Source organism: Anolis carolinensis, chromosome 2, assembly GCF_035594765.1.
Source record: "Anolis carolinensis isolate JA03-04 chromosome 2, rAnoCar3.1.pri, whole genome shotgun sequence".
Taxonomy (NCBI): domain Eukaryota; kingdom Metazoa; phylum Chordata; class Lepidosauria; order Squamata; family Dactyloidae; genus Anolis; species Anolis carolinensis.
Window position 1 is genome coordinate 28,822,779 of NC_085842.1, and position 143,991 is coordinate 28,966,769.

At 40.6% G+C, this 143,991-nt stretch overlaps 6 protein-coding genes across 10 annotated transcripts; 1 reads left to right on the top strand and 5 right to left on the bottom strand.

Annotated features, from left to right (window-relative positions):
• Positions 1–33,127: 33,127 nt before the first annotated feature.
• LOC134295863 (C-type lectin domain family 2 member B-like) lies at positions 33,128–35,783 on the top strand. Its single transcript, XM_062969333.1, has 3 exons — positions 33,128–33,445; positions 34,729–34,832; positions 35,551–35,783. The coding sequence occupies exons 1-3, from the start codon at positions 33,128–33,130 to the stop codon at positions 35,684–35,686; spliced, it is 558 nt and encodes a 185-aa protein (XP_062825403.1). The 3' UTR covers positions 35,687–35,783.
• Positions 35,784–41,366: 5,583 nt separating this feature from the next.
• Positions 41,367–62,068, bottom strand: LOC100562109 (killer cell lectin-like receptor subfamily B member 1B allele A). Its single transcript, XM_062973699.1, has 7 exons — positions 60,911–62,068; positions 54,653–54,764; positions 51,226–51,315; positions 49,756–49,872; positions 45,634–45,794; positions 41,873–41,988; positions 41,367–41,607 (listed from the first exon to the last, which is right to left on the bottom strand). The coding sequence occupies exons 1-7, from the start codon at positions 61,016–61,018 to the stop codon at positions 41,484–41,486; spliced, it is 828 nt and encodes a 275-aa protein (XP_062829769.1). The 5' UTR covers positions 61,019–62,068; the 3' UTR covers positions 41,367–41,483.
• Positions 62,069–62,218: 150 nt separating this feature from the next.
• LOC100561915 (C-type lectin domain family 2 member D) lies at positions 62,219–82,823 on the bottom strand. Of its 3 annotated transcripts, none has more exons than XM_008120101.3 (7): positions 82,727–82,823; positions 77,693–77,746; positions 72,485–72,583; positions 68,927–69,019; positions 65,461–65,645; positions 64,076–64,176; positions 62,219–62,892 (listed from the first exon to the last, which is right to left on the bottom strand). In XM_008120101.3, the coding sequence occupies exons 2-7, from the start codon at positions 77,709–77,711 to the stop codon at positions 62,754–62,756; spliced, it is 636 nt and encodes a 211-aa protein (XP_008118308.1). In that variant the 5' UTR covers positions 77,712–77,746; positions 82,727–82,823; the 3' UTR covers positions 62,219–62,753. The 3 variants fall into 3 exon arrangements, with proteins under 3 accessions (XP_008118308.1, XP_003227058.1, XP_062829773.1); XM_003227010.4 differs by having other exon boundaries at positions 82,717–82,817; XM_062973703.1 differs by lacking the exon at positions 68,927–69,019 and having other exon boundaries at positions 82,717–82,818.
• A 1,202-nt stretch (positions 82,824–84,025) lies between these two features.
• Positions 84,026–107,067, bottom strand: LOC134295954 (killer cell lectin-like receptor subfamily F member 1). The gene is made up of 5 exons (XM_062969530.1): positions 106,879–107,067; positions 95,245–95,343; positions 93,886–94,014; positions 89,388–89,542; positions 84,026–87,750 (listed from the first exon to the last, which is right to left on the bottom strand). The coding sequence occupies exons 1-5, from the start codon at positions 106,961–106,963 to the stop codon at positions 87,637–87,639; spliced, it is 582 nt and encodes a 193-aa protein (XP_062825600.1). The 5' UTR covers positions 106,964–107,067; the 3' UTR covers positions 84,026–87,636.
• A 4,228-nt stretch (positions 107,068–111,295) lies between these two features.
• LOC134295864 (killer cell lectin-like receptor subfamily F member 1) lies at positions 111,296–121,666 on the bottom strand. Its single transcript, XM_062969334.1, has 3 exons — positions 121,582–121,666; positions 113,406–113,620; positions 111,296–111,409 (listed from the first exon to the last, which is right to left on the bottom strand). Exons 1-3 carry the CDS (start codon positions 121,664–121,666, stop codon positions 111,296–111,298), a joined length of 414 nt encoding a protein of 137 aa, XP_062825404.1.
• Positions 121,667–126,589: 4,923 nt separating this feature from the next.
• On the bottom strand, positions 126,590–143,968 carry LOC100563045 (uncharacterized). 3 transcript variants are annotated; one of them, XR_507418.3, is made up of 5 exons: positions 143,539–143,968; positions 141,828–141,926; positions 140,340–140,489; positions 129,533–129,609; positions 126,590–128,325 (listed from the first exon to the last, which is right to left on the bottom strand). XR_507418.3 is itself a non-coding variant. In XM_008120098.3 (5 exons), exons 1-5 carry the CDS (start codon positions 143,621–143,623, stop codon positions 131,577–131,579), a joined length of 921 nt encoding a protein of 306 aa, XP_008118305.1. In that variant the 5' UTR covers positions 143,624–143,968; the 3' UTR covers positions 131,280–131,576. The 3 variants fall into 3 exon arrangements, 2 of the variants coding, with proteins under 2 accessions (XP_008118306.1, XP_008118305.1); XM_008120098.3 differs by lacking the exons at positions 126,590–128,325; positions 129,533–129,609 and adding exons at positions 131,280–131,764; positions 135,020–135,418; XM_008120099.3 differs by lacking the exon at positions 126,590–128,325 and having other exon boundaries at positions 129,384–129,609.
• Positions 143,969–143,991: the final 23 nt, after the last annotated feature.

Here is a 143,991-nt window from a genome sequence, read left to right on the forward strand (position 1 = left end):
TAGTGCTTTCCAGAAACGAGAGGTGAATTGAGTCCCACGGTCTGTGACCAAACTCTTGGGCAAACCATGTAGTCTGAAAACATGCTGAAGGAATAAATCTGCAGTCTCTTTGGCCGTGGGGAGGCCATCGCAGGGAATGAAATGGGCTAACTTGGTAAAAAGGTCCACCACCACTAGGATCGTGGTGAATCCAAGGGAAGGTGGTAGGTCAGTGATAAAATCCACAGAAATTATTTCCCATGGACGAGATGGAGTAGGAAGGGGATGCAGTAGCCCTGAGGGCTTTTCCCTTCTTGTCTTGGAGCGCTGGCATACCGGGCAGGTATTGACATATTTTTCCACATCCTTGCGGCTCTTGGGCCACCAGAAATCTCTTAGGATCAAATGCATGGTTTTAAATAATCCGAAATGCCCTGCTGGCTTGCAGTCATGACACAGACGAAGTGCCTTTTCCCTGCTCGGTCCTGGAGGGATGTAGACATGATTTCTATAGCAAAGCAATCCATCCTTAATCGAGAAAGGAAAATGTAGTCCTTGGCGAAGTTGATCTTGAGCCCAGGCATCCGCCTGTTGACTGGCCCTGATTTCCTGAGCACAAAGGGGCCCCGGAGCAGAGGAAGTAGATTCAATTGAAGTGGATTTGGTGTTCCCCACTGTGAGCGTGGCAAAGTTCTCGGGCTGCAGCAATTGGGATTCAAAGGTCTCTCTGCGCCCTGCAGCATATTCTGGTTTCCGTGATAGAGCATCTGCTTGCTTGGTCTGAGCTGGGGTTACATAATGGATCTGGAAGTCAAAACGCTCAAAGAATAAAGCCCAGCGCTGCTGCCTCTGATTTAACTTGCGGGCAGTTCTTAGGTGTTCTAGATTCCGATGATCAGTATGGACCTCAATGGGAAATTTGGCCCCTTCTAACCAATGTCTCCAAGTATCAAAGGCTGCCTTTATGGCCAAAAGTTCTTTTTCCCAAATAGTGTAATTTCTCTCTGGGGCTGTTAGTTGACGGGAGTAAAAGGCACAAGGGTGAAGATGATCTCCCACTGGTTGCAAGAGTACAGCCCCAATTGCCACATCGGAGGCGTCAGCCTGCACAACAAAAGGGGTTTTAGGATCTGGGTGCTGAAGGATTGGCTGGACGTGAATAATTTCTTTAGTTGCTGGAACCCTTTCTCTGCTTGCTCCGTCCAGCGGAAAGGCTGTTTTCCACGGATGCAGCTGGTGATTGGATCAGACCAGCGGGCAAAGTCTGGAATGAACTTGCGGTAATAGTTCGCGAACCCCAAGAAACGCTGCACCTCTTTCTTGTTGGTTGGCGCCCGCCATTCCAATACTGCTGAAACCTTTGCCGGGTCCATGGAGAGCCCTAGTGGCGAGACACGGTATCCCAGGAAATCTACCTCTTGTAGATCAAAAGCGCATTTTTCCAGCTTGGCATAAAGTCCATGATCCCGCAATCGTTGTAACACCATTCTGACGTGGTTCTCATGTTCTGATTGTGATCTAGAAAACACCAAAAAATCGTCCAAGTAGATGATCAAGAACCGATCTAGATAATCCTGAAAGATGTCATTGACAAAATGCTGGAACGTTGCGGGAGCTCCACATAATCCGTAATTCATGACTAGGGACTCGAATAATCCGAATTTAGTCTGGAAGGCGGTTTTCCACTCGTCCCCCTCCCTGATGCGAACTAGATTATAAGCCCCCCGAAGATCCAGCTTGGTGTAAACCTTGGCCCCTCGAAGCCGGTCTAGTAGGTCCGAGATCAAAGGTAGGGGATAGCGGTTCCGCTTAGTGATATTGTTCAATGCTCTATAGTCCACCACCAAGCGTAGGTCCCCTGACTTCTTTTTCACAAACATCACTGGGGAAGCGGCCGGGGATTGAGAGGGTCTGATGAACCCCTTGCGGAGGTTTGACTCTATGAACTCCCTGAGAGCTTCTTGCTCTGGTTCAGTCAGGGAGTAGAGGTGTCCTCGCGGGATCGGGGCCCCCTCCACCAAGTCAATGGCACAATCATAAGGCCTATGCGGGGGCAGTTTCTCGGCTTCCTTCTCATTGAAAATATCCCAAAAGTCTGAGTATTTCTTGGGCAAGGTGATGATGGATTCAGCGTCTGTGGCATGGCAGACCTTGGCTACGAGACAATGGTTTTGGCAATACTTAGAAGCAAACTGTAGTTCTCTGTTGGTCCAAGAGATGCTGGGGTCGTGGAGTGTCAGCCATGGAATCCCTAGAATCACAGGGAAATGAGGAACCTCGGTAACAAAGAAGGAAATCTCTTCCATATGTTCCCTTATCCACATTCTGGTGGGTTCAGTCCATTGGCTTACTGGACCTGTCTTTAGGGGGCGGCCATCTATGGCTTGCACCACCTGGGCGTTCTTGAAATCGTGATATTGTAATCCCAGAGAGTCGGCATACTCTCTATCAATGAAATTGTTTGTTGCTCCTGAGTCTATCATGGCATGGATCATGACAGGTCCTTTTTTCGCTGACCACAAGGTGACCACTAGGAGAAATAGGACCCCGGTTGGCGGCTCTTGAGTGGGGTTTTTGACCGGGTTGGCGAGCCTCTCTACGCCCGGTCGTTGGCTTCCCCCGCCGGCTTTGCGCCAGCCGCCTCGGCCGTCTCCGGCTCCACGGAGGACGCCGCCGCCAAACGAGCGGCGGGTTTTCTTTTGACTGGGCACTCTCTGGCAAAGTGGCCCCCGTCTCCGCAGTACCAACAGAGGTTTAAACGTTGGCGGCGGGCCTTCTTGGCAACGTCTAACCTGGGGCGCACATTGCCCAATTGCATTGGCACCTCCCCACTTTCTCTGGGGTATGGGGCTGGTGGCGGGGGTCTCCACACTGGACGTGGTTGGGCGCCGGCGGGAGCGGGAGGTTTTGCCCCTGCTCTCCCACTCTGGCCTCGGAGCCATTGTTTCCTGTTGGCAAGCATGACTTCGGCTCGTAAACATTGGTCAATAAGTCTTTCAAGAGAGTTTGGAAGATCCACCTTGGAGATTTCTTCCAACATCTCGATATTGAGACCCTCCCGAAATTGTCCTCTGAGGGCTATGTCATTCCAACCGGTGCTTTGAGCCAGCACTCGGAACTCGGCTATGTACTGGGACAAGGGCCTGTCTCCTTGAGAAAGGCGCTGGAGTTTGTGGCCGGCCGCCTCTAAATTGTCCTCGATCCCCCAAGTCGCCTTAAGGTGATTCAGGAAGTTTTGCACGGAACTTAGGTGTGGGGAGGCTTCATCGAACAGCGCCGTGGCCCAATTGGCCGCGGGGCCGTCCAGGAGACTGTAAATCCACGCTACCTTGATGTCTTCTTGGGGAAACTCGGCATTACGGGCTTCTAGGTATGCCTGGCATTGTCGACGGAAAACGTGAACCTTGGAAGCTTCTCCAGAAAACTTGGTTGGCAATGCCAGGGCAGGGAGACGGATTCTGCGTTCCTTCAAGCCCCGTATTTCTCCCTCCTGCGCATGGATCATATCACGGATTCTGTCCACTTCATCCTTGGCAATGGTGTAGCTGAGTGGCTGGTCTCCCGGCCCGGCTCCGGTAGACATTCTGGCCTAGGTTGATTGGTGCTTAAGGTGGCGGAGTCAAACTGTCAGGATCCAGGCTGCAGAGCACCAATAACCAAACACAGAGGCCAGAATCTATCTAATATCTTTATTGTAGAAATATATAAAGTTAATAAAAGCAAGTGTAGAAAATAGTCCAGAAGTAGACCTTTCAGGAAAGGTCAAAATTAGTCCAAAGAAACAATGTCCAATATAAAATATTAAGGTCCAAAGTTGTAATCCAGTAACCGAAACACTCACTTTGCCAAGCAAAGTGAGGGGAGATGACAAGGTCCTTTAGTCCATGAAACTTAAGCAAGGCTAGGAAGCAGAACTTGATTCTTGGAACACTAGGCTTATTTCAAGGCAACAAGAAACGAGGAGCAAGAACAGGATCCGTGGTAAATTCGTGGCGAGGTCCGGGAAGCAAGGCAAGGTCCGTGGAGCAAGACAAGGTCCTGGGAAGCAAGGCGAGGCTGGAAACGGGAACAAAGGGCTTGGACGCGGGAGTAGCGAAGTCCACACACAACCTACTCCCGAAGCTGACGAATTGACTCCGCAAGATTCCTACGTGGGCAAAACACCTAAATAGGGTCTCGTTTCCCCGCCAAAGAACAATTCTCTGGGGAACCAGAACCGAAAGCCATTCTCTGTGTCCAGATGCATGACTCCCTAAAGTTTCCCATGGGAAGCAGGCTTAATCATCTGAATGCCTGGCAGCAATCCTAGCGCTCCTGCGAGAAGCCTCCTGAGCGCCTTTCTGTTGTTTATAATAATCGCGGCGAGAAAATGGGGGAGATTTCGGCTCAAGGCTTGTTTGGCAGACTTCTGGAAGGCAAGTCTCCTGCAGGTGCAAGGGCTCCAATTCTGGCTGAAAAAGCTCCAATTCTGGCTGAAACGGTGGGAAACCGAAGTTTTCCTCTTCATCTGTCACAACAGTGTTAGGAACGGGACTACATGGCCCATGAGTCATCACACAGTACAACATAAGATCAAAACAGCAATATAACACGAGCGGGCCGCATGAATACTACATTTAAAAACTAGATTAAAAATTAAAACTCTGGGTGAGAAAGGGATCAGAATAAAACCTCGAGGGACGGGACATCAGATAGTGAACCAGTCTAGAGGATAAATATCGGGGGGGGGGGGGGTGTAGCATAGAACATTTACTCTCCGAAAGCACACCGGAAGAGCCATGTTTTTAAATCTTTCCTGAAGGCTAAAAGGGTGGGGGCTTGCCTGATTTCAATGGGCAATGAGTTCCACAAGCGAGGGGCCACCGCAGAAAAGGCCCTCTCACTTGTTCCTACAAGGCGAGCCTGAGATATAGTTAGTGGCGACAGGAGGGCCTCCCCTGATGATCGGAGAGGTCGGGTAGGTTTATGGTAGGAGATACGGTCACAAAGGTAGGCGGGTCCCAAACCGTTTAGGGCTTTATAAATGATGGTCTGCACCTTGAATTGGGACCGGAAGATGAACGGCAGCCAGTGGAGCTCCTTAAACAGGGGAGTAGATCTCTCCCTGTAACTCGCCCCCGTTATTAGTCTGCCGGCCGAACGTTGGACCAGCTGTAACTTCCGGGCCGTCTTCAAGGGAAGCCCCACGTAGAGCGCATTACAGTAGTCCAGTCTAGAGGTAACTAAGGCATGCACCACCGTGGTCAAGTCAGACTTCACGAGGTATGGTCGCAGTTGGCGCACAAGTTTGAGTTGTGCAAAAGCCCTCCCGGCCACCGCTGACACCTGCGCTTCAAGCGTCAGCGCTGAATCCAGGAGGACCCCCAAACTGCGGACCTGTGATTTCAGGGGGAGTGCAACCCCGTCCAGCACAGGTTGCCACCCAATACCCCGATCCGACGAGCGACTGACCAGGAGGGCCTCTGTCTTGTCATGATTGATCCTCAGCTTGTTTCTCCTCATCCATAGGAAAAGCCTATTAAACATCAAATTAGGTTATAATTTTACAAATTAAGCACCAAAGCATCATGTTATACAACAAATTTGACAGAAAAATTAGTTCAATACGTAGTAATGTTATGTTGTAATTACTGTATTTATGAATTTAGCACCAAAATATCATGATATATTGAAAATATTGACTACAAAAATGGCTTGGATTATCCAGAAACTTGGATAAGTGAGGTTTGGATAAGTGAGATTCTACTGTGTGTGTGTGTGTGTGTGTGTGTATGTGTATGTGTGTGTATGTCTAATATATATATAATAAAATATATATAATATATCTCTAATGCAGGCATGGGCAAACTTGGGCCCTCCAGTTGTTTTGGACTTCAACTCCCAGAAATTCCAACCAGTTTACCAACTGTTAGGAATTGTGGGAGTTGAAGTCCAACACACCTGGAGGGCCCAAGTTTGCCCGTGCCTGCTCTAATGGGTTCGGCATACATCCCTTTCCCTGCCTGTTTTTGTGAGACTCCAATATTTCAGGCAGCAAGGCCAAAAAAGATACAAAATGACTTTGAAACAAGGTATTTGGGAAATAATTCAATCTTGTTGTGTAATCAATGCACATGCGGAACAGGATCTTCTTCATACCTTACTTGATCTAATTGTATGGTATTTTATCAGGGCTCAGCATTATAAGCCTGCAGGTAAATTATATACCTGTAGGCAAAGCATAGATTCAATATGCACAGTTTGAAAATATCCACTTTTAGAAACAAACTTCTTGACTAGCTGAACTTTTGATCTCATACAGCTTGACCCATGTGCCTATCCTATTCATCAGAATAATTGGTGAGATGCTTTTTGTGTGCTATGGAAATGAAAATCATGAGAATGCTTTTAATGGTCTTTCAGAACTTTCAAGAGTTTTGAGAAAGGACAGAGCCTTGCCTTAATAATAATAATAATAATAATGAAAGTACTGGCTGAACACCAGAAAAATTGAAGAAGCTTTGGAAATCGTGAAAGAACAAATTACAGCAACAGCCAGAAAAATTGAAAGGTATGAAGCCAGAATCATCCAGTACAGACAAAATCAACTGTTTCAATCAGACCAAAGACGGTTCTACCAGAGTCTGAACCAAACAACAGACACAGTAACCATAAAGCCAGAGAAAACTGCAACAACAAAGTTCTGGAAAGAACTTTGGGAAAATAATAAAAACTACAACAAAAACGCTGGGTGGATAAAGGAGTTTGAAGGAAAATTCTCACAGAACAAAATGGAACTGATGAAAATAACAACTGAAATGATCAGCAAACGAGTGCAAAAAGTCAAGAACTGGACATCGCCTGGTAGTGATCAACTTCATGGATTTTGGCTCAAACATCTGATTAGTTTACATGGAAAAATGGCCCAACAATTCAATGAGATGCTGCAGAAAGGAAGTATCAGTGAATGGCTAACAACTGGAAGAACATACCTGATACAAAAGGATCCAGCAAAAGGAGCAGCACCAGGAAACTACAGGCCAATAACGTGTCTGCCCACTATGTTTAAACTACTGACTGGCATCATAGCTGACAGAATTCAAGACTATCTTGAAGAAAAAAACATCTTGCCAGATGAACAGAAAGGCAACAAACGGAAAAGCAGGGGCACAAAAGACCAGTTATTGATTGACAAAATGATTCTGGAGAACTGTAAGAGCCGAAAAGCTAATCTTCACATGACGTGGATTGACTACAAAAAGGCCTTTGACTCACTCCCACACAGCTGGATCATCAAGTGCCTGGACGGCATCGGGATTAGTAAAAACGTTGGCACCTTCATTGAAAACATGATGGAGCACTGGAAAACTGAACTGTTTGTTGGAAATGAAAGCTATGGACTTGTCAACATCAGGAGAGGAATTTTCCAGGGAGATTCATTGTCCCCTCTGCTTTTCATTATTGCCATGATCCCTCTGTCAACAATCTTACAAAAAACAAATCTCGGCTACCAAACATCTAAGAATTCTCACAAAATTTCACATTTGATGTACATGGATGACCTGAAGCTATAAGGGAAAACGGAAACTGAAATCCAATCTCTGACCAACACTGTCCAAATTTTTAGCACTGATATCAACATGGAGTTTGGTTTGGACAAATGTTCGACAGTGGCATTGAAGAAGGGTAAAATAATTGAAAGTGAGGGCATCAATATGCCCAATGGCCAAACAATAAGGTGTCACCAGCCAGAGGCCTATAAATATCTGGGCATATTACAGCTGGACAACATCAAGCATGAACATGTGAAAACTGTGGTCAGTAAAGAATACACACAAAGGGTCAGAAAAATTCTCAAAAGCAAGCTCAATGGAGGCAACACCATCAAGGCCATAAACACCTGGGCCATACCTGTCATAAGATATACTGCTGGCATTATAAACTGGACACAGATGGAACTGGACAATTTGGACAGAAAAACAAGAAAACTCATGACCATTCATCATTCACTGCACCCTCGCAGTGATGTTGACCGGCTGTATCTGCCTAGAAGATCAGGGGGCAGAGGACTCTTGCAAGTAAAACAAGCAGTCAAAGAAGAAGAACATGCCCTGGCAGAATATGTAAAACAAAGTGAAGAACCTGCTTTGATTGAAGTCAAAAATCAGAAACTCCTCAAAGCACAGCAGACAAAAAACCAGTACAAGAAAACCGCACTACAAACTAGAGCTGACAGCTGGCACAACAAAACACTGCATGGAAAGTTCCTTGACAAAATTGAAGGAAAAGCTGATAAAGAGAAGACCTGGCTCTGGCTCACGAATGGGACCCTGAAGAAGGAGACAGAAGGCCTGATCCTTGCAGCCCAGGAGCAAGCCATCAGAACAAATGCAATCAAGGCCAAGATCGAAAAATCAGCTGATGACCCAAAGTGCAGACTGTGCAAGGAAACCGATGAAACCATAGATCATATCCTCAGCTGCTGTAAGAAAATTGCACAGACAGACTACAAACAGAGGCACAACTATGTGGCCCAAATGATTCATTGGAACCTATGCCTCAAGTATCACCTCCCTGCAGTTAAGAACTGGTGGGATCACAAACCTGCAAAGGTTGTGGAAAATGAACACGCAAAGATACTGTGGGACTTCCGAATCCAGACTGACAAAGTTCTGGAACACAACACACCAGACATCACAGTTGTGGAAAAGAACAAGGTTTGGATCATTGATGTTGCCATCCCAGGTGACAGTCGCATTGAAGAAAAACAACAGGAAAAACTCAGCCGCTATCAGGACCTCAAGATTGAACTTCAAAGACTCTGGCAGAAACCAGTGCAGGTGGTCCCAGTGGTGATGGGCACACTGGGTGCCGTGCCAAAAGATCTCAGCCGGCATTTGGAGACAATAGACATTGACAAAATTACGATCTGCCAACTGCAAAAGGCCACCTTACTGGGATCTGCACGCATCATCCGAAAATACATCACACAGTCCTAGACACTTGGGAAGTGTTCGACTTGTGATTTTGTGATATGAAATCCAGCATATCTATCTTGTTTGCTGTGTCATACAATGTCGTTGTGTCAATAATAATAATAATTTTATTTTTATACCCCACCCCATCTCCCCGAAGGGACTCGGGGTGGCTTACATGGGGCCAAGCCCAGGCCACAAACAATATATGCTTTTAATGGTCTTTCAGAACTTTCAAGAGTTTTGAGAAAGGAGGTCAAGAACCGCTGGCATAGAGCAAGTGATATGGCCCACACAGTTCGGTCCACCAAAACATATAACCAGAAAGATTTGCAATTTTGGTATTGTCCTTTTTAAAACTATGACCAAAATGTGGGATTGTTAGTCACCTTGAGTCCTCACAGGGAGAAGGGTGGTGTATGAACAAAGTTAGGTAAAGGTAAAGGTTTTCTCCTGACATTAAGTCTAGTCATGTCGACTCCACAGGTTGGTTCTCATCTCCATTTCTAAGCTGAAAAGCTGGCATTATCTGTAGACATCTCCAAGGTCATGTGGCCAGCATGACCACATGGAGTGTCGTTATCTTCCCACTGGAGCGGTACCTAATTGACCTACTCAGATTTGCATGTTTTCAAACTGCTAGGTTGGCAGAAGCTGGGGCTAACAGTGGGAGCTCACCCTACTCCCCGAATTCAAACCATCGACTTTTTGGTCAACAAGTTCAGTAGCTCAGCAGTTTACCTACTGCACCACCAGGGGTTCCATGAACAAAGTTAATAAATATATAAACAAATTTGGCCATACTATCTCAGTATAAATATGCAAAGAGCCCCAAACTTGAATGTTTACTATATGCAGTCCTTCTTAGAGCACTTTTAACCACTGTGGAGAGACTATGGATGTAGGGGGACATAAAGGAAATTTTAGAAGCATAAGCAAAATCTCTAACAGATGGAAGGGCACTGAGAATCTTAAACTAATGACATGTTGGACTACTGGACTGAAAGAATGCTACACCTAGGTGAAATATACACTTCTAGTTCCTTGACGGCACATCTGTTTTAAAAAGGTCACAACTATCAAACTGGACTGGGATGAGGACAACATCCTGCAGCGAGGAACACAGTTTAATCTCTAAAATGTTGTGTGCCTTTAACTTTATTTATTTATTTATTTATTTCAGCATCTGTATCCTGCCCTTCTCACCCAACAGGGGACTCAGGGCGGCTTCCCTCAATGACATCATCTGGGACCGACCCTCCAGGAGTGAGTGGAGCCACTGTAAGACAGTACCTCCAAGGCCCATCCCCGCGAGGTGTCCCAGAAGGATACCATGGTCAATGGTATCGAAGGCCACTGTGAGGTCCAGCAGAACTAGCAGGGACACACTTCCCCTGTCCAACTCCTGGTGAAGATTATCGACTAAGGCAACCAAGGTTGTCTCGGTACCATGTACCGGCCTAAAGCCAGACTGTGCCAGATCCAGAAAATCAGTGTCAACTAAGAATCCCTGGAGCTGCAAGGCAACCACATGTTCTAAGACCTTGCCCAGATAGGAGAGATTGGAAATAGGCAGAAAGTTACCAAATTGAGTGGGATCCAGTGATGGCTTCTTCAACAGCGGCTTGATTACATCCATTTTTAGGCTCGCTAGAAACTTTCCATCCTGGATGGAGGCATTCACCACCACCTTCACCCACTTGGCCAAACCCCTTCTGGCTTCTTTCACCAGCCAGGATGGGCAGGGGTCTAGGATGCATGTGGTTGGTCTTGCCTCTCCAAGGATCTTGTCCACATCCTCAAGCTCAACCAATTGAAATGAATCCAAAAAAACTGGACAAACAGGTGCTCTCGTTACATCCTCAGAGACTGCCGTTAATAATGGCATCAAAGTTGGAGCGGATCAGAGCAACTTTGTTCACAAAGAACCAAGCAAATGCTTCACAGCAGGCTGCTGAGTTATCAGGGATCCCACCTAGAGTGGTGGGAGTTAACAACCCTCTGATAACTTGAAACAGCGCTGCTGGATGGTTCTTTGCGGATGCAATGTTGGCCGCAAGGTAAGCTCTCTATGTCCTGAGATAGGAACATAGTAGTGTTTGGTCTGACTCGTTGTACTCTGATTGCCACACGCACTCTAGTTCCCTCTTTTTTTGCCCCATCGCTGCCAGCTCCTCAGTGAACCAAGGAGCTGGTTTAGCTCGGTTACTCGAGAGGGGATGCTCCAGAGCAATCGTGTCTATTGCCCTAGTCATCTCTCCATTCCAGAGAGAGACCAGAGCATCAACAGGATCACCCGCCAAGGAGGCGAGAAACTCCCCAAGAGCCATCAGGAATCCTTCTGGATCCATATGTCTCCTGGGGCAGACCATTTTAGTAGGTCCACCACCCCTGCAGAGGTTAGGGGGTGCAGTAAGTCTAAACCTGATCAGGTGATGGTCGGTCCATGGCAACGGAGCGATGGTGAGCTCCTCCACACCGCCACCTTCCTCCCATCCCTGACAGTGTGTGCCCCGCACTGTGTGTAGGGCCTGTTACTAATTGGGACAGCCCCATGGTTGCCATGGAGGCCATGAAGTCCTGAGCTGCACCTGAAAGGTTGGTCTCAGCATGGACATAGTCCCCCCACACTATGAGCCGTTGGGACTCCAATGCCAGGCCTGAGACCACCTCAGCTAGCTCAGGCAGGAGTTGCCTGTGATTAAAGCAACCTCATGAATTTTATAGGGCTTTCTTAGGCAAAGAATACTCGGTGGTGTTTTTGCTAGTTCCTTCCTCTAGCTTACAACATTTGGTAATCATTGGTGGTCTCTGATCTAAATACTAACCGGAGTAGACCTTGCTTATCTTTCAAGATCAGATGTGATCTGATGAATATCTGGCATCAAGTCAATTTCTATGTATTTATATCCCATATTTCTTTCCTAGGTGGGATGCAAGGAGGCTTGCAACATATTAGGGGTGCTCAAAGGTCAAGAAAAGCACAGGCAGAGTCATGGTGACACAACTTCCTTCTGTTTCTCTGAAAAGGAGGAAGAAATAATAACACTACATAACAAAATTTTAAAGAAAATGCTGGTCCAGGTTTGAAAGTGTTATTTTCTGTTTAATAGAGTGGTATTTACTTTGAAATTAGTTGTTATACTTTAGAAACTTTGTTTTTGTGGCTGCTACAAATTATGTTGAATTGGTTGAGACTCGATGAGATATTCATTGAAAAACTATAGCAAAATCTGCTGCAGGATGTCTCGCAAAAACAAGGTTTTTGCAGTTTAATAAACTTTTTGCATGTTTTTATGACAAAATCAATTATGAAATGACATTTATAACCCAAAATTGTGTTACATGTGTTTGTATGTGGGTTTTTGGGTGAACAGTGAATATGACATATTCCTTATTCATCATGAAAAGTATTACTTATAAGAAATTAAAGTGTAGTTTTCAGGAAGGTTTAGAACAACTTTATTTCCTCTAGACTTCAAAGGTCCCATCTACACTGCTATATTGAACTGCGCTATATGAGTCTACATCAGGCATGGGCACACTTTCCCATGTCTGGTCTACACTGATCATATAATGTAGTTTGAAATGGCATTAGTGTAGATGGGGCCATAGATTCATTGTAATCTCTAGTAAAGTAAGTGAACTTGTTAAATTTACTTTTTTTTCACCTCACAACTGTTTACACTGTGACAAGGAGAAGGGGAGGTGAGGGTTGGTTCAGGGTTGATTAGGAGTGACAGCCATTAGAGGTGGTGGTCTAAACTGTGCAGGGCCTGATTCACATTCACCATTCTGTTCTGGCCCTGGGATAAGTGATCAGTGTAGATTCACCCCCCAGTATCAAGAACTGCAGCATTCTTTGATAGGACATGGAAAGTAGTTTATTTTGTTTTTATTTTTCATGATACAAATAGTAATCTTGTTCATTCTAGGGCACATCTGCACTGTAGAATTAATGCATGTAGATGCACCCCTGGTTATTGGGTTGCAAGCATTTTTCCTTCCATGTAAATTTGTATATAGCTGTTTGGATATGCACTGTGCCTAATGTTAGTGATTGAGACATGAATGCAGTTGTCTTAATGTAAACATATTTTTCACGTTTCTCTGCAGTGATTAAAGTGTATTTTTTTTCACATTGTCCAAACATGCATATTTTAGTTCTATTTTACTTGGTAGGTAAAGGTAAAGGTTTTCCCCTGACGTTAAGTCCAGTCATGTCTGACTCTGGGGTGTGGTGCTCATCTCCATTTCTAAGCCGAAGAGCCGGCGCTGTCCGTAGACACCTCCAAGGTCATGTGGCTGGCATGACTGCATGGAGCCCTGTTAACTTTCCGCCAGAGGGGTACCTATTGATCTACTCACATTGGCATGTTTTCGAACTGCTAGGTTGGCAGAAGCTGGATCTAACAGCGGGCGCTCACTCTGCTCCCTGGGTTTGAACCTGGGACCTCTCAGTCTGCAAGCTCAGCGCTTTAACACACTTCACCACCGGAGGCTCCTTAAGTGAGACTCTACTGTATATTAATTCAGATGCACCCTTGGTTGGTCAGTCATGGATTCTTTTCAGCTGGTGCAGCCTGAGGATGTGAACAAGGTGCTTGGAGAGGTGAGGGCTACCACATGCATCCTAGACCCCTGCTCATCCTGGCTGGTGAAGGAAGCCAGAGGGGTATGGTGGAATGAGTGAAGATGGTGGTGAATGCCTTCCTTCGGGAAGGCAAATTTCCAGCAAGTCTTAAATTGGCTGTGGTCAAACTGCTGTTGAAGAAGCCATCACTGGACCCCACTCAATTGGACAACTATCGGCCTATTTCCAATCTCCCCTTTTTGGGCAAGGTCATGGAATGTGTGGTGACCACACAACTGCAGGCATTCTTGGTAGACAATGATTATCTAGATCTGGCTCAGTCTGGCTTTAGGCCGGGACTTGGCACTGAGACAGCCTTGGCCGCCTTAGTAGATGATCTGCACAGTAGATGAGCTGGACAGGGGGAGTGTGACCCTGCTGGTTCTGCTGGACCTCTCAGCAGCCTTCGATACCGTTGACCACGGTATCCTTCTGAGATGCCTTGCAGGAATGGGGCTTGGAGGTACTGTTCTGCAGTCGCTCTGGTCCTTCCTGGAAGGTCGTCCCTGGATGGTGTCACTGGGGGACACCTGCTCGGCCCCACAACCATTGTCTTGTGGGAACCTGCAGGGTTCAGTACTGTCTCCCATGTTGTTCATATACATATACATGAAGCCGCTGGGAGAGATCATCCAGAGTTTCTGAGTGCAGTGTCATCTGAATGCAGATGATGTCCAGCTCTGTCACTCCACTGTGTCAGACAGGATGAGGGGTGAACAAATTGAAATTGAATCCACACAAGAAAGAAGTCTTCCTGGTCAGCTGTAAGTCCGAACAGGGCATAGGGTTACAGCCTGTGTTGGACGGGGTCACACTCCCCCTGAAGACACAGGTTCGCAGCTTTGGTGTTCTCCTGGATTCATTGCTGAGCCTGGAACCCCAGGTTTCGGCGGTGGCCAGGGAAGCATTTGCACAATTAATACTTGTGTGCCAGCTGCGCCCATACCTTGGGAAGTCTGACTTGGCCATGGTAGTCCATATTCTGGTTACATCCCGTTTGGATTACTGCAATGCACTCTACATGGGGTTGCCTTTGAAGACGGCCAGGAAGCTTCAATTAGTACAACGGGCAGATTGATAACTGGGGCGGCATACAGGGAGCATACTACTCCTCTGCTATGACAGCTCCAAGGGCTGCCAATATGCCACCGAGCCCAATTCAAAGTGCTGATTTTGACCTATAAAGCCCTAAATGGTTTTGGTCCAACTTACCTGTCTGAACTGATCTCCTCCTCTGAGCCATCAAGAACCCTGAGAGCATCTGGGGAGGCCCTGCTCTTGGTCCCACCTGCCTTGCAAGCACGGCTGGTGGGGACGAGGGACAGGGCCTTCTCAGTGGTGGCTCCTTGGCTGTGGAATGCCCTCCCTAGTAACATTCGGCAGGCCCTGACTCTTCTGGGCTTTAGGAAAAACTTAAAGATGTGGCTATGTGCGCAAGCATTTAATGAATAATCACTATGATTTGACATTGTCCAAAATAAGGTTTATGTGCGAGGTAACTGGATGAATGGACTTAAATATTTACCGGCATATGTTTTTAAGCTTTGTATAATGTTTTTATTCGTATTTAATTAATTTAATTGTGCTGTTTGATCTTATTAAAATTTGGTTTGAGCACTGAATTTTGCCCAATTTTGCATTGAGTCCCCTCAGGTGGGAAACGAAGGGTAGAAATGTTGTAAATAAATAAATAAATTTATAAAGCTATTGTCCTCCTAACCCTGCTATACGCCTGCAAAAGATGGACTGTCTACAGACATCACACTCAACTCCTGGAAGGATTCCATCACCGTTGTGTCCAAAACATCCTGCAAATCTCTTGGGAAGGCAGGCAGACAAATGTCAGCATGCTGGAAGAAGCAAAGACCACCAGCACTGAAGTGACGCTCTTGCACCATCAACTCCGCTGGGCTGGCCATGTTGTCCTAATGCCCAATCACTGTCTTCCAAAGCAGTTATTATACTCCCAACTCAAGAATAGAAAATGTAATATTAGTGGACAGGAAAAGAGATTTAAAGATGTGCTTAAAGCCAACCTTAAAAACATAGACACCAAAAACTTGGAAGCCCTGGCGCTTGAGGAGTCTAACTGGAGATCAGCTGTGATGAGCAGTGCTGCAGAATTCGAAGAGGCACAAATGGAAGGCTTAAGGGAGAGACCTGCCAAGAGGAAGGCGTGTCAAGCCAATCCTGACCGGGACTGCCTTCTGTCTGGAAACTGATGTCCTCACTGTGGAAGAACATGCAGCTCAAGAATAGATCTCTTCAGCCACCTACAGATGCACCCCCAAGACACTACACTTGGAGGGCTATCATCCTCATGCTACGAGGGATTGCCTAAGTAAGTAAGCAAGTAAGTAATAGGATAATCCACATTATCTGCTTTGAACTAGATTATATGAGTCCACATTGACATATAATCCAGTTCTAAGCAGATACTCTGGGTTTTATATGGTAGTGTAGAAGGGGTCTGACTCCACACTGCCATCTATATATATAAATGAGTGATGGCATCACGGCGACCCAGAAAACAACAAAACTACAGGACCCCCAACCTCGAAATTTGACAACACAACCCATCATCCATGCCACTAGGTTGATACAACAAAAAGAATAGAAAAATAAAGTCCTAATTAGAGGGAGAGCAATAATTGTTTTTATCAAATTGCTGCCAGTTTAGAGGGCTAATCTCTGCCCACTTGGTCTCCTAGCAACCAACTCAGCCAAGGGACAGCCAGGGTTCAGTTAGGGGACAGGCAGATTTAGGCCTTACTTAGGCTTCTTCCACAGATTATCTAATTTGCACTGGATTATATGGCAGTGTAGACTCAAGGCCCTTCCACACAGCTATATAACCCATTTATAATTTTATATTATCTGCTTTGCATGGATTATCTTGACTCCACACGACCATATAATACACTTCAGTTTGCATTTTATACAGCTGTGAAGAAGGGGCCTCATATAATCCAGTTCTAAGCAGATAATATAAGATTATCAATATACAGTAGAGTCTCACTTATCCAACATAAACAAGCCGGCAGGATAAGTAAATATGTTGGATAATAAGAAGGGATTCAGGAAAAGCTGATTAAACATCAAATTAGGTAATCGTTATACAAATTAAGCACCAAAACATCATATTATACAACAAATTTGACAGAAAAGGTAGTTCCATGCACAGTAATGCTATGTAGTAATTACAGTAGAGTCTCACTTATCCAACACTCGCTTATCCAACATTCTGGATTATCCAATGCATTTTTGGAGTCAATGTTTTCAATATATCGTGATATTTTGGTGCTAAATTCATAAATACATAATGACTACATACCATTACTGCATATAGAACTACTTTTTCTGCCAAATTTGTTGTCTAACATGATGTTTTGGTGCTTTATTTGTAAAATCATAACCTAATTGATGTTTAAAAGGCTTTTCCTTAATGCCTCCTTATTATCCAACATATTCGCTTATCCCACATTCTGCCAGCCTGTTTATGTTGGATAAGTGAGACTCTACTGTACTGTATTTACAAATTTACCACTAAAATATCACAATGAATTTAAAACACTGACTACAAAAACATTGATTATGAAAAGGCAGGCTGCGTTGGATAATCCAGAACATTGTATAAGCGAATGTTGGATAAATGAGATTCTACTTTAATATGAAATAATTACTGGGATAGAAAAATGCAGAACAATATAATCTCTAAAACCAGGACAGTAAATAAAGACCAACAGTCTGAAAGCAGGGAAATTGGAAATTCCACAAAGGAAACAATCAGGGCCAGCTAACACCTCCCAAGAAAGGATTCTTCCAGAAAGGAAGCTGAGAAGGGAGTGAAGCATTGTGTATTACCAAAGTCATTATTATTACTATTATTACTATTATTATTATTGTTGTTGTTGTTATTATTATTATTATTATTATTATTATTATTATTATTATTATTATTATTATGTTGCGGTCAACCGTGAAAATGAATACAATCTGGCTCCAAGTATTCAAAAACACTAAAATCACAATATATAAAAATTAATGTGGTATAATAAAATAGAACAATACAATCTCTAAAATCATAACACCAAATAAAGAACAACACTCTGAAAACAGGGGAATTCCACACAGGAAACAATCAGGGTCAGCTAACACTTCCCAACAAAGTATTCCCATCATCAATGTCTGGCAAATCCTCTGTTTTCTCAGGGCCACAGACAGTAGAAGCACATAAAATATCACAAACAACACCAGTCTGAAAACAAGGGAATTCCAGACAGGAAACAATCAGGGCCAGTTAACACCTCCCAACAAAAAATTCACTCACGGAGGAAACAGCCAGGCTTTAAAGCTGCAAAGCCATTACATTCTAATCATTTCCCCTAATTGCAGCATTCATACTTGCCTCCAACAGACAAAAAAAAACCCAGTCAGAAATATTGTATATTCACAACCTTTAGGAAATAATATCCCCTGATGGCGCAGCGTGTTAAAGCGCTGACCTGCTGAACTTTTGGACCGAAAGGCCGCAGGTTTGAATTGGGGGAGCAGAGAGAGCCCTCACTGTTAGCCCCAGCTTCTGCCAACCAAGAAGTTCGAAAACATGCAAATGTGAGTGCATCAATAGGTACTGCTCCGGCGGGAAGGTAACGCTGCTCCATGCAGTCATCCCACATGACCTTGGAGGAGTCTACAGACAACGCTGGCTCTTCGGCTTAGAAATGGAAATGAGCACCAACCCCCAGAGTCAGACACGACTGGACTTAATGTCAGGGGAAACCGTTTACCCTTTACCTTAACGACCACCATTTCCTCAATATTTTATTTCCCATACCACCATACTTCGCCACAGCAATGCGTGGCCGGGCACAGCTAGTATAATAAATATAATAATAATAAACCTTTATTTATACCCCACCTCCATGTCCCACATCTTACAAAATTACACACAACAATGCCAAGATATATACAATACACATAATCCCGTTCAAAGCAGATAATCTGGGTTTTATATGCCAGCCTATATCCAGCCCTAGAGACATGTAAACTGTAAAATTTTAAAGGATTCTGTTCCTGGATTGAACTCTCTTTCTCTTGCTTTATCTTGATGGTTTACAATTAGTACACAATTGAATTGCATACAACAGTTTGTTGATGTACAGTGTGTGTTCGTGTGATGGCTTCCAAGGACATTCCTGAATTATATTTGAAAGTCCCTCCTATAAAACACACAGTGCAATTCAGTGCAAATTTGCAGAGTATATTTAGGTGATCTTTAAAACATTTACACAGCTCTAATGTCCTGGTACGGGGTCAATAAAGCAGATTTCTCAGAATTGCTATTTTAGGAATGGAAACAGAAAGTGGCAGCTACCGTGTTTCCCTGAAAATAAGACAGTGTTTTATATTAATTTTTGCTCCCAAAGATGCACTAGGTCTTATTTTCAGGGGATGTCTTATTTTTCCATGAAGAAGAATTCACATTTATTATTGAACAAAAAATGAACATTTATTATATACTGTACAGTAGTTGTCATCACAAACCAGCATAACCAGACAAACTGTGAATCCTATCAAGAATTTCTTGTTACTACCAATATTTCCATGTACAACACTCTATCGTACGTACATTTACCAATTCTGCATGCTCTGGTGTTCTGCTCGGCGGGCATGCTTCCAAACAAAACCTTTGCTAGGTCTTACTTTCGGGGGAGGCCTTATATTTAGCAATTCAGCAAAAACTCTACTAGGTCTTATTTTCTGGGGATGTCTTATTTTAGGGGAAACAGGGTATGATAAACTAGTTTGGTGGGGGGGGGGGGGCTTTAAAATGCTCAGCCATAGAGGTCTTGGGTCTCAGTTAGGGTCCTTCTACACAGGCCCTAAAGCCTGTGATGGGTGATAAAATAATAACAATAAAAGTTTATTTTTAACACATCCTCTCTCCCCGAAGGGGCTCAGGGTGGCTTCCAACCATAAAACATAAAATTGGCAAACATTAAATACCATCAAAAACCATTAATACATTTATAAGTAAAGGTAAAGGTTTCCCCTGACATTAAGTCCAGTCGTGTCCGACTCGGGGTTGGTGCTCATCTCTATTTCTAAGCCGAAGAGCCGGTGTTGTATGTAGACACCTCCTAGGTCTTGTGGCCAGCATGACTGCATGGAGCACCGTCACCTTCCCGCAGAAGCGGTACCAATTGATCTACTCACATTTGCGTGTTTTTGAACTGCTATGTTGGCAGAAGCTGGGGCTAATAGCAGGAGCTCACTTCACTCTCTGGATTCGAACTGCCAACCTTTCGGTCAGCAAGTTCAGCAGCTCAGCAGTTTAATCCACTGCACCACCGGGGTTGCATATAATTAAAACAAGATAGAAGACATTGGCAAAAATATTGGGCCAAGCATCAAGGAACATACAGTCAGACAGGTAAAACTGTATAAGATGTAAAAATATAGCTCTTTAATAAATTGCAATAAAACAATCATTGTCAGATTCATCCATTAAAAAGTCAGTGAAGTTAATCATTCTTCTCTTTGTAAGTAAGCAAGCAGATGTAAGTTTTTAGCTCTTCTTGAAGGAGAGGAGTGTGGGTGCTATTCTAATTTATTTTGGGAAAGAGTTCCAGAGGGAAGGGGCAATTACGGAGAAGGCCCCTCTCTTGTCCCCACCAGCTGCACATGAGATGGGTGCGACTGAGAGCAACCCCCCCTCCTCCAATGATCGCAGATTTCAAACAGGTTTATAAACAGGAATGCGGGATGTCAAATAGTCTGGACCTAAATAGTTTAGGGCTTTATAGGTAATGACCAGCACTTTGTATATAGCCGGGAAGCAGACTGACAGCTGGTGGAGCTGTCATAACATGAGAGTTGTCCGCTCCCCGTACAGCGCTCCAGTTAGTAACCTGGCTGCAGATCTCTGGATCAGTTGAAGCTTCTGAACTATCTTCAAAGGCAACCCTACATACAGAGCATTGCAGTAATCCAAGTGGAAAGTGACTAAAGCATAGACAACTATGGCCAGATCTGACGTCTCAAGGTATGGGCACAATTTGCGCACAAGTTTCAATTGTGTGAAGGCACTCTTGGCCACCGCTGATCCCTGAGGTTCAAGTGTCAGCTATGAGTCCAGTAACATGCCCAGACTGTGCACCTGTGTCATCCAATACAGGCTGTGATCTCGCACCCTGGTCCACCTTCCAACTGACCAGGAATACCTCTGTCTTGTCTAGATTTAATTTCATTTTGTTGGCCCTCATCCAGTCCATTACTGATTACAGGCACCAACTCAGGATCAGGGCGGCATCCCTGGCTTTTGGTGGAAAGAAATAATAGAGTTGGGTGTCATCGGCATAAATTTGACACCAAACTCCAAAACTCTGAATGATCTCTCCCAGTGGTTTCATGTAAATGTTAAACAGCAAAGAGGAACACTGATGGAACCCTGAGGGACTCCAGAGGCTACCGGCCAGGGAGCTGAACAGGAGGCCCCCAGCACCACCATCTGGGTCTGTCCCTCCAGGAAGGACTGGAGCCACTGCAGAACAGTGCCCCTAAGCTGCATCCTGGCGAGACGGCCCAGAAAGATACCATGGTTGATGGTATTGAAAGCCACTGGTGGACCAGGAGAACTAATAGGGACACACTCCCCTATCTAGTTCTCTTCATAGATCAGACACCACGGTGACCAATGCCATCTTGGTTCAAAAGCAGGGCCTGAAACCAGATTGAAATGGCTCTAGATAATCGGCTTCATCCAAGAAACTTTAGATCTGCGAGGCTACCACCTCTAAAACCTTACCCAGGAAGGGGAGATTTGATACTAGCCAATAATTTTCCCATTGAGTGAGATCCAGTGCAAGTTTCTTTAATAAATCCAGAAGACAGGAGCAGAATTCAGAATGATCTTAACAGATTAGAGAGATCGGCCAAAACTAACAAAATGAACTTCAACAGAGACAAATGCAAGATACTCCACTTAGGCAGAAAAAATGAAATGCAAAGATACAGACTGGGGATACCTGGCTCGATAGCAGTACGTGTGAAAAGGATCATGGTGTCCTCGTGGACAAGTTAAACATGAGCCAAAAATGTCATGTGGCAGCTTAAAAAGCCAATGTCAAGATCCAGGAAAGTCATGCTACCCCTCCTTTCTGCCTTGGTCAGACCACACCTGGAATCACACTGTGTCCAATTCTGGGCACTGCAATTGAAGGGAGATGTTGACAAGCTGGAATGTGTCCAGTGGAGGGTGACTAAAATGATCAAAGGTCTGGAGAACAAGCCCTATGAGAAGTGGCTTAAAGAGCTGGGCATGTTTAGCCTGCAGAAGAGAAGGCTGAGAGGAGACATGATAGGCATGTATATTTATTTATTTATTTATTTATTTATTTATTTATTTATTTATTTACAGTATTTATATTCCACCCTTCTCACCACTAAGGGGACTCAGGGCGGATCACATTATACACACATAGGGCAAACATTCAATGCCCATAAACACATCAAACAGAGAAAGAGACAGACAGACAGACACAGAGGCAATTTAACCTTCTCCTGAGGGGATGTTCGATTCTGGCCACAGGGGGGAACAGCTGCTTCATCACCCACTCTGACGGCACCTCATTCCAAGTCGTAAATTAGTTAAACTTGCCTGCCCACTTTTATAAGTGGTACCTTATTTCCTACTTGATAGATGCAACTATCTTTTGGGTTGCTAGGTCAGCAATGAGCAGGGGCTATTTTTTATTTTTAATTGACGGGTGCTCACCCCGCCACGGGCTGGCCTCTAACTCATGACCTCATGGTCAGAGTGATTTATTGCAGCAGGCTGCTCAACAGCTTGCACCACAGCCCGGCCCCTTATGTGAGAAGTCATAAGGAGGCGGGGGCAAGATTGTTTTCTGCTGCCTGGGAGACTAGGATGGCTTCAAACTACAGGAAACGAGATTCCACCTGAACATTAGGAAGAACTTCCTAACCTGTGAGAGCTGTTCGGCAGTGGAACTCTCTGGCCCAGAGTGCGGTGGAGGCTCCTTTTTGGAGGCTTTTAAACAGAGGCTGTATGTTGTTGTTGTTGTTGTTGTTGTTGTTGTTGTTGTTGTTGTTGTTGTTGTTGTTGTTGTAGAGGTACATCTCCAAGAAGGGATGTAGTTGGGCAAAATACCTTTAACTGCCCTGGTTCTATCATTATTATACCTATTATTTTAAAATTATTATTATTTTATTTTGACACAGCAAACAAGATAGATATGCTGGATTTCATATCACAAAATCACAAGTCGAACACTTCCCAAGTGTCTAGGACTGTGTGATGTATTTTCAGATAATGCGTGCAGATCCCAGTAGGGTGGCCTTTTGCAGTTGGCAGATCGTAATTTTGTCAATGTCTATTGTTTCCAAATGCCGGCTGAGATCTTTTGGCACGGCACCCAGTGTGCCCATCACCACCGGGACCACCTGCACTGGTTTCTGCCAGAGTCTTTGAAGTTCAATCTTGAGGTCCTGATAGCGGCTGAGTTTTTCCTGTTGTTTTTCGTCAATGCGACTGTCACCTGGGATGGCAACATCAATGATCCAAACTTTTTTCTTTTCCACAACTGTGATGTCTGGTGTGTTGTGTTCCAGAACTTTGTCAGTCTGGATTCGGAATTCCCACAGTATCTTTGCGTGCTCATTTTCCATTACTTTTGCAGGTTTGTGATCCCACCAGTTCTTTGCTGCTGGGAGGTGGTACTTGAGGCATAAGTTCCAATGAATCATTTGGGCCACATAGTTGTGCCTCTGTTTGTAGTCTCTCTGTGTGATTTTCTTACAGCAGCTGAGGATATGATCAATGGTTTTGTCAGCTTCCTTGCACAGTCTGCATTTTGGGTCATCAGCTGATTTTTCGATCTTGGCCTTAATTGCATTTGTTCTGATGGCTTGCTCCTGGGCTGCAAGGATCAGGCCTTCTGTCTCCTTCTTCAGGGTCCCATTTGTGAGCCATAGCCAGGTCTTCTCCTTATCAGCTTTTCCTTCAATTTTGTCAAGGAACTTTCCATGCAATGTTTTGTTGTGCCAGCTGTCAGCTCTAGTTTGTAGTGTGGCTTTCTTGTACTGGTTTTTTGTCTGCTGTGCTTTGAGGAGTTTCTGAATTTTGACTTCAATCAAAGCAGGTTCTTCAACTTTGCTTTACATATTCTGCCAGGGTATGTTCTTCTTCTTTGACTGCTTGTTTGATTTGTAAGAGTCCTCTGCCACCTGATCTTCTAGGCAGATATAGCCGGTCAACATCACTGCGAGGGTGCAGTGAATGGTGAATGGTCATGAGTTTTCTTGTTTTTCTGTCCAAATTGTCCAGTTCCACCTGTGTCCAGTTTATGATGCCAGCAGTATATCTTATGACAGGTATGGCTCAGGTGTTTATGGCCTTGATGGTGTTGCCTCCATTGAGCTTGCTTTTGAGAATTTTTCTGACCCTTTGTGTGTATTCTTTACTGACCACAGTCTTCACATGTTCATGCTTGATGTTGTCCAGATATTTATAGGCCTCTGGCTGATGACACTTTATTGTTTGGCCATTAGGCATATTTATGCCCTCACTTTCAATGATTTTTCCCTTCTTCAATGCCACTGTCGAACATTTGTCCAAGCCAAACTCCATGCTGATATCCGTGCTAAAAATTCGGACAGTGTTAGTCAGAGACTGGATTTCAGTTTCTGTTTTTCCATACAGCTTCAGGTCATCCATGTACATCAGATGCGAAATTTTGTGAGATTTCTTAGATGTTTGATAGCCGAGATTTGTTTTTTGTAAGATTGTTGACAGAGGGATCATGGCAATAATGAAAAGCAGAGGGGACAATGAGTCTCCCTGGAAAATTCCTCTCCTGATGTTGACAAGTCCATAGCTTTCATTTCCAACAAACAGTTCAGTTTATTATTATTATTATTATTATTATTATTATTATTATTATTATTATTAGGAGCAAGGCAGTGTAAGAAAGGAGGCCGGGGGCTGAAGGAAGGTGGTCCAAGGCAGCGTACTTGCCAGCCACTTCACTGGGGCCGGAGGCTGAAGAACGGAGGTCTGAGGAAGGAGGCCCAAGGCAGCCCCCACTGAGAGCAGAGTGGCGAGGCATGGGCCAGATGCTCTGTTGGGCCCCAGCTGGGCCCAAGAAAGAAGGAGGCATCATAAGGAAGGAGGCCAGAGGTGGCCTTCTAGAAACGGCGGCAGGAGGACTCTCCAACTGCTTCACTCGGCCTTGCTTTTGGCAAGGCCGCCTCCATCCTCTGTCTTCAGCCTCCGGCTGAGTTAAGTAGTTGGTGAGTGTGCCTGCTGCCACTGCTTCAAGCACGGCTGCCTCTGGCTCCCTTCCTTATGATGACTCCTTCCTTCCGGAGCCCAGCTGGGGCCCAACGGAGCACCTGGCCTGCTTTGCGGCACTCCCAGAGTTTCCTGAAAGCTGAAGATGGAGGCCAGAGGTGGTCTCGCCAGAAGCAGCAGTGGTGGGCGCGCTCGCCAGCCGCTTCACTGGTCTGGAGGCTGAATACAGAGGCCCCAGTCTCATCTGGGGACTCCAGTGCTACAGCCGCTCATTCTCCCCTTCCTCTTCCTCCATGGCCAGCCAGCTGAGGAGAAGGGGCGGCAGTAATAGTGGCAGCATCAAAGCCTCGTCCTCCTCCTCCGGTCCACTCCATGAGGCGAAACCAGCCGGCTTCTGACCCTCGCCTCCAGGCTCCACTGGCTGGCTTGACTCTAATATAAGCCAAGGAAGGATTTTTCAGCCCCAAAAACGGGCTGAAAAACTAGGCTTATATTCGAGTATATACAGTACTTTTTGCCTATTCTTACTGTGTTAGTGTGATAATGCTTTGTTTAGGTACTTATTTGGCCTACCATTCCCTTTTCAGAAAAAAGTAATTACTCAGCAGTGCAAATGCCTGGAAATCTACCTTCTTTTAACAAACAAGCAGAAAAATGCATTGACTTGCTGGGAACTCTGCCTTCCAAGTTTTTATTAATTCTTGTAAAAGAGAGTCATGCGGCCCTGTCTTGCAAGATTATAATAATTCTTATAAAGGTTGCTTGCATATGATTAACTTGCAGCCCATCCCATGTGTTTCCCCATAACTTGTGCATGTGGACTGTCAACTATGATAAAAGTCATCAAAACCTGTACTCCCTTTGAAAAAAAGGCACCTGGGCGTGCCTGCCTGTATTCTGTAAAAAAAAAAAAAAAGATAATCACAAGCTCAGTTGGTAGGAATGAGAGAGAGGGCCTTCCTTTTCAGAGGCTGCCCTTCGACTCTGTAACCCTTCCTGCTGTCCTTCCAGTGGCAGGCTAAAACCTTTCTATTGAGGCAGACTTTTAAAGAAGAAGGTTTTTAAGATCGAGTCAGGAGGGTGCTGTGATTTTTAAAAATACCATTGATATTTAATTCTGTTTTTATGTTTGTAGATTTTAAACTGTAGTGAAATGCTTTTAATGTAAGCTGCTTTGAGGTTTTTTTGTGGAGACAAAAAGTGGGCTATAAATAAACATAAACATAATAATAATAATAATAATAATAATAATAATAATAATAATAATAAGCCTCAAGTACCACCTCCCAGCAGTAAAGAATTGGGATCACAAACCTGCAAAAGTATTGGAAAATGAGCACGCAAAGATACTGTGAGACTTCAGAATCCAGACTGACAAAGTTCTGGAACACAACATACCAGACATCACAGTTGTGGAAAAGAAAAAGGTTTGGATCATTGATGTTGCCATCCCAGGTGACAGTCGCATTGACGTAAAACAACAGGAAAAACTCAGCCGCTATCAGGACCTCAAGACTGAACTTCAAAGACTCTGGCAGAAACCAGTGCAGGTGGTCCCGGTGGTGATGGGCACACTGGGTGCCGTGCCAAAAGATCTCAGCCGGCATTTGGAAACAATAGACATTGACAAAATTACGATCTGCCAACTGCAAAAGGCCACCCTACTGGGATCTGCACGCATTATCTGAAAATACATCACACAGTCCTAGACACTTGGGAAGTGTTCGACTTGTGATTTTGTGATACAAAATCCAGCATATCTATCTTGTTTGCTGTGTCATAATAAAATAATATTAATAATAATAATAACCAAACACTCTGACTCTCCCATTTGAGGATTTGGGATGACAGCCTATTTATAATATTGCATTCAAACAAGAAATTACATATACATATTCTTGCCAATGCATGCTGGATATCCTGACAATGAACAACATACTTGCCTGCCAACACTTGCTTGTTAGGTTAGTCAGCCGTCTTAACTTGTCATCCATCATAGCTTGCATTTTTTTGTGTTTTATTTTAAAATAAAGTGAGCCAGCTTCAAATTGTATTATATGACTGTGTAGAAGGACCCTGAGAGTCCTTTCCCAAATTAACCCAGTTGGCTGTGTATTTGAATCCAAAACTCAAATAACTACATCATATTAGCTCTAGGGCTTCTTCTACACTGCCATATAATTCCAATTATTGAAGCATATAATTCACATTATCTGCTTTGAACTGGATTATATGAATCTATACTGCCATATAATTCAGTTCAAAGTAGATAATCTGGATTTTAAAGGTCAGTGTTAAAGTAGTCCAAGAAATGTGTTATTATGTACCCTTAAAGCCCCTTCTACGTTGCCATATAAAATCCAGATTATCTGCTTTGAACTGGATTATATGGCCATCTATATTCATATAATCCTGTTCAAAACAGATGTGGATTATTTGCTTTGATAATCCTGATTATATGGTAGTATAGAAGTTACCTAAGTGACCTGTCATGGAGTTTTTTGGCGAGATTTTTTCAAAGAGGCTTGGCCATTTCCTTCCTCGAAAGCAACAGTTCTCAAACTGTGTTCCGCGGAGCCTCTACTTTCTGCTTTTGCTGGGGTCTCTCTCAGTGCGCTGACGGCAGACTGGGCCAGGAGCTCGCTGCCACCGCTGCTGCCTCCACATCCCTGCCGAGAGCAATGAGGAGGAAAGCCGTCTGCAGCCCTATGTGGTTAAGCAGCCGCTCACAGGCCCTGCCAAGGTCTTCCCCGGTCTGCGGCTCCCTCCTTGCCTAGGGCTTCCCCAATTCTGCTGCCCTGAGCAGAAGGCAGATGGGGCACCACAGCCCGACACCTAGCCTCAAAAGCGAGGCTCCAGCAGCACACTGCAGCGAAGAAGGAGAAGAAGGCCTATCTGCTGGTGAGGGAGGAGAAGGAGGCAGGAAAGGTTTCTTCTGGGTGGGTGGTGAGTGGGAGGTCTCCCCACATCAGGACCCTATATGATAAAATTAGTGCTGAGCCAAGGCCAAAGGTGAAGCTGCTTCAGGAACTCCATTATGAGAGATGTCATCTCTAATTTAATAGCCATGGCTCAATGCTATGTCATCCTGGGATTTGCAGTTTGGTGAGGCATCAGCATTCATTGGCAGTTCCCATGATTCCAAATTATAGCCCTATAACTCCATAGCATTGAACCAAGGCAGTTAAAGTGGATTTATTCTACAGCATAGATGCATCCCGAGGGTTTTCTTTGCTGTTGCTCAAAGCTTTGGAGTTTTAACACTTTGATTTTTAAAGAAGGAATTATAAGCATGCGGCTACTGTAATGCACACCTTTTTGGCCAAATTACAAAGAGTGCTCTTTTTGCCACTGCACATTATATTTGCCAGCAAATACATTTTTGGTTTTTGAAAATTGAGGTGCACATTAGATTTAATGGCGCATTAGAGTCAAGTAAATCAAGGGGATATAGGATTTAGTTCACATGACTTAAGTTTCTATAGTGTGTGGGCTTTTGCATTTAGCAGGACAAAGCCATTTTGACCTCTTGTAGACATATGATCCTTGAGTGCCTTAACCTTCACAGGAGCATTTTTCTCATAAAATGTTTATGGCCCAGCTGCACCTACAAAACCTACATGAACTCTGGCTGATTTAGAAAGTTGTCAACAAGTGTCAGGTATGGTGATAAAAAAATAACACATTGTGAAAAGTCTTGATGGCAGAAGATATATAAAGCCTGTATGTGCTCAATACTCTTTTTTCACTCCTTCTCAGGACCATTTGCCTGAGCAGTACATGTGAGTCTTTTGGGCAAAAGATCTAATGTGAATGTGTGATTCTTTTTGATCCAGTGATTTCTCTTTGCAATTCTGCACCTATCTGCATATGGAAAGGTAGGACAGAGCATTTTGATAACAATATGACTTTCCTTTCAGTCCTGGGAAGGTAACCTGAGACTTTTCTTGCCCTTTCAGCTTCCCCTGTCTCAAAGTTTGATGTTAGGTTTGGATGCAAAAATCCTAGAGCTACTGCTATAAGAGTTGAGGATAAAGTTGTTTTTAGCCATTAAAGCGTTGCTGATCAATACAGCTGATCAATACAGTTGAAGTGGTTGGATCCTTAGGAGCAAGTGACCATGTGCTCCTGCAGTTTGCAATACAAAGGAATGCTGAAACTAAGACAAGTCAAACACGCATTCTGGACTTTAAGAGAGCTGACTTCCAAAAAATGAAGGAATTACTGAGCGGCATTCCATGGATGTCAATATTAAAAAACAAGGGAGTTAAGGATGGATGGGAGTTTTTCAAAAGTGAAATACTCAAGGCGCAAATGCAAACAGTGCCAACAAAGAAGACAAGTGCAAAGAAGCCAGAATGGATGTCCAAAGAACTTCTAACTGAGCTAAAACTCAAAAGTGACATGCACAAGAAGTGGAAAAGGGGAGAAATCACCAAAGAAGAATTCAAACGTATAGCCAACACCTGTAGGGAAAAGGTTCGCAAGGCTACAGCGCAAAATGAGCTCAGGCTTGCCAGGGACATTAAAAACAACAAAAAAGGCTTTTTTGCTTACGTTGGTAGAAAAAGGAAGAAAAAGGAGGCGATAGGGCCACTGCAAGGAGAAGATGGGGTAATGGCGACAGGGGATAGGGAAAAGGCAGAACTGCTTAACACCTTCTTTGCCTCGGTCTTCTCAGAAAAAGAAAGCCATCTTCAACCTCAGCAACATGGAATGGACGAAGGATTGGGGGAAATCCAACCCCAAATAGGCAAACAAGTTGTCCAGGAACACTTGGCCGCTCTAAACGAATTCAAGTCGCCAGGGCCAGATCAACTACATCCAAGAGTACTGAAGGAACTAGCGGAAGTTATTTCAGAACCACTGGCAATTATCTTCGAGAGTTCTTGGAGAACGGGAGAAGTCCCAGCAGATTGGAGGAGGGCGAATGTGGTCCCTATCTTCAAAAAGGGAAAAAAGAACGACCCAAACAATTACCGTCCGGTCAGACTCACATCGATACCAGGCAAGATTCTGGAAAAGATCATTAAGGAAGTGGTCTGCGAACACTTAGAAACAAATGCGGTCATTGCTAATAGTCAACACGGATTAAAACTTCTAAAAGCATCTTAAAAGTTCTAATATGTTGTTGAACTCTAAGCCATGTGATGTGCTTGTCAGGAATGATATGAGTTAGAGTCCAACAGTCATGGGTTGTCTGCCACATTTTAAGCTCCATATACACTGCCATATAAGCCAGTTTCTGATCTCAGAGTATCTGTTTTGAATTGGATTATATGGCAATGTAGATGCAAATAATCCAGTTCAAAGATGATAATCTGGGATCAGATTCTGGATTATATAGCAGTGTAGCTCCCATCTTAAATAACATAAAAGAAAAATAAAATGTAGGGTGTTGATTCTTCTTTCAGTCGGTGAGCAGCATCAGATTCTGATACTGGATTATAAATCCTGTTGCCCATAATTACTGCTCTATTTAATTTAGGATAATGGGAATTATTGTCCAACATTTAGAAAAATAACTTTGAGAAAGGCTTTTGCTTGCCTACTGTGCCACATCTGTTACTTAGCTGTAGAAACATAGCCAAAATAGTCTGGCAAAAGACATTATAGAACAACATTTTGAGATTATATCTGAAATAAAACACTTAAACTATTTCCTTTTTTCTATTTTTTTCTCTACAGTTGAATGTTGAAGACAGAACTTAAGGGAAGAATAGTTTCACAAAACAGGAGCTGTCACTTCAGCACCTGAAACTATTACACTGTCTAGAAGAGCAGACAAAAATATTATTTTATACAGGACCACGTGGGAAGACAGTCAACCTACTTTGGCTGGGCAAAGGCACAGAGTAAAGTGCATGATTGAATGGTCCTTGAAGTGTGTTTTCTCTGATCATATTTCGTGAATAAAATCTCTAGGAAAAGACAGTTTAATATAGGCAATTAAAATCTGTATATCCTCAAAAGAAAATGGCTGAATCCTGCATAATAGAAGCAGGCAAGAAATATTCTTTTGTGAAACCAAATGAAGAAGTAAATGGAGCAGGCAAAATATCTTTGGACAAAAAATCCTCATCAGAACGTAAAAATGGTGAGTTGTGATAAAAAAAGAAAAATGTTTATGAACTGAAGAACAGAATGGAGATATGAATGTAGTAGTAAAGAACATTTTGAAAAAGGTGAATTGTGATAAGACAGTACTTTATCTGCAGAAAAGCTGTGAATTTACTACTAGTCCAAATTGGGTGTAAAACCTGTTAGCCTACATCTGAAATAGATGAGCTTCCCTGCTTCCCTGCTTCCTGCAATTAATTTACTTATTGTATGTGTGCATATTGTTCAGCCCCTGAGAAATAATATATAACTCTTTGGCTTCAAGACTTCTCTTCTCTCATTTAAGTGCATGATATAAATGAAGAGAAAACTAACTTCATGCAATTTTAGCAGTATTATTTGCCATGACTGTATCTTATGGAATCTTGGGATTTGTAGTTTGGTGAGGCACTAAAGCTCCCTGCTGAGAATTCTAAATGCTCCTCCCTAAACTACAAAACATAATTCCATAAGATGTTGCCATAGCAGTTAAAGTGGAATCAAAACTATGCAATTGTATGGTTTGAATGCCTCATTAATTAGTCTGATAAAAAATATTACACATTATACCCATAAGCACATTATACATTTTGACAGTCTATTTCCTACTCAGTATAATCATGACTTGAAGGTTGGGTTGCTGACCTGAAGGCTGCCAGGTTCGAATCCCACCCAGGGAGAGCGTGGATGAGCTCCCTCTATCAGCTCCAGCTCCATGCGGGGACATGAGAGAAGCCTCCCACAAGGATGGTAAAAACATCAAAACATCCGGGCATGCCCTGGGCAACGTCCTTGCAGATGGCCAATTCTCTCACTCCAGAAGCGACTCAAGTTGCTCCTGACACGAAAAAAAAGTAGGGAATGTCCTGCCATTCACCAAATCTATCTTGTGTGGGGTTTGTTTCCCTGCTACCACAAATGTCACCCACCTCCCAAGTTCTGTCTGCTATAAAATGCAGGCCTGGAAAGGGAATCCTCCCTACAGTCCTTCATAACACCTTCTGAGTATATGGGTTTGTGGGACAGGAATCCCTCACCACTGGCAGGAGATATTTTTATTCTGTAGAAATCACAGTTGGGGAGAAAGCATTTTATCAGTGGGCCCCTTCCATGAACGTGTGTTAAGAGCATATAGTTCATGGACATCTTCACTAGAGGCATCTCTTGTAAAATTTTACCTGTTAGGGGACCTTCATTATTACTTTATGTTAGAACTGAGGACCTTGGTTGAAAGAGAATGCTAGAAAATAACTCAGATGACCTTCAAGAAGCAAAGTTGCACCAGTCACTCCTGTGACGTGACATATACAGTAGAGTCTCACTTATCCAACATAAACGGGCCGGCAGAACATTGGATAAGCGAATCTGTTGGATAATAAGGAGAGATTAAGAAAAAGCCTATTAAACATCAAAATAGGTTATGATCTTACAAATTAAGCACCAAAACAACATGTTATACAACAAATTTGACAGAAAAAGTAGTTCATTACACATTAATGCTATGTAGTAATTACTGTATTTACGAATTTAGCACCAAAATATCACAATGCATTGAAAACATTGACTACAAAAATGTGTTGGATAATGCAGAACATTGGATAAGCGAGTGTTGGATAAGTGAGACTCTACTGTAATTGCAAACATGGCTGTGGACTAAAAGTTAAGATTTCAGCAACTCCCTTCAAAATGCACCTGAATGAGCATTTTTGGAAAGGGATGATTAATAGACATTTAAAGATAAAGGAGAAAAGCCTGAGAAAAGAAAAAAAAATCTGATGATCCTGCATGAAGAAGCATGTATCTTTCTTAAGCTCCTCTTGTTTATTGATGTTATTGATATTTTATCTTGTCTTCCTACACAGCACCTTGGGTACAATCTCACCCTGTCTTTTAATTTCTTTCAAGGGTGTTCTTGCCACATTTGGTACTACAAGAGGGAAAGAGGAAAATTGACCAATAACAGACCATATTGTTATTTAATCATTATCTGCGTTCTTCTTCTTGCTGTTGTTGTTCTTTCAGTTCAGATGCGTTCCATTTTATTTGCAGGTGAGTGAAGAATTGCACTGGTCAAATTATACTGTATAATCCATCAGTTTATTTTAAAATTTTGCAGATTTTTAACGTATTTCTGGGTGGTTTAGAATGTTTCTCCATTTGATTAATTACATTCATGCTGTGCTTAACCTTTTTGCCGCTAATGTTCTAAGAACTACAGTTTGGCCAATATTGTTAACATTCTGGTTTCGTAAATTATTTTTATCATTAGAGAAAAGAAATGAAACATGCCCAGTTCTCCTCCCTGCTGCCCTTGCTGTTCCCTGTCCAAAAGGCTGGATTGGGTATCAGAGGAAATGCTACTACTTTTCAGAGACTGAAGGAAATTGGATCTTTGGTAGCAGGCACTGTTCCTCCCACAATGCCTCCTTGGTTGTGATTGACTCCCAAGAAGAAATGGTAGGTATTAAAATTTAGAGGCATGGTTCTCAGAGGTCTTTCATTGAATTCTATGTCACTTGCATTTTTACTATTTATTTATTTATTTATTTATATTTCTACCCCGCTCTTCTCACCCCAAAGGGGACTCAGAGCGGCTAACAGTTATGGCAGAATTCAATGCCACATTATGAATGCAAATAAACAATACAACACATTGAGCAATAAAAACAATAAAACATATACATAAAATTCATATAGATTAAAGCATAATGCCTAGTCTCATAATCATTATTCATGGTGCTGCGTTTAAGTTGAATTCCATATTGCACTTCTCACCGAACACTTGGTTCCAGAGCCAGGTCTTTAGCTTTTTCCTGAACACCATGAGGGAGGGGGCCAATCCAATGTCACTGTGGAGGGAGCTCCATAGTTGAGGGGCTACCACTGAGAAGGCCCTGTTTCTCGTCCCCACCAGTCGCAATTGCAAAGGTGTGTGAGATCGGGAGCAGGGCATCACTGGTAAATCTTAACACTCTAACTGGTTCATAGAGGGAGATATATTCGAACAGGCAAGTTGGCCTGGAATCGTTTAGCGTTTTATAGGCTAAAGCCAGAACTTTGAATTTAGGAGAACTCCCAAGCTGTGAACTTGTGTCTTCGGGGGAGTGTAATCCTGTCCAGCACAGGCTGTAACCCTATACCCTGTTCGGCCTTGAGACTGACCAGGAGTACCTCTGTCTTGTCTGGAATCAGTTTCAGTTTGTTTGCCCTCATCCAGATCATCACAGCTGCCAAGCGCTGGTTCAGAACCAGGACAGCCTCCTTAGCAGTAGGTGAAAGGAGTGATAGAGTTATATATCACTATAGTTATATATATTATAGCATTAAAATGATTTTATCAATCAGATTTATTGTGCTCTTGGTATAGAGTATTGTAATCTGCTTTGGGTTCTTTTCCAAGAATGAAAAGTATAAAAATGTCTTGACATCAAACAGAATAAATAAAACAGAGGCAGCAAAGGTGCAGTGGATATCAGTTTTATTTTACAGCGAAATGAAGGGTTTGGAATTCTGTTAGATTTACTTAGCTTCTAAGCCCACCTTTTTTAAAAAAAAAAGTATTTGAAGAAGATTATGAGAGGTCTGGGGCTGGAGATGGACTACCATACCACAAGCATCACATGTTCAAACCTATGGGGCTATGGGTCAATGTCTCATCCAACAGTTTTGTTTTTGTTTTGACTAATTCTCAAATTCTCAGTCTAACTGGAGTTGCTAATCTGTGTTTCCTTCCTTCCTTGATTAAGGAGTTCCTTTTACGCTACAAGAGCCCTCCTGATCACTGGATTGGTCTCCGGAAAGATTCTGGTCAACTCTGGAGTTGGGTAAATGTCAGCCTTTTCCCAGAACAGTGAGTCTCCTTTTTTGATTGAAGTAAAAAGTTCCCAGGGTTGGCAGGTGAAAAAAAAGTATCTATACTACCTGTGTAAAAGATATATTGATTGATGACTATCAAGGCCAGATATTCCTACTACTTTACAATCATTACATGTAAATAAACCTTTTCCATTTTTCAACCAGGCAACCCTAGATCAATTGCTCAGAAACCCCTAGTGTGGCAACAACATTTGTTCAGCCTCAACATTTGTTGTGTTTATAATGAAAATTATAAATGAAAATTCAACTTTCTCATGGATATCATTAACAGTAATTAAAGTGGGAGAGAAAGAATGAGTGGTGGGATAATTGAAAGGTGAGATTAAAATAAATCCATGGACAAGAACCTTCAGACATAAGAAAACTAAAATTGAGAGCAGGTCTATAAAGGATGACCAATCCGACAGACATACAAGACAGGTCTATATAGATCTATAAAGAACAGCATTACAAATTATGACTATTACACAACAGCCCTTTCGGTGCAGAGCAATCCCTACCTGGAACTAGTTGTTCCCACTACTCATATAAGATGACAGACTTATATTTCTAATAATTTTCCTCTAGTGATGGCTGTGTCTTTTCAGCTCCAGTAAATAATCTGGCTCAATCGTCATGCCTTGCTGTACCAAAAGAGACCTTGGATGTCTTCTATCTGATTGCATGCTAATTATAATTCCTTTGCCTGATAGAATTTTGTTACTTCTCAGGCTCTTGGGACTTCCCACTGAAGAAGGAAGGAGATGTGCATATTTGAACCATAAAGGTATTGCCAGCTCCAGTTGCACAAGAGAAGAACCCTGGATTTGTAGCAGGGAGATAACTTGAGACATTGCCTGAACTTCTGAAGCCGTTATTTCTGCTGTGCACATACACTGAGGCACTCCAAAAGGTACTGAACTTCTGCTTTGTGTGAAGCCTCCTGCCCCTTGAAGGAGAAAGTGCATTCAGTCCTTGCAGAGGGGGAGGCACCTGAGATTTCTAGCAATGATCAGTAATATAAACATTGAGCACTTTGAGGCAGAAAAGCAAGGATACATGTAGTACCAGATTCACAAAATATAACCCATTTCCCAAGTCCTAAACACAGAAAAAATGACTGCTTCTTTTCTTGCAGACATTTTTGAGACATAGAATATATTAGTGTATCCCCACCCTGACCCCATTAGTGTGAGTTTGACTTATTGACATAAATTCTTTATGAGTCCTGAGTAAAGTAGACCAACTGGAATGATAGAATCATAGAATAACAGAGTTGGAAGAGACCACATGGGCCATTGTGCAGGAAAGCACAATCAAAGTATCCCCAACAGATGGCCATCCAGCCTCTGTTTAAATCTTTCCAAGGAAGGAGCTTCCATCACACTCTGAGGCAGAGAGTTCCACTGCTGAACAGCTTGCACAGTCACGAAGTTCTTCCTAATGTTCAGTGGAGTCTCTTTTTTGTAATTTGAACCCATTGCTCCTTTTTTCTAGACAGCAGAAAACAAGTCTTGTGTTTCTTACTTCCTTTTCCTTCTTCTTAGGTATGATGACCCATTGCTTGAGCCTTCTGGAAATGTAAAGAGAAAGGACATGAAGCTCCTTAATGTTCAGTTTGGTTTAATCCCATTGGTGCTTCTGCATATGGTTTGTGCCTAGTTTTCTGGAGATAGAAGAATGCAAAGAAGTCATTGTTAATCTATCAAATGCTTACTGCATCAGGATGTTTTCTGTCATCAAAAAGGGTTTTTTGAGTGGTGCAGTACCTCAGAACTTACTAGTGGGGCAGATGATTCACTTTATATTTGAAAATAATATCTTGCCCATTTCAATTTTAGTCTGCCAAGTTTCAGAATGTTTTGGTCATCTACTGATTTTTTGGAAATGTATAAAGGTCCTACAAATAAAATCTCTTTAAAAATTGGAAAATGCAATTGATGTGGGTGAACTACAACTCCCCTCAAATTCTTCTCGTATTTTAAGTTGGTCATGTTGTGTGTTTCAGGTTTAGTTGAGATTGAATTTCAGTTGGGTTCGTGATCCCTGTATATGTAAACTATAACTCTTAACCCCCCAACCTCCAAGATAAACGTTTGGTCCAGATCCATTGTGGGTTGGGTTTACAGTGCTCTCTGAATGGGAGTGAACTATAACTCACAGCATCCAAGGTCAATTCTCCTCAAACCTCACCAGTATTCACAGTTGGTCATATTTTGTGTGAGCGCCAAGTTTGGTCCAAATCCATCTTCAGCTGGATTCATGGTGTGTTTTTTAATTTTTATTTTGGGTGTACTACAATTTCCAAAACAATGAGTCAATTTTCCCCAAACTCCGCCAGAATTTAAAGTTTGTCATGATAGGTGTGTGTGCCAAGTTTGGTTTATTTATTTATTTATTTCAATTATTTATACCCCACCCTTCTCACCCGAGGGGACTCAGGGCGGCTTACAAGTGGCAATTGATGTCGTTACACTGATATACAATGAACAATGGTTCAGACCCAATGGTTGGGTTCACAGGGCTCTCTGGATGAAGATGAGTTACAGCTCTCAAAATTCAAGGTCAATTTCTCCAAGCCATGCAAGTATTCAAAGTTAGCCATGGGGGGTGTGCAAGCCAATGCTAGTCCAGTCTCATCACCAGTTGAGTTCACAGCAGTCTTTGGATGGGAGTGAACTATAATTTTCCAGGGTCAATGTCAATTTTCCTTGAAATCCTACCAGAATTCAAAGTTGGCAAAGTTTGGTCTGTGTGCCAAGTTTGGTCCAGATTTAGCATCGGTTAGGTGTCCAGTGCTCTTTGAATGTGGATGAACTATAACTCCCTGAATCTAAGGTCAACTCCCTCCAAACCCTGCCAGTATTCAAAGTTCATCATGTTGGGTTTGCATGTCAAGTTTGGTCTATATCCATTGTCGGTTGGGTTTAGAGTATTCTCTAATATGGGTGAACTATAACTCCTGAACTCCAAGGTCAACCTCCCCCCTCAAAAAAACAAAAACCATTCAGTATTTTCTGTTGGCCAAGGGGGGGGGGGGGTCTGTGTGCCAGGTTTGGTCCAGATCCTTCATTGGTGGAGGTCACAGGATTCTCTGGAAGTGGGAGCCAATAAGAAATGGAGCCCCCATGCATGTATACACATACATTTAAAGGTTTCCCCTGACATTAAGTCTAGTCGTGTCTGACTCTGGGGGTTGGTGCTCATCTCCATTTCTAAGCTGAAGAGCCGGCGTTGTCCGTAGACACCTCCAAGGTTATGTGGCCGGCATGACTGCATGGAGCGCAGTTACCTTCCCGCTGGAGCAGTACCTATGGATACTCACATTTGTATGTTTTTGAACTGCTATGTTGACAGAAGCTGGGCCTAACAGAAGATGCTCATTCCACTCCCCGGATCCGAACCTGCGACCTTTTGGTCTGCAAGTTAAGCAGCTCAGCGCTTGAATACACTGTGCCACCAGAGTTATATAGATACTAGATATAGATATAGAAATAGATTCTTGAGACTAAAAATGTATTAAATCTGGAACCTAAAAGATAGGATAACATAAGCAAACTTCCTTGAAAAAAGAGAATTCCATCGTGAAGATACTACCAAAAACATACTCAGGTACATCAACCCTACCTGAAAATGCAGTCTTTGTCCTCCCCTGTTAACTGGAAACAGTAATCAGAGGAAAGAGGCAGGAAAACCTATTGGAGATATTCCACAGAATAACCCATTGGCCATGCAAAGGGACCAATGTTCCCAAAAGAACATTGGAGTGGAGTGGAACAGTGGAGTTGCTTAAAATAGTGGTTCTCACATTTTGGTCCTCCAGGTATTTCAGACTTCAGAAGCCCCAGCCGTCTTATCTAATAGTTTGAAGATCAAAATTATTGAATTAAGAAAGTTTGAGAATTTTAAGATATGCTTTAGGATATGTTCCAGAATGCCTCCAACAACACAACTTTGGGATATTCCTGATCCTCAACTTACTTCATTAAAGTCACTGCATTTTTTTGCATAGTTTCTGTCTCCTATTGGACAAGAAGTATCTTGTTGCCACTGCCTCATTGGTTTTCTATTATATGTCTGGATATTTCACACCGACTAATTGGTGGCAGCTAAGAGGAATTCTTAGAAGAGGTGTGGAGGGGGCAACCCACTGTCCATACCTGGCTTCATACATTCTTCTGTGCTCCCTACCAAATCACCTTCTTTTGTGCTACAGTTCAGTTTCTTTAGTTCAACGGCCTCCATTTGTGCTGCCAAATTTTAACATCCATAGTTGCTTCAAGGAATTGGGAGCAATTTGTTCATATTGAATTATTTTTTGGTCCCAAAGGCAATGGTGTCATTTGAGTTCATGATTCAGTTTTAATTAAAAAATAATTCTGCAATACGTCCAACTTTCTGCCTGGAAGGAAATGAACTCTGTAGATAGAAATGGAAATATGCCATGGAGTTGAGCATTTTTTCATTCCATGAATATATATTGCACTTATAATGCTTGGTTTTTCATACACTGAGGGGCATGGCATGCATGTCATTAGTAAGGCTTCCTCTCTTAGTTTTTGTCTTAGTTTTCACTATTTTTTTTCCAGGATAGGGCAGTTCTGATTTCTGCAAGTTGTTTTAAGGGCACAGAAACTATTGCTTACATGTGTCATTCTGTTCTTCCCAGATCTGGGGTATACCAATTCTTTCTTATAGCTGGGCGGATGATAAATTTGTTCTCTTTGAGATTATGGAATTGCATGTGATGTTTCCTAGCAGAACTTTTAACAAGAGGGTTGGAATTTTGATTGAAAAAGCAAGAGCATGACAGAAAACCTTAAGAATATACACCTACCTGCACATGTTTTGGAATGAAGGCTATCACCTTAATTTTAGGATAAATAACAAAAAGGTACTTTGTCCAATTGTATAGCAGTAAAAGAGGCCTGAAATTTGGAACGTGACATGGCATGGTCTATCAGGATTCCTTCTTCTTCAGCAGGCATCCTCTCTTGCAGGTTGCTGGGTTCACATGCCTGTTTAGTCCATGTTTCTGTATCACGTAAGTGCTGCAGACCCTTTTCTGTTCTGCCTATAATTCTGTTTTCCGAGCCGGTACTTAACAAAGGACCTTTTTGATATCATCAGTAGAATTAAGAAATTGCTTCATAGCCATAATATGCCAGACTTCTCCTACTTGGCATTGGAAGATAAGAAAAAAAAAGCAAGCAAGGAGCAGCTGCACACTTTGTGGTTATATAAACAGTTGGGCTGATTCTGTATCAGAACAGAACCCATCGTTGACACAGCCACACCACTTCCTTGTGCTTCACATCACTGGGACAGGGATAGCATCTACTTTGGTGGTCTTGCTGCCATGAGATTAGCCCCTACTTTGTCCATTTTCAGTAAAGACTTGAAAACTTGGATGTTCCAATGTGCCTTTGAATAACGGTTTAGCTCCCGATCAGGTTTGCCCAGCCCTAATTTATTGCTTTGGTTTTTCCAGAACTTTACTTCCAGCCCCAGACCTATTGTTTTGTGTTTGCACAAGCCTTGCCCTGCCCACTCGAATCTGAACATGCCCACTTTTTCTGATTAATGGTCGATGATGTTGATTGATGTAGTTTTATGATGTTTTCACTTTTCTAGTTTTAATTGTTTTAATTACATTGTTTATTTGTTATATGTTTTTTTTAAAATTATGTAACTTTGAATCCCTTGTTTATGCTGGGCTTGTAAGCCACCCCAGGTCCCTTCAGGGAGGTGGGGTAGGATATAAGAATAAAGTTATTATTGTTGTTGTTGTTGTAACAGCCGCCACACAGCTCCAGGCCCTCCTTGGGTACCATTGCTGACATTTGCAAGAGTGCCAGCGTAACTCATAGAGAGGAAGAGGAACACCTCCTCTTTTTCCTCTCCCCTTCCCATATTACATGGGTGCCCTTGCAAATATCAGCAAAGACACTTAAGGATAGCCAAGCGCTCTTTGGAGCTTCATGGCTGCTGCAGCAACGGCACCTGGGGGTGGGATTCTCTTCTTCCCCCTTCCCTCACTATTACCAAAGTGCACCTTTTCATTTATTTGGCATTTTATTTTTGCATTTGCCTTTTTTCTTGCAAAGCTGGAATTGTGAAATTGCTCTGAAATAAAAATTAATAAATTACGGAAGAGTGGTAGTGCAGGAATGCAGAATTACTGGTAAGTGTGGAAGTACAATCATGGGACCACAAATGGTCAAATCAGTGCAATTTCACAATGGAAAAGAAATACAATATTAAAAGTGCTCAGTCCAGTATGTGTGCACCATAGTGGAATAGCAGACACATGCAACGAGGTCCTTAGTCTAAGACCAATTTCTAGTAGTGGTCTTCCATCCCCACATTTAGAGTATGAAGGAGAAAGTACCTTCTAATAGTTTGACACCCATATCTGGACTGTTAGCAGCCAACAGAAAGTGAAGGAAAACTTTTCAGTCTAGTATCCTGAACTTTTCCATCTAGTATCCTGAGTCTTGGCATAATGAATTGAACATGTCTCAGTAAGTGATTATTATAGAAACACATATGCATTCTATGTGTGTTTTTATTTGTGTGTTGCGTTTCCATCAAAGAACGAAATTATTATTAACAACATAATTATGCTATGAATTAAATTACAACATCATATCAAAACTGTGTCCTTCTGACAAATCCATCTGAATTCAACACTGCAGATGTCAGATATGATTTTGCTATTCCTTATTGCTCCACAATATTGTCCTTCATCATGGTTTGGTTCTTGGGTTCTATGGAAGAAAAGAGCATATATTCACAACATGGGTTTCAAGACAGTAGTAACTTTTCCCAGTTTTAATAAAAAAAATCAATCTGCCAACTCTGCCTGAAATGCCATGTGGAAATCTCAGTGCTTCCCTGTCTCTGGGAAATTGCTCTGCTAACCCCCCCCTTCTCTGACATTGACCTTTGTACATTCAGATTGTCTCAGCAATAAAATATCCATGTTTCATGCCCATTTTGAGAGGCAAAGGTACTATGAAAAAATAAACTCACATATTCCTGTCCATTTGGGAGCCTGTAGTCCACATCCATTTGTTCTCTGGCTGTGATAAAGACAGTCCAATCCAGTATGGGAAATGTTTATCCTCAGTGAATTTTGTTATGAAATCCTGTATTATAAAGACAGCAAGCATTTGGAGTACTTACGGAACTAATATTCTCTAGTTTTTTTTGCCAACTTTAAGAAAGCTTGAAGATTATGAATATGAGTGATTCCCCAGGAAGCTATTCAGTCATCTTTCTCAAAACATTGTTTTCTGAGGGGTGGGTGGGGGGAATGCCCCATTTTTTCCCCTAATTATCAGCAATAAAAACAAATAAGATAACAAATTATCTTTCTGAATATTAAATAAAAAACTGCTTGGAACTAGCCTTACCACCTTTAATTACAATATTTAGATATTATACAGAACATTTTTCCATAGACGTTTGTTTTTAAGTAATTTATATTCAAAGAAAAAAAAACAAAACAAAAATAAAACATACAAGTAAACGATTTTAGGTGTATGGAGTTAAAAAAAACCCTATACAACTACATACTATCTCTTAGGAAGACAGGTAGACAAACATAAGTGTTCTGAAAGAAGCAAAGACTACTAGCAAGCAATGAAGCGATGATCCTCTGCAATCAACTTTGCTGGACTGGCCACGTTGTCCAAATGCCCAATCACTGTCTCACAAATCAGCTATTTATTTACATCACTTTTACCCTGCCTTTCTCCCCGAGGGGACTCAAAGCGGCTTACAATAAATAGGCAAAAATTCAATGCCTAAAAACAATGTAAAAACAACAATTCATATAAAACAATCTACAAAACAACAATTCATATAAAACAGATACCATTAAAAATAAAATCACATTATATAAAATTTTAAGCATGTCCAAGATTAGAATCCATTAATCCAGAATCCTCAATAAGTCTTCGTACAGGTCATGTAAAGCTATTCTACTCTCAGCTCAAGAATGGAAAATGGAATGTCGGTGGTCAGCAAAAAAATAAAAAAATTAAAAAAGGCTTAAAGCTAACTTTTTAAAATGTGACATAAACAGAGAACTGGGAAGCCCTGACTCTCCAGATTTGTAATTGGAGGTGAGCTGTTACCAACAGTACTATGGATTTTGAGGCGACACGAAGAAAGAGCAAAAGGAAGAAATGTGCCAAGAGAAGGCGCATCAAGAAAACCCTTGTCGTAACCACCTTCCATCTAGAAATCTATGTCTTTGTTGTGATAGACCATGCGGATCCAAAATAGATCTTCATAGTCATTTACAGAGCCACCACCAGGGCCATAGCCAGAAAAAAAAATTCGGGATGGGGGGGGTGTTGAATTTTTTTTAGCGAATCATGAAGAGTAGTTCCATAGCACAAAAAAATTAGAAATCAGGCTCCATCGATAAACTTCAGTGAACACTCAAAACAGATAAACTTCAGTGGACATTCATGGGGATTTGGTTAATCAGTTAAAATTCATGAGTAAACCAGTTTTTTAAAAAAACTGAAACATTTTAGAGGGGAGGTTGAACCCCTACCCGAATGACTCAAGTATTTTATAATGTATGGTTTTAAATCTATTTATTGTATTTTGTTAAATTATCTAATTGTTTTAATTGCTTATGTTTTATCTTTTTGTATTGTATATTGGCATTGAATTTTGCCAGATTGTGAGCCGCCCTGAGTCCCTTCGGGTGAGAAGGGCAGGATAGAAATGATGGAAATAAATAAATAAATAAAATACCCCCCCCCCCCCCAAGCTATGGTCCTGCCCTCCACCAAGACTCTACCCTTGGAAGACAATCCAATTGACCATGACTGATCACCTAATACTACAGGTCTACAATTAAGTAACTGTTAAGGATACCAAAAACAGAGAAAGCAAACAAAAAATACATATACACACAAAAACAAAAAGTAGACAAATAAATTATCTACAGACTTCTCCGGCCCCTTCTATACTGCCATATAATCTAGTTCAAAGCAGATAATCTGGAATTTATATGGCAGTGTAGAAGGAGCCTCAGACCCCTTCCACACAGCTGAATAAAATCCCACATTTTCTGCTTTGAAATGGAATATATGGCAGTGTGGACTCAGATAACCCAGTTCAAAGCAGATATTGTGGGATTTTCTGCCTTGATATTCTGGGTTATAGGGCTGTGTGGAAGGGCCTCTTCTCTATCTAATAGTTGTTACCCCTTGTTAGTCTTCTTCTATTAAATATTATAGAGTCACAGTTATACTTTTACCTACATTTTATTAATTTGTGAATCATATATTTGACAAAAAGTATTGAATGATGACTAGATAGTCACGAGTGCAGTGCCGCAGGGCTCCGTCCTGGGCCCGGTTCTGTTCAACATCTTTATTAACGACTTAGACGAAGGGTTAGAAGGCACGATCATCAAGTTTGCAGACGACACCAAACTGGGAGGGATAGCTAACACTCCAGAAGACAGGAGCAGAATTCAAAACGATCTTAACAGACTAGAGAGATGGGCCAAAACTAACAAAATGGAGTTCAACAGGGACAAATGCAAGATACTTCACTTCGGCAGAAAAAATGGAATGCAAAGATACAGAATGGGGGACGCCTGGCTAGACAGCAGTACATATGAAAAAGATCTTGGAGTCCTTGTGGACAACAAGTTAAACATGAGCCAGCAATGTGATGTGGCTGCTAAGAAAGCCAACGGGATTTTGGCCTGCATCAATAGGGGAATAGCGTCTAGATCCAGGGAAGTCATGCTCCCCCTCTATTCTGCCTTGGTCAGACCACACCTGGAATACTGCGTCCAATTTTGGGCACCACAGTTGAAGGGAGATGTTGACAAGCTGGAATGTGTCCAGAGGAGGGCAACCAAAATGATCAAAGGTCTGGAGAACAAGGCCTATGAGAGGCTTAAAGAACTGGGCATGTTTAGCTTGCAGAAGAGAAGGCTGAGAGGAGACATGATAGCCATGTACAAACATGTGAGGGGAAGTCATAGGGAGGAGGGAGCAAGCTTGTTTTCTGCTGCCCTGCAGATTAGGATGCGGAACAATGGCTTAAAACTACAGGAAAGGAGATTCCACCTGAACATCAGGAAGAACTTCCTCACTGTGAGGGCTGTTCGGCAGTGGAACTTTCTCCCCCGGACTGTGGTGGAGGCTCCTTCTTTGGAGGCTTTTAAACAGAGGCTGGATGACCATCTGTCAGGGGTGCTTTGAATGCGATTTCCTGCTTCTTGGCAGGGGGTTGGACTGAATGGCCCATGAGGTCTCTTCCAACTCTACTATTCTATGATTCTATGAGATACAGATTGTATATACAGATTCAAACACAGATTTTAAAGACTGCAACACTTAAAAGTTTTGAGCCTGGATGTAAACTTGTCAATGTAACTTCTGCATTTATTTATTTATTATTTAAAACACTCAAGTTCTTTCCTTTGCATGTATGAAGCAATGACCAAATTCTGGAAAGTTCTTATGAGAAATGAATAGAATTACTTTTCAACTATTCTTAATATGTTAAAATTTGATGCATTACCCATACAGTTTAGCCATCATTGGATAAAGCTCCCAGTGACAAACCACTCCTTGTTTCAAAATAGAAAGGGAGCTTGCTGGGCTTTCTAATCCCACATCCTTCTGGTTCATAATTCAAAATTGAGAGTTGCTTGGAATTAAACTTTGTTGATGTGATGGGACTAAATTCAAAGAACATATAGTATATATACAAATACACTTCAAGAGATGTGTCATTGTTCCCTTTACCAACATGTCCTTGTCTTGGATGATCAAGAGTCTGGCATCCCTTGCTGCACAGTCATCTCTGCTGTCATTCCAGTTTTTAATAAAATTGTTTGAGGGCCACCAATAGCACTTGCTCATGTGAAGATGCCAATAAGCAGGGCACACTTGACAGGAGGAATTCGCTGGGGAAGGAAGAAAGGTTGTTACTGTTTTGATTAGCATTGTATAGAAATATTACTACTACTACTACTACTACTACATGGGCACCCTGATGGCGCAGTGGGTTAAACCAAAGAGCTGCTGAACTTGCTGACCGAAAGATCGGTGGTTAAAATCCGGGAAGCAGGGTGAACTCCCGCTGTTAGCCCAGCTCCTGCCAACCTAGCAGTTCGAAAACATGCAAATGTGAGTAGATCAATAGGTACCGCTCTGGCAGGAAGGTAACGGTGCTCCATGCAACCATGCTGGCCACATGACTTTGGAGGTGTCTTTGGACAACGCCGGCTCTTTGACTTAGAAATTGAGACGACCACCAACTCCCAGAGTTGGACAATAACTAGACGTAATGTCAGCGGAAATCTTTGCCTTTACTTCACTACTACTACTACTACTACTACTACTACTACATTTTATTTCTAGCCCACCTCTCCCTATAACTTGAGACAGGGAACTATATAGATTTAAAATACAATTAAAAAACATAAAAGCACATAAAACATAGATTGAAAACACAGAAATATAAACATAGATGGCCCGTGTGGTGCCTTCCAACACTTATTATTCTATGATAGAATTAAAATATATATTAAATCATTCATGCCTATAAAAAGAAAGCATATCAAACAACATGCAAGGAGATACTACAAAAGAAAACAAGCTACACCGTTTCATTAATATGCTTCATTAAGGTCCCTTCTACACTGCCATATAATCCAGATTATCAAAGCAGATAATCCACATTATATGAGTCTACACTGTAATATAATCCAGTTCAAAGTAGTTAATCTGGATTTTATATGGCAGTGTAGATGGAGCCAAAGACATACACAATGGGAAAGTGAATTACACCCGTCTTCCCAGCTAATCATGGTAGGTGCTAAAATATTTTAATTTAAATATCCTATAATTCTTCAAATTCTTCTACTGATAACTCCATAATCTCTGAAAAAACAATGATCATTTCACAATCTTTTTTAAAAAGATTGTTCCTAATCAAAATGCTCAGTTTATACATCTCAGCAAAATCATGCAATTTCATGAACCAATCTTCCTGTGCCAGATAACCACATCCTTCCATTACTGTACATACAACACTCTGGCAATTATAATAATATATCATACAATTTTCCTGTATGACTTCTCCATTTTAGTTTTGGAGCCAGCAGAAATTCTCCAGTGAGCTTTATGAAATTAATCCCTTATTTTACTCCATTTCAAGCACTCAAAATTGCTCCCACACATTGTTGGTTTGGACAAGGGAGGAGAAATGGGGTGGAATCACATCTTGCCCTTGCCTCTTCTTGCTGCCCTCTCACTGGGTCCCCTTTCCAGCACAAGTCAGCCCAGCTTTTTACAGTGTGTGTGTGTTGCAACACAGACTCCTTAAAGGGCCAGACCAGATGTTAGTAAAAATACAGTTTATTAGTTCACAACCAAAAGGAGCCCAAAAACAAACTCAAAAGACCCAGAACACTTAATCTTCAGTGTGAAACACAGAATTCCCAGCAAACAACACAAAACCCCAGACCCTGGAAAATAACCTGGATTAAACTGGAGTATAATCAAACAAGCTTTGTTAAGAAGAAGGCACTCCAATTACCAGCAGGACGCCAGCAGGCAGGAAGAGACGAAGGGGGGGGGGATACATCTGGTCAAACACAGTATCATTGTCGTTGAATCCAATCCAGGTCAAAGCAGGAGAAGGCAGCAAACACGAGAATCCAGTCTAGGTCATACGCAGAGCCAAGGCGTAGAATGCAGCACGGCAGGTCCACAGCAGTCTTCCCAAACACATCTTTCCAAACAGCTCCCAAGGACACCATCAACACCTTGCCGACTGCCAAGGTGACCCATTTCCCAAACCCACTTTTATTCACAAATCATCCTCAGAACTAGAATCAGCCATCACCCTACTAGCAGCTGCAGCCTGTTGCCTCAATTCCTCCTCAGAGCTAGAATCAGACAGCGCCCCACCAGACCTCCTTTCAGCTGAAGCCCCTTGCCGATCCCTCCACCCAGTCCATCTTTTATCCAAACCCATAATTTCCCAATACCCAGCTGGATCCCCACTGTGCCAACCCTCAAACATGTCGCTACTTGTGGGTTCTCTACAGATGTCCTGGATCTCCCGCACCTTAGTCCAGTCCATTACCTCATCCTCTGAACTTGTCATCCCATCCTCCTGATTCTCAACCCAATCACCCCCCTCAAAGCCCTCAAATGTGTCATCATCAGTAGGCTCCATAAGTATTTTCCAGATCCGCTTCCTTTGTTGCTCCTCATTGGAGTCTTGCTCATGAGTAGTCTTTCTTCCTCTTCTAGTGCACCTAGTAGTATCATTACTCAAAGACTCCATCACAACAGTGTGTATGTGTGTGTGATTTATTTTGTACTAATGAAAGAAAGCTATACAAAACAACAACCAAAATATGAAAACATACACTAATCCATCCCCCACCCGTACAACACACATACCTTTCATGCCTCACTTTACGTCCTGGTGCGGTTAGGGGAGGACAAACCATGGATGATGCGGTACCTTCACCCAAATCAGACCATTGCGACCTCAACTAATGATAGACAGGGACTATATTTGGCACACAGACACTCCATTACTCCCTTCACGTCATGATGCTGACAGCAGGAGGATGGACCATGAATGATAGGATTTGCAATATCTTCATCCGATTCAGCTCCAAATTCAACAGACTGCAGAAACCCACACAAATGACAGACATGGACAAAACAAGGCACACAGACTCCCCATGATCAACAGAAAATATTGGAAAAGTTTGGTGGATATTGGCCTTGATTTATGGGAGTTATAGTTCACCTGCATCCAGAGAAATTGTGACCCCCCACCGACAAAGGGCCAGGACCAAACTTGGCACAGAGAGCCTCCATGACCAACTAAACATACTGCTGTGGTATGTTGGAGTTGATTATGGAGGTTGTAGTTCACCCTTATTCAGAGTGCACTAAACACAGCCAACAACAGACCTAACATGGCCATCACTACATACATGTAGGAGTTGGGGGCGATTGCCCTGGGAATCCCACTCATTCCGACCAACATGGCATTAGAGTTCAACGACTTCCATTACCAATATGCCTCGCAGCCTCGCGTTCGCAATGACTATCAATAAAGCGCAGGGACTATCTTTGCAAGTTGTGTGGTTTGAAATTAGAAAACCAATACTTCTCTCATGGGCAATTATACGTCACATCCTCCAGAGTTGGTAAACCATCTAAGCTTAATGTTTATGCAGAAAAAAGACAAACCAAAAATGTAGTCAATCCATGAGCATTACAATAAAAACGTTTTAAAAAAAAAAAAGAAGAAGAAAGAAACACCTCTTTTCTCTTCCTTTCTATGCATTCCACATAGGCCCAGCAACACAATGCTGGTTATTGAATTGAATGATATGTTTTCTCTCTGAATCTATGTTCACTGCAATACTTTTATTTACTTTCAGATTCATTACATATCATACTAAGCCACAGTGAAGCGTGGCTGGGTTTAGCTAGTAGGTATATGAAATAGATGCAAAATCAAACATTTATTGATAATAAACCAGCATTTGCAGAGCTTGCTAAACTGGCCTTTTTATGATGTATAGCTGAAGCATTTTCTGGAGAGTTCACTGTAAACACTGCATGTTGTTGTGAACAGATTCGTGTAAATGTCTAAAATAGCCACTAGGTGGACTGCTACATAAATGATTCATGAACCCAACATTGAGCTAAGGATAGGATACCCCATTTGGGGTCGGGACCCACAGTTTAAGAAGCAGTGCTTTAGCCCATGCTCTCATTGTCTCAACTTTCTGGGAAATCATAGCTGCTCTTTTAAAGCCCCCCTCCCCCTTTTAACAAAATCTTTACTACAAATTGCAAAGCTACAGTATAGAGAAAATGCTATACCTGGGGAGTTTTCCTGGATTGTATTGCAGAGCTTGCTTCTTAGGTGAGATGTAAAGTTGGCCAGGGAGGTGTTGTATTTTGTCATGCCTCCATCTTTCTCAGCCTGTCTCTGCAAAACTGTGCAAAATTGACAGCTTTATTTCTCTATTTTATTTTAAAACTATTTTTCTCACTTTGCAATTATTACCTCTCAGCAGAGGCAGTGTATGACATCTAAAAAGAGATAGGATCATAGTTTAGAAACAAACCAAAATACTTTTCTTTAGGAACTGGCTTTAAAATACATTGGGTCACATAAACAGTGAAATTTTCATGAGAAAAATGTATACCAGATCTGAGCATAAATATAAGGGACAATCAGCACTGTTTTATAAATGCTTAATCAGCTTTGTATTTGGAATGGGCAAAGTTTTAGAATAGGCTAGGAATCTGTCTCAGAAGGATAGTATCAGAGATAGTATGATTAGTCAAATATTTGGGCAGGAATGCTGACCTGAAGGTTGAGTTGCTGACATGAAGGTTGCTGGTTTGAATCCAACCTGAGGAGAGCACAAATGTGCTCCCTCCGTCAGCTCCAGGTCCATATGGGGACATGAGAGAAGCCTCCCACAAGGATGGAAAACATCAAACATCCGGGTGTTCCTTGGGCAATATCCTTGCAGATGGCCAATTCTCTCACACCAGAAGTGACTTGCAGATTCTCAAGTCGCTGTTGACACACCCCCCCCCCCAAAAAAAACCCAATTCACCACATATTCTTCTGTATAAGTCAAAATGGACAAAAATCTCCTCCAAAATGTGTGTGTGTGTTGTTCAATGTAGGAGTAGGAATCCAGCAAAAGGCAGTATTAATAAAAAAAGTGGGTTGGGCTCCTACCCCATTAACTCTCTCTTGGTCAAACCTAGCAAGAGAAAGCCAGCCCTCTCTCCTTTTCCTCCTCCTCTTTTTTGGCTGAAGTGGAGTTAATTCCCAACATTTTGGACATTTGGGGTGGAGCAGAACATTAGTGGCCATTTGTAATAAGGCTTCCTGCATAAGCTTTTCTGCAGAAAGATTGTGGCAGCCATTTTTAATAGGGTCAGACAACCCCTTGTAGTAGTATTTGAGCATTGGACTAGAACGCTGGAGATCGAAGTTTGAAAACCTACTTAGAAACTTTCTGGATACCCTTGAATAAATCATATTCTCTCATTCTTAAAGTAAGGCAAAGGCAAACTCTCTCTGAACAATCTTACTCTCCCCCCCCCCCAAAAAAGCTTCCTTATGATCTTCATATATCAGAAATTTGAAAGCACACATTAACAACAAAATGAAGCAAGATAATAATACTACAAAAAGGAATGGAGGGAAGGAGGGTAAAAGGAATGGGAAGGGGGAGAAGTTGGTTCTTTTTCTTTGAAAACTACCATTTATTTTCCAAAGGAGCCATTAAAACCACAAGCAGTCATGAAATGTAGCCTAAAACTCACCTAAGGCTACCAGAGCCGCCAACAGGATAACGTTTCCAATGCATGCAATGCATAGAGTGATCTTTTGCCAGCGGGGTGATTGAGAAGCATCTGTGAAGGATGACAGCAAATTGTTAATGCTGAAACATCCTTAAAAACAAGCATTTATATTTGTTACCACACACCTGACAAACATCAGACAACCGATTGTTGGAGGAAAGGCCAGATTTATTTTCATTTTCTTTCCCCCTGATGTAGTATAACCTATATCAGATATTTTTCTGTGCATTTACCAATACACCAAATAGTCAACAAAATCCACAATTCACTTCTCAGGAAACTTACAAATTGGTATCAGCAGTAGCATTTAATGTTAATTTTACTTTTCCAATCCCAATGATGAATTAATTGTGAGGCCACATAGCTCTTGTTGCTATGTTTATTTTTTCCTAGTTATTTATTCAAAAGTATATCCATCCTAATTTTTTTAAAGATAGTAATGTACAGGCCACCTTCACAGTTTCAGGCCTGACTTTTACAGATTTAATTATTCATGGATGTGTGAACTTATGATCAGCTTCCAGCAGAGATTAAAAATAGCAATTTCTTTATTTGCAGTTTTTTACTCTCACAGGGGTCCTGTGCCCTTAATCTGAAGCCACATCTACACTGCCATATAAAATCCAGATTATCTACTTTTAACTTGAACTGGATTATATGACAATATAATGTGGTGGGCTATGATAGCTTTATTTAAAGACACATGACAAAATGTATCTACTGTAGTTTTCTTTGTTTTCTTTAACATTATATTGGGACTAGGAGACCCTTTCTATGAATTTAAGAGTACTCCATCAGTGTTGTTTAATAATGGCAATGCATGTACATATGGGGTGCATTTAAAGTCTCATACCAATATAATTTTTCCAAAGGGTGAAGTTGGGTATGAGACACAATAAAATTAAAGATCCTTTTCATATTCATGTCAGTTCATATCACTGACTTAACTATCCGACCTACATTTCCAAATGCAACACATCCATCTTTATTTACTCTATGTCCCAACATTCAGAGTCTCCACCAAACTTGTGCCAAAGTTTTGAATTTGTTTTGTAACAAAAAACAAAACAAAAACAAAAACAAAAAAAAACACCCTGGTCTGTGCAACACCTCAAAACTGTGATACAGACACTTGAGCTCTGTAGCAAACAACCAAATATTATTCCATTTGCTCTAAAGCAGTGGTTCTCAATCTGGGGTCCCGAGATGTTTTTGGCCTTCAACTCCCAGAAATCCTAACAGCTGGTAAACTGGCTGGGATTTCTGGGAGTTGTAGGCCAAAAACATCTGGGGACCCCCGCTGCTCTAAACCATTGTCAATTTTTGCATTCTTCAGCCTGGATTCTTTATCAATCTCCAAGGTTTCGTGACTAGTGTAGCAATTCCCATACACAGGAACAGATTGTATGCAACAATGTTGATTTTTCCTCTCAACACACTTGTCACGACGGTTTCTCCAAATTGTGTGATTTCTTCCACTAATTTGCTAATTACTTTGCATCTTTTCTTCCATGAAAAGATATCTGACTTCAAAAATAGGACATGTGGATGGTCTTGTTATTATATTACAAATGGAATAAAAGATATGAGAAAAGTAGCATCAACAGTTGGTTTAATAGGTGACCTAGTCTCTATGGTTTACCCATTTCCCATGAAGATTGGCATATAATACTGGGCTGCAGACATTCCATATAAGTGGCAGTAGTTTCAGTTTTTCAATTCATAACATTTTTGAATTTGTTAAGTTTCCATCTCTGACTGTCAGCAATACATTTTTAGAAGGAATGAGAAGTTTTTCTGCTCTTGACTTCATCAAGTCTGGTAGTTTGTAAAGGCAGGGCCACAGTAAGCACTGCAGAGAGCGTGCCCTTGCCCCTAATTTTAGAATCATAGAGCCATCCAGTCCAACCCCATTCTGTCAAGAAGCAGGAAAATTGCATTCAAAGCACCCTCCTATCGACATTTTTTCTCCATTCAAGTTTGTAAGCAAATATACGTATGGTTGTCACATTGATAACATGTCCCATGTAGTCTAAGGAGTTCTGCAATTGCAGTGTATAGGCTGTATCAAGTAATAATTAATTTTGAAAACCTATTCTCTCACTAAAATAGGTTAGCTATGCCTCCATAATTTGGAAAAAGACCTACAGTAGAGTCCCACTTATCCAACATTCTGGATTATCCAACACATTTTTGTATTCAATGTTTTCAATGCATTGTGATATTTTGGTTCTAAATTCATAAATACAGTAATTACTACATAGCATTAATGTGTAATGAACTACTTTTTCCGTCAAATTTGTTGTATAACATGATGTTTTGGTGCTTAATTTGTAAAATCATAACCTATTTTGATGTTTAATAGGCTTTTTCTTAATCTCTCCTTATTATCAAACATATTCGCTTATCCAATGTTCTGCCGGCCCGTTTATGTTGGATAAGTGAGACTCTACTGTACTTATTTACAGACTTACAGAAATAGAGAGATGAAGGTAAAACCATATAGTGAAATCTGGCTTTTTTACTTGGAACATAATCTTGTTGAGTTCCTGGGGGATATTTCCCAGGTAAGAATATTTCAATGTTCTCATATCTTTAAAAAAGGGAAAGAAGTTAATAACAAAAATACAAATGTAATAAGCGAATAACAGATTCTCCCCACCCACCTCCCTCTTTCCTTGGTGTTTTATAATATGTTGGGAAACAATTGTAAAACTTCAACACAAATTTAGAGTGAATTAGAAATTGTTATATTTTGGAGGTTTATTAAAACACTGATTTGGGATACACAATACTCAGATTTTCAGCTGTTGTGAAATGTTGAATTTGATTTCATAATAAGTGTTGAAGCAAATCAGAAATGTTAGACTTGTGTGATTTACTAAGACCACTGATTTCAGAGACCACTATTCAGGTTAGAGTGTTCTGAAACAGATTTCTTTTTTGTTGTGAAATGTTGCAAAAGTTTATTTTTAGAGTGAATTGGACAATGCTGTTCCTTGGCTGTTTACTTGCAACCTGTTGAAATGTCCATCTTCTCACTTTTAAGGAACTGCAAAATGCAGGGGTTTATAGAAAAATGTTGCAAATTAACTGCAAAATTTCGACACTGGTTCGAAACGGTTCCAAATCTCAGGATTCATAGAAAACACTGTTATCCCTAACCCAAACTCATATTTCCCTGTATTCCACAAAAGGAAGAAATCAGCTCTGAGAAAATACAGCTCAGATGTCATTCCATTTCGGATCACCAACATTTACTGACCTCAAACATATGTTAGAATTATAGTACTCAGTCTAGACTCTTGAGATTCTAGACCATTCATACAATTTTCAACTGTGCAAAAAGGCAACCAAAAACAAACTAGCAACATGAATGCACACTTACAGGACTGCTGAGAGGGGTGGAATGTCCTTGAGGAGGGAGTTTCAGGAGGGATGTTGAGATCAGCATAAACAATTTCTCCAGCCATGATGGAAACTGTACACAAACAGGATAGCTGTTTAGTGACAAAAGGAAGTTTGCAATTGTGAAGGATTTGTATTATAGGGAGATGACCAACCCAACTAAGTCAGGAAATGCTAATTGCACCTAGCTGCGGAAATCCACTAACTGTGTGGAGGTGTGGGGGTGGGGGTCCAATTGGTTTTTTTTAAAGTCACACTGCTCTTTTTTAGGAATGTTAGCTTACTGTGTCTGTCTGGTATCTTGGAGATAAGGCAGGCTGACATTTATATATATCAAACAATTTTTGGTGCATTCCTAAGAGTGGGAGTTGTTATACAACAGAATCATTTAGGTTGCAATTTTCTTTCCTGAGTTTAAATGGGACTTATATCTAAGCAATAGAATGATACCACCAGAATAGCTTCTGCCCTGTGCTTGCTGCACATTATAGAGCCTATAATCCAAATTGGTAGCTCCTTCTTGAACCTGAAACTGAGACATCCAACCTGCTCAGATTATGAGCCTCTCCTGGTATGTGTGTGTGTATCTATATATATAAATGAGTGATGGCATCACGGCGACCCACAAAACAACAAAACTATAGGCCCCCCAACCTCGAAATTTGACAACACAACCCATCATCCATGCCTCTAGGTTGATACAACAAAAAGAAAAGAAAAATAAAGTCCTAATTAGAGGGAGAGCAATAATTGTTTTTATCCAATTGCTGCCAGTTTAGAGGGCTAATCTCTGCCCACTTGGTCTCCTAGCAACCAACTCAGCCAAGGAACAGCCAGGGTTCAGTTAGGGGACAGGCAGATTTAGGCCTCACTTAGGCTTCTTCCACAGATTATCTAATTTGCACTGGATTATATGGCAGTGTAGACTCAAGGCCCTTCCACTCAACTATATAACCCATTTATAATCTTATATTATCTGCTTTGCACTGGATTATCTTGACTCCACACTGCCATATAATCCACTTCAGTGTGCATTTTATACAGCTGTGAAGAAGGGGCCTCATATAATCCAGTTCTAAGCAGATAATATAAGATTATCAATATACAATATACAATTCCTCAATACTTTATTTCCCATACCACCATACTTCGCCACAGCAATGCGTGGCCGGGCACAGCTAGTATATATATATATATATATATATATATATATATATATATATGTGTGTGTGTGTGTGTGTGTGTGTGTGTGTGTGTGTGTGTGACCTATATACAGTATAGGTAAAGGTAAAGGTTTTCCCCTGACGTTAAGTGCAGTCGTGACCGACTCTGGGGGTTGGTGCTCATCTCCATTTCTAAGTCGAAGAGCCGACATTGTCCGCAGACACCTCCAAGGCCATGTGGCCGGCATGACTGCCGTTACCTTCCCGTCGGAGCGGTACCTATTGATCTACTCACATTTGCATGTTTTCGAACTGCTAGGTTGGAAGGAGTTGGGGCTAACAACGGGCGCTCATTCTGCTCCCGGGATTTGAACCTGGCACCTTTCGGTCTGCAAGCTCGGCAGCTCAGCGCTTTAACACACTGCGCCTCCTCTGGTATATAAAACGTGTTGTTATGATCACAGTAAATATCATGAAAACATGAACTTGAGCTAAATTTAGATTTGTGAGACATTTCTTAACTAACTCATCCTTGAGAACGCTTTATAATCATGTTCTCACTGTAAATGAGTATTTACCTTGGAATTTGTCTGCCTCCTATACTTGTCATCTTTCACCAGTAGAAGTACCCTTAGAAAGCTAAGAGGGAAGAAGAGGAAGTGGTTGTACATGGAACTTACATGAGCTTTCACTAGATAGAGAGCCAATGTCTGTATTGGATTTGGGTGAGCGGAGAGGGAAATTGAACTTTTCTTCATATATCTTTACTTAGAGAATCTTTTTTTGTTGTTGCATAAATAGCTATATTTGTATTTTTCCACTGAAAATATTGTTCACACAGAATTTTAGCACTGGAGGGGGCATCTCATCTATCTGCCTCCTGTATCAAACTATATAACTAAGGCACCTGAGACATAGTCCCTCAACCTCGAGAATGGACTGTCCAGTCCATCACCTTCTGAGGTATCCTATTCCAAACATTTCATACAATCAGGATGTTCACCCTAATGTTTAGAATCTATAAAGAGTTATGGAGACTGAGCTAAGTACATTAACACTAATTAAGTTGAATTATATCTTAGGGGAAAGATATGTCAGCCAGTCATTTTGTTCACACTCTACCATTTTGCAAAAAGTCAAAACGAAAAGAGCTCACAGAATAAAAAGATTTTTAAAAACCATGCACCAAATGAGCATAAATGTAGGATTAAAATAGTACGCTACGTATAGAGTTAAAACCATTTAAAACTTATGAAACTATAGATTAAAAACAGTGCAAAAGAAGGGTTGTTGTATGTATTCCGGGCTGTATGGCCATGTTCCAGAAGTATTCTCTCCTGACGTTTCGCCCACATCTATGGCAGGCATCCTCAGAGGTTGTGAGTGCAAAAGAAGTTCAATGTATTGTCGAAGGCTTTCATGGCCGGGATCATAGGGTACCTCACAACCTCACAACCTCTGAGGATGCCTGCCATAGATGTGGGTGAAATGTCAGGAGAGAATACTTCTGGAACATGGCCATACTGCCCAGGAACACACAACAACCTAGTGAAAAAGAAGACAAAATATATGAAAACCTGCTGGAATATAGTGAATTAATAGTGAAAAGACAGCAAAAAGGTAAATTGCCTAGTCTTTTGAGGAAGGAACTCCAGAGAAGAAAGGGCTCCATGCTAATAGAAAATATGCTCCTAGCTGTCTTCATCCAGGATCTCTGGTTCTTATTGTGGTGTTAACTAGATTAAATTGGCCTAGTCCCACATTAAGGGACAAAATTCACTAAGAGACAAAATTCACCTTATATTACAGAGCAGTCCAGGCATTTGGCCACAACGTGGACAGCAAGACTGGGTCAGAGGTGGAATAACCCATAGTTGACATGAGCCACCACAGTCATCCCTTTTATAAACTTCTAGAGGAGTTTTAAAGCTTGCAGCTGTGCAGGCCAAATTCTTAGATCCCAAAGGTATGTGCAGCTGCATGCTTTAAAACTGTTTGAATTTGGTTTTAAGAATTAAATAGTTCAATATGCTTTTACATGCTTATTTCCTCCTCATAAAATTTTAGATTTGTTCATTTCCCCCCCAAAATTGATTGCATTGATTGTACCCTGTCCTCAGATCTTGTAATATCTGAGAATATATAAATCAGTCACTTTGTGTCCATAAGATTTTTTAAAGATATTTTAAAGATGTTTTTAAATTGTAAGATTTTAGCCTTTCTTGTAAGCCGCCTCGAGCCCTAGGGGAGTGGCGGCATATAAGTTTAAATAATAAATAAATAAATAAATAAATATTGGAAAAAACTGTGGAATATAAGTTGAATACATAAAACAAATATTCTTTAAGCAGACATGCTGACTGAAATTGATAGTTGGCTGTAGAAAAGCAGGGGAAATTATTGAACTGTTTAAATGACTCCATGACCATATAGGGCAGACACTACTGCCCTGTTTCCCCGAAAATAAGACATCCCCAGAAAATAAGACCTAGTAGAGGTTTTGCTGAATTGCTAAATATAAGGCCTCCCCTGAAAGTAAGACCTAGCAAAGTTTTTGTTTGGAAGCATGCCTGCCGAACAGAACACCAGAGCCTGCAGGATCGGTAAAAGTACGTACCATAGATTGTTATACATGGAAATAATGGTAGTAACAAGAAATTCTTGATAGGATTCACAGCTTGTTTGGTTATGCTAGTTTGTAATGACAACTACTGTATAGTATATAATAAACGTTCAATTTTTTTTGTTCAACAATTAATGTGAATTCTTCATGGAAAAATAAGACATCACCTGAAAATAAGACCTAGCACATCTTTGGGAGCAAAAATTAATGTAAGACACTGTCTTATTTTCAGGGAAACACGGTAACAGATAAAGATATTGGGTTGCTGTGAGTTTTCCAGCCATGTTCCAGAAGCATTCTCTCCTGACGCTTCGCCACATCTATGGCAGACATCCTCAGAGGTTGTGAGGTCTGTTGGACACTAGGCAAGTGGTGTTTATATATCTGTGGCATGCCTAGGGTAGGATAAAGATAAAGATATTTTGTGTATTGAGTTCTTTTCCCAAAAAGAATAGATATGGACATTTTAACATAATTGTGGTGGATTTATTTTTTTATATATTTTGGGGGGGGGGGGGAGACAGCATTTTGCTAATATGTTTCTAACCTTAAAAACAAGAAGCACATTTCTTCACAGAATCAAATCTGAAGTGGAAAGAATTGTGGTAAACATCTTGACCATAAAGCATTCACATGTGGGTCTTAGACTGAAATGGAGCAAATGAGTCACACAAATTTGTTGGCCATCTGTAGACTGTAATGCTAACATTCATAAGAGAATTCTGACAGAATGGCTGACTCCTCGGCTGCTCTAGAAATGACCTCTTCTGCACAATGGTCTTCCTGTTAGAAAAGGATGTGGTTGCATACATAGCATGAAGGAGATGGTTATATTTATAGCTGTAGACTGTTACTAGAACGATAGGAACAAAATCTAAAGAAGTGACAAGTATGTGACAGAAGTGTGGATTTCTGCAGAAGAAGAAAAAATGAAGTATTGCTTCATGGTTGCATGGTTGCATCACTGTGAACTGGAGGCTAACAATATGCATCTTTTGAGCAAGGAGCTTCAACTTGCCTTCCTCTTTGAAGAGGTGCAGATTTCAAAATTATTGAGATAAATGTTGCCAGGAAATGAGGACAAAAATAATACATATAGTCAGTTATTGACATTTGCAACTTTAACTTTGGGAGATTTGATTAATATGTTCTCCTTAGGAATGTCTAGGTCCCGGCAATGTAATTTCTATGATCAACTTCTCCCATACAGTTATATAGAAAGACCTAGAGATTTCTAGGCAGAAACACTTCTCTTATGCATTTGTAGCTCCTCCATTATGGTTCAATGGTCAACATTCATCAGAAATTGCTAGAGGTGTTCCATTACATAAAAATGTGATTTTTTTAAAAAATGTGGTTTTATGTGCTCCTAACCTCAACAAATGTGGAGGACCTGCCATACAAAACTCTGCAGATGTTTCTGTGTTTTGTATAAATCAGATGCACATCTTGGTGATATGCTGTATGAGATTATAAAGTACATTTGAATTTATTTTGCAGGTCATCAATACTTACAAAGTATTTAGAGTCTCTTTCACACCATAAAAAAACTTCTCAAAGTGGTAAAAATGTAAAAATATCAAGAGTAGGGGCCTCAGCCCAGTGCTGGAATGAAATAATTCATAACTGCTGCTAATTCAATGTGCCTTTGACTAATCCGGCACAATTTGATAGAGTCCTTTTACCTCCACCTATACCCAGCCACTGCACTTTTATTACTGGTCCATCTTATTAGTGACCTTGCAATATATTGCACATTTATAATTGATTGCCTTGCCTCCAATTTTTGAACATGCCCATTGGACCCGGCTATTGGTTATTATTGAGTCTATGCTTTATGATTTTATATGTTTTTATGTTTTAATTCAGTGTAATGGAATGTATGTTATATTGCTGTATTTTATTGCTGTAATACTGAGCTTGGTCCCTATGTAAGCCGCCCCGAGTCCCTTTGGGGAGATGGGGTGGGATATAAAAATTAAGTTATTATTAAAAGTTATAATTAATTCCTCCTCCAGCAGGTGGTGTGGAGGAGCAGGGGCTTATTGGCTATTATAAAACAAAGAGGCCAGATGTCCACTTCAGTTTCTCAAAACATTGGATCTTTCAAAAGGTAATGTATTTTGGTCTAGAGCAAAATACTTTTGGGTCCCCAGATGTTTTGGCCTTCAACTCCCAAAAATCCTAACAGCTGGTAAATTGACTGGGATTTCTAGGAGTTGTAGGCCAAAAAACTTGGGGGCCCATAGGATGAGAACCACTGGTCTAGAGGCTTCAAATAGTATCCATTTTAAGGTCAAAAAGGGGTTGATCAGGGGATTCTGGAGGCACTGAGAACCACAAAAACATCAATGGGATGCTAGGACTACACTTTAACCAACGCAGGTATAAAGGATACCTGACAAGATGCTGTTTCTGACCGCCACCGCCCCCCCCACACACAATTACCTACCTTACATTGTTGATTTGGTGTTTCTTGTGCCCACTGGGCATGAAAATGGTTGTTGTACACTGTTTGGAGTCTGGAGTGATGACATTCGGGTGACATACAATGATACATTTTCCCATTATCCTGGGGAAAGCAGAATGATATCTAATCAACTGTGCTGCTTCCCAAAAGGGAAAGCTCTTGTTTATCCAGCATCTTCAAGTAACTATGGATCAAAGTTGTGTCACTACCAGAACAGGTCCATGTGTCATGTAGCAACCATGGAGCTGATCCGGCAATTCTCCAAATGAAACAGCATTCAAGATATGCCTTCAGAGGCTTCAGGAATAGCATTTTCAATATGTCTTTTTCCTTTGGAAATACCCTTATATCGAAGACTATTCGGTTGGGTTTCTACAGTTGCTTTTTTCTGTCTTCTTAATAAGGATTCGTTTTTGCTTTAAAATCAGCTAGTTATCGACTTCTTTTCCTATTCAAAATCACTTTGAATTAATTAGCTTGCAAGAGTTTGCAGAATATTAATGCCTGTGAATTTTTTCCCCCAAACCAGTAAACTGAGGCATTGTTTTTGTCACCAACCTGGTTTTAAAAAAGTATTTGAACCCCCAATTCTCTTTTATCCTCTAAGGCGGGACTTCTTAAATTTTTCCACTCTTAGCCAGAGAAATTTTTACATTGCCTCAGGTATATAAGTATATAAAATAGGTATACAAATCAAACATGTATTGTTGACAAATCATCCATTTGCAAGCCGTGCTAAGCAGGTTGATTTTCCTTTTTTATGAAGCACAGCTGAATCATCTTCTGCAGAGTCCACTATAAACACTGCAAAACAGGTTTGTGTAAACATATAAAACATACAATAGATGGCATTCAGAAAATATTTACTGCTGCCAATTTTTGTGACCCCAACACTGAGCTAAGGGGACCCCATTTGGGTTGGGACACACAGTTTAAGAAGCGCTTCCCTAGGGTATATGAGGCTGATTTTTATTAGGCTAATGCCCATGACCAGGGACCGTTTTCAGTCCTTTGGGCTGCTTTCCTAATTTAACACCAACCTCTTCTGGACCTGAAACAGTTTGGTGAAATAATGGAATGACTCCATGCCCCTAGACAACTCACAAAGGATCTTGGTATGCAAGCCACATTTGTGCCCCTTCTGATCTAAGTATCTTCTTTCAAACATGGAAAAAGAATGAGATGGAAATGAGATGCAAAACTCCTGTGATGATCAAATGTTTTTCATCTAGCAACTCCTTTAAAGAACTGAGAAAAGGGCATTTCAGATAATGGTAACCAAAAAAGAGATGAGAGATCAATATGCCACATTTATTGTTTCACATAATAATGATAAAAAAGACAAAGTAAAAAAAATGGACCACTTTGTTATGTTAATACGGAATTAAAAAAATAAACAAAACAGATTAAATTTAAAAAATTCTATACGACTGGTTAAATAAATAACAATAAACTCCTAGGTATTTTCTAAAACAAAACAAAACAAATTATTGTTAGAGAAGAGGATAAGAAAACTAACAACATTAGATTAAGTCCCAGGTTTACAAGTAACAGAAATGCTAAGAAAGCGCAGTCAACTTTCTCCGTATCGCAAACAAATTTACACTGGTCCCTATTATTCGTAGGCAGCAATATTGGAGTCTTGGACAATGCAACAAGCTGCTTTTGTGTCCTTTTTCATTAATGCTTCAAGTTCAGCAGGGAACCAACTGTCCCAATAAAAACCTTAACTCCAGGCCTAACTGGTTCTCAGAATAAGCTAAGATTCTCACAGGATCTTCGAAGAGCTGTAGGCACTGCTTTTTTGGACTAATAAGCCATCCTTTTAGGTTGTGCTGTGTTTCTTCTTCCTGATGCAAGCATCGTCCTGGCTGCAGAGGAAGAGGTTATTGGCAGTGCACCTGGTACTGCTGAGCCCAATGTCATTGATGTAGGCACACTCACCATCTCCTCTCACTAAAGATCTGGAATAAATGGGAAAATTAGCATAACAGTGACATCTGCAGGGATGGAATAAACATTACAAGCAGACTTCTGGCTAAATTGGGGTGGGTAAAGTGTGGGACCACATGCAGCCCCCAGGGACATTTCATGGCTTCAAAGCCCCCCCCCCCCAATTAATATATTTTTAATAAAGTAAATAAATAATATGTTCAAAAATGTTTTCCGCAAAACCACATAAGTGTTGTGGAGGGGATTTCTACCATGTTTTAGGTCCACTGCTATGTCAATTTAGGGCCCCCTAGTGGTGCAGCGGATTAAACTGATGAGCTGCTGAACTTGCTGACTGAAAGATTGGCAGTTCGAATCTGGGGTGGGGTGAGCTCCTGCTGTTAGCCCCAGCTTCTGCCAACCTAGCTGTTCAAAAACATGCAAATATGAGTAGATCAATGCCTACTGCTCCAGTGGGAAGGTAACAGCGCTCCATATAGTCATGCTGGCCACATGACCTTGGAGGTGTCTTTGGACAATGTAGGCTCTTTGGCTTAGAAATGGAGATGGGCACCAACCGCCAGAATCGGACATGACTAGACTTAATGTCAGGGGAAACCTTTACCTTTACCTAAGTCAATCTAAGACCAAGAGATGCCATTTTTGAAACAGAAAGTGAACAGGAAGCCACTTCCTTGCAATTCCTAATTTTTATAAAAACTTCTCAATGTCTAAAATATTCCATAAAGCCCTGAAACATGGTGAAAATGTTTAATACTGTAACTTAAGTCACATTTAAAAAGGGACTAACTCTGTTTCTTGAGCAGAGTAACAAAAAGTGAGAGTGTAGTCCAAACTTGGAGACCTCAAAAGAAATCTCTACACTTTCTCTATCGTGGTGCCATTTCTGGACTTGTTGAATTTCTGGGCAGAAAAATTGCAGGGGAAATGGGGCTTTACCTCTAATGACCTTTGATCTTATCCACAAGTCATATCAAAGTCCAAAATTTTGGTCTCCAAACCTGCCCTCAACATATATGAGGTCACAGTTTATATGAGGATTGGAGAAGTAGATCACAACTACACATAGTTTTTATTGATTTGGGTGTCTGTGATGGATCCTAGAATCAAACCCAACAAATACTGTACTTTCAGTTCACAAGAGACAAACACTGATGACCACACAGAGTAAGGATGTAAATAAAAAGCACTCACTGTTTTTTAAACTCAGAGCCATTAGGCCACCTCCAAGTATCACCAGTTTTTGAAAGGCCAATCCAGTAATGAAGGGGGCGAGTAAAGTTCACCAAAAAGGCCTAGGAAGAGAGAGTCATGATGTACTAATTTGTTTATTCCATGTATTAAAACCTTTCTGTAAAATTACAGCAAGTTTTGCTTTAGCATATTAGTGTCCAATCTGTTATGTTCTTGTGTCCCTCTGGAGATTTATTTAGTACAGTAGAGTTCTGGTTATCCGACATAAATGGTGGTCTGAATGCCAGATAACCAAAACTGTTGGAAATAGACAGGCCCTATTATCCCTCCCAGCAAGCCAGTGCTCGCCGGGAGGGAAAAGTTTCCTCCCTCCCGGGAAGCAACTAACTTGGAAAGGCTCGCTGCTGCCTAGAAAAACAGCTGATTTTCTAGGCAGCAACATGCGGGGGGCTTTTCTAAGCCAGATGCTTGGCTGGGAGGGAGGAGATCTGGAATCCGATCTTAGGATATAGGGTCTGGAAGTGCCCTTAGACTGATGTTATTAGTTTCTTAGGTTTGTGTTTTATATTAAGAAAAAATGTCTTTTGTATTTTTGTAAGGAGGATATGGCCCTTTTGTTATATGAAATCTGTCTTTCTGTATATGTCTTTGATTGATTATTTGACTTAGGTTTATTTCATCCAATAAAAATGTTGTTAAAAAGTAATAATTTGACAAAGATTATGAAGATTTTGAATCCCAGGCACAGCTGCATGAGGAAACATTGTGTTTCAATTTGTATAGGGCTTCACTGGTCACAGATAGGCATACACAGACAAACACGTGCACACTTCCAGTTAAGGAGGAAGAGGTTTATTTGTGTTCATGGGGCATAACCAGCATTTTTAATTGGCCTTGGACTTAGACTAGTAGCCCATCATAGAATCATAGAATAGTAGAGTTGGAAGAGACCTCATGGGTCATCTAGTCCAACCCCCCGCTAAGAAGCAGGAAATCGCATTTAAAGCACCCCCGACAGTTGGCCATCCAGCCTCTGCTTAAAAGTCTCCAAAGAAGGAGCCTCCACCACAGTCCGGGGGAGAGAGTTCCACTGTCGAACAGCCCTCACAGTGAGGAAGTTCTTCCTGATGTTCAGGTAGAATCTCCTTTCCTGTAGTTTGAAGCCATTGTTCCGTGTCCTAGTCTGCAGGGTAGCAGAAAACAAGCTTGCTCCCTCCTCCCTATGACTTCCCTTCACGTATTTGTACATGGCTATCATGTCTCCTCTCAGCCTTCTCTTCTGCAGGCTAAACATGCCCAGCCCATGAAGTTGTGCTATGATATGTACAATAATCAGATCAATAAATACAACAGCTCACTGATGATGACATTTACTGGCTCCTTACCAGGACCTGCTGGGTCTCAAATACAGCCAAAAAAGCACCAAATGTGGAACAATGATTTGCACTGCTGCTCCAATTTTTTTCGGAGTCTGATCTATAGTAGCATTTGCCTTGGTATCCAACCCAACCATCTGGGCAGGCAGCATCAACAGGTGGGGGACAAACTGGACATGGCTGTTGTTTCCTGACTGCAAACAAACAACAAAATTTAAGGGCTCACATTTATACTACAATCCTGAGAGTATAAGAGCCAGGAAAACCTAGGACCAAGAGTTCAGCAGACAAGATTCTTCACATATCATGTTTTATACTACAAAGTTATAGTATCATGATTCCACTTTAGCTATCATGGCTACGTCCCAAGAAGTCCTGACATTTGTAGTTTGGAGTGCTTTGGCTAAGAATTCTAAATATCTGTCCCCAAATTGCAAATCCCAGGATTGTATGGGATGTTTCCATGGCAGTTAAAGTGGAATCATAGCATTATAATTGTGTAGTATGAAAGTGCCATGGATCTGCAAGGAAGCAGGGGAGGCAGCAAGCCAGACACAATCCATTGTATCTTGTCCAGTGTCTGTTGAGAGCCCCTTACACTATTTTCCGATTGCCATTTCTCTGGCCACTGAGTGGGAGGCTGCAGCCAGACACTATGTTATATTGTGTGTTGAGGCCTTGGCCTTTGTAAGCCACATCGAGTCCTTCGGGAGATGCTAGCGGGGTACAAATAAAGTTTAATAATAATAATAATAATAATAAAAAAATGTCTTATTTATTATTGCATCTTATTTAGATTGTAAGCCTGATGGCAAATTAACAATTCGTAAGCCACTCTGAGAGACTTTGTGGCTGAAAAATTGGGTATAAATCAGTAGTTTCCAACCTTTTTCTGGCCCTGCTCCACCTAAACATATCTAAAATCCTGATATCCCCTCCCCACATGATATATAATCCTTATTATTTAAAAAAAGTGAACTTATGGAGGAAGCCTAAGAGGCCATTCACTTGGTCTAAACAAGCTTCCAAAGAACATGGCATTCATAAAAGAGAAAAATAAAAGAACAAATTGATTTGAGTAATTCAGGTTAACTTCAGTATCCCATTTCATTATGTGTATTTGATAAGAATATGTGAGAATATTCTGTCACCTGACATTAATTTTCTTGTGGTTGATAAACTTTTTTAATCATAAAGTTTTAATTTTTTAAATAAAATATTGTCTTACCTATAAAAATAGTAATTGTGCTTTGGATTTTTTCAGATTTCTTTTCTTGCTACATTCAGATGCAGAACAAAAAGACATTTTGATATATTTTGTATAGCTTGTAATGTCAACAGAGGACTGAGCCGAGTGGGGTGTTTGGGATGAAAGTGGCCTCCCTTTTCTCACTAGTTCACTCTGTGCTATCTCCTCTCCTCTTTATGAGCAGGCTTTGACTTTCTTTATTGTTACCAGTTGACCGCTGTGACATTCTGATTTTTATTTTTAAATTGTATACGTCACAATATTTATTTATATACTGGATAAGACCCCCTAGAACCACAACAGATGCAAAACAAATCATTGTTAACAACTCATTCTTGAATTCCCCCCCCCCCCCCCCGGGGGGGTGTGTCAAATTATCCTCTGTGGATCATGGGCTCCACATTAGGAACCAGGGGTCTAAATAAATAAGATAAGCCACAATAATTAATCTGGTTTTTAAAAAACATCCTAATGGCCATGAAAATGTTGGCATAAACACGCTCTTTGCACTGGATCTAAGATGAAGTCACATTTAGAATAGACCCATGGAAATCAATTAGATTAGTTATGATGTCAGTCAGTCTACGGTAACTGTTACTACATTTGTACAGCTGGCATTCGTAATGCTCATTACAAATATATTGAATGCAGTGAGCTCTCTGGCTCCATGAAGGTTTTGTTCCAAAAGTTTGCCTCAGATGCCAAAAACTGCAGTTGTGTAGACTTTTTTTAAACATTACATTTTCCTGTCCAGAAGCTCTTTCCAGTGGTAATTTTGAAAGGGTTACCATGGAAGGAGTGAAATTTATTTTTCAAGTTTCTACATTGCAAAGTTGTGGTGACAGTTTAATGGGAAGCTGCTTTTGTGCCAACCCCCCAAACTGCACATTGAATGCAGTATATTTTCAATATGGGCCTTAATAAATACCATTTTTCGCCACATCATAGTCATTACTGCATAACTGTTGCACCCCACATCCCTTTTGGGGTCTACAAATATTTTTTCCTTTCTTTACATAATTGTAGCAGGTAGTTTAAACAAAACAAAAACAAACCAGAGCTCTCCCTCCTTCGTTTCAGCCTCAAAAACAACTTAAATAAACATGGACATCTTCCTCCTTCCTCCTCTTCATCTCGGGGCTAGGGAGTTGCAGTGGCCCAATGTGTTAAACCCTTGTGCTGTCTTAACTGCTGGCTTGAAGATTGGGGTGCTGACCTGAAGGTTACCTGTTCAAATCCACGAGACAGGGTGAGCTCCCGTCTGTCAGCTCTAGCTTGTGGGGAAATGAAAGAAGCCTCCCAGCAGGTAACACATCCAGGCATCCCCTGGGCAATATCTCTGTAGATGGCCAATTCTCTCACACCAGAAGAGACTTGCAGTATGTTCTCAAGTTGCTTGTGACACGATAACAATATCTCGGGAGTAAGAAACAGCAAACCCAAGGCACTATCTTATTTCATCACGTAATAGTTGCACCCTCTTTTTTCCACGCAAAAAGGCATAAAAACATGACTATTACATGCTGAAAGCTACCTTATTGGGTTTTTTTCTCAGAATAACAACAGCCTGCAAAATGAAATTCATAAAAACTGTTTAAAATGTATGCTAGTTTTATAGGAATTTAAAAATGGTTTTATATTGTAAAATGTAAACAAATGGAATTAATTGTGAAAAGAGAGTAAGAAATTGGTTAAAGTCTTCTAGCATGATGCTATTTCCTTTTCATATTCCCAAACCATTTATACTCTCTATATAAATAACGGCACAGTGTGTTAAAGCGCTGAGCTGCTAAACTTGTGGACCAAAAAGTCCCAGGTTCAAATCCCGGGAGCGGAATGAGCACCCGCTGTTAGCCCCAGATCCTGCCAGCCTAGCAGTTTGAAAACATGCAAATGTGAGTAGATCAATAGGTACTGCTCCGGCGGGAAGGTAACGGCGCTCCATGCAGTCATGCCAGCCACATGACCTGGAGATGTCTATGGACAACGCTGGGTCTTCGGCCTAGAAATGGAGATGAGCACCAACCCCCAGAGTTGGTCACGACTGGACTTAACGTCAGGGGAAACCTTTACCTTTACCTATTTCCTTCCAGTTACCCTAAACTTCTCATGTAGCCTTTCAAGGCCATTACATTTTTTCGTATTAACTCCCATGTAATAAGTAGAAATTAAAGTTAAATAATATGATTGCAAATAAAGTTAAAATACAAATGTTGCTCCACTCACCTGCCAAGGAAATAATAGTAATGATCAAAGCTGTGACGACGACAGCAGCGGCTAAGGCATACTTTTTATCTGTAATGCACTTAGGGATGAGAGCTGTAAAACATATTACCACAAAATGGAAATGATGGACATTTAAAACAAAGAAGCAGACAATGTTGCAAAGTTATTAGAAAAAATTATTCAAGACAAGATATTGAACATACACTACCATTTTAGGCTGTTAACTGTATCAGCTGATTTACACAATATACAGTAAAGTCTTGCTTATCCAATATAAACGAGCCGGCAGAACGTTGGATAAGCGAAAATGTTGGATAATGAGGCAGGATTAAGGAAAGGCTTATTAAATGTAAAATTACGTTATGATTTTACAAATTAAGCACCAAAACATTATGTTTTATAACAAGTCTGCCACTTGTTTGGGAGCGTGGCTGCACTTGTGTTACTTTTGGGCATTTTGGCCCCCTGCATGTTGCTGCCTAGAGAAACAGTTGTGGATCCGGACGGGAGGCAGACTGCATTAGATAATCCAGAACGTTGGATAAGCGAAGGTTGGATAAGTGAGACTCTACTGTGGTACTATTAGTCCTCCACATTTATGAGTTTGAATTTTATGGATTTGATTATTCGTGGATTTGATTAAAATGTTTTGGTCTTCAGCTCCTGGCCACTGGACAAACTGGACAGGGGTTCTGGGAGTTGGAGGCCCAAACATTTGGAGGGCCACAAGTTTGACACCATTACCCTAATTCCAATGAATTGCATTGTGCTCTGCAGGTGTGGTTCTACATCTAAGTTGCATGCAGAAAGAAAAGAAGCAATTGCAGTGCTTTAAGGAAATACTTAAAATCGTACCTCAGATGAAATATTCTGGAGTAGCCTGCTCTAGAGTTGCCTTGAATACAACACTACCAATAGCACATTGGCACCAGACCAGTGGTCTGTCTGCTTGGAGGTTCCCACCACCAGAAGCAATCCCAAGCAGCTCTCTAGTAAAGCCCTCCCACTGCCAATGCTTCTGGTGAGGACACCACCAGACACCCAGTTGTGGGATTACCAGATACAATGTCACCTTCAAGGCTTGGACCTGCTTCTGGTCAGCAAAACAGTCATGTGTTTTTAAAATGCATGGACACTGGATCATCACAGATTCAGTCTGATCTAGCTGTTTGCATACATCTCTGGCATTGCCTCCAAGCTCTGGGGTAACTTGTGCCAGATTTAATGCTGGAAGCAGTATTTTGATGGCAGAAATGACCATACCTCATTGGCACTGCTTGCAGCAGGATTGAAGTATATTTTATTTGGCCTATAGGCTTAGTATATCTTTGAGTAGCAGTCCCTCCCCTTTTTAGATTTGTCCCTAAAAGAGAGATCCAAATCAATTAAGAAACCATGAGATTCTAGAGTCTCCACTTTACATTTGTTGCCCCATCTGGTGCAAACAGAAAAAAGTAACAGCTGGCATCCTGTTGTGTGATTACGGTGCCCTAAGCAGACTTGCAACCTTCCAGCTAGGTTGTACCCACATTAATGATCGTTACCACTGCCATGGCAACAAATGGTCATTTGAAACCAGGCAACCACACTGAGCAACCATGGGCTCCTCTCATGTGTTTCACATTTAACAATCCAAAGTACACATTGTGGTGAAACTTTTACCAGGTTAAGCAGAAAGCACTGCGTTATTTGTTTAAAAAAAAAATTCACTGGCTTCTGCATAATATAAAAATTGTCAAAAAAATCCAGGGGGAAAAACATATTTTAACTTTTCACAGGTCTGCATTTTATTTGCTGTCTTATACACAGAAGATCTATAACGGGGTTAGGATCTTTCTCCCCCTAAAGAAATTACAAAGTGACTGAAACAAAGGCAGTAAAACAAAACACCAATTTTCTCTTTTTTCATTTTGTAACCAGGATGTCTTCCCTTGAGAGCTCTTACTGGAGAGAAATTTGTATTATTGTCTACATAACATTCTCTTCATTGTATTGCACATGTGCTACATTGCCATGCTTTTCTTTTTTTTTCAGAATCAGCTATCAGAATTCCCTTCCACCATTTTCTTTCCTTGCTTCTTTGCAACACTCTTTGAAAACATCAGTCTTCACAACTTTCCATTTGTTATTTTATTCTGATACTTCTAAAAATGAATTTTATAATCACATGAAAATGACATTCCTATTCTATATATTCTGATACAGAATTAACATCCTGTTTCTGGAAGTCCAGAATCTAAAATAATCCAAAATCCAAATTATCCATGAGTGGCTGAGAGGGTGACAGTTTTACTTCCTGGTGGTTCAATGTACACAGAATTAGTTTCATGCACAAAATCATTTTAAAATTTGCATAAAATTACCTTGAGGCTATGTGTACACACACACATATATAAACAGGTTAATTTCATATGTAGACTTTGATCTTTAAGATATACCATGATGTGTATATATAAAAATACAAGTATTTCAATATCAGGGGGGGAAACCCTGAAATCCAAAACACTTCTGGTTCCAAGCATTTTGGGTAAGGTATACTTAGCCTTTATCATCTTCACTGCTTGGTTGATTCTATAATGTGGTCAGAACCTTTCCAATTGAGATCCATTTAATTTGAGATCTAGAATTATGACCTTATAAATATAAGTATCAAGGTCATTATTCAGCTTACTTCCAAAATTCTGGACGAAAATTGGAAATGGCTTAATCTAGGGAAATCTAATTCTTTTCCATCTATGAACAAAAACCAAAGGAAAAGAAATTCCATGGTTGAAAATGCAGAACTGCCAACCTGTTTTCTTCCTAGGGTTCCATGTCCTTAAAAGTTATAGTATTAAACAGAGTTGAGCCCAAATCCTGTTTCATCTGTTTTGTAGATTTGTACTGTTCTGTCCATTCAGATGGCCCAGAACAGGACAACCCCCTCCAGAACGAAAGAAGCAGTGAAACAAAACAAGGGGAAATGGTAGCCGTTTGGTAGGCTGATTTTTGGCGCTTGGCTTTAGGCCTTGGCTGGCAGGGCTTGCAGCCAAGTGCCAAGTGCTCAACGCTTGTAGGCTCGGCAGGCAGGGCCTACAGTTGAGCGTTCAACACACGTAGGCCTGGGAGGCAGGGCCTACAGCTGAATGTGGGGCCCACTTAGATGTAGGCCCTGGCTAGCAGACCCTGGTGCTCTGTCACCCAAGGACCAAAAAAACTTTGGGGTTTTTTTTTTGGACCTTGGACGGAAAAGCTTATTCATATAGGCGCCTGTTTCCGTAAGCGGTAGGCGGAAACGGAACAGGGCCATACAAATGGTACAAATAGAAATGGGTAGTGATTCCATACAAATGCACACCACTAATATCTACACAGCAGGCAAAAATGTAGCTGGCCATGGAGGCACTGCAATGGGAAAGATTCATCTTGTGAACATCCATATGTTGGGTGGCTGTCTGTTGCAGAAATTATAGAAAACCGTGACAATAAGGCTATAAATGAGCCCAATAAAAGGTCTAATGGCATAAAGCAAAAAAGCCCATATGTCTATGACCACAACATATTAGCAAATATATTTACCAGCATTTGTTACTTCTCTGGCACCCGCTACTTGAGGATGTGTGGTATCATCACTCTCTGGATTCAACCATTCAGAGCCTGAGTTTCTCCCCTCTCTTTCTGTTGAAAACAAAAGAAAACAATTACAGTGTTCCCTCACTACTTCGCAGTTTATTTTTTGCAGATTCGCTGTTTAGTTTTTCAATAAACACTCAAAGAATATAATCTAATCTAAATCTAATCTAATCTAAATCTATATATACAATAAAAGTGAATATTTGTATGCGGCAGGCGGTGTATGTATGTATGTATGTATGTGTGTATGTGGCAGCTTTCTGATTGGCCACCACTATCACAGGCCACTGTGACCACCAGGAACGCCGAACCTGGCCCAAACTTGACACGCTTAACCCCCATGACGCACTTTATGTCCTGGTGCCATTTGCGGGACCATGCACCATGGGTGATGGGATATGTAGTACTTTCAATCACCTCGACTCCCACAGGCCACTGCGAGCCCACCAGTGACATATATGGACCAAACTTGGCAGACAGAACCCCCATGACCCCCTTTACACCCTGGTGCAGTTTGGGGAAGGATATACCATGGATGATGGGATTTGCAGTACATTCACTCACTTTCTGAGACCACTGCAACTGCCACAAATGACTGATCAAGACCAAACTTGAAACACAGAGCGCCCATGACCCACTCTATACCCTGGTGAAGTTTGGAGGACAATGCACCATGGACGATGGGAATTGCAATACCTTCACTGGCTTCCTTCGAGCACTGTGACTCCCACCAATGACAAATCAGTACCAAACTTGACACACAGAGGCCCCATTACCTACTCTGCATCCTAGTGTGGTTTGGAACAGTTTCAACCATGCATGATGGGAACTGCAGTATCTTCACTCACTTCCTGACTCCACTCCAACCACCAGCAATGTCTGATCAAGACCAAACTTGACACATACAGTTCCCATGACCTACTATACATCCTGGCGCTGTTTGGAGTGGGATGGACCATGGATGATGGGATTTGCATTGGGAGTTGTAGCTTACCTGCACCCACTGAACCCAACTGACATTGGATCTACACTATATTTGGAACACAGGGAAACAATGCCTTTCTCAAATGACCCGGGCACCGCCGGGTCCCCAAACTAGTCCATAATAAAAGCAAAAACCCGTATGTGTGTATGTGGCACGGATGTCTGCTCACACAGACAGCCTCCAGCCTCCACAAGCAGCAAGTCACCTCTTTGCACTGACATTACAGTTACAGCGAGCTCCATGAACATGTAGCCCAGCCCCTGCCAATGTCCTTCCTAAACACTACAGCCCACCACCCAAGGAATGCTTTCGTTTGGGGACCATTTCATCCTAGATTTTGCTTTTCCTTCCACCACAGGCAGGCATCCCAGAGTTCTCCATTGCCGTGGAATTTGCATGGCCCCACCCACTGCCCTTTCCTTTCCAATCTCTCTGCATAACAAACAGAGCACAACTGAGCTGCAACTAAACTTACTGGAGTAGTTTAGGGATTGACTCCACATGGTGAAAGTTATACTTCACCCTGCATCAAGTCAGAGCACTGTCACTCCTACTGGGGAATATAGAGGAGTTGTAGTTCACCTACACCCACAATGCTATTAACCCAATAGTTAATAGCATGGCCAAACTTGCCATGCAGACCCGATATGCCCAGATTTGACTACTGGTGGGTTTGGAGGGGAACTGGACTGGAAGTTGAGGAGTAGTAGGTACTGGGATTTATAGTTCACCTCCAATGAATGAGCATCACACTTGGCACACAGAGCCCCCATAACCAGTACAACATATTGGACAAGTTTGGGGGAAAAGGGAGTTATAGTTCACCTGCAGCCAGATAAACAATGACCCCCACCGACAATGCACTAGGACCACACTTCACACAGAGAAGCCTCATGACCTACTGAACATACTGCAGGTATTTGTGGGAAGGGACCTTGATTTTGGGAGTTGTAGTTCACCTCCATCCAAAGACCATTGAACCCAGCCAATAACGAATCTAGACCAAACTTGGCACACAGACTGAATATTGCCTCCTGTGGATACTGATAGTAGGCTTGCTCAAATAATTCGTTTTCCCCGTTAACCGTTATTAATTCGTTATTTTCGTTTGTTTTGAAGCAATATACGGCATTGGTTGTCCACACGTCTGGATATCGCGGTTTCGAATCGCGAGAGGCCGTTTTTCGTTATGTCGTCGTTTTTTTCGTTAGGAAAAAAAAGCTTTTGCAAACCCCAAACTCCCACCATTCAGGCCCTTTCCTTTTGCCCCTCAGCAAAAGGGGCGTCACGGGCTCAGCCAATGGGAGGGGGCGAGGGGGAAGGAGGCCGAGGAGGAGGAGGAAGACGGAGGGGGAAAATGGCCGCCGCCACCGCCGCCTCAGCTCAGGCCTGATACTCAGAGGTTTTGACGTCTGTGCGAAGCTAGGCAAGTGGGGTTTATATATCTGTGGAAGGTCCAGGGTGGGAGAAAGAACTCTTGTCTGTGGGAGGCAAGTGTGAATGTTGCAATTGGTCACCTTGATTAGCATTGAATAGCCTTGCAGCTTCAAAGCCTGGCTGCTTCCTACCTGGGGGAATCCTTTGTTGGGAGGTATTAGCTGGCCCTGATTGTTTCCTGTCTGGAATTCCCATTTTCTGGGTGTTGTTCTTTTACTGTCCTGATTTTAGCTTTTCTGTAGCTAAAAATGCATATAAAATTGATTCTATAGGGAGGATAAATGATTGGATTTCAACTCCTACAGCTTAGCTTTCTCTGCCAATAATGGTACCATATCAAACTAAACCTCCCAAGATTCTGTAGCAGTGAGCCATCTTGGATATTGTAAGGGATTTATTATTATTATTATTATTATTATTATTATTATTATTATTATTATTATTATTAGACCTTGCTCCCAGGAAGGTGCCTTCGCTGTGGCTCCCAACTTATCTATCTACCTTTCCACATATTCTCCACATTGTGTGTATGTGTATGTATATTATATATACATGAGCCCCGATGGCGAAGTGTGTTAAAGCACTGAGCTGCTGAACTTGCAGACCGAAAGGTCCCAGGTTCAAATCCCGGGAGCAGAGTGAGTGCCCGCTGTTAGCTCCAGCTTCTGCCAACCTAGCAGCTTGAAAACATGCCAATGTGAGTAGATCAATAGGTACCGCTGTGGCGGGAAGGTAATGGCACTCCATGTAGTCATGCCGGCCACATGACCTTGGAGGTGTCTATGGACAACACTGGCTCTTGGGCTTAGAAATGGAGATGAGCACCAACCCCCAGAGTCAGACATGACTGAACTTAACGTCAAGGGATACCTTTACCTTTACCTATATATATACACACACACACACACACACACACACACACACATTATGCAGGGACTATATATATATATATACACAGTATATATCACACACACACCAATTTAACAAAGTTTCAGCCACAAAAACAAAGTTTCTGAAGTAGAATAATGACTTTCACAGTAAAGACAACCCAATTTAACAGGAAATAAGACTTTCAAACCAGGAACAGATTTCTGCAATTATTAAAAAATGGTTTATTATAAAAGCTATGAAAATTCGCCAAAAATCAGAGGATAAGGGAAACGTTCCAAATTTTGGTGAGCTATCAGTGTTAAATGTGTTCTACCACTGTACCAAGTTGGAAGAAGATCACTCAAAAAATGAGGGTGGGAGAGTCCTGTAAAGTCCTCTCCCTCTGTGCTGTTTTTGGGAATTGCGCATGCGCGTCCGCCATTAACGAAATAATTTAGAAAATAACGAATTTTCGTTAATTTCGAATTTTTTTGGGGGCCAAATTCGGAAATACCATCAGAAACGAAAAGCTGCCCCCCTCTAGTTTTGAAACGAGTTTAGAATCAAATTTTTCGTGGACCGATCAAGCCTAACTGATAGATATTTCGGGGTAATTGCCCCGGGAATCTAGAACTTGCAGAAGTTCACCCTCATCCAGATAGTACTACACCACACCTGGTACACATGCCCAAAATGGCCAACTTATAATACTGGCAGGGTTTGGGGAGGATTCAGCCACGATTCTGGGAATTGTAGTTCACCCTCTCCAAACAGAATACATAACATTAAAAGACAAATAATACCATTCTCAAATGACCTGGGCATCGCCGGGTCCTCAAGCTAGTAAACTATAAAAATGATTTTTCCTTCCTCTCTCTTTCTCCTTCCTTCCTAAGGAGAAGACTAAGGAAGGAAGGAAGAAGCCGAAGGGAGAGAAAAGGAGGCTGAAGCAGCTTTGTGAGATTGTAAACAACACAGTCGGACAGCATCAGTGAGATTGTAAACAACATAAATTTATTTATTTATTTATTTATAGCATTTATATTCCGCCCTTCTCACCCCAAAAGGGACTCAGGGCAGATCACATTACACATATAGGCAAACATTCAATGCCTTTTAACATAGAACAAAGACAAGACAAACATAGGCTCCGAGCGGGCCTCGAACTCATGACCTCCTGGTCAGAGTGATTCATTGCAGCTGGTTGCAGCTGGCTTGCTCTCCAGCCTGCGCCATAGCCCGGGCCCGAATTCACAGATTTTCACTTTTCGCAGGTGGTCCATTCCTGATCAGTAATCTTTCCAAGTACATAATTTATTGTGATACCCAACAGTTCTTAGATAAAACCGTGTCTCTTTAAACTTCAAATGGTTCCCAAAATAACCTATACAACTACACAGGCTTTGGCACATAGATGCTGTTGGATTACAACTCACCATCCGTATTCTTGGCTAGAGCTGTCAATTTTCTTCTGCTCGAGAGACTAGAACGCAAACTAATGGATTCAGAATACCTCAGGAATATTATTATTGTTGTTGTTGTTTCTTACCTGCCTCTCCTTGTGGCTCGACGTGGGTTACAGAATAATTAAACATTGTTAAAATACCACAAACACATATTAAACTGTATGTCTATAAAATATACATATTAAAATGTATTTCTATAAAATATATATTAAAATACAGAAAACGTAGATTAAACAAAGGACATGTTTAAAATTCATGTTTAAAAACTGTCTAGACCTGTTCAAGCATGTCCAAAAAATATTATGGAACTGACTTTGTAATGTATACCATAATTCCCTTCAGTATTTTGGCAGAATGAAGGAGTACGACAAGCCTGTTTTATACAAAATGCATTACCTCTAATTTCTTCAGTCATCTGAGCTGTTTCCTCTGAGGGTCGCAGGCCTTAACCTGTATGGAAACCAGATTTTAAAAAATAAACAAATAAATGACTAAATAGTGTTTCCCCTGGAGACTACAATTGGCCATCTGGCTTTCTTTGTAGTTCAGCCATCTGTTTTGAACAGAACTACTAATTCTGGTTCTCTAAACATAGCTGGCAGAAATTCAACTTTGAGTACTGTGCATGTGCATCTAGCATCTACAAGCAGTCACGAAATCAAACAAGTTTGAAGCTAGTAAAAGTAGGAGATAGTGAATTAGTTTAATTAGAGATGATGTCCCTCAAAGAGGAGCTCCAAGTGCAGTTCCTGAAGCATCTTTCCCTTTTGCTTTGGCTCAGCACTAAGATTGCAGAATGATGCAAATCTAACACACACACCCCAATTTTGGCAAGGTCATTTAGCCAAAAAAGGTAAGCATTAGATTTGAGTAAAAATGGGAGTTTATTTTCTATTTTCTGTGTCTTTTTCTTTCTTTTTTGACTTTCCAGATTTTCCAGATATTCATAGAAATAGGCTTACTACAGAGAACATAGTTTGAAATTTAAAAAGACCCCCATCTAATGTCCCTTCTCACTTTATAAATATAGTACTATGATTCCACATTAACTACATAGCAGCATCCTAGGCAATTCTGGGATTTGCAATTTAAGGAGAGGCATTTGACATTCTCAATCAAAACGCTGTAAGAGCCTCAGCAGGCTAGAAACTCCAGGATTCTAAGGAATGCAATTCCATAGAATCATAGGACTATAGCTATATAATGAAAAAAAAATCATCCTGGATGCACCTGCACACTATGTTTAATGCAGGTTCACACTACTTTAACTGTCATAGCATAATGATATGGATCCTGACATTTGTAGTTTGATGAGTATCGGTTCTCTTTGGCAGAGAAGGTTAAAGACCTTGGAAACTATAAGTCCAAGGATTCCATAGCACTGAGTCATGGAAGGTAATATGATATCAAATTGTACTAATTATACAGTATACATGCACCCCCAGACATTTCTAAAGCCTTTAAACAGACTGCAAACTCTAACTAGATGCTAGATGTAGGATGTATTTTCAGCAGCTCTTCCATGCTTCGGCTTCTTTCTGTGGGAGCCAGATGGAATTCTCCTTTCCATTCATTTCTTGCCTACACTTGAATATCTGGTGTTATGAAAAAAGGCCTTTGAGGGTGGACTTTAAAGTTTGACAACAGGTTGCCTTTTGTTGCAGCACAAAATGGCATCACTTATATAAAATGGTAAAAACAAAGTTTGCTCTTTGTTTTTATTATTTAAAAAACATTTTCAAGCCATGGATGGTGAAATTCATTAATGCAGAATCTGTGGGTGTGGAGGACCAACTGTACTTTCCCCCTTGAGTAACAGAAATGAACACATAATAATTATTATGTTTATAATATTTATTTATACCCCACTTCTTTTCTCCACAAAGCCGTTGACTTGATCATTATTATCATGAATGAGTGTAAGAAACAACAGTCCCAACACCTTTTAAAGGTTCTTGAGATTTCTGCACTTCAGTCTTGCATGTGTTAAAGACTGCTCTCAGTCCTTGCAGTGAATTTCTCTTCCGTCTAACTCCAACACAAACTGAGCTATGTCTCTGGTGGGCAGATAATGGTTCTTAAGTAATTACGGTCATATGTACAGTCTTATGACTGTGATGAAAGAAAATATCGGTCATAGGAACCGTTTTCATATTATCAGTCTGGGTAAAATAAACATGAAGGAGAGTGGAGGAGAAGTATAGTAGCAAGTAATTCCAACTTAAGATTTTATATAGTTGTGCAAGCTGATTTTATGAATGTATAAAGTAAAAACTCACAGCTGCAGGATAGGGATCTTTATAAAAAGCAAGGATTTGTTAAGGGGATTTGGATATATTTTGCATGCATGTAAAACAGCTTGAGAAACATATCATGGTTTCAATGTTGGACTTAGGACTTCACCAGATGGTCTTCGGGCTCATTTCCATGTGCTTAGGAAACAGCCCCGCGGGAATCCCATGCAAGCCACCACATGACATAAGTGCAATTCTGGTGGGACTCTGTGGTGCTCTGTTTCCAAAGTGCATGGAAACTGAGCCCAAAGACTGTCTTCAGGAGTCAGGTGTTCCCCAACTCCAAAACGGAGAAAGCAGGAGAAAATGGGGAAAGGTGCAGAAAGGACAAGGGATGGCTGGCCATATCAGAAGACGGGGAAAGGCAGGAGGGAACAAGACAAAATGGTTCCCTCCTCTTTTCACCCACCCATCTGATTAAGTCTCTGGAGTGCAGGGTTTGATTCAATGCTTGGCCATGGAAAACCCACTAGGCTACCTTGGACAAGTCAAAACCTTTCTGCGTCAGAAGAAGGCAAGGGAAAACTCCTCTGGAACAATTCTTGTCAAGAATCCCATGGCTGATTCATCTTGGGGTCACCATAAATCTGAAACAAGTCAAATTCTCTTCACCTAAGACCCAGGTCATCACCAGGCTTCTCTGAACAAATCTTGTTTAGAAAACATTGTGATGGGGAATCTTAGAGTCATCTTAAGTTTGAAGCAACAACCAAAGCTCTGTTTCCAAAACTGACTGAACACCAGAGCAGGAATGATCCCGGATCCACTACACTCAATAAATATAAAAAGGAGAACATCCTAACTAGAAAACACTGCAAAATAGCTAGCTAGAATATAAACTCATATAGTTTAATAGATTGATCTATCTGTTTTGGTGTTTTCTAGTCTTCTTCAGAACCTTCACCATAAACAAATGTAATTACTGATTTAACACATCTCTACATAAGTGAGGGGGAGCTTTGTGGCTCTGAGAACAGCATGGAAACAGTTGGGTTTTCAAGATAAGTTGATTGTAGTTGATAATAAACACGGTATCCCTGAGGGCATCTACACTGTAGAATTAATGCAATTTGACATCAATGTGTTGTCGGAGGCTTTCATGGCCGGGATCACAGGATTGTTGTATGTATTCCGGGCTGTATGGCCATGTTCCAGAAGTATTCTCTCCTGACGTTTTGTCCACATCCATGGCAGGCATCCTCAGAGGTTGTGAAGTCTGTTGGAAACTAGGCAAGTAAGGTTTATACGTCTGTGGAATGTCTTCACCTGCCTAGTTTTCAACAGATCTCACAACATCTGAGGATGCCGCCATCGATTTGGACAAACCGTCAGGAGAGAATGCTTATGGAACATGGCCATACTGCCCGAAAGACTCACAGCAACCCAGTGATTCCGGCCATGAAAGCCTTCGACAATACAGTAGAGTCTTGCTTATCCAACGTTCTGTATTATCCAACACAGTCTGCCTTTTAGTAGTCAATGTTTTTGTAGTCAATGTTTTCCATATATTGTGATGTTTTGGTGCTAAATTTGTAAATACAGTAATTACTACATAACGTTACCATGTACTGAACTGCTTTTTCTGTCAATTTGTTGTAAAACATTATGTTTTGTTGCCTAATTTGTAAAATAATAACGTAATATGACATTTAATAGACTTATCCTTAATCCTTCCTTATTATCCAACATTTTTGCTTATCCAACATTCTGGCCCGTTTATGTTGGATAAGCAAGACTATACTGTACATTCATACATGACTTCCTGCTTGTCCTATGAACGCTTCAGTTTTGCCTTGCAAATTAATTTCTTTAATCTATATCTTATCTATCTATCCACAGTGTATAATAAAAGTGAAAATATGTTTGTATCTATCTATGTTTGTATATATTTTCCAAGACAGCTGCCACTTCCAGAGAGCACTGTGAACCCTACTGACAATGGATCTAGACCAATCTTGGAACACATACCCAACATGACCAACTTTGGGAAGTTTGGGGGGAATTGACCTTGGATGCTGGGAGTTATAGTTCACATAATCTTTATAGATTTTCTAATCAGAGCATTCATAAAAAAAACAAAAACAAGCAATGACTATTTCTTATAAATAGCAAGACCCCTTCTAGCCTGCTTCTGTTTTAAGTACCGCATACACTATATTCATTCAATAGGCTGTACTATTAAACTAGTGGTTCCCAATCTTTGGGCCTCCAGGTGTTTTGGACTTCAGCTCCCACAGTTCCTAACAGCTGGTAAGCTGGCTGGGATTTCTGGGAGCTGGAGTCCAAAACATCTGGAGGCCCAAAAGTTGGAAACCACTGTATTAAACAGAATACTAAGTAAAATCAGTTTGAAAGCACTCAAAACATACCAGGGAGGATAAAAAGAAAGCAACTCTATGGCAAAATTGTTAGGGCTGAGCTCCCATCTGTCAGCTCTAACTTGCAGGGACATGAGAGAAGCCTCTCAGCAGGATGGTAACACATTTGGGCATCCCCTAGGCAACGTCTCTGTAAACGGCCAATTCCCTCACACCAGAAATGACTTGCAGTATGCTCTCAAGTCGCTTCTAACACAATAAAAAAGAATTATAGACACTCTTTCTAGGGAGATTTTGAAGCAGTGGCTGAATGGCCTTCTGTCGGGAGTGCTTTGTTTATGTGTTCTTGCAAGAATGGGGTTGGACTGGGGCAACCCCCTAGTGGTCCCTTCCAGATTCATGATGGTACAATTCTATTGGGTTGATGTGAGTCTCCGGGCTGTATGGCCATGTTCCAGAAGCATTCTCTCCTGATGTTTCGCCCACAACTATGGCAGGCATCCTCACAGGTTGTGAGGTATACCCAACCTCACATACCTCACAACCTCTGAGGATGCCTGCCATAGATGTGGGCAAAATGTCAGGAGAGAATGCTTCTGGAACATGGCCATACAGCCCAGAAAACTCAAAGGAACCCAGTGATTCTGGTCATGAAAGCCTTTGGACTACAATTCTATTGATTTGACGGAATTAAATACACAGACAAACATTAAAAGAAAAAATATATTAAAAATATCATGTCAAAATCTGGCAACTATGCAACAAAGAGAAAAGAAAGCACAGTAAACTGTAAACAAAGCCAGCTTACCATGACTCACCGTGTGTAGAAATACCCTGAAATACAAGCACGCCTCCGCAACGCACAAGCGACACAGGAGTTAAAGGGAAACAAAGCAGCTCCTCCTGCTTTGGAAAACACTCCCCCTCTCTTAACCCTTTCCTATGGCACACAGCCCACAGAGGAACTGATCAGCAAGTGAACATACTAGAGAGAGAGGTTTGGGGAGAATTCCCCATGATTTCTAGAAGTTGTAGGAACTGGGAAATATACTTCACCTGCACTCTGAACCACACCAACAATGGACCTGGAACTAACTGGCACACGGACCCAGCCAGGCCAAATTTGCATACTGATTGGGTTTGGGGTTGATTGATCTTGGCATCCAGGTGAACCAGGAGTTATAGTTCACCCGTATTTAGAGAACACTGGACCCGTCTGATGACGGATCTGGACCAAACTTGGCTCACAAATTCAACTTGGCCAACTGGGAACACTGATGGACTTTGGGGGTGATTGACCTTTAACTCTGGGTGTTTTAGTTCACCTATATTCTGTGAGTCCTCTGAACCCCACAAATGATGGATCTGGATCAAATTTGGCACACAGACCCAACGCTGGCAACTTGGGGTGATTGACCTTGGCATCAGAGAGTTATCATCGTTCACCCATGTTCAGAGAACACTGAATCCAGCAAGTAATGAATCTGGACCAAACTTGGCACACAGACCCAGCATGGCTAACTGCAAATATTGGCAGGATTTGCCTTGGGAATCTGGGGGTTGTAGTTCAACCTTATCCAGACAGCACTGAACCCAGCTAACTATGGATCTGGACCCAACTTCAGTGATATTACCTAACCTCCCAAAACAAACAATGCCTTCTTCAAATAACCCATGCACTGCCGAGTCCCCAAGCTAGTCATAGAATAATAGCAGGGAAAGCATAATCAAAACAAATACAAATAGTATGATGCTTGAAAAATTATGCCAGAAGGATGGGTACTAAAAAGATTAATTGTAAACAAGTGTAGCATGCTTTGTAAATCATTGCAAAGCAGTGAAACTAAAATAAAAACAAAACCTCCATCCCAGCCTGTGGCGCAGGCTGGAGAGCAAGCCAGCTGCAACCAGCTGCAATGAATCACTCTGACCAGGAGGTCATGAGTTCGAGGCCCGCTTGGAACCTATGTTTGTCTTGTCTTTGTTCTATGTTAAAAGGCATTGAATGTTTGCCTATATGTGTAATGTGATCTGCCCTGAGTCCACTTCGGGGTGAGAAGGGCGGAATATAAATGTTGCAAATAAATAAATTTAATATGAGGATAAATTATGTATAATAGACTGAGGGTGGGGTGACTTCCATATCTTGCCATGGGGCATCCAGAACTTTGACCTCATAGAATCCTCTTCTGTTAAGTCTTTGTTTGTATTGCATCTTTTATATGGATTGGGTATAATGAGCTCTCTTGATCCATGATTTAAAATGGCAGTGAAGTGAACATGGAAATATTGAAGCATCTGCACACATGTCACTCCCGTTTATTTTTATAATTATTTGATAATAGTTTTTATTATTATACCTTGAAAATAGAAACATAATATTGTCCACATACATTAAAAGGGATAAAAATAAAAAGGGTGAAGGAGCTCTAGAGTTATATAAATAGCTGCTGTATCACTGAAGAGGCGGAAGGGGTTTGGGAAGTGGGTGAAAAAGTAATGCCTTCATCACTCTAACTTTTATATCTTTCACAGCTACTGGACTATCTATGCAACGTAACTTTACTGATATAGTAATTTCTTTTTCATATTGACTGATGAGAACTGTGAATCTGAAGGTTAAAAAAAGAGTTGTCATTAAATTTCTGGCAAAAGAAGATGTGTACCTAAGGAAATCCATAATTGCTTGAAGAATATTTAGGGGGACACTATAATGGACATCAGCAATGTCTGGCGTTGCGTGAAGAAGTTTGAAAATGGAAAAAGGAAATTGCAGATAAACTGAGAAACGGCGGACTGACAACATCAGTCACAGATGCAAATCAAGAATGTGCTGATGAATTGATTCAAGGAGACTGATGCATTACAGTTCAGAATGTTGCTGATGCATTGAACATCGCATATGACTCTGCCCAAGGAATCATTGCTGACTTGGGATATCCACTTCCCAAACCCCTTCCACTTCTTCAGTGATAAGTCTACCAGATCAGCACAGAAGGTTATGATAAAAGTATTTTGGGACACACAGGATGTTATTCTTGTTGATTTTCTGCAACATGGTGCCACAATCAACAGCGAAAACTAAGCAATCACACTTAAGAAACTTAAGGAGGCAATAAGAAAGAAGAGACAACTATAAGACATTTGTTCCATCAAGCTTCATCACAATAATGCATGCCCACACAAGTCATTTTTCATAGCCCAGGCAACTGCAAAAATGGGCTGGTCAGTAGTGCCTCACCCACCCTACAGTCCTGATTTGGCTCCTTCTGACTTTTACCTGTTTGGACCTCTGAAAGACAACCTACGTAGTTTCAAATTCAATGACTTGAATGACGTTAAAACATCTTTAAAATCACAGGTCACGAAGCAAGGCCTTGAATTTTTCCAAAATGGTTTTGATGCTAAGGTTAAACGATGGCGCAAATGTGTACAAATTGATGTTGACTATGTTGAACGGTAGTTTTGGGTAGTAGAGGATACTTCAGGCTATGATCTGTAGCAACTTCTGCTGTTATATGTTCATTCATAATGTTTTTATGACACAGGAGGCATTACTTTTTGACCCACCCTCAATATCGTATATGTTTGTTGCAGTTGTTAGCATCCATATCTTCCACACAGGTATTGTTATACACATCATATAAAATTTTTAGAGTTTCAAATGTTCTCTATAGCAAAGCAGATACATTCTTTTTGTCACCCAGTGTCAAAACTTGTCATATCTTCTCATATCCAGTACTCTTTCGATATTTTTTTCCAGTTCTTTAGATATATAGAGAGAAGGATAGTCTATTTTACAGGGGTGGGGGGTGAGTTGAAGGAATACAACCATTTCCCCCTGTTTTCCTCTTATTTTCCCCACCCATCTCCCAGTTGTGGAAACAACCCTAGTTTATGAAATGGGAAGTGGGGAGGGGGAAATAACCAGCAAAAACGGGGGAAATGTTTTCCTCCTTCAATTCCCCCTTTTCTAAAATGGACTATCCTTCTCTCTTTAGAAAAAGAGGCCTTGTGGCCTCCGCCCAGAAATTGAAACAGTATCGATATGGGTAAAACTTAACTACCAATAACCTAAATACCCTCACTTCTCCTCCCCCCCTCCTTATCTGACTTTTATTCTTTTTATAGCATTGAAAATGTCATATTCAAAGAAATACAGTCTCTCTGACAAATCCACTGAAGCAGTGTGTTGCACCAATCAGAATAGATGCCTTTTCCCCCCAAAGTGCCACAGCCATCCTGCTCAGATTGTGATATTGGAAACATAGGGAGAGAAGGATTACCATGGTCAGCATAGGAGAGATATTGAGCATTTCCGTGTCACCTCTCATTTCCTAAGAAAATGTCTTCATTTGTTTTGTGTAGATGAATGGTTGAAACAAAACAATAGCACGAAGGAAATGAAGGAAATCTTTTTGCACACATCTCTAGAAAGTACTACTCTCATTTGCTGTATAGAATTACTATCATTGTCATACAAGAGCTGGACACCATTCACTGGACACTTTGATCTTCAATAGGTATAAATACAAATATTCAAATAAATATAGCGTCTCTTTGACAAATCCAGTGAAGATCTGTGCTGCACAGTTCAGAATAGATGCTGTCCTTTTTAAAGGTACCACAGCCATCCTTCTCAGAGTGCAATATTGGAAACCTAGGGAGAGAAGAAGACAACCATCATCATCACCATAGAAAAGACATTCAGCAAGACTGGAACCCAGCATTTTAAATAAAACATTTTGCACACTGGGATTTTACATAGCACAATCTCATAGGTAAAGTTGTGTTACAGTAATTACAACACTGATCCGTCCATTGTGCCCTCCTTCCCTGTGTTTTGTATCACCTAGCCATAGGAAGACCTTTGCAGGACTCAGATGTTTTGAGACATCTGGCTCAATCCCAGCAGGCTCAAGCAAAACATTTAAACATAATTTTGATTTTTTCCCACTACTCATGGACAACCAGTCATCTTAATTTTTTAATTTTTTTCTGAGCATGTATGATCCTGTTATTTCCATTTAACAACAGCAGATACAAGTATAATGCCGCAAGAAGATCCAACCAGTCCATCCTCCAGGAAATAATGCCTGGCTGCTCACTGGAGGGAAGGATATTAGAGGCAAAGATGAAGTACTTTGGCCACATCATGAGAAGACAGAAAAGCCTGGAAAAGATCATGATGCTGGAAAATGGAAGGAAAAAGGAAGAGAGGCCGACCAAGAGCAAGATGGATGGATGGTATCTTTGATGTGACTGGCTTGACCTTGAAGGAACTGGGGGTGGAGACGGCCGACAGGGAGCTCTGGCATGGGCTGGTCCATGAGGTCATGAAGAGTCGGAAGTGACTGAACGAATAAACAACAAAGAAGTATAATAATTGTTGAAGTACTCTCTCCAGTATACTCTCTGTAGGTCCTCCAGTGTGACTCTGGTCAATTTCTGGTGGAAGATTATTCAAAAGGAAATTTTATTCAAATACACATGTTATCAAATCCACACAAGTCCAACTTGCAAATGCGGAGTATTTGGGAGACTTCCTCGTCTTTCAGATATATGGTTTTTGTAAGGTATAGAGTAGCATAAGATGTTAGATGTACTGGTTCCTTATACACTTGAGAATGCTGTAGACTTGGTAATCACAACAATTTTCAGCTCTGTAGCTTGTGAGTTTACAAAATTATTGATTTATAAAACCTTTCCTCCAGAGATATCTGAGTACTCACAGTGTCTGGTTCACTGGAGAGCCATCCACCCAGATCCATGTGTTCTTATCTGGTAATGGGCCACTAAGTCCAATCCATATTTTTATTATTCCCTTACTGTGGAGGAATTCCTGTAAGAGAAAATGTATTGTTCATAACAAGGATTGTTGCCTGTGTATCCCATCATTATTATGCCATCTTTCCATACAATATACATGTTCATTGATTCACTTAGTATTTGCCTCAGCTGATTTGTAAGGCAGGACTGTGGTTGTTCTTTTGCCCAATAATATATAAAGGAAGCACAATTGTCCTACAATATATAATTGACAGTTCAATTTTTTCTGTGGCTGCTACATTTTGTAAAATGGACAGCTGTATAGCATTTTTTGGGGGGGGGGATAAGTTTTGGAATATCAAAATCGCAGGCAGAATTTTAATACTATGCAGAAGTTGTACAAGAAAATAGACAGTTCTAAAAATCTTACAATGCTTTTGAGATTTCTGCCTCTATTTATTATGTAGTTCACTTTTATGCAAGACAGAGGTGAGGCTTCCTTAATGTTATGTATGTGTAGGGTCTTTCTTCCCTTATTCTGGATGAATTCCTATAAAAGTAAATGTGTTGTTCATAACAAGGATTGCTGCCTCTGCATCCCATCATTGTTATGCAGTATTGCTCTACAATATACATGTTCACTGATTCACAAGTATTTTCCTGTCCTCAACTAATTTGTGAACCAAGACTCTGATTGTTCTTTTGACAAGTAATATACATACAAACAGTTCAAATTTTATTTTGGCTGCTACATTGTGTAAAAGGGCTTGCTGTTCGGCACACATTTGGGAGAATATATGGTTTGGACTGTCAAAACCCAGCATTGACAAAATCATTTTCATCTACTCTTTTAATACTTCAGGGGAGATTGTACGCCCACAAGAAAATAGGCAGCTCTAACAGTTTTTCTATACTTTTCAGTAGTGATTTCTGCCAGTCAGTTCACTTCCGTGCAAGACAGAGGTCAAACTTGCCTTAAAATTTATGTGTGAGCCAGTACAATGTAGCGGTTTGTGTGTTTAATACAATTCTATGGCAGCAGGTTTTGTATACCTGCTCAGCCATGGTGGTGATCATGGAGAAGTCACACTCTTTCAGCCTGATAAGAAGACAATGGCAAACCTTCTCTAAACCAATGTTACTAAGAAAACCCATGAAATGACCACCTTAGGGTCATCCTATGTCAGAAATGAATTAAAAGCATACAACAGCACCATAGGTATATTAGGGTACCAGAGTAGTCCCCAACTTTGCTAAATGTGGACAAAAGTCAGTTTAAAACAAAAAACATCCAGTGATCCACAGCAGAGGTTGGGGCCAATGTATACAAGCCCCTAGACACATGCATCTCAAAATATGTGCAGGCTTTTAAAATATGTAAAAAGATTGTTCATGATTGGATCCATGTAATAGTATTTCAGTCTGCTTCGAATTGAAGTATAAAAGAATAAGAGTGATGAATATTCTTGGAGCAAATTAAGCCTGATCTCCCACTAGATATAAAAATAACTAAGTTTACGCTGTACCTTGGATGTGTTATGAGAAGCTGTGGCTCACTGGAAAACGATGATACCGCTGCATAAAGTGCAAGGCAGAAGAAAAATATGGAGAAAGCACTTTGAGAAATTCTCATTTAAAGGGTGGTCATAGGGTTGAACTCAACTTGAACATATAGAACAACCACAACAAAAAACTGTCAGAATGTTTTACCTTCACATCCTGGTCATACAACACAACTAGCTGAGATTTCCTTGTTAAACAATTTTCCTTGCTTTTTTCCCAAGACTGAAATGAATTAGAAAACCAGTAGCATTTGTTTTTGTGCAGAAGCCATGTCTCAGGGCACAGAGCACAACTTCCGTTCTCTAAGAAGGAAAGCAGATGTTATTAGGAATTATATTTTGCTCCGTCTCTACCATTAATCCTCCAGACATTACAATCATTATTTATTCTTTAAACTTCAATACTTTTCTAAAGTATAGGTTTCAAAAACATTTAAAACAGGATGATGGAAACAAATTCCCAGTCATCAATGAGAGGATACAGCCTGTAGCATACCAAGTCAAATTGTGAAGATATTCTCCTATTTATGGCTCCAGGAGTAACATTAATCCTAGGACTTTATTGCACAAACATGCTATTCCACAACGGTGGTGCTTTCATTTGATAATGGATACATAGCAGGTTGAGCACCTTCAATATCACACCTCTCTTTAATTGCACCAATTTGCCAGTTTATATAAATAATTTCTATTAATTATGCAATAAACAAATCTATGAATAAACACTGCATACATTATCAATATAATGTCACATACTAGATTCATCAGACTTCAAAGTCTTTCAGCATAGTAATCTCACTTCCCATCATCTTCCTTGTCTATTGACAATATTCTTAACTACAGATACATAGATACATAGATAGGTTCCAACATAATATATTTACCTAAAGAGGACAACATATATTTACTATATTCTCAGCTTACATTCAACAAAATTCATTAAACTGCTTCCAGACTGTGCCCCAGGTTAACCAATTAGAAATTGAAATATCATCAAATTTCCCAATCTCCCATACAAAAATTAAAGATAAATAAAGATATCAATCTATTAAGTCTACTCAATACTGCATGCCTAATCATTGTTTTTTAAATCACTTGTAGTCTATTATAATAAAAGTTATTAGTCGCCAATCTTTCCAAGCTTTCTTTCATTAATTTAGCATGTATCTATCCGTGGACCGCTTTTTCCAGTTTTGTTTATGCTCAAATTCTTCCTTATTACTTCCTGAATAATCCCTCTCCTCTTTCCCACTACTCAGGTCTTTTGTCATTCCACTTGATTCCTCTTGTTCTCCATCATGTGCTCCCTCTGGCTCTTCGTCATTTTCCAAGTTTTTAAAAACGTATAGTAATAATATTTTGCCTGCTGAGGTGTGCTAATCCAATCTCGCTTCTTATAGCAAAACTAGAAGCCTTCTTGCTTTTCCGTTCTATAAAGAATTCTGATTTCAACAAGTCTAGATGCTATCTCATGAATCTCGTGCAATTCATCCTGAAATTGTAGTTCACCAGTTTGTAGTCCCACTATCATATTTCTATATATTCTCTTAACCTTGTCTTAACTACTGCTGTATCTTATTTTTAATTTTTAGAGCAATTGCACAATTTAAGCTTTGAAAACATAAAAGACAGATTTAACTATAAAATATAAAATAAAAGGAAACGGACCACTTAGGCATAGTGAAGGGATGAGGAAGAGAATCCTATCCTCTGATGTCACTTTAATATCAGCATGCTGTTGCAGAAGCAAAAGGGACCAATTGCACCTATGTAGGTGAAGGGAATGTTATGATATTGGGAACTATTGACAGGTTTTACACATCAATAGCTAGGGACAAGATAGTCTTCTCTATTCCATCTTGTTTGCTACATAAAAAATGGCACGTGAATACCAGAAATTCCTGTAATGGGTTTCTAATAATTTTTTAAAGGAGAGGAAAACTGGAATGGGACAAAAGCTGTTGGTATATATTTGGAACCTGGGGTGTGGTGTGTTGGGAGATGGGGGAAAAACTGTAATTAAACTGACTTGTTAACTCAATTTGTAGTTTTATTTGTTCTTAGTTCCCTGAGCCAAATGCCATACACTGTATTAACTTTTTGAGAAGAAAATATCTCACTCATCTCTTGTCTAAAATAGTTTCCCTTATTTTGGATGAACAAACAGTAGAAAGAGTACTACAACTGAAAACATTTTTCAAAGCTGCATATTCTGAAACCAATGAATTTTTTAATGTTAGAAGGAAGTCATTACTGGCAATGATAATTACAGGACAGAGGGTACATCTATAGTGTAAAATTAATGTAGTTCAACACCACTTTAACTGACATGGCTCAATGCTATGGAATGATAGCAGTTGCAGTTTTACAAGGTCTTTAGCCTTCTTTGCCAAAGAGTGTTGGTGTCTCATCAAAGTAAAACTTGATTCCATCACTTTGAGCACTATTAAAATGGCGCCAAATTGCATTAATTTTACACTATAGATGCAGCCATAATTGTAGTGTATAGGGTCGTGCATTTGGTTTGGAATTTCTTTGAATTCAGATCTAATTTGGAAGTTCAGCACTTTTGAAGTGAGTTCCGATCCACCTGCTCACTGCCCCCTCCCCCAATATTAAGAATTTGAATCAAAAAGAATCTTTGATTCTTAAGTCTCAGATGTCTTTGAATGTAGCTGTGACCAAGCCCTGCTCAGAGGTGAAGCCAAACACGTTGGCATGCCTCTCAGCTAATCAGGGCTGATGGAGAAGGGAGGGGGAGGCAGAGGAAGATATCGCTTTTGTAGTCTTTAAAAATGTTTTTTTTAAAACTTTGAAATTTCCCAAAAAATCTGTGGATGAGTGAAACATTATAAAACTTGATAAGCAAAGAATGATAAATGTGTTTGACCATTATAGTAACTTTCACCCCAATAGCTTTAAAAATGAGGGAGATAGCAGCCCCTGAAGTTTCCCCATTAGTATCCAAGGAGCTTTAAAACTACATTTCTCAAATGCATCAGCTTCAGAAGGCAGGCTCCAATCAAGACAGAGGACAGAGAGGTTTGCCCCTCCCTAACATCAGTCATGGAATCTGCAAAGAGGAGGACTGTGACTACTCTATTTTCTTTATTGCAAACAGATGAGGAAAAACACAAAATTGAACATTTCATTTATGGGGCTCCTGCACTAAATCTTTCAGCCTGTTAGGAATTGTGGGAGATAAAGTCCAAAACAACTGGAGGGATGAAATTTGCCTATGCCTGAGCTAAAGCATCCTCAATAGGTACTTGCCCAACCGCTTTGTGAAGATATGATCCAGAGGAGGAAACTCCACAATCTAGGCAATGGGTTTCAGTGCCAAACCACTTTAACCATCAATACATTCCTGCTAATCATAGAATCATAGAATGCGTAGAATGCTTCTTGGCAGGGGGTTGGGCTGGATGGCCGACAAGGTATCTTGCAACTCTGATTCTATGATCTCAGTAAGCTAATCTCTGTGCTGGGCTGGAAAAAATAATGACCCAAATTATTGAGTTGGGGTTTCCATCTAACTCAAGAGAAAACATATTAATGGAATGTCAGGAGAGTTTGGATGGTGCCTTACTGCCCAGAAGAAGGAGGTCAGTCTAGATGTCCCATGATGGTATCTGTACTATGATTTCTGTTCCTGGGTGATAAATGTCATTTCCTAATTGGTTCTGTCATAAAAACATGGCAAAACTTTTTTATACTGCCAAAACATTGTCTTTGCACGAGGGACATTGTCTTATAAATACAGTAGAGTCTCACTTAAGCAAGCCTCGCTTATCCAAGCTTCTGGATTATCCAAGCCATTTTTGTAGTCAATGTTTTCAATATATTATGATATTTTGGTGCTAAATTTGTAAATACAGTAATTACAACATAACATTACTGTGTATTGAACAACTTTTTCTGTCAAATTTGTTGTATACCATGATGTTTTGGTGCTTAATTTGTAAAATCATAACCTAATTTGATGTTTAATAGGCTTTTTCTTAATCCCTCCTTATTATCCAAGATATTCGCTTATCCAAGCTTCTGCTGGCCCATTTAGCTTGGATAAGTGAGACTCTACTGTAGCACATTTTGCTTTGTTGAGTCTCTCTCCACCAATTTAACAAAGATACTGCCACAAAAAACAAATTTTCTGGATTAGGACAATGCCTTTCAAAGTAAAGATAACCCAATGAAACAGGAAATAATACTTTCAAATCAGGAACAGATTTTCTTTATTATTAAAAATGCTTTTTTAAATAAAAATGTTGAAAATTCACCATAAATCTGTGGATAGGTCAAATATTCTGAAATGTAGTGAGCTCACAGTAGTAAATGTGTTCTATCTCTGTAGCAAGTTTCATTTGGATAACTCAAAAATGAGGAAGAGAGAAGCCCCTCAAGTTTCCCAATTGACCGTAATGTTTTCCTTAATGCACATGCGTGACTGCCACTAACTTACGAAGTACTTACGAAGATTTGGAAGTTTAATAAAGTTTTGAAATTTTTAGCTCCAAAATTTGGTAAGCAGTTTAGAAACAAAGCGCCAGCGCCCCCTACTTTTGAACACAGTTTAGAACCTTTTTTTAATCGCACATGCCTAGTAGTATATGATATGGTGACTAAAGTACATAAAATGAATTTACCTGTCCATGTTGAAGTTTCACACAGATTTTGTTTTAGCAAAAACTTGAAAGTCTCCAGTGTGTTGTTTCCTTCATTGCCTTGATGTGCATTTGCATCCACAGTCTGTTCTTGAAGAGATTTATTCACAACTGAAGGGAAAACAAAGTTCAGGTTAATTTAGGAATTAGTCAGAATTACAAGTGGATTCCACCATAAATCCAGGATTTGTGGATTGATACATTTATGGATTTATAAATATTTTTTCTCTGAATAATGTTATAGGTTTATAGGTAGACTTTTATTATATTTAAGATACATTTTATGGATATAAAACTTACAATGGTATTGTCAGAAGTAAACAAAAATGTCCAAAATTATTAACAGCATGATAATTCTTATATGAATAATTCATATATGTCTCAGGTCTAGACTATTCGGCAAATTGTATCTCCCCGTATGATTCCTACCATCAGCACAAACTCATTTGGTGGCATCACAAGAGAAAGTCTTCTCAGTGGCTCTTTGTAGGGCTATGAAACACTATTCCCAAGGAGCTCAGAATGGCCCCTTCTATGTTGCCCTTCCAGCAGAAGGCTAAAACTATTTTGCTCAGCCACCCTTTAAAAGCATAAAGCTTTTAGGAATGAGCCAAAAGTACTCCATGGTGTTTCCATTGCTTTCAATAATGTTAACTTGTTAATGTGATTTTAACTTATTTGCTTTGATAATTGTATGCTTAATTCTAATTTAATATATATAATCTGCAGGTTTTAAACTGTATTATTTTAAAGGTTGTGAAATGCTTTGGGTCTCCTCCAGCACCACATTTCAAATTTTAATTCTGTCAGCTTTCTTTATTCTCCAGCTTTCTTTATTCTCCATGGACAATCCTAATCCTGGTATTCAATAGTATGTCTTGTTTTTTCATAGCTGCCTGTCCAAATTCTAAAGCCTACCTGCTATAATATCCTACAACCTTTTTACATTTAAGATTTGTGTTTGTAGTGTTCCATGACTGAACATGACCACAAAACACATTTCTGAAACTAGCCAGCACCCCATGTAAAATTTTTGAGGTGCTGTAACTCAGGACACTGGGAAATGATGACCATATAGATATTTCTGGTCATGGGGGAAATTGAAAGAAGTAGATGTAGTAGGATCCTGAAGGACTTCTGCAGCTGCCTACTCCTGACATAATCCTAAAACCATTCTAATTTCTTAGGCCCCTGAAGTACAGCACCTTGCAAACTTATATGTGTACCTCTTTCAATCTTAAACCCTACTGTGAATATCAGTTCTTAGGGAAAAGCAGAATAGAAATAAAAAACCAAGGTGTTTAATTTAATTTTGGAATCTCATGCAAGCATTTCACTCACCCAAAGCACGCATCACTATCACTGTCACCAGGAAAAGGATGTTTCCTGCCCATACAACCTGCAGCATAGTCCGATGCCAGGGAGGGCAGAGTTGGTGATCTGTAAAAATGCAGATACAAATACTGGCAGTGCCATTGCAATACAAGTGTTTCTGATAAAAAATAATAGAAGGAAAGGATTGGGATGGGAATGTGATTTTATAACTTACACCAAGAGTAGTAGATCTCAAGCTGAATATCAGTCATCAGTGTTATATGGCAGCTTAAAAAGCCAATGCAATTCTAGGTGGCATCAATAAAAGTCATAGTCCCAATCTATTCTGTTTTGATCAGATCTCACCTAGAATAACACTGTGTCCAGTTCTGGGCAACACAATTCAAGGAGAATATTGACAATTGTAATGTATTCAGAGAAAGACAACAAAAATGGTCAAAGGTCTGGAAGCAAACCCTCATGGGCAACAGCTTATGTTTAGATATGTTGGGCTTGGAGAAGAGAAGGTCAAAAGGGGAAAAACATTTGCTACTTCCCCAGAGGATAGAACATGGAGCAATAGATTCAAAGTACGGGGAAAAGATTCTATCTAAACAATATGATGAACTGAGGAGGAACTCAGAAAGAGGAGCAGAGGCCACAAATATGAGTCACCTGGAAGAAGAATTGGACAAAGAAGAGAAAGAAGAAGAGGAAAAAACAGAAGAAGATAAAGCCCAAATAGAAGAAAAAGAGGAAGAGGAAGAGAAAGAAATATGCTACCCATCTTAAAAATCTGTTCAAATAACATTAATGAATTCAATTCTCCAAATAAGAAAACTAAAATATTTAATAGATTAAAGAAAAAAAGTACCATGTCTTAGCATTACACATAGACACGTGGCCTACTTAGAAAATAAAAAATAGGTCAAACTTTCTATGCCTCAGCACACACAAAAAAAGAGGCGTTGTCACTTATATAAATAAAGTTATACCTGCAAAATTAGCCTTCAACGATGAGGAGGGGAGATATTTAGCAGTAATAATTACAATACAAAACAAAATAATCTTAATATGTAATGTGTATGCCCCAAATGATTTCAAGACAATATTTGCAGAAAGATTGAAAAAAATATTGACGACCAAGAATTTAAACAATAATTCTAGGGGATTGTAATGAAGTGCTAAATAGCAAAATAGATAGAAGCAAAGAAAATAAAAGAACAGGAAGAGAAAGAAACAATAAGGGAAATCTACCAAAATCAATGACAAATATAATGAAAGAACTAAATATACATGACGAATGGAGGGAAAGAAATGAAAATAGAAGAGATTATATATATTATTTGGCCAGGCATTAAAAATGGTCAAGAATTGATATGATTTAGTGTTCAAAATCGTTATTAATAAATATAAAAAATAGAAATATTACCAAGATTAGATTCAGACCATTGCCCAATGGAAATGAAAATACAATATAAAAATCAGGCAAAAAGATGGAGGTTAGATGAAAATTTGTTTAAAAAGGAAGAAGATATAGAAAGGAATAGGAGATTACTAAAAGACTACTTCGAAATAAACTAAAACCCTGACATAAAATTATCCATATTATGGGAGACAAGTAAAGTATTGATGAGAGAAAACTTCATACAGAAGAAGGCAATAAATCTATATCTATATATATAACTAGCTGTGCCCGGCCACCCGTTGCTGTGGCGAAGAATGGTGGTATGGGAAATAAAGTATTGAGGAATTGGTGGTAGTTAAGGTAAAGGGTAAACGTTTTCCCCAGACGTTAAGTCCAGTCATGTCCGATTCTGGGGGTTGGTGCTCATCTCCATTTCTAAACCGAAGAGCCGTCATTGTCTGTAGACTCCTCCAAGGTCATGTGGGATGACTGCATGGAGCAGCGTTACCTTCCCACCGGAGCAGTACCTATTGATGCACTCACATTTACATGTTTTTGAACTTCTGGGTTGGCAGAAGCTGGGGCTAACAGTGGGGGCTCTGTCAGTTCCCCCAATTCAAACCTTCGGTCCAGAAGTTCAGCAGCTCAGCGCTTTAACATGCTGTGCCATCAGCATTATTCTATCACAGTAATTATTTCATATTAAAGTAGAATCTCACTTATCCAACATTCAATTATACAATGTTCTGGATTATCCAACACAGTCTGCCTTTTCATAATCAATGTTTTTGTAGTCAGTGTTTCAAATTCATTGTGATATTTTACTGGTAAATTTGTAAATACAGTACAGTAGAGTCTCACTTATCCAACATAAGTGGGCTGGCAAAATGTTGGATAACCGAATATGTTGGATAATAAGGAGGCCTTAAGGAAAAGCCTATTAAATATCAAATTAGGTTATGATTTTACAAATGAAACACCAAAACATCATGTTAGACAACAAATTTGGCAGAAAAAGTAGTTCAATACGCAGTAATGCTATGTAGTAATTACTGTATTTATGAATTTAGCAATATATCATGATATTTTGAAAACATTGACTCCAAAAATGCATTGGATAATCCAGAATGTTGGATAAGCGAGTGTTGGATAAGTGAGACTCTACTGTAATTACTACATAGCATTACTGCGCATGGAACTACCTTTTCTGTCAAATTTGTTGTATAATATGATGTTTTGATGCTTAATTTGTATAACGATTACCTAATTTGATGTTTAATCAGCTTTTCCTGAATCCCTTCTTATTATCCAATATATTTACTTATCCTGCCGGCCAGTTTATGTTGGATAAGTGAGAGTCTACTGTATATTGATCATCTTATATTATCTGCTTAGAACTGGATTATATGAGGCTCCTTCTTCACAGTTGTATAAAATGCACACTGAAGTGGATTATATGGAAGTGTGGAGTCAAGATAATCCAGTGCAAAGCAGATACTATAAGATTATAAATGGGTTATATAGCTGTGTGGAAGGGCCTTGAGTCTACACTGCCATATAATCCAGTGCAAATTAGATAATCTGTGGAAGAAGCCTAAGTGAGGCCTAAATTTGCCTGTCCCCTAACTGAAACCTGGCTGTCCCTTGGCTGGTTGCTAGGCAACGAAGTGGGCAGAGATTAGCCCTCTAAACTGGCAGCAATTGGATAAAAACAATTATTGCTCTCCCTCTAATTAGGACTTTATTTTTCTTTTCTTTTTGTTGTATCAACCTAGAGGCGTGGATGATGGGTTGTGTTGTCAAATTTCGAGGTTGGGGGGCCTGTAGTTTTGTTGTTTTGTCCACTGCCCTGATGCCATCACTCTTTTATATATATAGATAAATAGATAAAAGTGAATGTTTGTATGCGAGTATGTATCAGCGTTTTGATTGGCCTGGCGGAATATGTATCAGCGTTTTGATTGGCCTGGCGGAATATGTATCAGCGTTTTGATTGGCCGGCCGGAATATTGGCCAGCTTTCTGATTGGCCTCCACTTTCACAGGCCACTGGGACTGCTGAGGCAAAAACTACTACCAACTGGCTTCGTTCGGCCTACTTATCTCCTCAGAACGAAGCTAGCTTTGGTACTGTTAACAGCTTTTGGCCCACTCACACATTCACAGCATTCTGAATCCAACTAATGATGGAAAATAATTATGTTTTAATGCTTCCTTTGTTTATGAAAACTTCTACCCCCTCACCTCACCCCCCCCCCCCTTCAGCGCTTCTACTGACAGGCCAAGGCCTTTGCAGGCTGCTAGGCCCTGCTAGGCCGCAAAGCAGGGGGCCATCTTCCCCCCTCAGTACTGTTCCAAAGAAGACAGGTTTTCCCTGGCTCATTGGGACACAGTACTATTCACAGCCGACTAAAGAGAAAATAATGACTATCTTTTTATTCTTTCCTTTTAAGGATTGTTTACCCCCCCCCCCCCCCAGTTTTTACTGAGGCAAAACACTACCACAGAGCAGGCTTCGGCCTACTCACTCTAACAGGCCTGACACATACAGTCCCCATGGCCTACTATACATCCGGGCCCTGTTTGGAGTGGGATGGACCATGGATGATGGACTTGCATATGGGAGTTGTAATTCACCTGCCCCCACTGAACCCTGCTATGTCTTATTTATACTACTATTGCTTGACATTACTTTTATGTTTTATTTATATGGTGGATGTTAGCACGTGGCTTAATGACCTTGCAAGCCAAATATCAGAATTACATAAATAAATAAATAAATGTCTCAATGGTATGTATGGTTGGAATGACCTTCTGTCGGGAGGGCTTGAATGGTCTCTTCCTTTGTGGCAGATGGGGCTGGACTGGATGACCTTCAGAGACCCCTTTCAAATCTAGGACTCTATCTATCTCCCAATCGTATTTGTGACTGGATGGCCATCTGTCAGGAGGGCTTGGATGGTGTCTTCCTCTATGGCAGAAGGGGGTTCAACTAGATGGGCACCCCTTCTAACTCTAGGATTGTATGGAAGCCTTTAAACCAGGCACGGGCCAACTTGGGCCCTCCAGGTGTTTTGGACTCCAACTCCCACAATTCCAGAGAGCCTACCCCATGATGCGCTTTATGTCCTGGTGCCGTTTGCAGGATGATGGACCATGGGTGATGGGATATGTAGTACTTTCAATCGCTACGATTCCCACAGACCACTGCGATGCCCACCAGTGACGGAACTGGACCAAACTTGGCACACAGATGGGACATGCAGTACCTTCACTCGCTTCTTGAGACCACAGCAACTGCTACATATGACAGAACTGAACCAAATCTGGTATATATATCCCAAATGACACACTTTATATGTTGCAGCAGTTTGGGGGAGGATGGACCAAGGACGATGGGATTTGCAGTACCTTCATCCAATTCACCTCCCACAGGCCACTGTCATTCCCATGAATGAGAAAACTGTACCAAACTTGATACAAAGGTGCAGTGTGGCCCCCTTTAAGTCCTGATATGGTTTGATGCAGGATGGACCTTGGATGATGGGATTTGCAGTACCCTTATCCGATTCACCTCCCACGGACCACTGTGATACCCATGAAAGACGAAACTGTACCTTACTTGGCATACAGGTGCAATGTCACACAATTTATGTCCTGGTGTGGTTTGCAGGAGAATGCACCAAGGATGATGGGATTTCCAGTACCTTCATCCAATTCAACTCCCAGAGACCACTGTGATGCCCATGAATGATGAAACTGTACCAAACTTGACATATAGGTGCAATGTGGCCCACTTTACATCCTCCTATCATTTGAGGGAGCAACAAGACCATGGATGATGGGATTGACAGTACCTTCACTCACTTCCCCAGACCACTGCAACCCTCACCAATGTCTGATCAAGACCAAACTTGACACATCGAGTCCCCATGACCTGCTTTACATCCTGGAGCTGTTTGGAGGGGGATCGACCATGAAGTTGCATATGGGAGTTGTAGTTCACCCATACCAACTAAAGCCAACTGACACTGGATCGAGACTAAACTTGGAACAAAGGCAAACAATTCAGTTCTCAAATAACCCGGGCACCGCCGGGTCCCCAAGCTAGTATAGAATAAAAGGCCAAAAAATGAGAGAGATATTGGAAGAAATTGAAGAAGAAGAACTTAAACTAAAAGCAGACCCTAGAAATAAAGAGGTAAAAAATAACTTAGAAAATTTACATAAACAAAGAGAATATCTGGAAATTCAAGAAAGAGCCAAGCAATTAAAATATTTGAAAAAATATCATTTTATGAATGCAAACAAGCCTGGCCGATGGTTGGCGAATAAGTTAAGAAAAAGAAAAGAGACCACTTATATAACTAAAATACGAGAGGGAGATAAGGTATATACACACGAAAAGGAAATAAATAAATTTTTAAAATGAATTTTACAATTTTTTATACCAGGAAGACCAGATAAAAGAAGAACAGATATATCAGTATCTGGACAAACAGAGGCGGTCCAATGACGAGGCGAATTAAGCCGTTGCCTGTGGCGCACTCCAACGGGGGGCGCCGTCAAGGCACCCCTGCATGAGCATGGTGCTGCTGGTGCCAGGGCTGCCATCGCCCATGCTTTTTTTCTGGCCGCTGGCTACACAGGCAGTGGAAGCGCTGCGTGTGCGCACAGGACCAAAATGATGGATGGTCCTGTGCGCCTGTGCAGGGGTTCGATTGCTCGCTGGAGCGCTGGGTGGAAGGGGAAGGCCTCACCAGGAAGGTGTTCGGCAGTTTGGGGAGCAGAGAAGCAGTGCCCAAAACGCCAAACGCCTGCTCCCCAAACTGCAGAACGCCTTCCTGGTAAGGCCTTCCCCTTCTGCCCAGCGCTCTGGTGAGTACTGATGCCCTTCCGGTGCCCATGCTGGGTCTCCCGGTGCCTGTGCTGGGCCCGCCTTTGGGGCCTTCAGAGATTGTGAAGTAAGTTGGGTTTATATATCTGTAGAAGGTCCAGGGTGGGAAAAAGAACTCTAATTAATCACATTGATTAGCATTTAATGGCCCTGTGGCTTCAAGGCCTGGCGTCTTCTTGCTTGGGATAATCTTTTTTTGGAAGGTGTTAGCTGTCCCTGATTGTTTGCTGTCTGGATTTCTCCTTTTTTCAGAGTGTTGTTCTTTATTTATTGTCCTGATTTTAGAGTTTTTTTTTAATACCGGGGGCTATCTGGGTTATCTAAGTCCACACTGCCCTATATCCCTGTTCAATGTTTGGTGCTAAATTCGCAAATATAGTAATTCCTACATAACAGTACCATGTATTGAACTGTTTTTCTGTTGATTTGTTGTAAAACATGATGTTTTGGTGCTTAATTTGTGAAATCTTAATGTAATTTGATGCTTAATAGGCTTTTCCTTAATCCCTCATTATCTGTTCCGGGTACCTACCTCTTTCCTAACTATAGCTTGCATTACTCTCACTTTTTGGCCCAGTTCATTTTAGGAGTCAACCCAGGATGTTATTAATGTATGATTTTTTGTATATGTGATTTGATTTGTTTTTAATTGATTTGTTTTTATATTGTGAATTTTATATTGTCTGTTTTGCCTGGGCATGGCCCCATATAAGCCACCCCGAGTCCCTTCGGGGAGATGGGGTGGGGTATAAAAATAAAATTATTATTATTATTATTATTATTATTATTATTATTATTATTATTATTCAACATTTTCACTTATCCACCGCTTTTATTTTTCAGTGATTGGTTTAGGGAGGGGAATGCCAAAAATGCTGTTCACCTACACTTGAAAAATACCTAGGGCCAGCTCTGTGGACGAACAGGAAATACAAAGAATATCTGATGAACAAAGAGAAGAGCTAAATAAAGAAATTTCAGAGCACGAAATAAGAACAGCTATAAAAAACCTAAAATCAAATAAGGCCCCAGGACTGGACGGCTTTTCTGCCATGTACTACAAAACCTTCCAGCAGGAACTTATACCATACCTGAAAAAATTAATGAACGAAGCAAGAATATATAAAGAAATACCAAATTCTTGGAAACAAGCGAATTATGCATAATTCATAAGGCAAAATCAGACCCAGAACAAATAAAATCTACAGACCAAGACCATTATTAAATGTAGATTATAAGATATTTAGCAGCATTATAGCAGAAAGATAAAAAAACTAATTAACAATTTTATAAAAGAAGACCAGGCAGGATTCCTACCTAACAGGCACCATAAGGATAATGTAAGAATAATTGCAGATCTAATTGAATATTATGAAATTAAAAATCAAAACAAAGTCATGTTCTTAACGTTGGATGTGGAAAAGGCATTCGATAACATAAATTGGATTTTCAAAAAAATATGAATGAGAGAGATGGATATCGGGTTCTATTTTCAAAATGTAATAGAGGCAATATATGAAAAACAGGAAACAAAAATTTTAGTAAATGGTCAAGAAACAAAAACTTTAGAAATAAAAAAGGAACAAGACAAGGTTGCCCTCTGTCCCCTCTAATATTCATTTTCACACTGGAAGTGCTGTTAAACAAAATAAGAGGAGAACACAAATTGAAGGGGGCACGGATACAAGTCCAAGATTACAAAATTAGAGTTTTTGCATACGATGTAATCTACATAATAGAAGAACCAAAGAAGAAATTAGGAGAATGGATCAAGTAATAAAAAAATTCAGCAAAGTAGCGGGATTTAAAATAAATATGGAAAAAAAACAAAAGGAATAGCAAAGAATATAGAAAAAAAAGGAAAGGGACACAATAAAAGAAAATCGGAATATACAAATTGTATCAAAATTAAAGTACTTAGTCATTATATTGACATCAATAAATTTACAACTACTACAAAACAATTATATAGAAAAGTGGAAGGAGAGGAAAAAGGAACTAGAAAATTGGAGAAACCTAAAATTATCATTTCTAGGTAGAATAGCCAGTGTGAAAATGAAAATATTGCCAGAAATGATATTTTTATTTCAAAACATACTTATAATAAGAAATAAAAAATTATTGAAAGATTGGAACAGGGATATCAAGAAATTCATCTGGGAAAAAAGCCGTGAATCAATTTTAAACACATGGCTGAAGAAAAATAAAAGGGAGGGTTAGCAACACCAAATTTAAGATTATATTTTGAAGCTAGTACACTTCTGTGGGTAAGAGATTGGGCAAAATTGGAAAAAACAAAGATACTAAATTTAGAAGTTGGAATTAAGAGCGGGGTGGCATTCATATCTTTGGTTTGAAGGAGTAAAAATTGAAAAAAATTCAGAAATCACTCTATAAGATTGGCCATTTACAAAATATGGGATAAATACAAAAAAAACTATACAAAAAACACCATTATGGGTATCCCCGCTGGAGGCAGGGCAAAGGAGGGTCCTGGGGTGGAATGACTGGCCCAAATATAAAGAGATCTTTAAAAAGGAAAGAAGGGAGATGATAATGAAGTCACAACAGGAATTAAATACAATAAACCAAAAAATCTTGTGGTATCAATATTGGCAAATAAAAGAAAGATTTAAGAAAGATAAAGAATTAGGATTTACAGATGAAATTAACTTTTGGGATGATATAATGAAATCTGAGAAGAAAGTGGCATCAAAAATCTATAAAAAGTTATTAGAATGGGATAGCCCAGGGAGGGAAGAAAAGAATTATATGAAGAGCTATTGGAAGGGCCATCAGAAAAGAGGAATGGGAAGAAATATGGAGAAAGAAATTAAGATACACATACACAACAGATCTATAAGAGAATTTGTTAAAAACAGCATATAGTTGGTATATGACCCCTAAGAAGCTCGGAAAATGTTATAAAAACACAAATACATACTGTTGGAAATGCAAAGAAAAAGATGGAACATACTTCCACTTATGGTGGTCATGTGACAGAGCAAGAAAAGTTTGGGAAAAAATACAGAGTGAGATTCAGAAAATCTTAGAAATACAAATACCTTGGAGACCAGAAACCTTCTTACTAGAAATACATGAGATGAAGATAGAAAAAAAAAAAAACAGATAAATTATTATTCCTGATGACCACGGCAGCAAGAATATGCTATGCAAGGGTATAGAAAAAAGACGAAATACTGGAAGAAGACACATGGATTACAAAAATATTAGAGTTCAGAAATATGGATAGACTTACTTTCTTTGTGTCAAAGAATAAGGGAATGAAAATGAAAGAAACTGACTGGAAACAAGTAACTGAATACCTTATACAAAAGAACAAAAATATTTTGATCTGAAAAAGAAGAAGATGTAAAGAAAAGACCGAAGAAGGAAGGGAGGTGAAAAAAGAAGATTAAAAAAAAAAAGAAAGAAAAGGATAAGACCTCATGAAGATATCAGGAAGTCAAAAACAAAATATTTTTCTCTCTCTTATCTATATTTCTATTCTCTTTTCTCTAATCTTTCTTTTCTTTTTAGTTTATCACTAAATCCTAATAAGTATACTATCTATTTAAACAGTCTCTTACTTAGAAATATCTATCTACCTTATAGTACAACAGCAACTTTGTAAATATTAATTAATACATATAAAACATAATGGATACTTAGGATTTATTCTTTACTTTATCATTTTCATTCCTAGTTCTTACTTATTTTTCTAAATCTATATTTTATTATTGTAATGATAAATCTTAATAAAGAGTATTAAAAAATATGGTGAACTTCCCAGTAGTAGCTGCTGTTCAGTTCTGAAATATCCTGCCTCTGAGTGACATAAAATTTCCTTCTCTGAAGGCTTTTAAATGGATTGGGTGATCATCTGTTGGGGGTGCTTTGCTTGTGTGTTCCTGCATGGCAGGGGGTTGGAGTGGATGGCTATTGTGGTCTCCTCCAACTTCATGATTCTATGCCTCTATACTGCAGGGCCCAAAGAAATTGGGAATTCTGCTACAAAACAGGATCACCTAAAGCTGCTATGGAATAAGAACTCTGATTTACAACTCCTCTCCTGGGCCGAAGATTGGAATCTTTCCCACATATTTTCCAGTGGTACCAAATACAGAATCTGGAATATTTTATCTTCTAGCAATAGGATTGCTAAGTCAGAAATGTATAAGGCTGGCAAGTGTCCTATATTAAAAGGGATGCTCCTAATTTGAAAATTGAAAGCCCAGTTCAATAAAAGTAGAACAAACAGGCAAATATGGTGACCTGAAGATAACGGTTTTTACATGCCTTCTTAAAACAAACAGTTTGATTCTGTAGGATTTAATTTCGACAAGGGTATTATTGGGTAGATATGACTGGAATGTCATCCATTATCTGTACCAAGGTACCTGCACTGTCGCCAAAATGGGGTTATGATTTCCTTCTAGATTTTAACAAATTTGAATGGAGAGGAAGATGGTGCATAAACTTAAAAAAATAATGCCTTTAGGCCATGCATTAATCTCATAGTTTAATAGCCAACATTTGGAACTGAGTTTGAAAAACATTGGAAGACAGTGAGCATATTGGGTATATATACACATTGAGGTTGTGTCCACAGCTATCCTCTCTTTACAGGAAATTATCTTCCACATCTATGGGGCAGAACCAGGTAATCAATGAGGGAGAGAGCTGAAGAATAGTTGAGATTTCTAAAAGGTTTCAGTAAGAGCTGTATACTGGTATCCTCTCTGTGTTCAGTATTTTTCTGAATATCTCCATATGAAATCCCCATTACATTATAGCATTACATTTCTTTTGGTATGGAATTGTGAGCAAAACTGGCTGTTACACCTTGATGAAAATTTGTGGAGCCACTGCAGCCCAATCTAGTCGGCGACAAACTTCTCACTTCTGTTATGAATTGGCAGGAATCAATGTAAGCAATTTGTCATACTTTGGGCACAATATACAATAATTTGCGAAGCTCAACAAAGAATACTTTATGCGCCACACATGTGACTTTGGGTCAGACTAATGCAGAGGTATTCCTTTAAAATAAAGAAAGATATCTGTCAGAGGTTGTGATTTAACTTAACTTAACCAGACTTGGATACGGTTCATCATGACTGAGGTAGTGGAGATGTATTCCCTAAACCACCCTAGGCTGAAAAAAATTAATTGGTAGTAGGGTCCTACTACAAAAATATTGAAAGCAGATTGGGTATTTTCTCCTATTGCATTTGGGTACATCTCTGGAAGTGTCTTAAATGGAGCTGAAAAAACAGAAATTTGTTCATTTCTCTCAGATCTTGCCTCCCTCCACCCCCAGTTTAAGAGAATGACCTGAGACAAAATTAACCTACCTTCCTGCTGAATGGCATCTTTGTTTTTAATGCCAGATGAATCTTCTGATATGTTTATATCTGCACAGGGGACTCTTGAAGCCATGGCAAACTGTCACATTAGAGAGTAGGGCTTTTGCTAAAGTGGAAAATTTATTTACGCCCACATACAACTCACGGAAATGTTGCTGGTCATGTTATCTTGGTGAGTGATCATCTCAGCTTTGTGTGACTATAGCTATTTCTTCTGCTTCAAGTACAGTTGTGGTTATATTGGTTATTGAAAGAAGAAAAATATTGATTCAGAAGCAAGTCTTGTCTGAGAATATATTTATATTGTGTTTAGCTGATTTCACATTTGGAAACTACAATACAGTGAGCCCATTTACACTGCATAATTAATTGATTAAAACATGATATTCCAGACAGGATGTAACTAAGGCATGCATCACTGTGGCCAGATCTGGCTTCTCAAGGAATGGGCGCAGTTGGCACATAAGTTTTAATTGTGCAAAGGCCCTCCTGGCCACTGCCAATACCTGAGTTGGGTCTCTAGGTTCAGTGCTGAGTTCAGAAGGACCCCCAAACTGAGGACCTATGACTTCAGGGGGCCTGTGACCCCATCCAGCACAGGCTGGGTCCCTATTCCCTGGTCTGCCTTCTTACTGAGCAAAAAGGAGCCTATTCCTTTGCCAGCCTCCTTCACTTTGGCTGGGGAGGAACAGGGATCTAGCTCCACCATTCCCCAGCTGGCTGCCTCCACCTTTTTGTATCTCCAGGTTGTTCATAAGTCAGATACTCGTAACTCAGGGACCACCTGTACATATAGTTATGAGCTAGTTGGGATTCATGCATACCGTGTTCCCCCGAAAATAAGACAGTGTCTTAAATTAATTTTTGCTCCCAAAGATGCGCTAGGTCTTATTTTCAGGTGATGTCTTATTTTTCCATGAAGAAGAATTCGGATTAATTGTTGAACAAAAAAAAAGAACATTTATTATATACTACTCAGTAGTTGTCATCAGAAATCAACATAACCAAACAAACTGAATCCTATCAAGAATTTCTAATTACTACCATTATTTCCATGTACAACAATCTATGGTACATACATTTGCCGATCCTGCAAGCTCTGGCATTCTATTTGGTAGGCATGCTTCCAAACAAAACCTTTGCTAGGTCTTACTTTTGGGGGAGGCCTTATATTTAGCAATTCAGCAAAACCTCTACTAGGTCTTATTTTCTGGGGATGTCTTATTTTCGGGGAAACAGGGTATATGTTTTATATTAAAGTGTACTAGGATGTGCTGAAATGGATATTTGCAGAAATGTGACAGAAAATTTATTTATTTATTTTTATTTACAGCATTTATATTCCGCCCTTTTCACCCCGAAGGGGACTCAGGGCGGATCACATTACACATATAGGCAAACATTCAATGCCTTTTAACATAGAACAAAGACAGACAAACATAGGCTCCGAGCGGGCCTCGAACTCATGACCTCCTGGTTAGAGTGATTCATTGCAGTGATTCATTGCAGCTGCTCTCCAGCCTGCGCCACAGTGACAGTTTCCAGTCTAGTCCTGGCTGGTTGAAGTAAATATGGTACTGTTCCATTATCTGAGCAGAGGCCACTAGGAGGTGCTAGACAAAGAAGGATAGTCCACTTTACAGGGGGAGGATGGATTGAAGCAATTAAACCATTTCCCCCCTGTTTTCCTGTTATCCCCCCACCCCCAATGTCACGGTCATGGAAACAATCCTTGTTTATGAAATGGGAATGGAGGAGGGGAATAATCTGAAAAAATTGGGAGAATAGTTTTCCTCCAACCCCCCCCCCCCCCCAAATTGTCTATCCTTCTTTTGGAGTCCGCTCAGATAATGGAACAGTATCGTAAATGTTCCCCAGAGGACAGGGGGGATTGTATGATGTAGGTGATCCTGCTGCTGTATTCAGTTCTATAAATTATTTTGCCACATATCCTGGCATGTTTATTAATATACAATCTACAATTTGTGCACTGTCATGAGATTAGGTTTAACCTTTTGAAAAAAAAACAAAACCAACCAGTTGTATATGCTCTACAGAGAAAAACTGGTGGCATATTGATACTATAAAGCAGGCCAGGCAAGAATCAGCCTTATGATGTCCATGTGATACTTGGGCTCTTCCAACACAATTTTGCCTGTGTTAGTCAAAGTTGGACAATGCTCCTGAGCTTGAGTAGCCCTGGACTTCAGAATCATGTGAATAGTGGGATGGTTCTGAATCAGATCAGCCCTCTCCTTTTCCTCTCAGCTTCCCCAGTTGCGTGGGCACTCTTACAAATTTCAGCAATGACAGTCAAAAGCTCTTTGGAGCTCCATGGCCATTGTAACAATGGCAACAGGCCCATCAAAGTAACGATAAATATCCATCAGAACCAAATTGAACAGTCAGAACTCCATTCCTTTGCTGCAATGGGACAGAGGTGGGCAGTTCTCTACCTGTGGGATGATTTTTAGACATGAATGCCACAGAGAGCAGGCGACATTTGGTGCCAACATGAAAGACCAAAATGCTGTACTTAATTACTTATACATGGAAGAGCATTTCTGTATAGCAGCTACTGCTACAACAGAGGACTTTAAAAAGTATTTCTGAATATCCACATAATCACTTCCTGCTATGTTTTTATCACTGGTATAAGATTCATACACACAAGATATTGACATGATCAGTATCCAGAGGTAGAGATGGACTAGAGGGGAAAGTGTTGTGCTTTTGTATGGAATTGCTGTTCGTTTTGTGTAGTTTCATTCATTTGGTCTCATTTTTGTATTTGTTCCTGCTAACGAAAATGGGGCACCGATACAAACAGAATTTTCCTGTGGCTTACAAAAAAAATGAAAAATTTTGGACCACTGGCTGTAATTGGAGGGCTTCTGAGGCTGGACACTTTGATCTTCAATAGGTATAAATACAAGTATTCAAATAAATACAGAGTCTCTTTGACAAATCCAGTGAAGATCTGTGCTGCACGGTTCAGAATAGATGCTGTTCTTTTTAAAGGCACCACAGCCATCCTTCTCAGACTGCAATATTGGAAACCTAGGGAGAGAAGAAGACAACCATCATCATCACCATAGAAAAGACATTGAGCAAGACTGGAACCCAGCATTTAAAACAAAGCACTTTGCACACTCAGACTTTATATAGCACAATCTCATAGGTAAGGTTATGTTACAGTAATTGCAACACTGATCTGTTCATTGTGCTCTCCTCCCCTGTGTTTTGTATCACTCAAACTTAGAAAGACCTTTGCTGGACTCAAGCATTTTGAGACATCTAGATCAATCCCCATAGGTTCAAGCAAAACATATAAGCATAATTTTTATTTTTCCTGTTCATGGTCAAGCAGTCATCTTTATTTTGCATTAATTTTTCTGAGCATGTATGATCCTGTCAGTTCAATATAATAATAGCAGATGCAATTATAATAAATTTCAAAGTACTCTCTCTAGGAATCTCTAGGTCCTCCGGTGTGACTCTATGGTCAATTTCTGGTGGAAGTTGCATTGGAGAACATAGAGATTCCTAGAAAGAACATTTGGTACTGTTCTATTATCCCAGTGGAGGTCAAAAGAGGTCCTAGACAGAGAAGAATAGTCCATGGGGGGGGGGAGAGTTGAAGGAGGAAAACTATTTCCCCCATTTTCTCTGGTTATACCCCATCCCTTTCCCATATCATAAGCGATGGTTGCTTCAACAATGGTGACATGGGTGGGGATAATAACAGGAAAACAGGGGGAAATGGTTTAACACCTTCAACCCCTCTCCCCCCTAAAATGGACTATCATTCTCTGTCAAGAACCCCCTTGTGGGCTCCACCCGGATAATAGGACAATACCAAACTTTTTATTCAAATCCACATGTAATCAGACCCTCAAAAGTCCAACCTGCAATTGCGGAGTATTTGAGGGACTTCCTCATCTTTTAGATATATGGTTTGTGTCAGGGCTGTAGCCAGAAAAAAATTTCGGGGGGGGGGGTGTGAAAATTTCAGGGGAGGGGGGTTTGAACCCCTAACACCCCCCACACCCGCTACATATCTGTCAATATCTGCTTGAGATAGTGCCTGGAGGGACTCTTAATGTTTTGTGTCTCATAGATTTAGCATGGGGATTTGGTTAACCAGTTAAAATTCATGAGTAAACCAGGTTTTTTTTTATAACCTGAAAAATTTGGGGGGGGGGGTTGAACCCCTAACCCCCCCCCCCCCTCACTACAGGCCTGGTTTGTGTAAGGTATGATACGTATTAGCATAAGATGTTAGATATACTGGTTCCATATACACTTGAAACTGCGGTAGACTTCAGCAGGGTTTTTTTTTTTGCTCTGTGGCTTGTGGGTTTACAACAGTATTGCTTTGCAAAACCTTTCCTCCATAGAGTACTCACAGTGTCTGGTTCACTGGGGAGCCATTATCCCAGATCCACGTGTTCTTATCTGATAATGGGCCACTAAGTCCAATCCATATTTTTATTATTCCCTTACTGTGGATTAATTCCTACAAGAGAAAATGTATTGTTCATAACAAGGATTGTTGCCTGTGTATCCCATCATTATTATGTCATATTGCTCTACAATACACATGTTCATTGATTCACTTAGCATTTGCCTCAGCTCATTTGTGAGGCAGGACTTTGGTTGTTCTTTTCCCCAATAATGTATAAAGGAAGCACAATTGTCCTACAATATATGATCGGCCTGTGGCTGCTACATTTTGTAAAATAAGCAGCTGTTCAGCATATATTTGGTGTGGGGGGGACGGGTATACGTTTTGGAATATCAAAATCCCAGGCAGAATTTAATACTATGCAGTGGTTTGCGCACCCACAAGAAATAGGCAGTTCTAAAAATCTTACTATACTTTTGAGATGTAAATTTCTGCCTCCATTTATTCTGTAGTTCTTTATTTATTTATTTGCCATATTTATATCCTGCCCTTCTTATACCGAAGGGGACTCATTCTTGTTTTATGCAAAACAGAGGTCAGGCTTCCTTAAAGTCATATATGGGTAGGGTCTGTGCAATATAATCGTTTGGACTATACATCAATGACACATGGTTTGTATCCCTGCTAAATTATGTAAGTGACCATGGACAAATACTACATTTTTGATCTTCATAAATAGACAGTGGCAAACCTCCCCTGAACAATTCTTGACACCTCCCCACAAAAACAAACCATGGGTTGTCATAAGTCAAAAGCTGACTTGAAATGTCACAACAACATGAAATGTGTATCAGGGTACACTAAAGACAACAGCAAATTGTAGTCTGGGAATACATCAAAAGTGAAGAAAATACCCAAGAGTCAAAAGGAGAATGGAGGGAATTAATTTAGAATCTCAATGAATTTTGATTTGGCATCATTTATGAATGAACACAAATACATTAAAAAGAGAATTTCAGTCCCTCAACATACTTGAGTTTTTGTATCTTTAAAGATGCCCTATCAAAAGTAGACTATGCTGAAAGCAGAAGATTCCCTTCCCCAGGCAGTTCAGTTATCATTTTAATTCATTCACATAGGTATGCTCCTGTATTTTGTATAGCTTTCACTAAGGTGTCAAAAACAAATACAGAAAAAATGTACAAACTAGGGTGGATAACTGGGAGTTTAATAGAGCTGATATATCTAATAGAGCCTGTTCAGCAGTCATCGGCGCTTGTCATGGCTCTTGTTAAAAGAACATTGTGGCGGTCTCTGGCACATAGAATTACATCGAAGAGATACCAATGCTTTAATCGGGGGTGCCTAGTTGGGACTTGTCTACACCGGACAGTTTAGCCCTGTGTACATCTGTCTGAAATCTAGCATACTTGTCTAGATGTCCCAGGGTCACATACCACCAGCTGTTCTGTCACCTCCTTTCTGTTGCCACCATACTTGCTTTTAGCTGCCATAGAGTCCATCAAGATTATTCTCCTTTTTTCTGATGGCATGGCGATCCCATTCGGATGTCAGCAGAAGCACCTGCAGCACTAGGAGATTGGACAGAACTCCATGGCTAGCTAGGGTCATGAGCCATTCCCTGTCCCTGCACTGACCAACACAGGGAAATGGTGATGGTGACAGTGTCCATCTGGACAGTAGATCAGGCTGAATGCAACCTGAGTTCACTGTACAGTAATCCATTCGCAGTCAATACGAGTTTGGGGCTACTGTACAAAAGCCTCTAGACATATACCATATATCTCAGAACACGTATATATATTTCAGTCTGCTTAGAAATAAATTATCAAAGAATTAAGATGATGTGGTTTCTTAGAGAAAATCAAGTCTGAGCTCTCATGAGAAGTAAAAGATGACTAAGCTGAGGCTGTTGTACTTTGGATATGTCATGAGAAACTGTGGTTCACTGGAAAAAGATGATACCACTTCATAAAGTGCAAGGCAGAAGAAAAAGAGGAAGAAAAAATGACAGGTGTATTAATTCAACCAAACAAGCCACAGTTTCTTATGACATATCCAATTTTCTCATTTATAGAGTGATCACAAGGTGAAGGTAACCCGTGGACAATTCATAACAACAGTGAACCCATTTTGAACTTTTTACCTTCACGTCCTGATCATAGAGCACAGCTAGCTGAGATTTCCTTGTTATACAATCTTCCTTGCTTTTCTTCCAGGACTGAATTGAGTTAGAAAACCAGTAGCATTCGTTTTTGTGTGGAAGCCATGCCATAGGGCACAGAGAACAACTTTCATTATCTAAGAAGTGAAACAGACATTGTTATTTGGAATTACAGTATATCTTCTTCTCTATCATTTTCCTCCAGATATCACCCTGAAAGCTAGAGCGTTTAGAATTTTAAAATTGTTTACATTTTAACAATTTTTAAAACTTCAAGACTTTCTATAGTATAGCTTTCAGAGCCATTTACAAAATGATGGTGGAAACCAAAACCCAGTCATCAATGAGAAGGCACAGCCAATAGCATACTGAGTGAAATTGTGAAGATATCCTTCTATTCATGGCTCCAGAAGAAACATAAATCCTAGGACCTTATTGCACAAACATGCAATATTTCACTCTATTTCACTAATGTTGTGTTTTTATTGATAGTGCATACATACATACCCCTACTCATGGCTCCAGGAGTAAAAATAGTCCTTGGACTTAATCACACAAACATGACATTCCACAACAATCACATTACCCTTGATACCATACCAGGTTGAGCACCGTCAATATCTGACCTTTATTCGTTTGTACAGTTCTACATATTCACCAATTGTACCTCTCATACTCTCTTAACACTGCTCAGTGCTATGGAATCATAGTTGTCATTTAACAAGGTCTTTAGCCTTCTCTGCCAAAGAATGCTGGTGCCTCACCAAAGTATAAAATCATAGAATCATAGAGTTGGAAGAGACCACATGGGGCATCCAGTCCAATCCCCTGCCATGCAGGAAATGCACAAAGTATCCCTGAGAAATGGCCATCTAGCCTCTGTTTAAAAGAGGTACAACTCACATGATATCATAGCCTTGATCAATGGCAATTAAAGTGGTGTCAAACTGCATTAATTTTAGACTGGATACACACCCATAGATGTAATATACAATATGGTGGCCAAATAACATATAACAAATTTACCTGCCCTTGTTGAAGCTTCACACAAATTTTGTTTCAGGAGAATCTTCAATCTTTCTAGGGTGTTGTTTCCACCATTGCTTTGATATGCATTTGCCACAATTTGTTTTTCTTGATTACTTTTATTCACAACTGAAGGGAAAACAAAATTCAGGTTCACTTAGGAATTAATCAGAATTATTTGAGACAAGTGGATCCCGCTATAAATCCAGGATTTGTGGAATGATAAATTTATACAAAATAATGGTATAGGTTTATAGGCAGTCTTTTATTATATGTATTATTTATGGTAAATTTTAGTGATATAAACCTTATAATAGTATTGTCAAAAGTAAACATAAGTGTCCAAAATTATTAACAGCGTGAGGAGATGGATAATTCCTATATGACTCAAGTCCAGGCTCTTTGGAAGATTGCATCTCCCTTTATGAACCTGCACAGGCTCTTAAGTTCCTCAGGAGAGGGTCTTCTTTCAATACCACCATCATTGTAAGCTCGGTTGGTGAGATCACAAGAGAAAGTCTTCCCAGTGGCTGCTTATAGGGCTATGGAGCCTTCCCAGTAAGTCTAGAATGGTCTCCTCACTTTCCAGTGGCAGGCTAAAGCCATTTTGCTCAGGCAGCCTTTAAAAGCAGAATGTTTTTAGGAATGTACGGTGTTTCAGTTGCTTTCAATAATTTTTTACTTGTTTAATGTGATTTTAACTGACTTGTATTTTTAGGTTGTGAACAGCTTTGGGTCTCAACCAAGAGAAAAATGGTAATCTTCATCATCATCATCATCATCATCATCATCATCATCATCATCATCATCTGTTTAGGAGTCATTTCTGTAGCTGCATAGACTCGGGAAGGACAACTATGTTAAGAACACACCCCTCCTAAACCAGTAGCACTATATGAGTATGTGAATGTTGCAGAGCTGAGATGAATGGTGCAGAGTTGGCGGTTTTTCCTTCCAAAGGAGGTGACAGAGGCAAAGAGAAAAGAACGATGGTTGAGGCAAGAACTGAGGCACTTCTTCTTTTCCTCAGAAAAGGACTGCAACTTGCTACCATGCTTTAGCGAGGCAGGAAATTGAGACTGCTTGTGGTGAGGGAAAGGCACTGTCTCTTAAATTCTGAGTGAAGTGCTAAAAACCTATCTGCAGCCCAAAGAGGTTTAGCCTATTTTAATTTTGGTCCTTTACTCCTGCCAAGTTGTACAAGCCTGCTCAGTCCTCATTTCCCATATTCTTGAACTACAGTGTCTTGCAAACCCTTGGTTTGGGTGCTGTCTGGCTTAAGAAGTAAGTAGCCAAAGTGGTGTAGTGTTTGGGCATTGCGCTACAACTCTAGAAGTCAGGGTTTATACCCTTGAAGCCCTTGCAAGACCTGGAAGAAGTCAACTTCAGCCTTGGAGGGAGGCAATGACACACCTCTTCTGAACAAATCTTGTCAAGAAAACCCCATGAAAAGGTTGCCTTAGGGTTGCCATAGGTCAGAAATGATTTGAAGACATTCAGTAGTAGCAGCAGAAACAACAGGCAAGATGTATAATCACCAGCATTTATTTTTACTATTTTATTACCGTTTTTATTTCAGTCTTATGAGTACCAGTTCCCAGAGAAAGGCATGATAGAAATAAGAATATATATATGGTGTCTAACTTAATTCTGGAGTCTCCTGAAAGTGCTTGACATTTAGATACTCACCCCAAATGCCCAACGCTATTACTGTTGCCAGCAAGAGTACGTTTCCTGCCCATCCAATCTGCAACATTCTCCGATGCCAGTGAGGACAGCGTTGGTGATCTGAAACAATGCAGGTACATATTTCCTATGCTATTCAAATACAAGCCTTTATGATAAAAAACAAGGAAAAGATGAGGTGGGGGGATTTTATAACCTATACTAGGAGACTTAATAAATAACAAGTTGAACATGAGTTAACAAAGTGATACAGCAGCTAAAAGCCAATGAAATTCTAGGCTGCATCAATAGAAGTATAGTGTTGAGATCAAGAGAATAAATATTAGTGCTCTATTCTGCTTTGACCAGACCTCACCTGAAATCCTTGGTCACCATTTAAGTAGGATATTGCCAACTAGAATGTGTACAAAAAAAAAAAAGGCAACCAAAATGATCAAAGATCTGAGAGTTAAACCGTATAGGGAACAACTAAAAAACCGGGAATGTTTAACTGAAGGTTAAGAGGGGACATGATAGTCAAGTTTGAAAAGATGTCTCATTGAGGAGAGTGCAGTCTTATTTTCTGCTTCTCTAGAGATGGAACAAGTGATTCAAATTGCAAGAAAAGATATTCCACCTAAACATTAGGAAGACAATAAGATCTGTTGAGCAATGGAATATGTTGCCTTGGGTTGTAATAAAGTCTCCTTCTATGTGGGCTTTTAAAATAGAGGTTGGGTGAGCATCAGTTAGGAGTGCTTTGAATTTATATTCCTGCTGGCAGAGGGTTGGACTAGATGATCCTTGTGGCTTCTTTCAACTAAGTGATTCTATAATCCTATACTGCAGGACTCAAAGAGTCTGGGATTTCTGCCACGAACCAGAATAATCTAAAGATGTTTGCCCTGATGACGTCAAGGGGATCCTTGGAGCTGTGAGAGCGACCACATGCGCTTCAGACCCTTGCCCATCTTGGCTAATAAAACTTGCCAGTGGGGGGTTGGCAAATTGGTTCGTGGGGATAATAAATGCCTCGCTGGATCAGGGACTTTTTCCATCTACCTTAAAGCAGGCATTGGTTAAACCGATCCTGAAAAAGGCGCCCCTTGACCCGTCGGTTCTTAACAACTACCGGCCAATTTCGAACCTTTCCTTTTTGGGCAAGGTTCTGGAGCGGGTGGTCACCTCGCAGCTCCAGGGGTTCCTGATAGAGACCGACTATCTGGATCCATCACAGTCTGGGTTCAGACCCGGTCATGTATGGAAACGGCTTTGGTCGCCTTGGTGGATGACCTCCGCAGAGAACTTGACAGGGGGAGTGTGACCCTGTTGATTCTCTTGGACATCTCAGCGGCTTTCGATACCATTGACCATGGTATCCTTCTGGGACAGCTCTCCGGAATGGGTATTGGGGGCGTTGCTTTGCAATGGCTCCGCTCCTTCCTGGAGGGCCGTTCCCAGTTGGTGAAGCTGGGAGACTCCTGCTCGGACCCCTGGCCATTGACCTGTGGGGTCCCGCAAGGTTCTATTCTGTCTCCCATGCTTTTTAACATCTACATGAAACCGCTGGGAGAGGTCATCCGGAGTTTTGGAGTTGGGTGCCATCTCTATGCAGATGACACTCAACTCTACTACTCCTTTCCACCAAACTCCAAGGAAGCCCCTCAGATCCTTGACCGGTGCCTGGCCGCTGTGATGGACTGGATGAGGGTGAATAAGCTGAAACTTAATCCTGACAAGACAGAGGTCCTCCAGGTCAGTCGTGAGGCCGATCGGGGCATAGGGTGGCTACCTGCGCTCGACGGGGTTGCACTCCCCCTGAAGGTGCAGGTCCGCAGCTTGGGGGCTCCTCCTGGACTCAGCGCTGATACTTGAAACTCAGGTGTCGGTGGTGGTTGGGAGGGCCTTCGCACAGTTAAAGCTTGTGCACCAGCTGCGACCGTACCTCGTGAAGTCTGACTTGGCCATGGTGGTCCACGCCTTAGTCACCTCAGGTTGGATTACTGCAATGCACTCTACGTTGGGCTGCCCTTGAAGACGGTTCGGAAACTTCAGTTGGTTCAGAGATCAGCAGCCAGATTAATAACAGGAGCTAGTTACAGAGAACGGTTAACTCCTTTGTTTAAACAGCTCCACTGGCTACCGATAGGTTTCCGGGCCCAATTCAAGGTGCAGGTTATTACCTATAAAGCCTTAAACGGTTCAGGACCTGCCTATCTCCGTGATCGCCTCCTCTCCTACGAACCAACACAAACCCTAAGATCATCCAGCTCCTCTCGCTCCCGCCTTTGTCTCAAATGCGGCTGGTGGGGACGAGGGAGAGGGCCTTCTCGGCAGTGGCCCCCCGGCTCTGGAACTCTCTCCCTAAGGAGATCAGGTTAGCTCCTTCCCTGCCCATTTTCTGCCAGGAATTGAAAACATGGTTGTTCCGGAGCGTGTTTGAATGAGTAGGCCCGGTGGAGCTGTGATTAGAATACCTCTCTTTGTTTTAAAAGCGTATGGAACTTTATCACTGTTACTCATTTCCATGACACAGCACTTTATGAAACCTGTCCCCGCTGGTTTGTTTTTAATTACTCTGATTTTATCTGCATGGATTTTAATGTATTATTCATTATTTCATTTTGTGTATCGTTGGAATGTTTTTAAGGTTTGTCAAATATGTTGTGTTGTTGTTTCAGGCTTGTCCCTGTTGTGAGCCACCCCGAGTCCCTTCGGGGAGATGGGGCGGGATATAAAAATAAAGTTTATTATTATTATTTATTATGGAATAGAACCTCTGACATACAACTGCTCCCCAGGGCTTCACACAGAAATCTTTCCCACGTTTTTTCCAGAATCTGGAATGTTTTATGTACAAAGCACTTCTCCCTCCAGCAGTAGGCTTGCTAGTGCCCCTTATTGTAAGAGAGATGTCCCTAATGAGAAGATTGAAAACCCAGTTCAATAAAACTAGAGCAAATAGGCAATTATGGTGACTTGATAAAGGTTTTTCACATTCTTTCTTAAGATAAACAGACTGATTCTGCAGGATTTCATTTTGACATGAGCATCACTGGACAGATAGGAGTGGGGATTCATCCTGTACCAAACTACCACCGCTATTGCCAAATTGGGACTGAGAATCAAGCTTTCCCTGTAGATCTTAACAAATTTGCATGGAGATGAAAATGCTGCATAAACTAAAAAATATAATTCTTTCAGATCATGCAGGAATCTTACAGTTAACACACAACCTTTTGAACAGAGCTTGAAAAACACAGGAAGACAGTCAGAGCCGGCCCTAGGTATTTTTCAAGTGTAGGCGAACAGAATTTTGGCGCCCCCCAAACCAATCACTGAAAAATAAAAGTGTTGGATAAGCGAAAATGTTGGATAATAAGGAAGTATAAAGGAAAAGCCTATAAAACATCAAATTACATTATGATTTTAAAAATTAAGCACCAAAACATCATGTTTTACAACAAATCAATAGAAAAAGCAGTTCAATACATGGTAATGTTATGTAGGAATTACTATATTTGCAAATTTAGCACTAAACATTGAACAGGGATATAGGGCAGTGTGGATTTAGATAACCCAAATAGCCCTCAGTATTAAAAAAAAATCTCTAAAATCAGGACAATAAATAAAGAACAACACTCTGAAAACAGAAGAAATCCAGACAGTAAACAATCAGGGACAGCTAACTCCTCCCAAAAAAAGATTCTCCCAGGCAAGAAGAAGCCAGGCCTTGAAGCCACAGGGCCATTAAATGCTAATCAAGTTGATTAATTACAACATTCACACCTGCTTCAAAGAAAAGTTCTTTCTCCCACCCTGGACCTTCTACAGATATATAAACCCCACATACCTAGCTTCCATGTTCCTACAGACCTCACAATCTCTGAAGGCCCCAAAGGTGGGCTTGCGTGGTGCGAAGGTGGGTCTGCGCTGGCCGGAAGGCCCAGCGCGGCCTCTGGAAGGCCCGAAAGAGAAGGAGGTGGAGAGTGGTGCCCTCCTCCCAGGACGATGGTGCCCCCGGGACGATGGCGCCACAGGCAAATGCCTATTTCGCCTTATGGTTGGACCGCCTCTGAAGACAGTGAGCATATAGGTGTATAAACAATGAGGTTGTGTCTCTAGTTACCAGGAATCTCCACAGGAAATTATCACCCACATCTTCTGGGACAGTGTGGGAGCGAGGTGGAAATTGTTGAGATTATTGCAAGGTTTCAAAAAGATCTATACACAGGCTGTCTTCTACAGATAGAATACTTCCATATAAAATCACCATTATGTCATAGTGTTCCATTTCCTTTAGTATAAAACTAAGAAAACTGCTACACCTTGATTAAAATTTGTGGAGACACTGGGGGCCCAATCTAGTCTGCTACAAACTTCTCACTTTACTTATGAATTAGTAGGCATCAATGAAACAAAGCCATTTGTCATACATTGGGCACAATATACAATGATTTGGAGAAGCTTACAGAATATACTTTATGCATCATGCCATGTGACTTTGCATCAGACACATGCAGAGATGCTTCTTTAAAGTAAAGAAAGGTATCTGTTAGAGGATGTGTTTTTCCTTGCCTTTGTATCTGGCTTTGAGCTACACTGAGACAATCCCATCGCATGAGCAGAAACAGGACAATTGTAGGGAATATGCATTGAGATAACATTGAGTTAAGTTGTAGTGTAGGCCCCCTAGTGGATAGCGGGTTAAACCACTGAGCTGCTGAACTTGCTGACTGAAAGGTTGGCAGGTTCGAATCCGGCGAGTGGGGTGAGCTCCTGCTGTTAGCCCCAGCTTCTGCCAACCTAACCGTTTGAAAACATGTAAATGTGAGTAGCTCAATAGGTACCACTCCGGCGGGAAGGTAACAGCGCTCCATGCAGTCATGACCTTGGAGGTGTCTCTGGACAATCCTGGCTCTTTGGCTTAGAAATGAAGATGAGCACCAACCCCCAGAGTCAGACATGACTAAATTAAATGTCAGGGGAAAACCTTTACCTTTAAGTTGTAATGTTAGACAAGATTGAGGCAGCTGCCTTTTTGTGTCTTAAGAGAACAGAAAATGGTTATTTCCTTTTTAATGACAGGAAGCAGAGCAAGATTTTCTGCCTCAGGTGCCAAAATCACGTAACTAAACTTGAGTAGTGTACACCATGACCCAGGGTGTGGATCCACATTCTCTGAAATGACCTCAAGCAGAAAACATTACTTGGGCTGATCCTATTTCATAAAAAGTGGAAAGCAGACTGAGCATTTCTCCTACGGCATTTTGGGCATGTCTATGAAAGTGCCCTGAGTGGAGCTGAGATACAAAACATATTTCTGAAAATGGGCCGTTTCTCTCAGTCCTTGCCTCCCTCCCTCCATCCCAGTTTAAGAGAACGATCTGAGAGAAAATTAGCCTACCTTCTTGCTGAATGGCATCTTTGTTTTTTCTGCCGGAGGAACCTTCAGATACCTTTATATCTGCATAGGTGATTCCTGAAGCCATGGTAAAGTGTCACATTAGCGAGCAGAGCTTTTGCTAAAGTAGAAGATTTCTTTACGCCCACATACAGCTCAAGGAAATGTTGCTATCACGTTATCTTGGTGGGTGATCATCTCAGCTTTGTGCCCCAAGTACAGTTGTGGTTATATCAGTGTTTGATAGAAGAAAAACATTGACAATTCATTTGAGGCAGATACCAATCTTGTGAAATTCTGTAAGACTTTATTTTCAGATAGGAGTGTGTGTAATTATCACCTATAGAGCACTGTTGTGATCTAACAAAATCTTTTGTGGCCATACTGAAAGCAAGCAGCTTGCCATTATTTCACACAGATTGTTGCTAACTACAAAACTTCCTATTGCATTGCTTGGGCTCTCGGCGGGGTCTCCTCCTCTCTCCTCTGCCCTGCGCATGGCTCACGATGAGAGGGAGGCCACCAGAGAGTGAGGGAGATTGAGAGGGAGGCAGTCCTGTCACCACTGTGTGGGCAGAAGGAGGGAGAGGGAGGCAGATGGAGAAAAAGAGGGGATATATGAAACAAATGAACTTCCTTACGAAAACTCAGGGGTGGGTCTGCGGGTCGTAAATTGGCTCTGGGGGTCATAAATTGGGTCATAAGTGCAGGTTTAAATAAACACTTATGATTTATGACCCTCTCATAATTTTTTGCACAGCCCCAACAGTCACCCGTATCCTTGAGGCTTCTTCTGATCATACTGCCAAGAAGAAGCCAGGACAGAGCCTCACCAGAAGTAGCCCTGCGTCATATTATGGGTTCCAATGGGCTCCGTCTTGGCAGTGGTCTAGGATGGGAAAGAATTTATTTATTTATTTATTTATTTACAGTATTTATATTCCGCCTTTCTCACCCCGAAGGGGACTCAGGGCGGATCACATTATGTACATATAGGGCAAACATTCAATGCCCATAAACACATCGAACCGAGACAGAGACAACAGACAGACAGACGTAGAGGCAATTTAACCTTCTCTTGAGGGGATGTTCGATTCTGGCCACAGCAGGGAGCAGCTGCTTCATCATCCACTCTGATGGCACTTCCTCACTTCCTCATTCCAACGTTGTGAATTAGTTAAACTTGCCTCCCCACTTTTATAAGTGGTACTTTATTTCCTACTTGATAGATGCAATTATCTTTTGGGTTGCTAGGTCAGCAACGAGCAGGGGCTATATTTTATTTTTAATTGACGGGTTCTCACCCCGCCACGGGCTGGCTTCGAACTCATGACCTCATGGTCAGAGTGATTTATTGCAGCAGCTGTTTACCAGCCTGCGCCACAGCCTGGCCCATCTGATCAGGTCCAAAGACAATTTGGAGAGCTACATATTGTGTTTTTCTCTAAGGACTTCATCAGATTACACTGGGAAGTGTTCAGAAGTGTTCAGAAAAATAGAGTTCTGTCTAACTCCATTCCGAAATAAAAATGAGTTTTTCTCTACCTTACACTGTTTAGTGCACTCAGTTGTCTTGTCTATTTTTCAATGAAGAGGTTTCCACACTGCAGACATTTGGCCCCGCCCACCATCCCTCTCTGTGCTTTTTGGTACTTCAACTCCCACAATTTCTAACAGCAGAGGGAGGGAGGGAGGGAGGGAGGGAGGGAGAGAGAGAGAGAGAGAGAGAGAGAGAGAGAGAGAGAAGGGGTGGGAGGGAATCCCATTTGGAATGACAACAGCACTGGCCCTCCCAACATAGGACACAGACAAATCATGGAAGGAAGGAAAAATTACCCTAAAAAGTTATTTATTTATTTATTTTTTGCAAATTAGAAGCATTATGAGGTAGCTTACAACCAAACCTTCCTGCTTGGGGAGCAAAAGGAAATTGCCCCCAAAAGTTTATTTTTACTCCTCCCCAATTTCTCCTCCCACAAATTGGTTGATTCCAACCTGAGAGCAACGAGTGTTACTTCATTAGAAATTTGGCAAAACCTCCGGAGTTTTGAGAAAAATCCATTTCCTCACCTCTTCCTGATATGCTGGGAAAAAATGCTGCTCTCTATGTTTAAAAGACTCAAAAACGGAACTTTAACCAAAACAAATGTAGTGGACCCACAGAATACCAGATTGGAATTGTAGAATTTAAGTTATGTGATGAAGTGGTAAGTAATTCATCTTTACCAGAAACCTAAAAGATAGTGGTACATACAATTGGCCCTCAGAATTCACATAATTTTACATCCATGGATTCAGCCATCCATGATTTGAAAATATCCACCACTCTATCCCCTCACATTTCAAAAACCAAACCTTGGTTTTATATAAGGGACACAATTTTCCTCCACTACTGTATATAATGGGACTTGAACATCCATGGAGATGGGTGTGTGTGTGTCCTGGAACCAAATCCCAGCGAGTACCAAGAGCCTGTGGTGATTGGAGATCTCAGACTGATTTAAGGCCTTTGCTAATGGTCTTGGTGATGTTGTGGCTGAAGCATGATCTGGAAGTCTCACAGCTTGTAAATTTTACAGTACAGTACTTCAGTGAGGCTGACATGCATGGAAGTATGTGGGGTACAGTCAGGCATTAAAGCATGTTACTGAAACAGCTTGCCTGTTCTGAAACACTGGCTTTGAACAATCACCTTTGTTACTGAGCATTTTTGAAGTGTTAGGTTGTGGTCATACACAGTTTCCAACAGTGCAATGTCTTTCTTGTGGTTGTAATAGGCGGCAGACACCTTCCTCCTCTGCACTCTCTTTATTTCCTGACTGTGTTAAGTTTCCCTTCTTTTTTCAACTTTAAAGGTGGTTCTAATTTACCACTTGGAATTAAAAGATACATTTAGAAGACAGAGTTAGAATCTAAAATAAGAATAAAAGAACACATTACGTGTTCTGTGTATATTCAGAGCCCATGAGTTTAGTCAGAATTCTCAAAATAGAACTCAATTTCTTGTTACTTTAAGCTTCCTTCATTTCACCCATCTAATTTAGATGAAAAAGGTCATTTTTGTAATTGTTATCATTAACATAAACATTGTTGTACAATTAACTCTTCTTATACTTTGCTTTTAATCGTATCCAACTATCCACACCTGATGATGATGCTCCAAGTATTATTTCCAGTTTCCAAGGAATAGCCTGGAGCCAAATTTGACTGATCCAATAGAATGGCTATTGAGTATTGTGTGTAAAGGTCTTTTTTTAAATGTTGAGATGTTGATGGTATTTTGCTGTTTAAATTCCCTGGTGCTTGTTTCTGCATGCTCATGAAGCTTACTCATTGACAGATGTAGAAAATGGCCTACATCCCATTACTAGTCTTAACTCAAGAAAATTAAGGGTGCATCCTCACTGCCATGTATACCATGAAAAAGTGGGCAAATCCATGACATGGTGATTGCACAACCCACAGACAATTGTGGACTAATGCAGTCTTGAACAGTGTTAAGTTGTGTAATATTCTGGAATTTCCCCAACACTCTGGAGTAAACCATGACTTCAGGCATGTGTAATTCACTATGTTGCCTCATCTTCAGGAAGTAGCTGTGGCTGGTTACACCACTATTCTGCTTTCCTTAGGCTCAGGCAGCCTTGGAGACAAAGAAAGGCACCCAACTTGCCCTGGTGACCTGGTATTTGTGGTGTTCATCAGGCTGGACACCTCTCAGCACCTGGAGCCATGATATACATAATGATGTGCCATCACATCACTTTGTCACTCTGGATATCATCACTCCAGGTGTCCAGCACCATTTTTGTGGCTGGTGGGTACCACAAATTCCAGATTGACAGGGGCAAAGTAAGGGTCAGGGGTGAACAATGCCCAATCAGTTTGGGCACAGCTCAGAAATGTGGCTGCCATTTAGTTGCCAGATTGGCTCAGAGCCATGCTGTGCAGCCACCATCCAGCCCTAGAGCCTGCTTGGGGGCATGGAGTTTAGCCTCCATCTGGAGTGTCTCACTGCAGAGCAGTATCAACTATTCTGGCCTGTCAAGATTCACTCCAATCAATCAATTAATATTGGTGGAACTGATTTAATGGGCCACATGATACTTAGTATTAATTAATTTATTTACAGCATTTATATTCTGCCCTTCTCACCCCGGACTCAGGGCGCATCACATGGCAAACATCCAATGCAGTCAGACATACAGGACAGACAACAGATAGAGGTATGATGGTATTTTTCCAACTTCGGCATCCTAGAGGTTGTGTTTGATTCCGGCTACAGGGGGTGCTGTCACTCCATCTGCTATGACTAGCCCTTGATCACAAACTTTCCCTCTTGTTCTTTGATCGCCGGCATTTCTGGTATTTCCTTTTTATGGTGCCGTAAAATACCTCCATACTTAAGCGGGGCCTAATTTCTCTACTCACATCTCACAGCTGTTTTTGAACTGCTTAGGTGGACAGTGAGCTGGGCTGAAGGTCAGGTGCTCACTCCGACCCAGGCTTTGAACTGCTAACCTTTTGGTTGGTAGAGATCTATTGCTGCTGGTGATTAGCCAGCTGAGCTAAAGGCCAGCCCTAATATTCAGTTCCCTCACCTTCAGATGACATAATTCTAATCATTTGTATGATAAGTATTAAATTAAAATCAACATTTTCAAAGGTTTATATAACCCCCGTGTACAAAAGAATTCCTGTCCTTAGCTGGATCTACAAGGGTTTTATCACACCAACCTGTTGTCATAGCAATCAGTTGTTTAAGCAAACAGAAACATATTGTATGGAAACAGTCACTTTCACACCTTATCTTCAATAGCAGTGACTTCTGGAACGATTCCATCAGCCAGAAAACTTGCAAATCTCTTTGGAAAACAGATGGGCAAACATCAACATTCTGGAAGAAGCAAAGACCACCAGTACTGAAGTGATGATCCTCTGCCATCAACTTTGTTAGACCTACCACCTTGTTCAAATGCCCAATCACGTTACTCTACTCTCAGCTCATTTAAAATGTGGAATAAACACTGAGAACTGGGAAGCCCTGACCCTTGAGTGCTCTGACTGGACGCCAGCTGTGACCAACAGTGCTGTAGATTTTGAAGAGGCACAAATGGGAGAAACATGCCAAGAGGAAACCATGTCAAGCAAATACTTGTTGTGACTGCCTTCTATTTGGAAATCTATATCTTCATTGTGATACATCATGCAGATCCAGAATAGCTCTCTACAATCACTTACGGACCCACCGCAAAGACTCTATTCTGGAAGACATTTATACTTGGCCATAAGGGATCATCGATGATGATGATGATTCCTGTAACCAGTCTTCCACACTGCTTTGCTTAACCCCATGTAAACTTTGTGTTGTACATGTATCTATGCTATAATTGCACAGTTTCAAAACCACTTTCAAATGAAAGCCACTATGCAATTGTGTATGGCCTGTTTTGGCAGCACATTTGCACAATTACAGCAAAACACTTAAAAAAAACCCTGGGGAATGGGTAAAAGCAGTGTTGGTTTTGCACATCATGATATCCTCTTTGTTTGGACACCTGAAACAGAATGACTTCACACTGTTTGTGGTTAGGGAAGGGGAAAAGAGGAAAACCATGCCCACTCACATCATATGACATCTAGGATATTGGAACTGCAATGGAATGAAACAATTGCGCCAGAAACAATAATTGAACAGCAGTGACATTAATGTCATTATTGGGTTTTTACAATCAATGAAAATATGCAATTACAGTGCTATGCAATAAGGAAACATCAATACAGAAATAAGTCACTACAATTGTGCAGCAAACCTAGCGCATAATAGTCCCATTTCTATAAACTGACGTTGTTTTCTCAAGTGCTGCCTTCATAAACTAATTACATTGTGATGCAGAGCCTTTTAAAAACAATACTTTGGTGTCTGAATTCACCTTTTGGATCTCTGCTAGCTGAAGGATTCTGGGAGTTGTAGTCCAAAAAGGTTACTTGACTATGCGCAAACCCATTGTTACTCCTATTTCAGAACTAGCTTGTAGAATAGATGATTGAGAGATGATATAATAACCATCTTGAAATATTTGAAGGGAATTTATGTAGAAGATAAGGGGAGCTTGCTTTCTACTATTCCAGGACACAAGTCAATGGATTCAAATCACAATTAAAAAATTACAACTAAACACTAGAAAGAGGAGTCATAAATTAGTTTGAGAATCTTTAAATCCAGTCAGATTGGTCTGAAACTGCAGACTGTAATACTGAAGCCCATTCACATTTATTGATGCATTCACGTATCAGGACACACCATTGTGTTTGCTGATTAAACTGAAAATAATATCTCAAACTTCCAGATTTGTCAATTCCTCTTTAAATGGCATTTAGAGAGAAAATCCGGGGATAAACCTTAGTTCTGAGTTGGATATTACAACATGCAATGATTTAAACAACTAGAATGTGTAAGCCAACAATAAAACATGGCTTCAGAGTGTTGTTTGTAGCTGAAAACTAACAAACCATGGCTTGTAAGCATGCTCTCACATCATAATGCACCAGTTTTTAACAATCAACTTGTTCACATGGTTAACTTGTGACTCTGGTGCTCATATTTCCCCATATCTGCTTTGCAGAAATGTTCTTCTGTGTCTGAATTCTGTGAGTGAACACTAGAGAAGAGCAGTTCCTGTTATTTTGTTATCACTGGTCATTTGGTTTGTGACAAAATTTCCTGTAGTTTTGTTGATCCATTTGCTAGAGAGAAAAACAAAGTTCAGAAATAGTATCAGAAGAATAAACAGAAATCTAATTCTCATAAAAAATACATTCATATTCAATTTTCAGAAAAGGCAAGATAATGAAATTCTGCCAACACACCACTAGATGGCGCTGCGTCCTATAATAGTGCACATAAAACATGTTTTTAGCTGGATCTACACTGCCCTATAGGAGCCCCGGTGGCGAAGTGCGTTAAAGCACTGAGCTGTAGACCGAAAGGTCCCAGGTTCAATCGCTGGGAGCGGCGTGAGCAGCCGCTGTTAGCTCCAGCTCCTGCCAACCTAGCAGTTCGAAAACATGCCAATGTGAGTAGATCAATAGGTACTCTGGCGGGAATGTAACGGTGCCCCATGTAGTCATGCCGGCCACATGACCTTGGAGGTGTCTATCGACAATGCCGGCTCTTCAGCTTAGAAATGGAGATGAGCACCAACCCCCAGAGTCAGACATGACTGGACTTAACGTTAGGGGAAACCTTTACCTTTACCTTATACTGCCCTATATCCCAGGATCTGATTCTGGCAGTGTACAGTCATATAATCCAGTTCAAAATGCCTAATATGGGAACATATCCTAGGATATAGAGCAGTGTAGATCCAGTCTTTGAGAGATTTGTTCCAACAAGAGCATAAATGTAGGTAAAGGTAAAGGTTTTTCCCGACATTAAGTCATATCTGACTCTGGGGGTTCGTGCTCATCTCCATTTCTAAGCTGGAGAGCCGGCGTTGTCTGTAGACACCTCCTAGGTCCTAGGTCACGTGGTCAGTATGACTGCATGGAGCGCATGGAACAGACTCAGAAGTGGAGTGGGCAGATCAAAAGATAACCTGGCAAAATGGCACTACCTAGAAGAATCCTCCATCTTGTGCGACTGTGGAGCAGAACAGACAATTCAGCATCTGTATGCTTGCCCACAATGCCCTGCCTCATGCACAGAGGAAGAACTCTTTAAAGCTACAGGAAATCTGGTTGCTGTTGCCCATTTTTGGTCAAAAATTATTTATCTGCTTGTGCTCTCTTTATTTTATCAGTTTTATACTTATTTATTTATGCAATGTTTTTGACACAAAATAAATAGCTTATCTTTTCCCCAAAGAGGTGATTATACTAATTTCAGTTTTCAAATATAACAGGGGTGTTATTGGACTAGGAATGAGAGGTAAACAAAGCAGACAGCTCTCACCTCTTTGAAGCAGAGCTGGAAGAAAGGTGTTTTGGTACTTTTCTATGTATAAACTGGATTTCTGCTTCCTTCATGATCTGTGGAAGAGAGAAGAAAGAACAGAAGGACAAAGCTGATTAAAGAGACAAGCACTTCATGGCTACGTGCTGAAATACTTGGAACAGAGCAGAACAAGAGAGGTCTTAAAGGGGTTGGAATGAAGTGCGCCCCTGAACCAGGTGACATCTGAGGCTGGTTTTGTGGGATGAGCAAAACATTCAAGGAACTTAATGAGACTCTAATTCAACACATTCATATCAAGAAGTAACCCCATAAAATTTAACAACTGAATAGAAATGCACATGCCTGGACTATAAAACACATAGATATGCCTTCCTTCTTCTGCTACTACCTAAGATAAATATGCAACATTGCATCTGTGTAGTTTGTGGAGCACTGAGACACATCAGATGGTGACATTACATCCTGCCTTGTTTATATTAGGCAAAAAAGAAAGAATGAACACAGAGCGATGTCTGCATTTGAACCAGAGGAACAGATTTTCTCAGAGGAATCTGACCAATTTCTAGCTGCAACTAACCTGGTTTGAAAACAGGAAAGATATACAGATAAACACGTATTTAATTTCCTCCTCCTCCTCCTCCTCCTCCTCCTCCTCCCCCTCCCCCTCCTCCTCCTCTTTTTTGAACCCCACTCCACCCACTTGTATGAATATCTGCATTTATGTAAGATGATATTCCTCAACTACTATTTTATTATTATTTACAGCATTTATATTCCGTTCTTCTTACCCTGAAGGGGACTCAGGGCAGATCACAGAACAGGTATACAGCAAACATTCAATGCCATTATACCGACGGGTTGGACAACAGATAGAGGTATATATATATAGACATTTTCCCATCTTCGGTATCCTGGAAGTTGTGCTCGATTCCGGTCAAAGGAAAGTGCTGTTGCTCCATCCTCCATGTTAAAGAGCCCTGATCACAGACTTTTCTTTCTTTTGATCATCAGCATTTTCTGGTATTTCCTTTTTATGGTGCCATAAAATACCTCCCTGCTTAAGTGGTACCTAATTTATCTACTCACAGTTGTATTTGAACTGCTTAGGTGGGCAGTGTGCTGGGCTGAAGGTCAGGTGCTCACCCCAAACTGGGCTTCAAACTGCCAACCTTTTGATTGGTAAGATTTATTACAACTGGTGATTAGCCTGCTGTGCTAAAGCTAGGCCCATGATAAATATAAAGCTATGATGAATACAAAGCTATGATGAATACAAAGCTATCAAGATGGTTCTCCTTATCAGATAATTTAAAAAAATATATCCAGCCCACCTCTAAATCATATGCTGGATTCATTCTACTCAGCTAGTTGTGAAAGAAACAAAGATCTTGTATTGTAGAAAGAACTGTATGTGCCACTCCCACTGTGCTGTTTCCCTTCTTTAGTTTTTCAGGCCCATTTGCTGAAAGTAAAATATTAAGGGGAGAGGAGTGGATGCTATCACAGAAGCAGGTGGATCTTATTGAATGAGATAAGTCCCAGGATTGTGCTGTGACCAGGGACTTTGATGGCTTCATCACAGAAGGTTGCCAGATCAGTCACAAGGCCATAAAATCAACCATCGCCTTTGGCGATGGTTCTGCTACGGTGCTGGTTCACCATCTCTGTATGATAAACCCCTCAACCAAAGAATGTAGTAAACTAATTTAATTAATTATAATAATTAATTTGGAATTGGAGTTGGAGGAAAACCATCTGCATTATAAATAGGTCATTTTTAAAAAAAAATCATTTTTATTGAGAATAAAAAGATAAAATGAAAGAAACAGATAGTCTTCTGTCTTTTTACAATAAAAGTGGGGGAATAATTAGATTTGAGAAAGTAGGAATGAAGAGACAGAGAAGAGAAAAAGGAAAGGAAAGGAAAAAAAGAATTCTATTATTCACTCCAAGTTGTGTGCAATTCCTTCTTAAATCCACTTTTTTGTTTGTTTGTTGCATTGATTCTTTTGAATTGGTCCTTGAGTTTTTAGTCAAATTTTCAATTAACTTCCATTTTTTCTTTCTCCAAAAAGTCTATAAATTTGTTCCAATCCATTCTTTGTGATTGTGATATGTTCTGTGCCAGTTTTTGCGTCACATTCATGATACCAAACACTTTCAAGATCCGTTTTTCGGTAGTAGTTATTTCTTGTGATTTCCATAGTTGGGCCAGGCTTATCCTTGCAGCTGTTGTTAGGTAAAAGAAAATCTTGTTTGTATTTTTGTCCATTTGAAAATCTGTAATTCTTAATAAAAAGTATTATGGCTAAAATTCAATTTTCAGTAAAAGAATTGTCTCCATCTTTCTGTAGACCTCATACCAGTACTTTTTCGCTACTTTACACTTCCACCACATGTGTATAAATTTACTATTATGCTTTCCAGATTTCCAGCATTTCTCACTACTTCTTCCCTTGCTGTATTTTGCTAATCTTTCTGGTATTCTATACCACATGTGAAACATCTTACACCAGTTTTCTTTTATTTCAGTTAAATATGTATATTTTAATTTCTTTGACCAGATTTCGCCCCACACTACCATTTTTATTGTATGGCCAATCTCTCTTGCCCATTTTATCATTATCTCTTTCACCTGTTCTTCCTCTGTTGCCCATGCTAATAATTGTTGATATAATGTTTTTATTAATTTCATGTCTTTCTCTAATATTTTAATGACTCTAAAATAAATAGGTAATTTTAAAATACAATTGGCCATCCATATGACAGATTCTGAATTCATGGATTCAGAAGCTTGGAAACATTTTTAAAATGCAAAAAGCAAAGCTTGGTTTTGTGATACTACCTCAGGGTCATTGTTTTACTACACCACTGTATATAATGGGACATAATTTTGGCATGTAACATCTATAGAACATTTCTGCCTATAGAAAAGTAGAACATCAGAGGAAGGTTGGTCATCACAAAGTCATCATTTCCTGCCTGAGGAAAGTCTTCCAACTTCCAACAAATTCCTCACTTGCCTTGCAGATAATTTTATGGTCCAGAAGGTAGAAGAGGCAACAAGGGGATCAGCAACTCTTGGTCTAATCTTAACAAATGTGGAAGACCTGATCAATACAGTTGAAGTGGTTGGATCCTTAGGGGCAAGTGACCATGTGCTCCTGCAGTTTGCAATACAAAGGAATGCTGAAACTAAGACAAGTCAAACACGCATTCTGGACTTTAAGAGAGCTGACTTCCAAAAAATGAAGGAATTACTGAGCGGCATTCCATGGACGCCGATATTAAAAAACAAGGGAGTTAAGGATGGATGGGAGTTTTTCAAAAGTGAAATACTCAAGGCGCAAATGCAAACAGTGCCAACAAAGAAGAAAAATAAGACAAGTGCAAAGAAGCCAGAATGGATGTCCAAAGAACTTCTAACTGAGCTAAAGCTCAAAAGTGACATGCACAAGAAGTGGAAAAGGGGAGAAATCACCAAAGAAGAATTCAAACGTATAGCCAACACCTGTAGGGAAAAGGTTCGCAAGGCTAAAGCGCAAAATGAGCTCAGGCTTGCCAGGGACATAAAAAACAACAAAAAAGGCTTTTTTGCTTACGTTGGTAGAAAAAGGAAGAAAAAGGAGGCGATAGGGCCATTGCAAGGAGAAGATGGGGTGATGGCGACAGGGGACAGGGAAAAGGCAGAACTACTTAATGCCTTCTTTGCCTCGGTCTTCTCAGAAAAAGAAAGCCATCTTCAACCTCAGCAACACGGAATGGACGAAGGATTGGGGGAAATCCAACCCCAAATAGGGAAACAAGTTGTCCAGGAACACTTGGGCTCTCTAAACGAATTCAAGTCCCCAGGGCCAGATCAGCTACACCCAAGAGTACTGAAGGAACTAGCGGAAGTTATTTCAGAACCACTGGCAATTATCTTCGAGAGTTCTTGGAGAACGGGAGAAGTCCCAGCAGATTGGAGGAGGGCGAATGTGGTCCCTATCTTCACGAAGGGAAAAAAGAACGACCCAAACAATTACCGTCCGGTCAGCCTCACATCAATACCAGGCAAAATTCTGGAAAAGATCATTAAGGAAGTGGTCTGCGAACACTTAGAAACAAATGCGGTCATTGCTAATAGTCAACACGGATTTACCAAAAACAAGTCATGCCAGACTAATCTGATCTCTTTTTTCGATAGAGTTACGAGTTGGGTCGATACAGGGAATGCTGTGGATGTAGCGTACCTGGATTTCAGTAATGCCTTCGACAAAGTCCCCCACGACCTTCTGGCAAACAAACTAGTAAAATGTGGGCTAGACAAAACTACGGTTAGGTGGATCTGTAATTGGCTAAGCGAACGAACCCAAAGGGTGCTCACCAATGCGTCATCTTCATCATGGAAAGAAGTGACAAGTGGAGTGCCGCAGGGCTCCGTCCTGGGCCCGGTTCTGTTCAACATCTTTATTAACGACTTAGACGAAGGGTTAGAAGGCACGATCATCAAGTTTGCAGACGACACAAAACTGGGAGGGATAGCTAACACTCCAGAAGACAGGAGCAGAATTCAAAACGATCTTGACAGACTAGAGAGATGGGCCAAAACTAATAAAATGAAGTTCAACAGGGACAAATGCAAGATACTTCACTTCGGCAGAAAAAATGGAAATCAAAGATACAGAATGGGGGACGCCTGGCTTGACAGCAGTGTGTGCGAAAAAGACCTTGGAGTCCTCGTGGACAACAAGTTAAACATGAGCCAACAATGTGATGCGGCTGCTAAAAAAGCCAATGGGATTCTGGCCTGCATCAATAGGGGAATAGCGTCTAGATCCAGGGAAGTTATGCTCCCCCTCTATTCTGCCTTGGTCAGACCACACCTGGAATACTGTGTCCAATTTTGGGCACCACAGTTGAAGGGAGATGTTGACAAGCTGGAAAGCGTCCAGAGGAGGGCGACTAAAATGATTAAGGGTCTGGAGAACAAGCCCTATGAGGAGCGGCTTAAAGAGCTGAGCATGTTTAGCCTGCAGAAGAGAAGGCTGAGAGGAGACATGATAGCCATGTACAAATACGTGAAGGGAAGTCATAGGGAAGAGGGAGCAAGCTTGTTTTCTGCTGCCCTGCAGACTAGGACACGGAACAATGGCTTCAAACTACAGGAAAGGAGATTCCACCTGAACATCAGGAAGAACTTCCTCACTGTGAGAGCTGTTCGACAGTGGAACTCTCTCCCCGAGGCCGTGGTGGAGGCTCCTTCCTTGGAGGCTTTTAAGCAGAGGCTGGATGGCCATCTGTCGGGGGTGCTTTGAATGCGATTTCCTGCTTCTTAGCAGGGGTTGGACTAGATGGCCCATGTGGTCTCTTCCAACTCTACTATTCTATGATTCTATGATTCTAGACTTCATCTAGTTGACAACAGTAGTCCAGTCCAGACAAATCTTTTCCTACCTCAGTCTACTGATGTTTTTACCTTTGCCCAGGCCCATCCCTTCTTACCTGTGGTCACTGAAAGTTCCATAAAACTGCATGCATCTTTCATGTTGTTGGATTTCACTGTGACTTGATATCTCCCAGCATCATTTTGTTGTACATTCCAGATGATCAACCAGGCATTCCTCATAACTGAAAACTTCCACCGATGTGCTGGCAACACTTCCAAAAATTGGTGGCAATGACTCTCCCACCAATTTTGCCCAGGCTTGATTTTACTGCATAATCTCAGGTCATATTTGAGAATGAAATCATTATTGGCTCCTTTGGTCTGATGCCAGTGGACTTCAATGAAGTCCCAATTAGACTTTGTTGCATCAATTTCAACAGGAAGGACTGCCACTTGATTGATTGTTGCAGTAATGTGATTTCTTGGTGTGTAGATGCAGATTTCAGAAGGAGTAGCTTTGTGTCAGAGAAGGAAGACCAACAAAAATTAAGTTAAACTTTGTAAAAAATCAAAATATGATGGTTAACCTATGAGCATTGTTGCCTCTGTGAATGTCTGCAAAAATTACCAAGTAATTTTGGACAGACATATTTATTTTCCTCAATATGTCTGTTTGTACAAACAATGGCTTTGTACAATGTTTGTGCAAACAGGTTTACAGATGTTGCTACTACTGAAACAAGTAATCAGTTTCATACAATATATCTCTGTGGTCCACAGGTTGTTTTTAATGGGATTCCTCAATATATGAGATCATTTGTGAATATTCTTTATCTCCTAGGGTGCATTTACATTGTAGAATTATTACAGTTTGACACAACTTTAACTGGTGTGGCTCCATCCTATAGACTCCAGCCTTCTCTGCCAAAACTTCATGGTTTTGCGGGTTTCTTGGAATTGTTTGTTCAAAGATTGCCTTTGCCTTCTTCTGAAGTTGACACCTGCCCAATTACACCCAATGGGTTTCCATCACCAAGGGTGGATCCACACTGTAGGATTAATACAGTTCAGCATCACAATGTTGTTCAGTAATATGGAATTATGAAAGTTGTAGTTTTACAAGACTGCATTATTTCTACAGTGTTAGATGCACCCCAAGTGGGAATTTGAATGCTGACCACCAAAGTCCAATGTGTAAACCATATCACACTGGCTCTCCATTTGAAATCTGCAGTTCCTATATCTCTAGATGAACCTGTCTGATTTGATCTCACTGCATATGTACTATGGTTGCATTATTTTAAATTGTTTTGACCAGTTATAAATTGTGTGACTTTCAAATGACAAATGATTTAATGTATTATTTAATGTTTCATATTGATTTTACTGTAAGCTGCCCTGAGATCTTCAAATATTCAATATCCACAAGGGTTGGGTGCATACAAACACTGTAGATGTGCAAAACTGAGAATAAAAAATACAATTATTTTTATTTTAGAGAGCACCTCTTTAGGAATCACTGTGTCTATCACTATGACTCTATGGCCAAAAATAAAACAGTAAAAGTTAAACATACACATGTGGAGCACGATTGTATATAATTATTTTATTAATACATAAGAAATAATATAAATTGTTGGTGTTTTTAAAAAATGCAAAGTGGGTCCTCAAATCCACCTTTGGTACCATAGGTTGTTCCTAGGTTTTTGAAGGTTGAAAGCTACTGCAAGAATATTTCAAATGAATCATTTATTTTATTTTTAAAAGACTATCCCAGTTTCTTCACAGGTACCTTTGGTCATGTTGAGGCACAGCTACTACATGCTGAAGAGGTTGTATATAATAATATTAGTAAGGCTTATCAGTTGTGGAGGAAATCAACCAATGCAATGAAGTAGAAACCCTAGATCAGGGGAAAGAGCTGAGAAATGACTGTTTTCCAGTTCTCTACAGGCCTCCACTAGCTACCAGTGTCCACTTTTTAAAACAACTGGGAGGAACCAAAGAATTTGTGGAAAATATTGTTTCAAGTCTAAATAGGGTGCAAAGAATCTTAAAATAGTGACTTAACCCCACTGTGCCGTCCGCCAGACAATAAAAAAACTATGAAGCTGAAACGTGCCGTCCTTTATCCGGGCGAACTGCAAATCCCTATAAGCTGTCCTAAAAATATTGAACGACTGAGTCTGGAAAACTTCAAAAAAAAAAGGATGTTTATTCATACAAGGTTGTAAACCTGGCACAGATCTTAAAGTTACAGAAAATGAAACAAATTTCTATAGGTTTTAGTTACAGAATTATCCCTGGTTCCAGAAGGCAAAGGTGATTATAAAACCACTATACCCTAATCACGCTGTCTATATTAGAAGGAGAAACTCTTTCCTTCCCTATCTTTACAGCAAAGATTAGTTCTAGAAGCGACGGAATAACCCTGCTCCTCTAACTAGATTTCCTATTCCAGATCAGTATAATTCAATACTTATCTAATTTGGATAGGCTTAGATTGGCCTGGTTTTGAGGATGATTTGTCCCAGTTAGCTTGCACAGCTGCAGCACGTTGGAAGACTATAGCCAAAAATGAGGCTCCAAAATGGAGACTAGACCCTGGTAAAAAAGGGCGGTCCTAAGATGTTGTACTCTTTGACCAATCATTGCAAAGAAAACTGCAGCCAGCTCTTGCAGACTCCAAGCCACTTTTCCTGGGCTTTTGCAGCCAGAGGCTGAAACAAAATGTAAAGGAGGGAAAACAAACAAACGACCAATAGGTAAGGCAAACCATCGTCCTGGGGGACGGAACACCCACCCCTCCCCCAGAGGCTTCAGTGTATGTTACTCTGGGTGGGAATAATTACAGGGAGCTCAGGTGGGTCTGGTGTTAGTGCCATATAGGCCACCTTTGAAGGTTATATGTGGTTTGCAAGCCACACAGTTTGTGTTCTAAGTGAAATAGGGAAATTTCAGGAAGCCACATGCTGATGGCGATGTTCTCAGATCAAGCTGGCCACAGCTTCCTAGAAGTCCCTAGTTCCTCGGTGACATGGAAAGTGCAAGGAAAATGATGACATTTTGGATGAAACTAAGCCCACTTCCTCTTAAGCTTCCCCTTTTCCACACAAGGCTGCTATTTGTACACAAAACAGATGCTGTCTATTTTGAGAAGTCCTTACAAATCAAGATGGTATTTCACAAGAATGGATATTACACTGCAGGATGAGCAACAACAGTGCTTTGCCAACAAACTGCAAGCCATAGCCAGTGACAGCTATGGTTAGCTATTGACTTTCATCTGACCTATGCTCTTTACATGTCCTGTGCATTCTTCTTTGTGAAGACTCTAACCCTGCAATTCCTCCTTTCTCATGAGGAACAAAGAAATCCAGGTCTTGAGACTCGGCATCAAGTCATGAAAACTAGGAACCTGGTCTAACCACTTCGACAGTGGCCTGTGAGATATATATATCCCAACTTAGTTTTCTCATCTCCTCTTCTGCCAAATTATAACAACTTGGTGGATCCCCTCTTATTTCTGTAGTAAACCATGCCATGAGTAGATCACCTGTCATGTTTTAGTGCAAAATGGTGCTTCTGAAAACAACCAGGAAATATACCAGATATATACTTGAGTATAAGTCAAGGGTATGTTTGGGGCCAAAATTATGGATTGTGAGATGACCCATGGATCAGTAAAGGGTCTTTCTGCAGTTTGTGGAATTGCCAAACCTGTTTCACAAGGCTAGCTGCCCCGTGCAACAACTACTGCCATTTTCCTGCCCAGGCATTCAAAAAAGCCTTTTGCCACTCTATTGAAAAGATGGGGTTGGTTCCTTTTTTTTATCGATGTTTAGGTATAGTATTAACTCATAAGGATCATCTCCTTCTCTGAGCAAAGAAGTTAGACTGAACTTAGTTCAGTCTGAGAGAACCTAAAAGAAGCACCAACACCACTATCTACTTTTTCAGTGCTCCTTTTTTGGAGGAGTACCAGAGAGCTGCTGCTGCCATTTTCCCATCCAGACATTCAAATGTAGAAGTGGTCCTGCAGCAGAGAGAACAGAAGAAGTCAGTCCATCTTTTAGATTCTCACAGGACTGACTAAACTCTTGCCTTTCCCTACTTTGCACAGAGAAGGAGATGATTCCTTTATTGATAAAAGTTCAGTATTGCCTCTGTGTCTCAGATTTTGGCTCAGAAACTCTAGGGCCTGAAATTATCTTGAACTAGAAGATCTACTAGTATGTGTTGTCGAAGGCTTTACCTCACAACCTCTGAGGATGCCTGCCATAGATGTGGGTGAAACGTCAGGAGAGAATACTTCTGGAACATGGCCATACAGCCCGGAAAACATACAACCACCCTGATCTACTAGTATGTTTATAGCCTCTGGTGGGATTCTGGGAAGACTGAAATTAGTCCTGAACCCATTAGTCACCCATGCCGCAATGAATGCAACCAAATATCTCTGATTAAAGCTTTTCTCAATAGGACCGCTTTTTGGTTCTGCGATGTTCATTGATGCATTTTATGATGATTTTATTTCCTTAGATTAATTGTTTTTAATTATATTGTTATTGTTATGTGTTTTAATTTGTATTTTGAATCCTCTGTTTTTTCTGGGCTTGGTCCACATGTAAGTTCCTTTGGGGAGATGGAGGTGGGTTATCTTCACTTCACTTCACTTCACTTTATTTCTTAATTAGTCGCTCTCCACCAGAGTGCTCCGAGCGACTTACAATTTAAAATATCATTCCACAATATAAAACATTCAACATAAAAACATTCAGCAGTGACTATTTGGCAAATTAGATCTGATTTGTAAGAATAAAGTTGTTGCTGTTGCTGTTGCTGTTGTTGTTGTTGTTGTTGTTATTATTATTATTATTATTATTATTATTATTATTATTATTATTATTATGTTTGTCTTCAATATATTCAGTCCTCCATAGCCACAGATTCTGCATCCATGTCTTAAGATTTTTTTAAAATCTCAAACAAACTTTGATTTTGTTATTTTATACTGAGAACAATATGTTGACATGCCGTTGTATATGAAACATGAGCATCCATGGATCTTGGTATCCACAGAAGGTTCTGGAACCAAATCCCAGCAGTATGACTGGTACTATTATAAACCTTGGATGGAAATAATGTAGACCAGATGTTATTGAACTGGAACTCCTAGCCCAAATAGCCAATGTTGAAAAATGCTTGGAATTGACTCCAACAACTTCTAGAAGACTGTATGGGTCACCTTCACCATTCTATTTCCCTATTATGGTCAAAAGTTTGAGAATCTGTTCACACCTTTCTAGAAAGTATCTCAGCCAGCATGTCTTGGTCCTGTGGCTTTAATCACGTGAAAAAACAATACGATTTTTCAAAGTTGTATAAGAAGAACACATCCACTTCTTGAACTCAGAAGCCCAAAACTGTACTTACACAAACACGAGGAGCCATTTGATGTGCATGAGTTTTTTCGGGGGAGTTTACTGAGATGGTCCATCATATTGTTATTTTCTGAGTCATGGAAATTTGTGGGGAAAATTACTGGATACGGCAAGAATGCTGTCCCAGAAGAGCCCTCCGGAGCTTGATGAAAGAGATGATAAGAGAACAACATGTAAAGACACCATATGAACTAAAATAAACAAGAAAGCAAAAGGCATACTAATCTTGTGGGGCATACTCTTCCTTGAAATTTTACTCTACTGTGCACATTTTAATTATTGCTGGATGGAGTTCAGTAAAATGATGCTTGCCTGGGCTCCTGTGAAGCACATTTCACATCTGTGCAGTGGGAAGTATCTCATTTTCTCGGGAACAAAATGTTTTTTTTTAATTATATGTATTTGTGACCTACTGTATATACTCATGTATAACCTGTCCCCATGTATACAGTTGGTGGCAACATCAATGATCCAAACATTTTTCTTTTGACACCAAAATTATCGATTTTGATATAACCTATGGGTGATTTCTGGATCATTTTATGAAGAGGGGAAAGTGCCAGTGCCTCAGAGAGCCAGCCACCTGCCCAATTTTCTGCGTAGGCATTCAAAAAGCCAGAAGTGGCACTGAGGCACAGATAGTAGAGGACTCAACATTTCTTTTAGGTTATCCTTAGATAGACTAGGCTATCACCTTTTGTGACTCAGACATAGCTTCTTTTTAAATAAGACTGACCTGCTGGTGAATCAACGCAGATTTTTTATGTTAGTATTTTGAATAAAATTGCTAGACTTATACATGAATATATACAGTACTTAGCAGCCCAAGTTGATTTCTAAAGTGATTTTCAAGTAAAATCCACACACAAAACTTACATTCTATCAGGTTGCGTGGTCTTATGGAGTACAGAGCTCTATTCTGTTCCATACCACTACATTTGTCATGACTCTGTACTGAAAGATTAGTAGTTTGGAAAGATACTTAGAATTGTCTCTGACAGGGAGTCTTATTGAACTCCCATGAGCCAAATCATTAGAACCCTTCAGTAAGGCATCCTATGTATCAGCAAATTCCAGCATTTAGCACAGGTATGGGCAAACTTCAGTCCTCCACGTGTTTTGGACTTCAACTTCCACAATTCCTAACAGTTGATAGGCTGATAGGAATTGTGAGAGTTGAAGTCCAAGACACCTGGAGGGCCAAAGTTTGCCCATGCCTAGTTTAGCAGAATGAAATCATAGTAATTTAGAGGACACTAAAGTGCTGCAGTTGTGTAGGATAGATACAATCAAGTTCTGTGCTTTTCCTTTCAGAATGAAGGATCAGACAGAAGTTCTTATGATCTGGAGATATTGGAACCAGGAAATAGATGATGGGTCAGGTCACAAACTCACTGAAATGAGAGTGTTCTGAAAACTGATGTGCAAAGTATTATGGTGTGTGACAGCCAATGCCAAGGGAACAAACAAGAAGACTTACCTAGAACACCGATAACAATCAAGACCACAGTTAGAATGACAATTATTGTCAGCGAAATACTGAAACCAATTTTCCACCAGAGAAGATTGAATAAAGCATCTGTGGGATAGAAAGTTATGGTGAAGATCAGCAGTAGCTCTATTTCCACTGAATGTATGCCATAGCTGTGAGAGGCCTTTGAGGAGTGACAGGGAGGTTTGGTGTGCCCTGGGTATCTGCTGAGGTTTGGTTCTGGCACCACATGTGGCGAACAAAATCCATGGATGTGCAAGTCCCATTAAGTACACTGGTGTAGTAAAATGGTGTCCCTTATATAATATGGCAAAATCTAAGCTTGCTTTTTGAATTAAAAAAAAGTAATTTCAAGTTATGGGTAGCTGAATCCATTGATGCAGAGTCTGTGGATGTCACGTTGTTGTTAATTTATACCCACACTTTTGCAAAACACCTGGTGAGTACTTGCATGAGGGACCCATAACAAACACTGAGAAAAACCACTTAAGATTCCATGCCTAAGAACATTTTATGAAATTCAGTTGACAGGAAAATTGAAGCGGGCACAACCACTAAATTTCATTAAATGACTTTAAACAAACCATCCGACAAAAGTCCATTTCAGATGATTTGTAAATGGCTGATGTCCTAAAAATATTTTATCTTGCCTACAGAATGAAAGAATGAAATGTTTTCTATTGTATTGAAAACCTTCCTGGATCCCTTGAGGTGATAGGGCGGTATATAAATATAGTTTTATTATTATTTATCATAAGCAAGGACAGAGCCATTCTGGCCTCCCTGGAGAGGGAGCACCTGCCAAACAATCATAAGAACATGGCAGGACAGAGAAAAGAGCCTTTCCAGAAGATCTGGAACTTTGTATGTTGTTGCAAAAAAAATAAAAAAAAAGGAAAATGGAGGAGAGAAAAAAACCCAAACAAATACAGGCAGTTCCTGAGTTACAAACATCCAACTTGCATACGACTACTTGCAACAAATGGGGGCGAGACAACAGAAAGTCAGAGGAAATCTACCCCTAGGAAGGGAAATTGACTCCTGAAAGGGTTTTCATGGGGAAAAGATGCCTCAACTGAAGCTTTATTACCAATCCTTGTTTCCACAACAACCCAAAATTTTCAAAACCCAGTTGTCACAGAAAGTGAGAGGAAATCTTTTGAACAGGAGCACAGAGAGCAAAACAAACATTATAGGGGTGTTAAACCATCCCTATGCGATTCAAAACTATCCAGAATTGACTAGGGTTACACTTAAAAAATGAACTTGTTCTGACTGACATACAAATTCAACTTATGAACAAACCTACAGACCTGTCTTGTTCATAACACAGGTACTGCCTGTAAAGGAAACGTAGCAGGACATTTAAGACTCTTTATTTTCTCTTGTGCTTTCATGAATACAAACCCACTTCTTTGGATGCAATACAGAGGGATAATAAAAGCTCAAGTATAAAGCATATTTACACAATGCTCACACATGCTTTATATCTGAGCAATTATTATCACTCTGTCATTACATCTGAACAACAGATTTATACCCACAAAAGCTAAAGTAATCAGAAAGCCCCAATACATTTCTTTCTCCTCCACTTTCCCTCCTCTTTTTTATGCAGCAAGAGATTAACACTGCTACTTGTCTAAAAATAATATACATTGTTGGAACTGTTTAAATAAAAAAATAAAAAAAGAACAAATACCTTTTTTCTTAGCGTCTGGATGGGGTTTTGTGTATGTTTCCCGTCTTCTTGGGTCTATGTTTGTATAACCATCTTCATCCTCCATTTTCCCAGGGCAACTTTTCAGCCCTTGTAGCAAGTGGTAAGAATCTAAAGTTCCTTGAAATAGTTCCTTAAAACTGCAAGGTAAATGCAATCATGTAAATCGGTTTACCACTTGATGAAGTCCAAATTCATTCGGCTGGTTACAACTAGAACAGAGGGTCGGATATGGTCTGCAGATAGTCACTAGTTCATTACTAGGTAAAACAGTTCTGTCAATCTTTCGTAGGCTTAGATATTGCACCTATGAGCAATGGAATTTATTTTGTCTTATCCCTTTCACTTATCTATTTTTCCTGTCCAACCTGCTGTAGTGAACAGGACTGCGCAACGACTAATAGAGATGAGATCAGATGACTGGATTGGGAAACA

Coding starts and splice junctions, on each gene's coding strand:
- LOC134295864 (XM_062969334.1), bottom strand. CDS start 121,666: ATGGCTTCAGGAATCACCTATGCAGATATAAAGGTATCTGAAGGTTCC. Junction 113,621..121,581: donor AGATGCCATTCAGCAAGAAG/GTAGGCTAATTT, acceptor TTCACTTCTTAG/ATAATGAAAGTTGTTCTCTG. Junction 111,410..113,405: donor CCACGGGTTACCTTCACCTT/GTGATCACTCTA, acceptor TTTCTCTTGTAG/GAATTAATCCACAGTAAGGG.
- LOC100562109 (XM_062973699.1), bottom strand. CDS start 61,018: ATGTATCATTGTATGTCACCCGAATGTCATCACTCCAGACTCCAAACA. Junction 54,765..60,910: donor CACCAAATCAACAATGTAAG/GTAGGTAATTGT, acceptor GTCACTAAACAG/CTATCCTGTTTGTGTACAGT. Junction 41,608..41,872: donor TCCCAAATGGACAGGAATAT/GTGAGTTTATTT, acceptor TTTCTTCCATAG/AACCCAAGAACCAAACCATG.
- LOC134295954 (XM_062969530.1), bottom strand. CDS start 106,963: ATGGCTTCAAGAGTCCCCTGTGCAGATATAAACATATCAGAAGATTCA. Junction 95,344..106,878: donor AGATGCCATTCAGCAGGAAG/GTAGGTTAATTT, acceptor GCATTTTTACAG/ATCACCAACTCTGCCCTCCC. Junction 94,015..95,244: donor GATAGTGATGCGTGCTTTGG/GTGAGTGAAATG, acceptor TTTTCCCTTCAG/TTGTGAATAAATCTCTTCAA.
- LOC134295863 (XM_062969333.1), top strand. CDS start 33,128: ATGTTTCTCCATTTGATTAATTACATTCATGCTGTGCTTAACCTTTTT. Junction 33,446..34,728: donor CCCAAGAAGAAATGGTAGGT/ATTAAAATTTAG, acceptor TCCTTGATTAAG/GAGTTCCTTTTACGCTACAA. Junction 34,833..35,550: donor GTCAGCCTTTTCCCAGAACA/GTGAGTCTCCTT, acceptor TTTGCCTGATAG/AATTTTGTTACTTCTCAGGC.
- LOC100563045 (XM_008120098.3), bottom strand. CDS start 143,623: ATGGAGGATGAAGATGGTTATACAAACATAGACCCAAGAAGACGGGAA. Junction 135,419..140,339: donor AAATGGCTCCTCGTGTTTGT/GTAAGTACAGTT, acceptor TCTGACACAAAG/CTACTCCTTCTGAAATCTGC. Junction 131,765..135,019: donor GGAACTTTCAGTGACCACAG/GTAAGAAGGGAT, acceptor ACCTAACAACAG/CTGCAAGGATAAGCCTGGCC.
- LOC100561915 (XM_008120101.3), bottom strand. Junction 69,020..72,484: donor CAGAGAAGTAACAAATGCTG/GTAAATATATTT, acceptor TATGTTTTACAG/CTCTCATCCCTAAGTGCATT. Junction 62,893..64,075: donor GGCTCTGAGTTTAAAAAACA/GTGAGTGCTTTT, acceptor CATTTATTCCAG/ATCTTTAGTGAGAGGAGATG.